At 35.5% G+C, this 118263-nt stretch overlaps 2 protein-coding genes across 3 annotated transcripts; both read right to left on the reverse strand.

The window, feature by feature from the left end:
• Positions 1 to 8693: 8693 nt before the first annotated feature.
• Positions 8694 to 66165, reverse strand: LOC138699630 (UDP-glycosyltransferase UGT5-like). 2 transcript variants are annotated; one of them, XM_069825656.1, is made up of 5 exons: positions 65994 to 66165; positions 23952 to 24794; positions 20390 to 20612; positions 15779 to 15998; positions 8694 to 13442 (listed from the first exon to the last, which is right to left on the reverse strand). In XM_069825656.1, the coding sequence occupies exons 2-5, from the start codon at positions 24792 to 24794 to the stop codon at positions 13163 to 13165; spliced, it is 1566 nt and encodes a 521-aa protein (XP_069681757.1). In that variant the 5' UTR covers positions 65994 to 66165; the 3' UTR covers positions 8694 to 13162. The 2 variants fall into 2 exon arrangements, with proteins under 2 accessions (XP_069681757.1, XP_069681756.1); XM_069825655.1 differs by lacking the exon at positions 65994 to 66165 and adding an exon at positions 25500 to 25649.
• LOC138700414 (uncharacterized) lies at positions 39329 to 109656 on the reverse strand. Its single transcript, XM_069827032.1, has 10 exons — positions 109500 to 109656; positions 83674 to 84516; positions 79113 to 79335; positions 76186 to 76405; positions 74786 to 75063; positions 62452 to 62588; positions 54667 to 55509; positions 44518 to 44740; positions 43706 to 43925; positions 39329 to 40183 (listed from the first exon to the last, which is right to left on the reverse strand). Exons 1-10 carry the CDS (start codon positions 109587 to 109589, stop codon positions 39904 to 39906), a joined length of 3357 nt encoding a protein of 1118 aa, XP_069683133.1. The 5' UTR covers positions 109590 to 109656; the 3' UTR covers positions 39329 to 39903.
• Between the last annotated feature and the right edge of the window lie 8607 nt (positions 109657 to 118263).

The following is a 118263-nucleotide window of genomic DNA, read 5'->3' on the forward strand; positions in this document are numbered from 1 at the left end:
ATCAACATTTCCGGTTATTTAGCTTCTGAATGATATGAAGGTGATAATGCCAGTGAAATAAGTCCGGGATCCAGCACCGAAAGTTACCCAGCATTTTGCTCATATTGGGTTGAGGGAAAACCCCGGACAAAACCTCAACCAGGTAACTTTCTCCGACCGGAAATCGATCCCGGGTCACCTGGTTTCACGGCTAGACGCGCTAACCGTTACTCCACAGGTGTGGACACCATTGAAGAGATATTTAGTGTATTAGAAGAATTTGGATGGGAATGAAGTATCGCAAGACATAAGAAAAATTTCTCAGAATAACTGGTTCTTGTACAGATAAAGAATATTCACTTTCAGGTCATAACGAAACATAAGGAACAAAAAGCAAAAGTAGTGTACACAAAAGACCTAATAAAGTAAAAGTAGATGAAGTTCAGAGAAAATATACTGAAAAAAATTGGATTCTAATAATAGCACAGTGAAACCTGCCTTTGCGGTCACTTCATTTAAACGGCCACCTGGCCAAAAGGCCAATTTTCTCTGGAACCAATTGGATTTACCATAAGATCAATACAAATTGTCTCTTTATTTAGCGGCCACCTCATGCTTCGGCCAGCGGCCGGGGTCTGTTTGGATTGGAACCTGACTATAACAGTCACTGTCCAACAAAAATTTTTTTCACGAATACTGTCTGACCTATTTTTTCGATGGTTAGAGGACAGAGAGCAATATCACGAGTACAATAGCTAAGTGAAGTGTACAACAGTACACCCTTCGTATCTTGGGGTTAGTTGGTTACTGTTTTATGACTCTTTTGTCACTTTCCACTCCGACCCTGCACAGATATAAATTCTTACTCGTTTTTAAAGGATTAAAACACCGGACGTTTTCTATCGAAAATGTCACAGTATGTTTTAGGTCAGTAATTAACCATTCGAATTTTTTTTCTCCTCTTTCCATCTTTTTCTATTTGGATCAGCTTTTACGAATTTTTCTTCTTTTCATTCAGTTGATTCAGAGGAACTGTGACGTTAGTTTGAGAGAGAAATCATGTCTAATAATAAATCTAGAGTGGTACAGTATTAAGTTTAGAGGTGAGACGAAAAATGATTGAAGAAAGTGAGAAGGGAACATCTGCGAAAAAAATTGCAGAAATATTCAAATGTGGAAGGACACAAATACACTGTATAATTAAGATGAAATATTAAAAGAATGGGAGGAAAATATGCATGGTGGCCAAAAAAAAAGAGAGAATCTGTGTTTAGTAATGTGAATGATTTCGTTTACGAATGATTCAAGTGTGCGAGGGCGAAGAAATTGAGTTTTGAAAAGGCTAGTTGCAAGAATGGAAGGGGCTGACATTAATATGCACGATTGTTGTACGCGCACAGTACTAAAAAGTCAATGAAATTCAGTACTTTCATGCTGATTCATGAAAAACCGCAACCTTAATCAAGCGGCCACCTGATAAAACGGCCATTTTACGAGGTAACTTCAGATGGCCCTTTAGACAGGTTTCACTGTATTGCAAAAATACATGATTCCATTCCTACACAATAGTTTACACAATAAGGCCGCATCTATTGATATATTCAAACATATAATTGATGAAATTGTTGAACACATTGTTAGAGAAAGTGTAAAATATGCATCAAAAAAGGGTTTCATGATCCAGTTGTCCTCAGAAGATGTATACAAATACAAAGCTATTTTGATTTTATCTGGATACTGAAAATTATGCATAGTCGTATGTACCTACTGGTAGAGACTACCTGACACCAACAATGCTCTTGCGAGCAACGCAATGTAAAGATATTCCTTCGATCAGATACATAGAACTTGAACGGTAACAATACCAGAAGACAAAATATATAAGATCCGGCCACTTATTACACATCTCAATGATAAATTTGGAAGCCTCATTGTCCCACTAGGGAATAAATTCTCTCTGGACGGAGTAATGGAACCTTAGGCCTACTATGGGCATTACTCCATGAAACAATTTATTCGTACAAAGTCCATTAGGTATGGGTACAAGTTGGTATCTTGTTCATCCACGGGTTACGTCGTTAGTTTTCAACCCTAGACTGGTGCAAGTGATAGAGAAGAAATCAAAACACTTGGAACTGCTATTACCGAAAGACTATTATATTGAATTCCTTCCTCAGAAATGTATAGTTTATATTGACAATTACGTCAATTCTCTTCTTCTTCTCAAAACCTTGTCAGAAAATGGTATCAACTGCAAATGAACTACACATAATGATCGAGTGGAGAAAGCTCCATTACACGATATGAAGAGAGATCCCAGAGGTTCATACCACGCACTACAAGATGACAGAAATTGGAGAACACTTATCAAGTGGCATGACAACAGTGTAGTTACTGTAGCTACCAACATATGCAATGACAATGTTCTGGGACTAGGAAAATGTTCTGGAGGGAGTAAAAATCAAAAGAAGTGTGGAAAGTGTTCTAAGTTTCGATGTGTGAGATGTAATGTTGGTTTACATCCGAAGAACAGTTTCTTGCAATTCCAGTTGCGATAACAATGTTATTATATTTGCTAACACGAAACAGTGCCATTGTTTACAAAATGTATCAACTTATTATTGTTATTATTACATATATAGTGTAAAACACATGAAACATCACGTGTACCAAATGCTTACTCATATGAACAGAAAATTTATTTGTACTACACACCAACGCCCAGCGTATGATTTTTCATAAGGCTTAATAAACACGTGTAACATACATTATTCTCAAAATGAAACCATTATATGTCATAAGTGATCTAAGGGCATACTAGAACTCAAATTTACTACAAAAATTCAAAAATATTTTATTTCGGGATATAATGGGTAGAAAGGAGTAATTTGCAGGTTAGTATGATAACTCGTGACCAGAATATTGTACGAAATGGAAATATAAAAATTGGAGATTTATCCTTCGAAGGGGTGGAAAAATTCAAATATCTTGGAGCAACAGTAACAAATATAAATGACACTCGGGAGGAAATTAAACGCAGAATAAATATGGGATATGCGTGTTATTATTCGGTTGAGAAGCTTTTATCATCTAGTCTGCTGTCAAAAAATCTGAAAGTTAGAATTTATAAAACAGTTATATTACCGGTTGTTCTGCATGGTTGTGAAACTTGGACTCTCACTCTGAGAGAGGAACATAGGTTAAGGATGTTTGAAAATAAGGTGCTTAGGAAAATATTTGGGGCTAAGCGGGATGAAGTTACAGGAGAATGGAGAAAGTTACACAACGCAGAACTGCACGCATTGTATTGTTCACCTGACATAATTAGGAACATTAAATCCAGACGTTTGAGATGGGCAGGGCATGTAGCACGTATGGGCGAATCCAGAAATGTATAGAGTGTTAGTTGGGAGACCGGAGGGAAAAATACCTTTAGGGAGGCCGAGACGTAGATGGGAGGATAGTATTAAAATTGATTTGAGGGAGGTGGGATATGATGATAGAGACTGGATTAATCTTGCACAGGATAGGGACCGATGGCGGGCTTATGTGAGGGCGGCAATGAACCTTCGGGTTCCTTAAAAGCCATTTGTAAGTAAGTATGATAACTCTACGATCTGAATTTATGTTAATAAGAGAATTGTCATTAAATGATATATAATTCCCCACGGCGTTCTATCAGATTTCATAAGAGTTCAATTTTTTAGTCTCGAGGACAGGGAGATTCTGAGTATTTGCAGCGTGGGAATAGTTTTCTTTGAGTTTCATAATTTCAGCGATTATTACCATTTGTAGTAAAATAGGAAACTACCTATGTAATTCTATCCCTAAGGAGAGGAAAAATAGCTTCACTTCAAAATAGGTGCACGTAACATGCCATATGACGGAAAATAGCTCTCAATCTCTATATACTTTCTAAGGCATAAAAGGTCGAAAATAGTTATTGACTCCAAAATTATTGAACAAGTTAGTAATTTTAAATATTTAGGATGCAACATTTCTCATGTGGAAAAAAGAGATATGGAAGAAGAGATGCATAGATTTCAAGGTATATGCGGAACAATTAGACGGAGCTTAGGAAAAAGAACAACGAAAGAAACACAGTTAAAACGCTACAAAACAGTAATCCTTCCAGTACTACTTTACGGAGCAGAGACATGGACCTTAACAGAAAGAGACAAAAGACGACTAGAAGCCTCAGAAATGAAATTCCTAAGATCAGTGGCGGGATATTCTTTATTACAACACAAGAGGAATGAATATATCAGAAAAGAATTAGGGATAGAGGGCATAACACAAAACTTAACAAATCAACTAAATAGGTGGATGGAACATCTAGAAAGGATGGAGGATCACCGAATTCCCAAGAAAGCTTTCCAGTATGCTCCAAGAAGTTTCGTTGGAGAGAACAATTCTAATGGGGACGGAACGGGCCTACCGGCTCAACCCGTGATGATGATGATGATGATGATGATGATAATGATGATGATAATATATATATTTATATATATAACTGATTAGTTATACTGTAAGTTGAAAGTGTAAACTCATACCTTATTGTTGAGGGGCTGGGGGAGGGGATGAGGACGGGTCGTCGTCCCCCTTCTTTGCATCTTGTCCCTGATCTTCGGGAATTTCGGGAGCTAGTTCTTCGGTGTAGACCCTTTTCAATTCACCCCCCTCCACAACAACAAAGTGGCCGGTGTTTCTCCTGCTGTAAGGAATAAAGATTGGCGGTGGGGTTTCTTCTCCTGCCAACTGCCCGCCCTGACCACTCTGGCCTGGCTCTTGTCCTTCCTCTGGTTGTCGAGGTAGATATTTGGAATAGTCGGTGACCTTGATTTCTTCCTCAGATGGTGTATTCAGGTCCTCTTCGCGCAGTTTCGGGCGCCTGTGCCTGTCCTTGAATAGGATCTCTTTGGGATAGGGCCCCTGAGGACCAATCCGTTTCTCGCCGGTGATGATCTTATATATACCGTATCCTGTGCCTATCAGGGACCCTACGCCAATTGATGTAGCTCCAAACTCTAGTACTCTTCGATTATGGGAAAAATATCTTACCGCTGTTCTGAATGAGTTGAACATTTTTCTAATATTCAGAACGTATGTAACACAGCAACGGCATTGCTATTGTTGTCATGCATCGTCTCCATAGAGACCGCAGTTATTGTTTCATGTAGATCAAATATGGTTGCTGCCGTTAAAAAAAAAATTAAACTTTTGTCATCTAGGCTGTGGTACGCACATCTTGAACCTTACAGTCAAAGTAGGAATTTATAAGACCCCGAATATGGGTGAATTTCTCTCTCACTTTTCGGCAATCGTCACTTTTTCAAATAAGTAAATTTAACTGTTCAAAACACTTTTGAACTCTTTTAAAAGGCGTGTTTACTTTGATTTATATATAAAAGTTCTAATAAATAATTTCGTAGTTTGGTGTGTAGACAGAGTAACATTGCGAATGAAAAACTGAAAAATCAGAAGAATTACAGCAAAAAAGGACCCTCTAAGATTGATCCAGCATATTGTGCTATTGTTCCAAAGGTCCACAGTCTAAAAAAAATAAAAGTCTTGAAATTTATATAAAACGTAACTTCGAGGCAATAAATAACATACATAACTTACATGGAATATTTAAAAGGCAACTTGAATTATATTTTAATGTTTAGATTAAAATATTGAGTTTCATTCTGAAACTAAAGAAACGTATGGTAATAATATAATTACGATTATCCTTCAGTTGATATCAGCTTATATATTTTTTATTACGGAGGAAGAGTGACGCGTTTTAAAAGAGACAGTTCAAATACTGGCACCCTTTAACACAATGATCACAATCCTGTCCGGTGAAGAATCTGAATAAATTATTTTGAACTGTAAATTTTAATCCATTGACACCACACGTTTCTTTTGTTCCATTCTGAAACTCCCTTAATATATTTTACGTTAAACTAAACCGATTAGAATAATAATTGACAAAAACTGTTTGTGAATAAACAAGTGTTTCCAGGAAAATTATAAATGTTTACATTAGCTACTGAAAAGCTTTACTTCTGCGTTAGTTTTCAGTTAATTTTAATGTTATTAATTTGTTCATTGACTTAAATTAATACACTTTTCCACATATACTATGAATTTCTAAAGTAGAAAAAAATCTGTCAGCTAACTTAGTACTTCAAGCAGAACAAGAAAAAAAGAAGAGCCAAAAAGAGAGAGAGAGAGAGAGAGAGGTAAATAAAAAAGAGAAAAAAAAACAACAAAAAATTACAAATTATATAAAAGATACGCGGACGCCAGCGGACTCGAATCACTACCTGATCCGATTAAAGGAATGCTCAGCGGAAAATGTATGTCTGCGCCGCAGCACATATGCAACCCGCGCGGCATCAATCGGAGGTAACCGGAGGTCTCCGATTGAAAGCGCACAAACAACCGCTCCGGAGAAAAACCTAATCATAAGCAGCACTAGATGAGAATGATACCTCATACAGAGACAAACTGTACTATGTAGTGTAGACAAGGGAAAAAGGCGTACTTGTAAGCTCAGTCTGAACGCAGTGCCAGCATTGTCACCCCCAGACATACAATGGAAAGGCATATATTCAAATGTATTAGTACTCTCTGCAAATGCTCACGAAATGAAAGCTAGAACAACTGAAAGGTCGTTTGTGTACGCTCTTTCATATATTTCAAAGGGCCAATGACAAAAAAGTCCGGGACTCTTTGCAGAGGTAACCCACTACTAGTCGTGTCATAACAGTGTGTACATCTGAAACTCTTCTAAAGGGCCTTGTGTGAACAACTAAACAATCGTCTCTCTTACGTGTACGATAGCCCTTAGATCTGCAAAAAATTAGAAAGTTGATGTCGCAAGCAGTTTTTGCCAGTTGAATATAAAACTTTTCCAGCTTACGGAATTTGGGATAGATGCTGGTCCATACCTGTTGCATAGTGTTGATCTAAAAGAGGGAGGAATCAATGGTACATTGCTTAGAAGCAGTATGGATTGAACTTTTCTCATTGCTGTTAATGAATAAGGAATTCACAACGTTTCAAAGATAACATTGTCACCCTATTTTTTTTTAACTTAAATACAAATATAAAATCTATCTTCAAACCACTGCATTCCTTATTCTTGAATAGGAATAGAAAACGTCAAATCTTTATCTCTCTATACGTCAACTTGTATAAATATAACCTAAATGGAATTTGCAGCCATAATCAATATCAACATAGATAACCAACTCGGGAATTGTTCGGAAATTCATCAGTTACAAAATACTAGTAGACTTGAGTGTCGTGTAAGCTTACTTGTTTCTTTCTTCATTGACTAGGCTTTCGACAATGAAGAACAACAATTCGAGACTAGTCAGCTAGATAATTTCCTAAAAATTAACACAGTAAAAAAGTTGAAATGTTAATCAGTGCTACTTGTTTTATTCGATATGTCATTCTGATAACGTATGTAAGCTGTGGTAAGATTCCTGTTTTTCTTATTCTTTATTACTACTTTATCAAGAACTATGAAGAATGCTGTGGTGTGGATCACAATTTCAGGGTATAATGATAACAATAATATCAACATTTATATTGATTTTGTTTTCTTGTAGAATCTAAATATGTACCAAAAATGCGAATCAGGAATTTAGAGAGGTATTCTTGGTTAATTTCTTCATTCTCATCGCATAACGACCATATTGAAGACCAGAGAGCAACTAACTAGATGATCTAGAAGATGCTTTACTGTGTTGTTACTGTGTACGTAACAGAAAACCACAATTCCAAGTCACACAGAGATTGTGTGCACTCGATGTGGGTCTCTGGCGTTTCATCAGCCCACGCGAGTTGTGTGGATATAAAGGAAAAAGTTGAGACAGTGTCGGGTGGATTTCCCGGGTAGCTCAGTTGGCAGAGCGCTGGTACATTCAACCAGAGGTCCCGGGATCGACACCCGGCCCCGGAACAATTTTTCCCTTGAAATTATTCACGTATACACATTTATTTACACAACTTGTTTACACTAATATGGCGAAAGTTAACTACAATGTGGACATGAAATACATGGAAAATTATAAATCTCTTATGATTTTTGCGGATTTTACGACGAAATATTGGGAAGCAAGACGAAAGATAATTTCATTGTTAAATCTTAAGCGTCACACACGTGCACACGCATATTTTCGTAATATCCATTCTTCACTACCATAAACTAAAACTTACCTCGTATACAATTGAGATGCATTTAAAATGGTTGATTGCTGGTTGCTTACTTGATAGATAATGTTCACTTTTCGGAGTTTTCCATTTACCTTGTTGCATCTCATAATGTACATGTCAGAAATTCATTTTAAGTTTGGCGTACATACTAGAAAACTTGGAATGTTCCAATTTTAATGATGAAAATTATTATTATCCTGCCAGAAAATTTTTTAAATCCCGAATTTGCTAGAAAATCTTAGAAACGCCATATAATGCAAACATGAAGAGGATGTTTTCGCTCACTAATGTTCCATAGTCAGGGGAAACAAATAAACTTTCAATGAATTCATTGAAGGCTAAACTGCTAGGGTTGTCATAATCCAAGAGTCCAGAACAAGGACATAATTCACTTACCAGTATTAATACAACTGATACAAGGAAGCATTACTGGTACTTATCGCTAAGAAAATAATACTATAAAACTTTCTGGTGTTAAAACATTAAAAGTGTTACAATTTTTAAAAAGGGCAGTGTACCTTTATTACATACAAAATTGAAACTCCAGTCAGAAAACTAAAATACAAGATACTGGTAGCATATAAAACAAATAACACAATGCAGCAGTATCTAAATAATCACACCAAAGAAACAAATATAATTCAACCGAGGTTTACAAATTAAAATGTGTCTTAATAACAGAACATTTTCATACTGTAAAGTGGGGTGACTTTGAACGCCGAGGTGACTTTGAACAGTAATTTAGCGCCTTTTTAAATTAAATGCTGTACCCTGTTGCGATAAAACTGAACTAGTTGCACAAACATTATAAGTAGCTAAATATCGATACTTTCACTTGATGGAACAATCGAAAAGATATTGTCATGTTCACCAATTGAAAAAAGGGAAAATAAAATTTCCCGAAATGTACATTTTTCGATACCCCAAAAACATTTGCACTGTATAATAAGCAGTTTAGGTAATAGAACTGTAATTGAGCCTTTATTTCCAAGGTACATATCTGAACGAAAGTCTACTAAAAGTTTAAGACGCTAAGTTTATTCGCCAAGACATTGTGAGGGCTTGTTATTCACGGGGCGGCTTTGAATAGTGGGAGTGGCTGCCATGACAGATCAGCTGGTCAGTAATGGTGAATTGTTTGCGTGTTTTGAAAAGCTATAGTGTGTTTATTTGATTTGTAAATTTACTAGGTATGTATATGTAATACTAAGTTCATGCATTTACTAATATATTATTATAAAATGGCATTATTTAATAATTAGGCCTAAATTAACATTGCTTTGTTTTCATTTGTAGGCCTAAAGATACCGGTATGGTGAGGAACTACAAACCAAGTCCTGGTTTTCGGAACTACAGGAACTACTCAGAAAGTACTCTTGAGGAAGCCCTGCAATTAATTCGAGAAAACAAAATGTCACTGAACAGGGTGTCCCAAATATTCAAAATACCGAAAGGGACTCTGTGCAATAAAATGAAAAATAAACATTCAAAAAATCCTGGTGGACAAACTGTTTTTACAACAGAAGAAGAAAAACAGTTGTGTGATTCAAATGGGGGATTGGGGATACCCATTAGACTTCTTTGATATCAGGATAATAACTAAAATGTTGTTGGACAGAATGGGACGGAGAGTTGCAAAGTTTGGGCCTACAAACCTTCCTGGTTTAGATTGGGCGAAGTCCTTTCTAAGTAGGCACAAAAATGTATTATCATTGCGACAAAGCACCAACATCAATCCAAACAGAGCATCTCTTAGTAGGGAGGTTGTTGAACAGTATTCTGACAACTTGAAAATATCACTGAACGGTGTACCACCAGAAAATATCTGCAACTTTGACGAGACAAACTTCGGCGATGACCCTGGGAGCAAGAATGTTCTCATCAAACGTGGCAGTAAATATCCTGAGAGAGTAATGACACACTCCAAAACTGGATTTTCTGTCATGTTTTGTGGAACAGCTACAGGTGTTCTCCTCCCAGTATACGTTGTATACAAATCTGAGAATATGTGGAGTACGTGGTGCCGAGGAGGTCCTTCAAAAGCCCGTTACAACCACACAAAAAGTGGGTGGTTTGATGGGTGTACGTTTGAAGATTGGTTCCTCACTGTCTACTTGCCTCATGCTAAACGGCTAACTGGTCCAAAGGTGATTATTGGAGATAACCTGTCTAGTCATTTTTCAGTTCAGGTCATTAAAGCTGCCAATGAAAATGATGTTAGGTTTCTCTGCCTACCACCCAATTGCACCCACTTGATGCAGCCACTTGATGTGGCATTCTTCAGACCTTTGAAGGGTCATTGGAGAAAAACTTTGGCGCAATGGAGAGAGGAATCAGGGATAAATGGTAATTTACCGAAAGATGTTTTCCCTTCACTACTGAAAGCTACACTGAGTGCAATTGAAGCCAGTTCTCCTGCAAATTTAATATCTGGATTCAGAGCTACTGGCATCCATCCCCTGAACATGTATGAAGTAATAAGAAAACTTCCTGAATGCCAGTTTCAAAATGGAGAAGACAATGAATTTTCTATGAAGTTGAACGATTCTGTCTTGGCAATGTTACAAGTTCGAAGAAGAAAGACTGCTACAACCACCAGAAGGAGAAAAGTAGCAATCCAGCCTGGTAAAAGTATATGCATAGAGGATTTTACTGAGCAGACAGAGCCTTCGACAAGTCAAGACAAACAAGTCGTTGCCAAGAAGAAGACAAGTCATCCGCCTAAACAGTTGCCTGTGGCTCATCCTTCGGAAGGAAAAAGAAACAAAAAAAGAATGACATTACCAGATTCAAGTGATGAGTCAGTGGATGAAGAATTGCTTCACCAACTAAGTGCAAGTGAAGATAGTGAAGAAGGAGACGATTATCGAGAACACATTCTGAAGGAGTATGAAGCAGAACAAGCTACTGAGGACATAGATATTGATGACCATACCAGTGTGCTTCAAGGAAAATATGTTCTAGTGAAGTTTTGTGGGAAGAAAACTGTAAAACATTATGTTGGACTTCTTGAGAGTGAGGATGAAATTACATTTCTGAGGAAATGGCATTCGAAGGTGGAGTTAAGTGAAGTGTTTTTTGTATGGCCTACTGTACCTGATAAATCCTTAATTGAAAAAGATGATATTTGCAAGGTTTTACCTGATTCCAAAGTAGACAGAAGGGGAAGACTTTCTTTTGGTCTCATGTTTGACAGTTATAATATCCAATGACTGCTTTCACTGCTGTGTTAAATATGTATTTCTCAAAAATGTACTATTTTGATTACTAGCAGATTAATAAAATTGTTCTAGAAAGCTCTGTTTTTAAATAATTTTTCTCATTTTTTGAGTATCTAACATAAAATTTGCATTACTGTGAAAATTTAACTACAATCATAACAGAACCTTCGAAGAAAACTCATAAATAATAAAAAAATATTTTGAATTAGCAACTTCAAACTTTTATTTCTACAGAAAATACTACGCCCTTTCATATGAGAGGGGTGTCATTGAACAACATATGCTGAGATGGGCATAGAATGGGAAAATATTTTTGTGTTCAAAGTGACCCCGACCAATGGGGTGACTTTGAACAATGAAAAATAATTTTTTTAAATTTTTTTGAAGGTTTAGAAATCATTGAACTAGCATTTCTATAATCTGTAGCACCTCTTGCAACTTTCGAAGAAAGTTGATTATTAATAGCTAGAGAAGTTTTCATTTACTTTGCAAAAATATTTTTTTTGTGTTCAAAGTCACCCCACTTTACGGCCTTATTTTGCAGCCCATATTTATTTTTGAAAAGATGTTAACTATCCCTATTTTTATGAAAAAGTCCTGACCATAAGGTTTTCAACAAATACATTTCCAACGTAATTCTGAACTGCGAATAAAACTTATGTTTTTCATCCATACATTTTATTTAGAGGCTGAGCTGACGTCAACAGTACCTTGAAAAATTCGCACCACTTTAACAAGTCAGCAATTTAGAAGTAATTCTTGATTGGATTTCCAAAGATAAAACAACAGTGACTTTAAACTTTGGGTTAGGCACTTTCGTTGGTACTAGATTAACACTTTTAGTGCTAGAGTAGGCAATCAGTCATAATTTCATTTTTTTAAATCTGAAAATCAGCATGAGTGAAACTGTGAACATACATTAGGAAATTATTCTTTCAAGTTTAGTGAAAGCATCAGAATTTTTTCAGTCTCTCTCAGCAAATATCTATATGGTGAGTGTAGGCTATTGGTTTTTCCAATTATATGTAAATTTTTTTTTTAAGAAAGTAGATTGGCATTTTTCATGCATGCTTCTATATACAATACTGGCAATAAAAAGTACAGTACTCTACCACTGTAATAATTGTACCGATATTGATTTTGGAGTTAACTTAATTTTTAATTATTTTCTTTTGTAGTACAGATAATTATTTTGTAATTCCTGCATAAAATAACAAGTAATGCGAAATCTGCAGCTTAAAATGTCCATTTAAAAATCATAGGTAATTTAACAATATTAAAATACCGGTATTTTGTTTACACTCCTTTAAGACCACTTCCTAACTTTCATCCAACCTCTCAAATGGTCTAGAGACATCTCTGTTATATCAGCATAAGAAGTGTATTTTATACTTATTTCTGAGTCCTCTTCTACTCAAATGAGACAGTGGCCAATTCTTGTATCTTCATTAATAATTATTATTTCTTGTAAAACATAGTATGGAAATTAAGAATGTGGCTTGGGTACAAAAGGGAAATTGAACATGATTGTCTGCTGTCACACATAATTTGACAGCAGTAGTGGTCTGTATCAATTTGTTGAGCAGAGAAACTGAGCACTACTGTCTCGAGTTTGAATTACAAAATACAAGAAAGCGATTAAGAAGAAGTACCGGTACTATTTAAAAACAAGTACAAATACATACACAAATTTATTCACAAAACCTATTTAAACTGATATGGTGAAAGTTAGCTATAATTAGCCATCAGTTTACTTTCTTCTTCTTTTGTGTTGTCTTCTTGGACCCAAACATGAGTGTGATCAACTTCCTGACTGCCAGGAGGAACAAGAGAATGATTGCGGCTATGAAAGCAATTACATCTAGCAGCAGATATTGGTACCAAGTCAGGTCTACAGCTGCAGACCTTAGATGGGGAGCCCCTTTGTGTCTGAGGACATACTCAGTCCAGAAGATGGCAGTATCGAGAGCAGAGAGAGGTCTGTCCCTGAAGATTTGTGCAGTGTGTCGTGCATTCTCCATGTAGCTGCAACAATTTACACCATGTTTAAATGTATTTCCTACAGATATAACATGACTCCATATTTTGCAATAAGACTAGAACCATGTATCAGACATTATGTCTGTTACATTGGAAGATGACCCAGTTTACATCATTTCTGTTCATGAGATCATGTGGTGTCATTAGAGTCAGTCGGCTTTAGTTAACTTCAGTCATTTGCTTTCAGTTTGTATTGGAATCCGTTTCAATATTGCTGCAAACCAGTGTTTAGAAATAAATCTACGTGAAAAATGGGAATTTTCAATTGGGCACAAATTTAATTTTGATTTAGATATAACATTTTACTTTCTCATTGCAGACAATATTATAATATTATAAAAATGGATTCTGAGATTTTCGCGGAACTATCTATACGTTTCCAGCATTTCTAGTACGGAAAAGGAGAAATCAGATGATTACTTAGTACCAGTAGCCTATCTAGAGATGCCAGTAGTCCAGAATTTCTTAGGAACTGCGTGAAACGTGCAATGAAATGCACAAATATGTGTAAATACATTATTAAACTCTCGAGTAGTTTTATAACGAATCATTAAAAATATGCGTAGTAAGAGGGACTTAAGGGGAGAGGATGGTAATTTTTAAAACTTTTTTCCTATTTGGTGTAAAATATTAATTTTCTATATGTAGAGAGCTCATGGCTATAGCAACTCAACAAAATATAAATATTTTGAATAAATTATTTGGGAGCCAGATTTGAAAAAAAAAATGTACTCAATGCAGGATTTTACTAAACTCGATATATCTAAGCCATTTTTAAAGATAAATTCAAACACTATGTTACAATTTATTTGTAAAAGCACGCTCTACAAACTGTCTGTAACAGAATTTTGATATTAGTTCCTACATTTATAAAATAAACAATTAAAATTTAATAACATTTTTTTTTATATTTTCTTTCTTGTAACAGAGAGACTTATTTTAAAATGAAATCAATTAGGGAAATTCCGTTACAGAGAAAAGTTTCCTAGTAGTCTAGAGAATGTGTATTCTAAATTTCATTCATATATCTTTAATAGTTCAAAAATTATATAGATTTTTGTCTGGCTATGTAGCAAAAAAAATAAAGTTCCAGAAACAGCAATCGAAGGGGGTGTGATTTAATAATCCAGAGCGCAGGAACTTTAAAAATGGCGTCTCAACATCCAATAAGGGCACAGATACCCACACAATGTTATACAATGTATTCCACACACATCACAGAGTATTTTAAAGAAAAATTTGGTTTTGAAAAAAAAAATGAAGTTCCGGAAACAACAAACAAAAGGCGGTGTGATTTAAAAATCCAGAGCGCAGGAAGTTTAAAAATGGCGTCTCAACAACCGATAAGGGCACAAATACCCACAAAATATTATACAATGTATTCTGCACATATCACAGAGTATTTTAAGGAAAAAAATTGTTTTTTGAAAATTTACTCATTTTTCACCAAAAAATACCATCCTCTTCCCTTAAACAAGATGAAAAATCTAAATTTTGAATCACTTCATAGTCCTGGGCTTAGCATAGTTAAGCTCAATTCACATATGTGCCTATAATTATGAACAGTATAAAGTAATGACCTTACAGTTTCAAAATTCTTATCATATGTGTGACAGCTACTCATAAAATTTGATATTTCTGTCTCTAATAGAAACCGATGGTAGGTGAAAATTTATTGTTCTAGATATGACTAGACTAAAGTGTAACATTGCTATTAAGCCGAGAAAAAGAGATACTGGTATTGTTGTGTATACAATAAGGAATACTTACTGAAGTCCCTTCAATATGAAGGATAAGTTTTTAGTGAGAACTGCTGTAAAGTTTTGAACACAACTTTATTTTTAATACCCAAATATAATGTAAAATGTTTTGGATATGTCACCGTATTTTAAATGTGCATTCCGAAATAAAAATGTGATTAACTTAACTTTCAAATAGACACTGTTTACAGTCTCATTGGTAGTAATTAAGCATAATTATTCTTTCAGTAAAAGTAAAGCGACTTTCGATGCTGTTATTTTGCGGAAGATCAATGACATACTCTAGTGGAAATGAAATGGCCTTCCTTTTTTTTTTTTTTTTGTTCAAATTAAAAATTTTTCCTACTCTTTCATATAGCATAAAAATACGTCATAATTTTCACATTTCATATTATTTATTCATTATTTTTTGTAGTTAGTGAACTTTACTTGCATGTAAAAATGATTAGATCCCTACATAGAAAAAATGATTTGGGTGGGGTTATGTTTTGTGATTCGCACTACATGTTTAACAAGATAAAAGATTCAAATTTATAAATTCTACAATAATTTGGGCTTTACCTTGGTTGCTCCAGAACTGTCCTTAAGGCATTTAGAACGTTCTGTTTTGTAATTTCTTCATAATCCAGTTTGACTGCCATGCCCTTCGCCACCAGGTTCGCAAGGTTAGTCCTCTGGTCAGCAAAGAAAGGAATTCCTACAATAGGGACTCCCCCATTCAGTGCCTCCAGGGTGCCCATCAGGCCACCATGTGAGAGGAATGCTACCACATTCGGGTGTCCTGAAAAAAATGTACAATAGTAGTTAAGCTGGTTTCGTATCCTACAATTGATACCTATTTACTTCTAGAACTATTTTAAACATATCACAGAAAATTATGTTTTCCTACACATATTTCTGTTCTGATGCCTGTTCCAGATTTTCTAGAAATCTAGAATTAGTATTAGGCCTACCTAACCAAAACAGCATATATTTCCCTCATATTTTACCAAAAAATTGTTACCGGTATTTTCTCTGAACTCGTGATTACAGGTATTTTACGTCAAAAATCCAGTTTCAACCGCACTGAAAAGATTAAACAATAAATTGTAATTCCACTAAACAGTAACATGGGATATAACCAGGCTTAAGAAAAAAATTGTAATTCAACCAGACAGCAAGATGGGATATGATCAGGGTTAAGAAAAAAATTATTAGCAAGTCATAAATTTTATTACAAGGCTGGAGGACAACATTTATTACAAAGAATGGTCTGGAATAGGGTAACTACATTCGCATAAGCTAAAAGTGGGTCACCTGTAATCTTGCAGAAGTTTATATTAGAACACATGAACTGTATCATGGAATTAAATAATAATTTTTATTACTACAGTACAAGTATTATGTACCGCCTAGGCTATATGTACTATGCAACAAACAAAAATTTTGCTAAAATACAGGCTTGTCAGTATGTCGTGTAAGGATATTGCTTAGGTTTATTACTCCAGTCATATTTGAAGTCCATATTGCATTCAATAAATCCTGTTAAGTAAATAATTATATAAAAGGCTTGTCAGTATGTCGTGTAAGGATATTGCTTAGGTTTATTACTCCAGTCATATTTGAAGTCCATATTGCATTCAATAAATCCTGTTAAGTAAATAATTATATAAAAGTCACTGCAATTAAAATTCCTGAAGTTTAAACATATTGGTAAAACACGATTAAGGCTACTGGTACTAGTACTGAACCTGTTTCTCACATCCATCTACTTTGAAAATGTAAGACAAAAACATCACTGTACAGTATATTGGAATTGCTGAGAGTGAGAAAGGAAAATTGTACTATTATTAAGGATTTATTGAACTGCTCATCGGTATGGTATGAATTAAAAATAAAAATTAACCACATTTTTCATGAGGCATTAGCTCATCTAGTGCTCCCTCTCAGTTTCAATTTTATTTTGCAAAAATGACTTGATATGAATTTTTCATTAAATAAATTAACAGTCATTTACAACAAACAATATCTTTATCTTTCAACCATATTGAAAGTTTATTGTTTCAGTAATTGACTTTGCTGTTGTGTATGTTTTAGATATTAACCTTTACATAATAAGTTACAAGACGTATGAGGAGAGAGGAGTTTGGGCGGGTAGTGACATTCTTAGACAACTATGATTATATGCAAGGCATACCAAAAAGCTTAACTAACCTGTCACTGATTCGACATTACGAAAACTCGTCTTTTCTCCGTGATCAGTAAGGAAACGCACAGATGTATGTGCTGCCCGTCCCTGCTGGCTATCCCTTCCATCTCGAAGGAGCGATTCCACCTGCCCGGATCTTTCCATATCGCTACTTTCACTGCAACTTTCTACTCTTATTTCAGTGCGAAAGTAGTATCGTCACCTAATTTTACTTTTGTTTATGGTACATATGACTCGACTAAAAGCAAAGTACGTAAGTACATTTGGATGTTAACGTGGTAACGCAATTGTAAAGAAAAACTGGAAAATGATTTGAAAGTGTAAGAAGAGTCGGAAAATATTTAAATGAACTTGAAGCATCGCTTTTTAAATTCATCGCTAAATTCGTCAGACTTTTCCAATCGATGTATGTTCATGACGTCAGAGATTCTTACGATGAGCGGGAGACTACAAACATGTACATATGATTTAGTAAGCCTACGCTTTGCTACAGAGTTACTGTATATAAGGGGATATTATGAATAAGTGAGAGATTGTAGTGAGTTTCAGTGGACTATTAAAAAGGAAATGAAATTTAAAGAGCAAGTACGACAATAAACGCCAAATTCGTTCTGGTCAACAGAACCTCATTTATCCAGGTTACTGAAATACTGTATAATCTTATACATACCAAGATTGGAATTATATAGCAATAGCAATAACTCTTATTAGTCTAAAGTTAAGTTATATATTTAATTCTCATCATCATATCAATTTTAGGAGTCTGATTCGAAACTAATGATAAGCATAGGAACGCCATTTCGTGTTGCTTTCTAATATCTTTCAAATAACCTATCATAATAAAAGTGACAGCTCCAATAATTTCTATGGTAAAATACCCAGTGCTCATTCCGTTTGTATTGTATTTTCTCTGAACCAGTAATACAATACAAATGTATTAAAAATTAATATTTTACGTGGGCCAAATTTTGGCAAAATGGTTTAATTACCAGTACATATTACCTTGGTTCACCTTTTATTTTTTGGTTTATCCGAGTGATTTTGCCAAGTACTATAAAATGGCGTCCCTGTGCTTATCATTTAAAAAAGATATTATATAACATACTAGGACTGAGCTAGGACTCAACATAAATATATTTGGCATAATATAATATTATGCATCTATAGGTTATCACCGTCATCAATTTTAGAAACTGAGAATCAGTGTTAACTTCACTGATAATGTTATGAATGGTTGTTATGATAAAATAAATATCCGGGTTACTTAAAGTCATCAAGAGAATCACACTTCCTTTAAAGTGTTCTTAATGTCTTGAGGAAATCATCAGTGCTCATGGCAACCATTCATAAAATTATCAATGAATTTAACAGTGCCTGTTGATTTCCAAAACTGATGGCAATAATGAATTATAGATGCGAGATTTGTGACTGATTGTTCCTGGCAAAGTATATTAATAGTAGAACTTTTATTTGTATAAAAGTCATTCATACTGGTGCCAGTAACAAAGTAGATCTGCAGAGGTGTGAAAATTATTAGAATAATCTTAATTTTAAAGGTTTTTAATAGTTCCTTCACAAATATTAATTGAATTGATGAATATCGATATATATTACTATACTGATGTAGGATATATTTACTACTAACAATGCCGGAAAGCATTGTTGTACATTGGTATTTTTCTTATTTTACAATTGTTATGGGAATTCAGAAATTATTATATTATGTTGGCGGAATTGGAAACATAAAAAATGTTATGCACAAAACAGATGTATACGTTCATTTGAACCTTCACAACAATGTAAACGCAAAGAACAATTTGTTTAAAGCATTTCTTAATTAATTTTTGATGTTTCAAACTCCGCCAACATAATATAATAATAATTCGAAATTTTCTCGGGCTTCCAGCCAGGTCATAAGTTGGTGATCCACCGACGTTTCGAGGATGTTCATCTTCCTCATCTTCAGGGTTAAGTGATATCTGAGATATCTGACTCAGATATCACTTAACCCTGAAGATGAGGAAGATGAACATCCTCGAAACGTCGGTGGATCACCAACTTATGACCTGGCTGGAAGCCTGAGAAAATTTCGAATTATCACGTCGCCAGGAAAGCTTCAGTAGTTATTTTAATATAATAATTTCTGAATTCCCATAACAATTGTAAAATAAGAAAAATACCAATGTACAACAATGCTTTCCGGCATTGTTAGTAGTAAATATATCCTACATCAGTATAGTAATATTATATACCAATATTCATCAATTCAATGAATATTTGTGAAGGAACTATTAAAAAATCTTTAAAATTAAGATTATTCTAATAATTTTCACACCTCTGTATGTTCTTGTGAAAGCATTAATAAAATGTTCATAAAAAAATCCATGGCTCTGCAGCTCTTTAAGAGCTAGGACTGATCAGCTGATTGCTGGCATCACATCCACATGATTCCACAGAAATTAACGATCATCCAACCAGGACAGAAATATCATGTGGTTAGCATGATGATCCTCAAAGCTGTTATAGCTGATTATTGTAACCGAATTTTGTTACTTATCATAGCTCCCCAAATGCATAATGATGCTAAGTGGGCACCAGTCACATACATTGGCCGAATTTTCATGAGGAAATTTCTTCCAGCATCGGGACTCGAACCAGCAAACATTTTGTAATGGAAGCCCTAGGCATGTAGCTTTTGACCATAACACCACGGCATGAGATAAATTGTTTAATCAACGTCCACAGACAGGTGATGGTTTCTTATTTCTCTTCTGATGATAACTATGCTCTTTGTTTCTATTTAAATCGAAATCTCATGCAAAAGTTAATTTTTCTCTATCTAGTTTAAAATATATATTTTTGAACAGAAGGGCACATTATGTATTAAAAATGAGAAATGTTGAAGCATGGGATTATATTGCCTGAGGACAAGTACAATGGTAGATGGAACAGATAATGTCTATGTAAAAATGGATTGTTCTTACTCAGGATATCTGCCTGTGGACACCACTTCTCGATGTGTACGTTCTTAGTCTGTCCTGGCAACGACTCTCCCTCCCACTTCCACAGAACTTTTTGTGGTAGTTCAGCAAACGCTTGTAGGAACGCATCCCTCTTGTCAGCAGGCAGTGTCTTCGCTTGGATCACAGAGCCAAAGCTGAAGTAGATGACTCCGTGCTCTGCACTATCCAGATATTCTTGTATGTGCTGAAACAAAAAGCGAACTTACTTTAATGATGAGGAACTGCCAGTATCTCCAGTACCTTTCACTCTTTCCTTTCAATATTTTTTCATTGTTGAACACTCTTTTAACACTTATGTAATTACTGATTATCTTTATAACGTCTTTACTATGTTAACATAAGAAAATTACCTGGGTGGCTAGTTTGGAAGTGGTATTCTTAGGCTTGGGACAATGAAGAATGCCACTTCGAAACTAGTCAGGCAGATAATTTTCTAATTTAACGCAGTAAAGAAGTTATAAAGTTAATCAGTTTCAGTATTTCTTTTGTGGCAGGTATCTTACAATGAAAATCAGAGGCATGGCAGAAAATCTTCTGCCCATTGTGAGATCATTGACGATCTGGTTTTGTTTCGTACAATTTATAAAGCTTATTGTATTCTCATTTAAATCATCCTCATTGGTCATTGCTTGGTTTTAGGTCAAGGATTCGCAAGTTCATATTCGAAAGCAGTGAGTTTTTAGGCAGAAAATATCCAAAGTTCAGTCTGCATTAGGTGAGAAATAAAGCTATTGGTCCCTTGCTCTAGAGCAGGGACAGGCAACACATCATGATTGTTATTTACTTACTAAAGAGAAAAATGTACTGTAATAATGAACATTAATCAAGGCCACTCTTCGAATTGGCTGTGCTAAATCCTGACATTATGCGCTTCAACTTAACTTTGTGAATCCTCATTTTAAACATGAACTTCATAAAGAATAAATACACTATTAGGGTAACTGATGAACATTTGGAATCATGAATTGAACTCAGTCTTACAAGTTATTCATCATGTTTGACACTGAATAAGTGAAAAGGTGATTGTATTTTAATCTTTAGTTATTCACGTAAAGTTCAAGAAGTCAATTTTATTACTGCCTTAAACATGTTGACATGTAATTTTCAATTCATCAGTCCATACATCAGGTCATTTCTATTTTTGCACTTAGTACCAGTAACTTTTTTTTCTCAAATGCTTCAATTAGTGCTGAATTCGTGACATGTTTTAGCTTTTCTCATTCATTTTCACTGCCTTTGGGTATTTATATTTTCGTTTAATCAGTTTTAATAAAATAATTTGATTGACTGTTGTTGCGACAAATATATTTTATACACTTTCTTTTTTTTTTTTTTTTGGTGAGTTATTTTCTTTTAAAAAATACGGTAATCTGTGCCTAAGTCGTATTCTCTATATACAAGAACATCTTGAAATAAAACTGAATTCAATGCATCTTGTTTTGGGTGTATATTTATCTTTTCTTTTAATCGCTTTTATATAATAATTGGGTTGACTCTTCGTCCAACAAATATATCTTATACAATTAATTTTTTGGCGACTTTTTGTTTTAATTTCATATCTCCTTGTTTTCAGTGCAATTTTGGCTTCTTATGTAAAGTAATCTGTATCTAAGTCGTATCCTGTATGTACAAGAACATCTTGAAACAAAAATGAATTCAATGCCATCTTGTTTCGGGTGTATATTTAACTTTCCTTTTAATCGGTTTTTATATAGTAATTTGGTTGACTCTTTTTCCAACAAATAAGCCTAAATTTTATATAACTAATTTTTTTGGCGAGTTTTTGTTTTAATTTAATTTCATCTTGTTTTCAACGCAATTCTGGCTTCTTATAGAAAGTGATCTGTGCCTAAGTCGTATCCTCCGAATACAAGAACACCTTGAAATAAAACTGAATTCAATGCCATCTTGTTTTGATGTACTACGTTTATCTTTTCCTTAATCGGTTTTATGTAATAATTTTGTTTACTCTTCTTCCAACAAGTATATTTTATAAAATTCTTTTTGGTAAGTTTTTGTTTTATATCATCTTGTTTTAATGAAATTTTGACTTTTTATAGAAAGTGATCTGTACCTAAGTGGTAACCTCTTTATACACGAGCGTCATGAAAATATAAAGATGAATTCTTTTGGTTTGCTAAAAAGGAATCATCATCATCATCATCATCATCATCATCATCATCATCATCATGAACCAGATTAATAGAACCTTTGTCCTTTTTCTTATACATCATAGATATGTTTCTGGTCTCGCCATTTTCTTCTTGATCTTCCAAAATCTAGCTTGCCTCTGGATCAATACTGAAAAGCCAAGATGGGGAGGTGATGTGGATCCATTCGGTTGATATGTTCTCTCCAATGTAACTGATAATTACAAATGCCATTAATAATGTTACTAACACCTAATTTCTCCCGAATAGTTATGTTTCTCTGTCTGTCTAACCTTGTAAAATCCAATAAAGGCCTTAATCTCATATGAGCAGCTTCTAACTTACTTTTACCTTTCTTACTTAAGGCCATATAAAAGGGAAAGCTTCGATCAATAATAGTTCTCAATCCTCATGATGACCAAGTGTAAGCTTATTTATGAATGGCTTTCTATTTAAATATGAGTTACGAATTATAAAATTGTTAAAACCTGCAAAATTTCTCAACATCGTCCATTGTAATTAAAAGTTATTCCATAATGGTGTCTTATAACATCGTGTATAGATTCTTTCTCTATTCTTGCATTATAATCATTTCCGATAATAATACAAGGGCGATCCCAGAAGTAATGTACACTGCACATGCACTCCCATATCCATGGATATCCATGGTTGTCATTTATTCCATTAATATCGAGTTATTCCGAACAATTCTGTGCAAGTTCAATTGAATTGCTTGAACATTTTTTGTGTACAAGCGATTGAAATGGACGACGAAAATCATTCAGGTCATATGATTATACATTCACTGCATGAATGTGTACACATTTCGAAAACGTATATAGGCCTACAGAAAAAAAATCATGTGGCAAAACAAAGGAAAATTTCAAACATAATTTTCCTGGCCAACCAGTTCCGTGAAGAAAATCAACATTAAATTTAATAAATAGCTTAGATTTAATGAAAAAGGTTCTGTGAATGTTGCAATAAGAATTATGTATAATACAAGCTGGGTGACACTTCCAGCAGCTTCTGTGAGGAGGGTGAGTGCCGATTGTTATTAGTATAACATAGTAGATCTATGTAAGATTTAATCTCGCGAAGAGCCTTGAGTAAGTGGTTGTAAGCAGCAATGGTAGTGGGGAGGGACCTGCCACTACTTGGCTAACAGAAGAGCTGGGAATGTTCAATAGGACACAATATAATTACGACTATGTCATAAAAATAAAAGAAGATATTACTGTGAATACCTCTCTTCTTCTACATAACAAAGTACCTCTCCAGGAGAAAGTAATAGCATTACTTCAAAATTTAAATTTTAGTCCTCCTTAATAGATTCTATAGGGCTGGATAATTACCCTAAAACGTAGTCTCACCTTTGGCAGCTGTTGAGGAGGAGGGATGTGCATCCCACTAACTTCCACTACACCAGGCACTAGAGGTCTGGGTGAATTCAAGCTGAAATGGCTGTTGACCAACACCAGGCTCATGTTGCGGGCCAGGACGTCCAACTCAGGCACGTCTTGACCGAAATGCTGTCGTGCTACCTCCTGTGATGGACGGTACGACTTGAAGTAGTAAATCACTTTGAACAGTACCATCGTCACAGAGTTCACAGTCCGTGCAATGAAATTCATCTGATCTGAATATCGAGAGAAGAGATTTGGGATATAGGACGGATTGTCTGGATTCCCCATTGGATCATTAGCCCATGGCATCAGCACAGTTGGGCTGACACCTATAGATACAGCTCCATACTTGGTTGCTAGCGGTAAGAAGCAGTCTGTGTGGAGAAGATCGTAGATAACTGCATCAAATTTCTGATTGGATTTAATGAGTTTTACGAATTCTGGATGCGAAAGCACTGCTTTACAAGAGTGCACCCCAAATTCTGCGAGTCTTATAACGTTCGTCACAGGGTTGAAGTATTCTGATGCAGTGTCTACGGACACACCTGCTCCTGGGTTCAAGCCTCCTGCAACTTCTTCCACTGTGACATCTGTAAAGTTCGGTATTGGTTGCTTCTGTGGATAGTAGCCGACAACCACAACCTGGTGTCCTCTGCTGGCCAAGGCTTTCATATACGGCTCTACCATAGAGAAGCGGCTCCTGACCTTGCTGTGGTATATGACGAGGAATCTGGCTGAAGAGACACTCTGTAGCACCAGCAACAGAGATGTCAGGACCAGTAAACACACTTGTGTCGTCGACTTGAACATCTGAAAGTCGGAAACATGTGAAATTATTGCTAATATGTAACCCTGAACCATAAAGAATTAAAAGGTTTAAATAGAATAATATGCAAACAAAGGTTATGTGAGAACATTCTATGTGTAATATTCTTCAATACAAGAAAAATATGTTCTGTATTCAACATTTTTAAAATCTAATTTTAACTAAACATGACCTGTATGATAGCTGTTCATAAACTGTTTATGGGAGTTGGGAGGGGGCGGCAAATTTTAGCACTGCCTAGGGGCGGCACTATACCTAAATCCGGCCCTGCTTATAAATTCAACGATTTTCACTTCCGAAATCACCATAATTACCTCAGCGCTAGTTTCACCACAGCTTCTAACACAATTTGTATAGGTAACTAAGTTACACAATTTTACTTTGCACCTTATTGTTATTTGTCAGAGACTGCGTACTTTAATACTTTCGAAGCCTATTTTAGCAGTCTAAAAACGTTTTTTTTGTTATTTTTATTTATTTATTTATTTATTTATTTATTTATTTATTTATTTATTTATTTATTTATTTATTTATTTATTTATTTATTGCTTAAATATCTAGGTCTGCTTATAACTTGTAAATATTTGCTAAAAACGCTGAGTCTCATGAAATTGTGAGGATAGGAGTGTTTATTGTTAGTGAAGCGGAAAATTGCGTTGCAACTTGTGCTATGAAAGTTTTCTACTCACCCTAACTTCTTCGTGATTGCAGCCTGCTTCTCTTTCGCCTTCCACTCGCAGACTCAATTTGTGCATCACTTAGCCTAATACCAAGTCGCTACCATAGACAAGGTCACTACTGCCCACAGCTGCTCTCTCGCCTCATCTCTCCGTCTCTGTGAACCGAATTGTTATCAAGTGCACTCTATTCTACGTACTCTAAGGAGCCCATCTATGAAAGTAACCTAAACATTACGTAATATTATAGTGGGAGTCACAATACAGTAGCCTATAAGAAAACATGCGCCAGCCTAAAACTGAGTTCGGCATGTATTTATGTTATAGAGTACCGGTATAGGTAGACCTATCTTGTATTCGAATTCCACATTAGAATCTAAAATGAAAGGCAAGAAAGACCGCTTTGAAGCCAAATGTTAATTAAAGGCTGTAAGATGGAAAGGACAGCTTCGATATCATTGGACCCAATAATGGGAGCGTGTTTTGCTATAATTATTCTAACAACACGCAACAATATCTAAGAGGGTAGACATGAAAATTACATCTATTTTGAAGAAAATACGGGAGACTAAGGAATCGACAAAATTTCCCATATAAAATATACAAATTATTCTGTTCAGTTACTAAAAAGAACTTTATTCTGGAGTTTGGCAGCTAGACTTAAATTAAGAGTATTTTGAGGCAGATTTTGTCTCGCGTGATAGTTGAAGTCGACTGCAGTTTGCAGCACTGATTTGATTAGATGTGTTGTGCTTCTTTTTCGAACATCTGTCCAATTATTTTTTCATGAGATGAAATACCTTTTTTGTATGAGCATTAGGTACTACTAGGCATGCTTAGAACAAAACTTGCCAGTTTTTCCAAGTTTTTAACATTAACATGATTTGATTTTAAACAGGTGAGCGCTAAAATCCATTTTTGGCAAGTATTACCTTCAGCAAAGACTGTACATTTTAATGCATCTCCTGAACAACAAAATTTATCATCTAGGCTAAACAATCTTCATTCACAGCAAAATGTTTAGAATAAAAAGTTTTACATGATGCAAAAATATGGGAGAAAAATGCTCGAAAGGAAGAAAAATACGGGAGTCGGGAGTCTGTTAAAAATAAGGGGCAAATACGGGAGGGTTGGCAATCCTAACTACATCTATATCGTAATATCGCGTCGCGGACTGGTGTTCACAATTCCGCGACTTGAATAGCTGGTTTGTGTCGATTAGGAAACTTAAAATGAAACAATGCCTGCCTTCTCTATTTTTGAAGTAGAAGAAATCAACATATCACAACTAATTTATATGCGAATGACATCTTCGCAATTTGATCTCCTGCATATCATTGGGCCTCAAATACAAAAACGTTCAATGCGGGAGGCATCCAGCAGAGTGTCTAAGCGTAACTTTGAGCTTAGGTTTACCTAATAGTTGGTATCTCTCTTTAAGAACTTGGCTCTCTCTTTACGTCATCTCTTTACGATTTTCGTATTGTAACTCCACAATGTCCATTAGGCCTATTATTTTAGAAACAAGTCCTGTAATCTGGGATAAATTAAAAAGCACCTCATTACCTAAGTGGAAACTCTCTACGGGCAATTTCACGAAGGTGGAAGAAGGATATTGGAAAAAAGTAAATTTTCCAAACTTTATGGGAGCCATGGATGGAAAACATTGTGTATTTTAGATAAATAAACCGTAATATAAAGGGTGAACCGTAAATAATATCATTAATTTCAGAGGGTTATTCTTTGAGATATTTCAAACAAAAAAATTAATACCTTTAATTATTGTTTTCCTTTTGCTTCCTTTTCGAGATAAAAACTGTTTTATATGAAACATTTCTTATCGTCTTTTGGAAAAACCATTGATTTAATTACCAATATGTTCAGTCCATTTGAGAGAGCACTGTATTATGATAATAGATACGCAGAAATTTGATCTAACAAATGTAACGTTTTAAAATTCATTTTCAGAACGAAAATGTACAATTGTTCAGATGAAATTTCTGCATATTTAAACGACAAAAACTATTTTTTTTAATCATAATGCACTGCTCTCTTAAATTGACGAAGCATATTGGGAATTAAGTTAATTCAATGGCTTTTCCAAAATACGCCATGAAATATTTCACATAAAATAATTTTTTTTTTCTCGAAAATGAAGCAAAAGCGAGCAAAATTGTATTAAACTTTTTTGTTTCAAATATCTAAAGAATAGCCTCTTGAAATTAGTGACATTACTCAGGGTTCACTCTGTGTAATTCAGGATATCCTATCAACATCTCATCTGAAAAAATATTTAATTTTGTTGCAGACGACGCCATCATAAACAAAACACATATGCATTCCGGTAACGTCGCGTGGTAAAAGTTACCTCAATTTCAACTTTCGTCGCGTCGCGATCTGCGTCGTGACGTCATGGAATTCTGATTTCTTATTGGGCCATAATTTGTATAATGTCGCGTCGCTGTGTCGTATCGCGTGTGTCGCGTCATTGCAAAGGAAGCCGACCGGGGATATAGTGGAGGTGGAGCGGAGTGGAGCGACGCTCCGGCACTGTGTTCGAAGGTGGAGCGGAGCTCCGGCACTGATTTGAAATTTTAAAATCTGTTTTGACACCACAATACTTTCCCAGCTAACGATATCTTAGTTAATGTCAGAATATTTAGTGATTATATTTTCTGTGCTTCCTTTGGAAAATCGGAACAAGTTCGGAAGTAGAGGTTCGCGAGACCACTAGGAGCATAGACGGGGTGTGTGGTGAGAAATGGGGGAAGAATCAGTGACAAGACAACCACCAAACTAAACTTTAGTGCGCCTGCGCGAAATGATCATATTCCTAATTGACTTTCGTTTCGTATCGTATTTCGTTAGTTTTCGCGTCTTTGTACGATACAGGAGATTGTTATGGTGTTAGTTACCAAAATGTGTTGTGTTTGTTTCCCAGTTATTTTGCGAAGTAAATTTTAAACAGTTAATTTACTGCCAATAACGTGACTAAAAGACTGTTTGAAACTTTTTTTTTTATCTATTGCCCTTCAGTAAATATGGAACAAAATAAACATAGACAAAAAACATTAACTTCTTTCTTTTCTCGTGCCATTGCTGTTACTAGTGGACTTACAAAAGCTTCCTCTCCTCATATTGTTGATATCTCAAGCCCATCGCTTCTATTTCATGAACCTAGTTGGCCTAATTCAAGCAGAGATACAGTTACGATATGACTGCAAAGAATATTCAACGTCATAATATTCAAAATAGTGAAAGCCAAAAAGTTGGCCTGCAAAGTGAGTGGCCGAATGTATGGAATGAAGAAAATATGCGGTCAAGAAAAAAAAGAAGCTTATCCGTGGATTGATTGTAAGCAATGTAAGCTAGGCTGTAAAGTATGTCATGAAGTAACTACATTAGGTGCATTAGAAAAAGTGTATTTCTGTATCTAATGAATGGCGCTCATATTCAGTAAATTACTACGGATCGAACAGATCAGATCAGCTTAAGTCACTACGAAAAAAAAATCATTGAACATAAGAAATCCAAAGCTCATAATATAGCACAAAAAATTAATGATACGTCTGAAAAGCAATCAATTGAAAATCTTGGCGAATAAATGAATGCAGCCCACCGTGAAGCAACAAAAGCGAAATTTATATCAGCTTATTACATTGCGCAGAATGATCACCCTTACAGTGACCATTTCGGTTTACTTGAGCTTCAGTACTGATTGGTGTTGCCTTGCATTCTCCTTACAGTCTTACTTTATGGCATTTCTTTCTTCGTCTTATTATTTTTTTTTGCATCCAAACCTTCCCCCTTCCCCAAAGATTAAAAAACATAAAGAGCTCCGGCACTGTAAAGTTTGGGACTGCAACCCTGAAGCCGACGGACATTTCCATTGTCGCTAAATCAATGACTTGCCGTTAACGTGGAATTCGAACCTCTATACTGATGATTGCATATGAAATGTGATCTGGGGTATTACTAAATTCCAGATAAGAAAATTTTTCATGTACAAAAAAGGGTGAAGTTTTACTACCGTCCATACCATCATACTAAATCATGTGTTCTTCTATTGGCTAGAATTTAGTTCGCAATTATTCCCTATCGAGATGTTGATTGTTACTGATCATTTAGACAGAAACAGAAGTGAAATATGATTCAATCATGAACTGAGATTCATGGTACGTTCAGAATGCAGATATGAGTTAGACCTATGACAAATCCATTCTCACAAATTTAATGTGAACTGTCTAAAGTAGGCGTGCTTTCTTTAGGCCGTAGTCCTACTGTTGCATTTCATGCAAATAGAGCCTGTGTCATAACCTAACATAACCTACACCATTTCGCAAGTAATGCCGAGACTTGTCTCATTCTTTTGTAACCCTAAAAAGATAGCTCTCCTGTAGGCTACGTACCTTATGATATAAACATTATTTTACAGAACATAATAAGTATATTTGCCACCGTGGAGATAGGAGTCTATGCTGTAGCGTGGTGGACTCTGTATGTGCAGCATTAAGGCGACTGAGTAATACAATTTTATTTTCATACAATTATCAAATGTTTGTTTATTTACCTCCACATCGTTCTTGTGTGAAAAAAATCGTAGGTACTAATCATTAACAAGGTTTTATAAAAATGCATTACTTTATAAGTGTACAGAATACAATGCCTGTTTTCATAGTAATACCGGCAACTAAAACTAAGTTCGTAATTCCTATATTGCCTGACTTTCCCGAACGCACGTGAAGAGTTCGCCGCTGCAGTAAGATGACAAATGACGTTACGTATCATAATATCACAGAAGCGTAATACATTTGGCATCAGATTTTATCTCAGTACTTTTCTTATCTGGAATTCAGTATACATCCTCCGTCTGAATTACGTCATTACATTACTTCGCGTCAGGAGAAAATGCATCTGAAGGTCAAATAAAAGCTCTTCTGCCGTCTCTCCGCGAATTTTAAAATTTTGCACGTCTTGAATCAGCATAGGTTACGCTGTGTAAAGGAAAACATAAGTCTTCTACAGAGTGCACAATTAACACACTACGTACGAGACAGTGTTGCTTCCAATACCGAAGAAAAATAATGCCAAGAAATGTAACGAGTTCAGGACTATCAGTCTGATATCACACTCGGCGAAAATTCTTCTGCGAATACTTAATCGACGTTTATATTCTAAAATGGAAGAAGAGTTGTAAAAAGAGCGTTAGGCTTCAGGAAGGAAAAAGTCCAATTGCATCTCTAGTACTTTTCCTAGAGATGCAATTGGACTGCTACGAACAATTGGCAAAAGATACCTAGAGAAGAATAAGGAAGTGTATATAGGGTGATTCACGAGGAAAGGTAAAAAATTTAGGATGTGAATTCTGAAGTCATTCTGAGTCAAAAAGTTCATATGAATATAGGTCCGTTTTAGAACGCTTACGGAGATATGGCTCTTTGTTTTCACAAAAACTTCTAAGATTCCATTTTACTAACTCGCATTTAGAGACAGATAACGAACAAATTTAAAGTTTATATTCATTTATACATACATACCTAATATTCTAGATGTCGGGGTCGATGTTTTCGCACATTTTCAAAGGTACTTTCTTCTGCTTCAATGCATTGTTGCGCTTGGGCGTGAAACGCGCTCATCGCTCGGGAGAGTTGCACGTAACTGTTCTCTATGCCGCATCTAAAATAGGTCGATTAGCGCCTCTCTCGTTTCCCCCCTTCCTTTGCTATACCAAGTCTTTCATCCCACCCCATAGACAGTAAGTACTCTTCGATATGGTACCCTTAGGTTCGGAAAGCGTCGTTCATATTCAGTGACGGCACGCAAGGAATTTCCATCACACAAACTATAAACATACACAATATCGGCGTATTGTGTAGTCGAAAATTTATAAGGCATCTTGAAAAACACAACTTAACACTTCCGATAACTGCACCTGTATAAATACTGCACTGTAGGTAGCTGACTGGACTGCTCTGAATTGATGATAGTGTAGGCTATATTTGTGTTATCTGCGGGTTCTGTGTCATTACATTACACAAGGACAGGCGATTGGACATTTGTAATGCCCCACCACCCGGTTTCTTCCTCTTATCTACATCGTTCACAATGCAGATTCCAATGTTACGTCATTCATTGCGATCTTGACCTTGTCTCACGCCTCGTCTCACGTCAGCAGCATATGGTAACGTCTGATTCACATTGGGGCGAGACGTTTTACCAAAAAAATGCATCTAGCTCCGCCATCGTTCGAAAACGGACCAATGTTCATATGAACTTTTTCACTCAAAATGGTCTAAGATATCGTATCCTAAATTTTTTATCGTGAATCACCCTGTATAGTATTCGTGGACCTACAAAAGGCGTTTGTCAGAGTGGATTGGAATAAACTGGTGGGGATCCTAAAGAAACTTGGTGTGGATTGGAAAGAGAGGAGGCTGTTCAGTAACCTTTATATGAAACGAGTCAAAGACAGGATAGGAGAATAAATGTCTGAAGGAAGTGAAATATGGAGAGGAGTACGACAAGGATGCCCTTTTATACCTACTTTGTTCAACATCTACTTGGAGGATTTAGTGAAGAACTGTTTTCTGAATATGGGAGGAGTGATGGTAGGAGGAAGAAGAATAAAGTGTGTAAGATTTGGTGATATGACGTTGTTAGCAGAAGAGATGATACTAAGGGATATGCTACTGGAGCTAAATGACAGCTGTGAGCAGTATGGAATGAAGATAAATGCCAACAAGACGAAGACCATTGTCATAGGAAGAAAAGTAAAAAAGGTAAAAGTTCTAAATGAGGCAGTAGAGCAAGCGGACAGCTTCAAATACTTGGGGTGTAGGAAGCAGTAACATGAGCTGCTGCCAAGAAGTCAAAAGAAGATCAGCAATGGCAGAGGAAGCTTTTAATAGAAAAAGGAGCATCTTTTGCGGACTTCTGAAGAAAGAACTGAGGAAGAGACAAGTGAAGTGCTTTGTGTGGAGTATAACATTGTATGGGACAGAAACATGTACATTACGACGAAGTGAAGAGAAACGAATAGATGCATTTGTGGATATGGAGAAAGATGGAGCGTGTGAAATGGACAGACAGAATAAAAAATGAAACTGTGTTGGGAAGGGTGGGTGAAGAAAGAATGATGCTGAAACTGATCAGAAAGAGGAAAATAAATTGGCTGGGTCACTTGTTGAGAAGAAACTGCCTTCTGAAGGATGCACTGGAAAGAATGGTGAATGGGAGAAGAGTTCGGGCAGAAGAATACCGTATTTGCTCGCGTAATTTGCGCACTTTTTAATTAACTTTGGCCACTGAAAAATTGGGGTGCGTAAAATATGCGGATTTTTCAAATAAGAGGTCCTGTTCTGAGTTATCTCAATTTTCTATACCGGTAACTTGTCTCTACCAAGGACAAGCATTGTTAAAGTAGCGGGTCTTTGGGGTTTCTTTCTGAAGCAGGTACTTCAGTTGCTGGTGAATGACCTACGATGGACTGTAGGGAAGGAAAATCCCTGAAAAAAAATATGTACGTAATCCCTACTACACTGAAAAAAATATGTACTGGTACGTAAAATGTGTGCGCAAAATACACGGAGCAAAAATAAAGTTCAAAATAATCCCTTAAAAATTAGGGTGCGCAAAATACGCGGGGGCGCAAATTACGTGAGCAAATACATGAGATGAGAGACGACATTAAGATATATGGGTCATATGAAGAGACAAAGAGGAAGGGAGAAAATAGGAAGTCGCTGCTAACATCTAGCTCGCTCTAAAAAATAACAAAATGTTCATATTCGTAAAAATTTTGTTTACTCGTGCGAAAATATGAAAAGAATTTTGAAGGGTAATTCCGTTATGTTTCGTACATAGTATGGAGTTTTCCTTTCAACAGTCTCTCAAACGGATGCACTCAGCAATTCCTTTTCCTTTCCTTTCCTTTCCTGTGGCAAATCACAAGTGCACATACTGTAACAATGTCCACCAAATCCATGTTTGACAATCCTCTACTCTCTGCAAATGCTGTCACGAAATGAGAGCTAGAATGACTATGAAAGTTCGTTCGTGTTCGCTCTTTCATATATTTTGAAGAGCCAACGACAAAAAAGTCCGGAGCTGTTTGCAGAGGTAACCCACTACCAGTCATGTCGTCTTGTCGTAACAGTGTGCACATCTCTGTATGTTCTAAAGGGCCTGGTGCGAAAAAGTAAACAATCGTCTGACTGTCTTACGTATGCAGTAGCCATTAGATCTGCAAACAATTACCCATAGAAAGTTGATTCCAAGCAGTTTTTGCCAGTTGAATATAAAACTTTTCCAGCTTACGGAATTTGGGATAGATGCTGGGTCCTTACCTGTTGCATAGTGTTGATCTAAAAGAGGGAGGGTTCAATGGGGCATTGCTTAGAAGCAGTATGGATTGAACTTTTCTCATTGCTGTTAATGAATAAGGAATTCACAACGTTTCAAAGATAACATTGACACCCCACTTTTTTAACTTAAATACAAATATAGAATCAATCTTCAAACCACTGTGAATTTCCTATTCTTTAATATCAATAGAAAACGTCAAATCTATATCTCTCTATACAGCAACTTGCAGAAATATAATTGGAATTTGTAGCCACAATCAATATCAACATAGATAACCAATATAGTACAATATATATATATATATATATATATATATATATATATATATAAATTCAATCATAAGACATATCTCTTTGCAAATGTTTCAGATCACGTATTTTATTATATCTGATGATGCCAAATAAGGCGAAAACGTTAATATATATTTAATACCTTCATAGCAAATAAACATTTGCAAAGATATATGTCTTATGATTGAACTTATATATATTTTGTACTATATTACTAGACTTATCTGAACATAAAAATGAACTGCAAAATAGATAACCAACTCGGGAATTGTTCGGAAATTCGTCAGTTACAAAATACTAGTGGACTTGAGCGTTGTGTAAGCTTACTAGTTTCTTTCTTCATTCACCAGGCTTTGGATAATGAAGAACAACACCTCGAAACTAATCAGCTAGGTAATTTCCTAAAAATTAACACTGTAAAAAAATTGAAAAGTTAATCATTGCTACTTGTTTTATTCAATATGTGAATCTGATAATGTATCTAACCTGTGGTAAGTTTCCTGTAGTTTTTATTTTTCTTTATTATTTCCAATTGAATGAATGAATGAATGAATGAATGAATGAATGAATGAATGAATCAATATGTTTGTCATTAAACAAAACTTTTTTGAAGAGGCGTCACTTCACATTATTAGTACATACCATGCCGTCTCCCAGTTTTACAATACAAGTCATTTAGAGCGTTTCTTATTTTTAATTTATTATTGCAATTCTTCCACTAGTCTTTTCTTATCCTTCATCAATTCTTCCACTAATCTTACTCCTCACTCATTATTATACCCAAAATACTATACTTCTAATTCTTGACCCCCCTCCTGTATGACAGATTTCCCCTCACTTCACATCTCTAACTATTTGCACTTTTCATTGCTAACTTTTTCCATTGCTACTTTATTTTAGATCTTAGTTTTTTTTCTCTCGATTTATTTCCCCTCCTCACCATTTCCTTACGTCATACTGCTTTTTCACCTAGTTTTCCCCTCTTCCTTCATCACTGCTTCCTGAACTATCACCTACTTGCATTATTCTACTTCTCGTCAGCCTCAATTTAGATCGTAATTCCTTCATCTGCTTCGGAATTGCTCCCATCTGATATAATATTTCCAATTATTAAACTACTTTATGAATAACTATGAAGAATGCTGTGGTGAGGATAGCAAATTTCAGGGTATAATGATACCGTAACAATATTATCAGCATTTCTATTGAATTTTTTAAACTTAATATCTACCAAAAATTCGAATGAGAAATTTAGAGAGGTATTCTTTGGTTAATTTCTTCATTCTCTTCATGTAACAGCCATATTGAAGAGCAGAGAGTAACTACTAGTAGATGCTTCACTGTGCTTTTCTCGCCTGCTTCAGTCTGTTGAGCATAGAACTTCAGCATTACTGACTTGTATTTAAATTACAAAATATAAAGAGGAGATTGAAAAGAAATAAATTGAAAACGTACACATGTTTATTTAAAAAACATATTTACACTGATATGGCGAAAATTAACTACAATTATTCATCAGTTTACTTTCTTCTTCTTCTTCTTCTTCTTCTTCTTCTGTGTTGTCTTCTTGAAACAAAAAAAAAAGAGTGTGAACAACTTCCTGACTGCCAGGAAGAACAAGAGAATGATTGCGGCTATGAAAGCAATCACATCTAGCAGCAGATATTGACACCAAGTCAGATCTACAGCTGCAGACCTTAGCTGGGGAGCCCCTTTGTGTCTGAGGACATAATCGATCCAGAAGATAGCAGTATCGAGAGCAGAGAGAGGTCTGTCCCTGAATATTCGTGCTGTGTACCGTGCCTTCTCCATGTAGCTGCAACACTTTACATCATATTTCAATCTACCTATTTCATATAACATGACTCAATATTTCACAATAAGACTAGAATCAAGTGTCATACATTGCTACATTTTCTGTTACACTGTAGTGGCGCAGTGGTAGAGGTGCTGGCCTTCTGTGTCCCTGTCGATGGCATTTAAGTATGCTTAAATGCGACAGGCTCAAGTCAGTAGATTTACTGGTATGTAAAAGAACTCCTTGGAGACAAAATTCTGGCACATCAGTGGCGCTGATATAACCTCTGGAGTTGCGAGCATCATTAAATAAAATCGAATTTAAATTAAATAGTTCTGTTATAATAGATCTGTTGCTGATATCTTTGTATAGAAAAGTTATGAAGAAAATGCTGAAGACAAAAGTATTTTTTTAATACAAACAATAATTTACAGAAATGTTCGTGACTTATTTACAACATTGCATCTATGATTAAGAAGACTGGTAATAAACTGCCTGTATTTACAGTTCTGAAAGCAGTCCGATAATGATTTAATTTGATGCCACAGGACATACGTGGACAGAAATTGAGAGCCTATGTGTGAGAGGAATGCATCCCCAAATGCAGGTATTTAGGTTCAGTTAAACATAATACAGGAACAGTTAACAGTGATGTATGTTGATGTGTACGGCAAAAACAAATGTTTGTGTAGCAGGGGCGATTCTACAATAAGAACTGCAGAGCTGCAGAACCGCCATTTAAATGGACCTGTAAAATTAAAAATGTAAAACGTGCTTTTATGTAGTCTAGTTCATTGTTTCATTTATTTTTCCAATTCATTCTCCTTCGATTCGAGATATTATTGTCTGTAGGAGCCTTGAACTGGTGGAGAATTTTAGCTGTAGTGTACTTTTCGGATCTGTGATCGGCAGTTCCTGGAGCTCAACGTAGGGTAGTCGGCAGCAGAAAACTGGTTTTCTTCACCGTCCCATAAGACTGCATTGGAGCTGCAACTGAAGCAGATCTGTTCGAATATATAAAAGAACCGCCAACACCCTCATCTCTTTATGACCTGCGTTAGAACACATAGGCTCCTGGACTACTGTATATCATTACAGTTCCAGTGTGTTATAGTACTGTGGGTGGTGTGATGTGATTAGTCAGTATGTCTAAGGAAATATTTTATATTAAAAATGAATGAAATGAAAACCTAATCGACCAACCCTTTTCGAAATTAAAAGAGAAATTGCACGTTAACTTAAGAAATTAGGACGTCCTACACCAAATTTAAATTTGGAAATTTCTGGAAAAAGTCGAGGAAGTCATGTAGCCTACTAGTCATTTTAATGATGAAATGTGTAATTAAAACGATTGGCTTTTGCTGCGCTCATGAAAACGCTTTCTCCCCCACTCGTGTATTCTGTTCAGAGGAGAAAATACATGAACAAAGACCGTAGTGAAGGATTTAGTTAATTTGACTTAAAAACTAGAAAAGCATGACAATTCGAAAACTCATTTCAAGTCAAACAGATTTGTCACTGTTAACAATATTAAAATATTCTAACACAGCTTGATTCTGCGTGTTGGATTAACATTCAGAAACAAGAAGGAAATGTTTCTAAAAAGAGATGCAGTCTATCTAAAATAATTAACTGTGTGAAATTCTGTGCCGCATTTGAATTAGCGATGCGAGGACTTGCCGAATCAGAAGATTCAACAAACCGCGGTATATTTCGGGGTTTGATTATTTTACTCCACATTTAGATCAAACTTCCAAAGATCATTTATAGGGCTCGTCACAATTGAAAGGAACTACGAAAACAATTCAAAATTAATTGCTGGATAGCAATAAAATTATTGGAAATTTCTCTTCATTGCCATCAAAACATGACGCTGGAAGTTTGATGCAAACTATCTTAATGGAATTTAGGCTTAACAGAAATTCAGTCATAATTGAACAATATGAATTAATTGTGCTGGTTAATGGCGGGGCTAACGTAATGAGTGGGAAACATGGAGAATTTGTATTGTGTCCCACAGCTCATTTCTTGCCAAGGAATTAAATTTAATAATGCAACAAACATGTTCACAAACTAGTCAAGTTACGATACTTTATTGAAAATCCGTAGGAACTCCCAGCTCTCTGTTTTATAATTCCGTCTGCCGGTATGGGTGTAGGCTAGAAAAGTTGACATAAAGAAATTCGGCAGGAGTTAAAAGCGTTCGAACGATAGAAAGTTCCTGATGGTTGTTCATTCAGGTATCAATGTGTGGGGTACATCTCAACTACGTAACTAGTTGTGCCAGGTGGGAGAGGTGTAGCGCACGTAGTGGGTAGGGCGCGCGGGTCATTAGAGTATAATTTCGGGTGCACAGTCAACTTTGAGAAGGCGCTGTAATTACACGTGTTGTCCGATTTAGATGCAATAAACAGCATGTGTTTGCTAAATACACTATTTTTCATTCAGAACTGCCAATCATTATACCCGCGGGCCGCTACTGTTGTGTAGTTATTACAGTAGTAACTTCAGTAAATTATCAATAATTGGCTATATGTCAAGAAAGGTTATCATTTTGGCAGTTGTGTCTGCGAATATGACACAGTTTCAATATAACTGGTCATTCCTCTACTATAATAGATGAATTTAGTATATTTCACAGAATAGCAGTGTTGCGTACAAAAATATTCAGGCTGCAGTGTAAGCCTTCGGTTCCCTCTTCTGTACAAGAGAAACAAAAACAAATCTCCAAATATAAGGTTACTGATATCCGTATTTAGCAGAACATTTTCATACTGTATTTTGCAGGTTTGTTCAGCAGCCCGTATTTATTTTTGAAAAGATGTTAACTATTCCTATTTTTATGAAAAATTCCTGATCAAAAGGTTTTCAACAAATACATTTCAAAACGTAATTCTGAACTGCGAATAAAACTTATGTTTTTCGTCCATACGTTTTATTTAGAGACTGAGCTGACTTCAACAGTACCTTGAAAAATTCGCATCACTTTAACAAGTCAGCAATTTAGAAGTAATCCTTGATTGGTTTTCCAAAGAGAAAACAACAGTGACTTTAAACTTTGGGTTAGGCACTTTCGTTGGAACTAGATTAACACTTTTAGTGCTACAGTAGACAATCAGGCGCACTTTCATTTTTTTTAATCTGAAAATCAGCGTGAGTGAAACTGTGAACATACAATAGGAAATTATTCTTTCAAGTTTAGTGAAGGCCTCAGAATTTTTTCAGTATCTCTCAGCTAATACCTACATGGTGAGTGTAGGCTACTGGTTTTTCTAATTGCATGTGAAAATGTTTAAAGAAAGCAGATTGGCATTTTTCCTGCATGCTTCTATATACAATATTAGCAATAAAAGGAACGGTACTCTACCACTGTAATAATTGTACTGGTATTGAATTTGGAGTTAAATTTATTTTTAATTATTTTCTTTTGTAGTACAGATAATTATTTTGTAATTCCTACATAAAATAACAAGTAATGTGAAATTTGCACCTTAAAATGTCCATTTAAAAATCATAGCAAATTTAACAATATTAAAATATTTTTTACGCTCCTCTAAGAACACTTTGTAACTTTCATCCAACCTCTCAAATGGTCCAGAGACATCTCTGATATACGAGTATAAGAAGTATATTTTACACTTATTTCTTAGTCCTCTCCTACTTAAATGAGATAGTGGCCAATTCTTGTATCTTCATTCACAATAACTATTTCTTGTAAAACATATGGAAATTAAGAATATGGCTTGAATACAAAGGAAAAGTGAACATGAATGTCTGCTGCCACACACGATTTGACAGCAATAATGGTTTGTATCAGTCTGTCGAGCAGAGAAACTCAGCACTACTGTCTCAGATTTGAATTACAAAATACAAGAAAGCGATTAAAAAGAAGTAGAAATATATACACAAATTTATTACAAAACCTATTTAAACTAAAATGGTGAAAGTTAACTATAATTATTAATTAGTTTTCTTTCTTCTTCTTATGTGTTGTCTTCTTGGAACCAAAAATTAGTGTGAACAATTTCCTTACTGCCAGGAGAAACAAAAGAATGATTGCGGCAATGAAAGCAATCACATCTAGCAGAAAATATTGGTACCAAGTCAGGTCTACAGCTGCAGATCTTAGATGGGGAGCCCCTTTGTGTCTGAGGACATATTCGGTCCAGAAGATGGCAGTGTCGAGAGCAGAGAGAGGTCTGTCCCTGTAGATTTGCGCAGTGTGTCGTGCATTCTCCATGTAGCTGCAACATTTTACACCATGTTTAAAAGTATTTCTTACTGATATAACATGACTCCATATTTTGCAATGACACTAGAACCATGTATCAAACATTATGTCTGTTACATTGGAAGGTGATCCAGTTTACATCGTTTCTGTTCATGAGATCATGTGGTGTCATTAGAGTCAGTCGGCTTTAGTTAACTTTAGTCATTTGCTTTCATTATGTATTGGAATATGTTTCAATATTGCTGTAAATGTTTATGTTGGCTAACCAGTGTTTAGAAATAAATGTACGTGAAAAATGGAAATTTTCAATTGGGCACAAATTTAATTTTGATTTACATATAACATTTTACTTACTCATTGGAGACAGTATTATGATGCTACAGAAATGTATTATGAGCTTTTCTCGGAAATATATACACTTTTCCAGCATTTCTAGCACCGAAAAGGAGAAATCAGACGATTATTTAGTACTGGTAGCCCATCTACAGATGCCAGTGGTCCAGAATTTCTTGGAAACGTACAATGAAATGCATAAATATGTGTAAATACAGTATGAAACTGTCGAGTAGTTTTAAAATGAATCATTAATAACACTAGTCTGCAATGAAATTCCTGCCTTCAAAGTTTTAATGTTTTTAGGGTATTTTTAGCATGCTGAAATCAAATTCAAGGCCAAAAAGTTCCTATCACGTACCATTTTTTTGTTATTTTAATTTTTCTTATAATATATTACGATAATTTATAGCGTAATTATTTACACTGTAATACTTTAACATATGTAGGTTTAGTATGTTAGGATATGAAAACCAAATGTATTCAACATATTTTTAAGGTGTTTATATTGAAAACCAATGACACTGGATGTTTCTTAGCAGATAGGGGGTACAAGCACATATGGAAGTTAGGGCGAAATAACGTGCAGCCTTGTCATTATTTTTATTTGTGAAAGACAGAAATGTCAGCCGCTCCTTGGTGAGAGACTGAACTCAACTCGTCTAGTTTCTCTCACATTTCATTAGTCTGCGTTTCATCTGGAAACGAAGCGAAATCAGTTTGAAGCTTTGTGGAGTAGAATGTTGAAAATTTTTAGTCCAGTAAGAAAGTATTTACCATGTTGCATCGAGGATGTCTAAATAATCCAGACCACTTTTGTTATATAACTTATGTAGGATATACGTATTGCCTAAGCAGAGGTGTAATATTACAGATTTGGTGAAAAAGTCATACCATGCCTATTTTGGAATCAAACTTGGAGACCAAAGTAAAGCTTGGGCACCACACAAAGTGTGTAGAGTATGCACTGAAGAATTTCGTCATTTGATCAATTGGAGAAGACCTTGCTATCTTTTGGAGTACCTATGGTTTGGAGAGAGCAGTCGAACCATAGTAAAGACTGCTACTTCTGTTCGTGTGATGTGAAGGGGTACGATTCTAAACATAAAAATCAAATCGTGTATTCAGTTGTTCGGTCAGCCATTTTACTTGTGCCTAATGTACCAATCCCTGTGCGACCAGAAAATCTTAAACAAACATAATTCTATTGGTACTGACAACGTGAAATAGGCTTTAAATACTTTTTCCCCCGAAAATGATAATCTTGTATATTGCAGTAATGTGAAAGAATTTATGCTAAAACTTGGACTTCCAAACTATGACCTAAGTGAATGGAGACTGTTCATTGATGCTTCCAAGCGAAGTTTAAAGGATTTCCTCCTTCATAACGGAAACATTTTTGATTCAGTGCCCGTTGCCTATTCAGTGATCCTAAAAAAATCATACACAAATTTGCAACTGCTGTTGTTGCGACTAGACTATAAGAACACTAGTGGCAAGTTTGTGATGATTACAAAGTTCTTACTATATTCCTGGGTCAACAATTTGGTTTTACCAAATTTCCATGCATTCTTTGCCTGTGGGATAGTAGGGCACGAGTTGATTACTGGGCTATGAAAGACTGGTCATCTCGACAAAATTTGGAAATCGGTTGTAAGAATGTTGTGCGCCAAAGCCTTGTGAGTTCTTCTAAAGTTGTGCTGCCATCTCTCCACATCAAGCTTGGCTTAATGAAACAGCTTGTAAAAGCTTTAAATAAGGAAGGAAGCTGTTTTAAGTACATGTCTGGTGCAACATTTAAAAACAGTATGGACGAAAAGGAGAAATCAGCATGGATTTTTTTTTGTGAAGTTGTTTTAAAATTTCTTGGCAACAAGGATCCTAATTACCGAAACATTGTGGCTAACATGCTTGAAGCATACAAGGAATTTGGTTGTAACATGAGTAACAGGAGAACTTTCTCAACTAAGAAACAAATGGTGTAATTTTTTTGTGTGATACATTGTGCTAATTTATACATCCAATAGTGAAGTAAACAAGACAAAAAAAAAGCAAAAACATTCTAGTGACATGTATGAACAACCCTACACATAATTTCAGCAAGTTGTGTCTTTTAAATATTGTTTTTGAATTTGAAATAAAAAAGTGAAATGAAAAAGTTGGTGATGAAATTCACGTAATTATAAAATACATTTAAAGTGATTTTGCAAACAAACCTGACGTGATAGAAGCAAACGGATTGAAAATTTGGATTCAGCACATCGGCATTATATAAAATCACATTACTTAGTTTAGGCAACAAACACGAAGTTGAAATTCGCAGGCTAGTGTAATATGCATAGTAAGAGGGAACTTAAACAAGATGACAAATCAAAATTTTGAATCAGTTCATAGTCCTGGGCTTAGTGTATATGTATAATTATGAACAATATAAAGTAATGACCTTACAGTTTCAAAATTCTTATCGTATGTGTGACAGCTATTCATAAAATTTGATATTTCTGTCTGTAATAGAAGCTGATAGTAAGTGAAAAGTTACCGTTCTACATATGACTAGACTGAGGTGTAACGTTGCTGTTAAGCCAAGAATAAGTGATACTGGTATTGCAGTTGTTGTGTATACAATAAAGAATAGTTATTAAAGTCTCTTTAATATGAAGGAGAAGTTATTGGTAAGAACTGTTGTAAAGTTTTGAACATAACTTCATTTTTAATACCCAAAATATAGTGTGAAAACTTTGGGTATGTCACTGTATTTTAAATTTGCATTCCGAAAGAAATATATGATTAATTTAACTCATTTGTACATAGACACCGTTTACAGTCTCACTGGCTGTATTTAAGCATAATTATTCCTGCTGTAAGAGTAAAGCGACCTTTCATGCTGTTATTTTTCGAAAGATTAATGATATACTTTCGTGGGAATGACCTTTCTTCTTGTTTTTGTCCAAATACAAATTTATTTCTTCTTTTTCGTATACTATACAAATACTTATTAATTTTCATGTTTCATATTATTTATTTATTATTTTTTGTAGTTAGTGAACTTACTTGCATGTTGCATGTAAAAATGATTAGATCCTCCATAGAAAGTGGAAATGATTTGGGTGAGTCATGTATTGTCATTCGCACACTATCTCATATAACTTTTAACAAGATAAAAGTTACAAATTTGTAAATTTTACAATAATTTAAGCTTTACCTTGGTTGCTCCAAAACGGTCCTTAAAGAATCTAGAACTTTCTGTTTTGTAATTTCTTCATAATCCAGTTTGACTGCAATGCCCTTTGCCACCAGGTTCGCGAGGTTAGTCCTCTGGTCGCCAAAAAAAGGAATTCCTACAATAGGGACTCCCCCATACAATGCCTCCAGGGTGCCCATCAGGCCACCATGTGAGAGGAATGCTACCACATTCGGGTGTCCTGGAAAAAATGTGTACTAGTTAAGCTGGTTTCGTATCTTGCAATTGGAACTAGTTTAAACATATGACAGAAATTTATGTTTTCTTGCAGATATTTCTGTCTTGATGCCTGTTCCAGATTTTATAGAAAGCTGGTTATTGTAACCGAATTTTTTTTACCTATCATTGTTCTCCAAATGCATCATTATGCTGGGTGGACAACAGTCACATACATTGGCCGAATATTCGTGAGGAAATTTCTTCCGCCATAGGGACTCCAATCAGCATGCAATTTCGTAATGGAGACCTAGGCATGAAGCTTTTGACCTTGACATCACGGCATGGGACAAATTGTTTAATCAAATGTCCAAAGACAGGTGATGGTTACTTAATTCTCTTCTAAAGATAATTATGCTCTTTGTTTCTATTTAAATATAAATCTCATACAAAAGTTAATCTTTCTCAATCTAGTCTAAAATATATATATTTGAACAGAAAGAGCACATTATGTATTGAGGATGAGAAATGATGAAGCATGGGATTATATTGCCTGAGGACAAGTACAATGGTAGATGGAACAGATTAATGTTTATGTAAAAATGGATTGTTCTTACTCAGGATATCCGCCTGTGGACACCACTTCTCGATGTGCACGTTCTTAGCCTGTCCTGGCAATGACTCTCCTTCCCACTTCCATAGAATGTTTTGTGGTAGTTCAGCAAACGCTTGTAGGAATGCATCCCTCTTCTCAGCAGGCAGTGTCTTCGCTTGGACTATTGAGCCGAAGCTGAAGTAGATGACTCCGTGCTCTGCACTATCCAGATATTCTTGTATGTGCTGAAACACAAAGCAAACTTACTTTAATGATGAGTAACTGCCAGCATCTCCAGTACCTTTCACTGTGTTCTTTCAATATTCTTCATTGTTGGATACACTCTCTCAACACTTATATTATCGCTGATTAACTTTATGATTTCTTAACTGGTTAACATTAGAAAATTACCTGGCTGATCAGTTCCGAAGTGGTAGTCTTAGGCTTCGGACAATGAAGAATACCATTTCGAAAGTAGTCAGCCAGATAATTTTCTATTGTTAATACAGTAAAGAAGTTATAAAGAAGTCAGTTTCAGTATTTCTTTTGTGGTTAGGTATCTTATTATGAAAATCAGGGGCCTGGCAGAAAATCTTCTGCCCATTGTGAAAAGATCATTGACGGTCTGATTCTATTTCGTACAATTTATAAAGCTTTCCAAATTCTCATTTAAATCTTCCTTATTGGTCACTGTTCTTGGTATTATGTCGAGAATTCGCAGGTTCATACTTGAAAGCAAAACGTTTTTAGGCAGAAAATATCTTAAGTTCAGTCTCCATTAGATGAGAAATAAAGCTATTGGTACCGGTATCATCTCGTTAATCCAGCTATAACTTAACTTAATCTTTTCTGTTTTTCGTTGAGTAATATGGCTGTTCCTTTGCTCTGGTCGTGCCAGAGAATCAGCCCTATTCCGAGGCTTATTGTAGGGATCAAAGTAAAGCGATCGTTTTGGAAGTAAATCCCGAAAATACAAAGTATATGATTATGTCTTGTGACCAAAATATTCTACGAAATGAAAATATAAAAATTGGAGTTTTATCCTTCGAAGGGGTGGAAAAATTCAAATATCTTGGAGCAACAGTAACAAATATAAATGACACTCGGGAGGAAATAAACGCAGAATAAATATGGGAAATGCGTGTTATTATTCGGTTGAGAAGCTTTTATCATCTAGTCTGCTGTCAAAAAACCTGAAACTTAGAATTTATAAAACAGTTATATTACCGGTTGTTCTGTATGGTTGTGAAACTTGGACTCTCACTCTGAGAGAGGAACATAGGTTAAGGGTGTTTGAGAATAAGGTGCTTAGGAAAATATTTGGGGCTAAGAAGGATGAAGTTACAGGAGAATGGAGAAAGTTACACAACGCAGAACTGCACGCATTGTATTCTTCACCTGGCATAATTAGGAACATTAAATCCAGACGTTTGCGATGGGCAGGGCATGTAGCACGTATGGGCGAATCCAGAAATGCATATAGAGTGTTAGTTGGGAGACCGGAGGGAAAAAAGACCTTTGGGGAGGCCGAGACGTAGATGGGAGGATAATATTAAAATGGATTTGAGGGAGGTGGGATATGATGATAGAGACTTGATTAATCTTGCACAGGATAGGGACCGATGGCGGGCTTATGTGAGGGCGGCAATGAACCTTCGGGTTCCTTAAAAGCCATTTGTAAGTAAGTAAGTAATATGGCTATTCGAGCTTGACCTTCTTCAATAGTGCTGTATATCTATGAATATTTTCACAAGTCTAGGGTACCGGTTATTTCTTAGTTTCGGTTATGAAAACAAGTTTATTTTTATTTATCTTAGTATGTTTTCTTTTTCCTTTGTGGTTATCGCGCATGCATACCAGGTTACCATAATAAGATATTCCAAAATGCCACATCGTTTGTACTTTGTTCGATTTCTGGTTCTTCTTTTCAGATTAATCTACCTAATTCCTTTAGTGTTTTCGGTGTTTTTTTTTCTTTTTTCCCCCAATTTGGCCGCATCACAAGCATTGCACAAGGCTAACTTTGTGCGTAGGGTGACCACCTTCAAGTCTGCGGGATGATTTGATTGTCTACCTTCACTAGACAAGTGACATGTTCTTTTTCGTGATACCTGTATTTCTAGACTTTATTTAAGTTTTATTATTTCTTGTATAAATACTAGTATGACTACTTTGGATCTGTACTGTAAATTAGAGTTCCCCATATATTCTATTTATCAGAATTTGGATTCTTGATAATTTTTAGTAAGTTAAGAGGACTTAGGTTTTATAATTGGTTTACTGGAAGTGGAAGGGATACTTGTTCCACGATTTGTTTGGTTATACAAATGTGAAAAACATATTTTCTCTTTCGGACTATAAAATTGCAATCTAGGTTCAATTACATTCTCTAAATAACAAAATAAAGTAGGCCTAACCTTTTGCACAATAAAACCAATTCAAGACATAAACAAAAACATAGTTTTCTAATGAATCCCAGCCCGGTGTGGGAAGAATGGAACTGAAATAGCTGTTATGTTAGCAAAGAGAATAACTAAAATCAACATAAAACCAAGCCAAAACATTTTTCATCCCAATCTAGCTTAGTATAGCAATTTATAAAGTAGTTTAGGTAATTTAAGTTAAGTTAGGTTCGTTTAATTTATTATTTTATTAAGTAGATATGTTCAGCTGGGTAGAGAAGGGTAGCTCAGGTATCATAGGTAGAAAACAATAATTAGGACAAACTAGATAAATAGAGTAAATTAAACTAAGTAGGACGGCTTTGGTAAATAGAATACAATGTACATCTTGATTTCACAACTTTTAACACTATATCACTTCGGAATATGTATGATAAGACTCTCTTGTATTACATGTTTCGACCTATTATGGGTCATCTTCATAACTGGTCATTGCTGGTCTTGGCGCATCTTGTTTTGTTTCCTGTGAGAGTGTGTTCGTGTGGTGTAAAGTGGAGTCAAAGAGTGTGTATGTTCTGAAATTGAGTTGTGTGTTGAGAATTTCATTGGGATGTGTTTTTGTGTGCCTGTATATTTCATATTGTTCTAGTGTGTTGAGTTTCTGGCTTTTTGATTGGATGTGTAGTATTTCCATGTCTGTGTTGATGTCTCTGTAGGTGTGGTTAGCATTTGTTGTGTGTTCTGCATATGTGGAGGTGTTTTGTAATTTTGTTATGGCTGTGATGTTTTCTTTGTAACGTGTTTGAAATGATCTGCCTGTCTGTCCTATGTAGAAGTTGTTGCATGTGTTACATTTGAGTTTGTATACTCCTGTGTGGTTGTATTTGTTTGTTTGTGTTGTTTGTGTGTTGAGATGTTTTTGTAGAATGTTATTTCTTCTGTACGCGATGTTGTAATTTAATTTCTTGAATGAGGTTGCAATCTTGTGTGTGTTTTTATTTTCGTATTGCAACGTTTTAAAATAAACAACAATGTAACTTTATTATCTCAACAATAGGATTTGCTCTCCTCACAGTAACACAGTATCCGTTAGTGCACTCCACAGTAGTGATGGGCGAAGTTGTTCTTTTCCCGGAACAGTTCCGACGGTTCCGGTTCCGAAAAAATACTATGTTCCAAATAACAGTTCCGAAATAACAGTCACCAGTGGTGATGAGTCGGAGTCGTTCAAACCACTGCCATCGTGATAGATCACGATGGCAGTGTTCAAACCGTTGCTTACGGGATTACACAAGCTGGCGCATAGCACGATCGAGAGTAGGTCTCTGTGAGTCATGACAATTTCTGCCGCTAGGTTCGCCTCTCTGCCCTATGAAATGATGAATGGTACCATTACAAAGCATTGTGCATCGTGAAAATAGTTCGATTAATTGTGAATTACTGATTGAGTACGAATATTATAAATATGCCAAGCATATTACAGTGTTATTTGAAGTTTGTTCTTCTAATTAATACCATAAAGTAATGAAATAATATAGCCTAGGCCTATATGTGATTTTATACTACCGGTATTGATGTTGATCGTGGTAAATTAATCCAATTTCACAATGTTGTCTTTTGTATTGTGGTTCATAACAATTATAACAGTATGTGCGTGGAAATGTTTTTAAAATAATAAATTCTAGCTCATGATTTTAAGTGGTCGTTTCAATGGGAGGTTATATTGGAAAGATGATCACAAATGGATAATTTACTGCAAGATACAAGAACTGAATATAAGTGGGTGTTCCGTTGAAAGTGAAAGTGAAAATTTCGTTTTACAAGAGCTAAGTAGGCGTACACGCACTAAAATACTACAGCGTTTACTATTACTATGCTCAATAGATTAATCAGTAGGCCTATAGAGATGTTTTCACCACTGCAAGAAAAAATCGCGCAATAATTATACTTCTCAGTTATTGTGACGTCCGTATTTTTTTTAAAAAGAGAGGGAAAAGTTAGGCCTTCTTGCAAATGCGTAATTATGAATTCAAGGAAATTAAAGATAATGCAGTACCTTAATTAGTTGCAATATCTTATTTAATAACAATATTAATAATATTAGGTGAAAACGGTAGGCTATAGTGCGTATATGTAAGATGTCAAGTTAATTTATTTCCGGAAATGTTTGGTGTATGAACTGAAGTACAGAGCAGACAGTCCCTCAGTTTATATGTAATATGTTTTAATATCAAGAATGACAGCCTTTTATTGTAATATAATTGAGGAGTAGAAGTTTGCAAATTACGTCTATTGTCCATAAAATATTGTACGAAGCATTTAATAAGCAATGGTGAGTCCTTTAAATGTCCCAAATGTCAATGTCTTTTAAGTGTTCTGCTATGAATATATAGGGCAGAACAGCGCTCCGAGCGGCGGAATTGGCATTACGAGGGAACCACTTCAGACTCGTTTTTCAAGCTCTATGCGCCAGCTTGTATAATCTCGTAAGCAACGGTTCAAACGAACGGTACGGTACCCTCCCTCTTCACCATAGACAAATAACACCATGCAGCTCACACTGGAGCACTCGTAGGCATGACATAGTACACATTCTTATCTATAGATGGCACTGCAATGCACATTCGAATCGATTTTGGAAAATTGCTGTGCATGCGGACAGAACTCAAAAGCTTAATGTTAGTAATTACACAGCTGTTGACTACAAGGACAGAATACAACACTTTGTTTTCGTACATAAAGTTATAAAGACATGGTAGCCAACTAAAAAAAATAACATAACATTTAAAACATATGGTATGTAATTTCTGTTCTCTCTATTACATAATAAAAAAAAAAAAACAAATCATTAATTTTTATTTTTACTTTTCTTAATGCACAGTTATAATAATAATAATAATAATAATAATAATAATAAATATTACAATTTCATAAATAAAAAAGATATATATTGGCAGTACTGAAACCTGGAAACCCCGCAGTGGGTTAGTAAAATGTTGGAATCGCATCTTTACCAAAGTGTAATTTAAACTTGGCATTAAACCTCGCTCTCCAAATCAGTACTTATATGGGTAATTTCCAACAAATAATGCTACAACATTTTTGTCGTTCTTTGATAACAGAGAAGATAGCACAAAAACTTGTGCTTGTCAGACTTAACCTCAACAAACGACATACAGACATTGTAACTAAACCACTCATTACCATTTACGACTTTAACCTTTGTATAGAATCAGCTGATCAATGAATTAATAATAATATGCGTACTTTATGACTTTGTAGAATGTTTATAAAACAGAATTAGTCAACTAATGGTGAAATAAACCATAAAGCGGGAATGAATATTACAGATTATTAAATACTTACTATAACATTACAGATAATTGGCCAGTCTTACAAATGTTGATATTAAAGTTCGCGCCACCGCAAGGATTTCAATTTCCATGCGCCCCCCTCCAACCACGTGAGAGTTTCAAGTACCAACTTCATCCAACGAAGTTCCAAGTACAACATAAAGAACAACGAGAACAGTGTAACTGCAGCTGTCGTTGGTTCATCGGAACAAGCTCCGACGCTCCGACGTTCCGACTGTTATCTCGGAGTCGGAACATACCTTGTGCAACGCGGTACTGCGAGCCCGCAACAGCTGGGCAAGTGAGCAGCTCGGAGTCGGAACACTGTTATTTCGGAACAGGAGGTTCCGACCTACTGTTCATTTTTGCAACAGTTCCGAGACCGGAACAGTTCCAAAATAACTGTTGTGTTATTTTTTACCCATCTCTACTCCACAGACGACAATGACAATTTTACTTGAACTATTACGAACAACAATGAGCTGTTAATCTTAACTAATATTCACAAAGCACTATTTACAAATCAGAACTGTCAGTTCTCAATTCACAGTTCTTCTAGCTCAGTCACTCGAGTTCACAGTATCTCGAACCACAGACCTTCAGAGACAGTCCACTGTACTCGAACTCAGGTCCCTCCAACTGCGGTCCACTGCACTCGAACTCAGGCCTTCGGATGCTGACACAGTTGCGGACGCAAACTCAAGTCGAACTCCGGTACACAAGACTGGCTTGCTTGCTCTGGCTTACTTACTGAATGGTTGAATAAACTGAAACTGCTCAAGTTCGCTCGCGTTTCTTCTTTTATAGCTAAACCATAGTTACGAGAAATTTCTACGGGTGTCCTCTCGAATTATCTGGATATCTCCACTTCGACGGACTCCTCTAGAAGATTCGGGAGGGTTCGTCCCCCCTTCACTCCGCACGTAGCAGCTGCGCGCGCAGCCACCCTCGCGCGTCGCAGTAGTACACCGCCCCTCTACCCTCTCAGCATCCAGACGCTCCCCGTACCAGCGTTTCGTCTGCCGCGCACCCTGTCGGACGCGTGTTCGAACCCCATTGCAGCTGTCACAGTATGTTAGTGTGATGTATTTTTTGTGTTATATTCTTATGTTTTTTGTGATTATGTTTTGTCTTACGTATTATGTTGTCTATTATGTTAGTGTTGTATCCGTTTTCTTGTGTTATGTATTTGATTGTGTTTAGCTCTTCTTTGTAATCATGTTGGTTCATTGGTATGTTGAGTAGTCTGTGTACCATTGTTTGGAATGCAGCTTGTTTGTGTTGTGTTGGGTGGTTGGATGTGTTGTGTATGTGTGTTGGTGTTGTTGTTGTTGTGGGTTTTTTTGTATACATTGAATGTGTGTTTGTTGTTTACTTTTGTTATTGTGATGTCTAGAAAATTTGTGGATTTGTTGTTTTCAATTTCTAATGTGTAGTGTAGCTTTAGGTGTATTTTGTTTATGTGTTGATGTAGGTTTTGGATCTGTCTTTTGTTTCCTTTGTATAGTATTAGTATGTCATCTACGTATCTGTGCCAGTATATGATGTTTGCGTGTTTGTTGTTATCTTTGTTTAGTATGTATGTCTGTTCTATGTAGTGTAAGAATATTTCTGCTAGTATGCTGGAGATGGGTGATCCCATGGGTAGGCCTTCGATTTGAGTGTAATACTTGTTATTGTATGTGAAGTAGTTCTGTTTTGTGATTATGTCTGTGGTGTGTATGATTTCTTTAATGTCTTCTTGTGGTGTGTTGTTGTTTTTGAGCATTTGTTCTAGTATCTGTAGTGCATCTCTTATGGATGTGTTTGTGTATAGGTTAGTTATGTCGAAAGTTGCTAATGTTATACTGTGTGGGATATGTTTGTCTTTTATTTTATTCACTAGGTCTATGTTGTTTTTTATTGTTGTTTGTTTTTCGAATTTTATGTTGTTTCTTATGATTTTGTCCATGTATGTGCCTAGTTTGTGTGTTGGTGCATTTCGATGATTGACTAATGATCTGATGGGTATATTTTCTTTATGTATTTTCGGTATTGCGTTTAGTTTAGGTCTTTCTGGTTTGATGGGTTTTAGTTGTTGTTTCAAGTTGTTTGGGATTGTGTGTTTGTTTTTGTTATTGTGTTTTTTACTATGTTGTGGTATTGTGTAGTTGGGTCGTTTTTTAGTTCTTTGATGTTGTTATCCTTGAAATATGTTTCTATTTTGTTGTCTTGTTTGTGTAGGATCACTGTGCAATTCTCTTTGTCTGCTTTGATGAAAGTTAGTTATGTTCTTGTTGTTTTTTCTGCAAGGTATTTATTGTTTTCTGTTCTTGTGTGTTTGTTGGGGGTTTGTTTATTTTGTTTACAAAACACCTCCACATATGCAGAACACATCACAAATGCTAACCACATCTACAAAGACATCAACACAGACATGGAAATACTACCGGTACACATCCAACCAAAAATCCAGAAACTAAACACATTAGAACAATATGAAATATACAGACACACAAAAACACACCCCAATGAAATTCTCAACACACACTCTTTGACTCCACTTTACATCACACGAACACACCCTCACAGGAAACAAAACAAGACGCGCCAAAACCAGCAACGACCAGTTCTGAAGATGACCCATAATAGGTCGAAACATATGTAAAACAAGGTACCGGTACGTTAGAATTTAACACAAGAAAGTCTTATCATACATATTCCAAAGAATAGAATGGTTAGGTAACATAGGTTATAATAGGGTACCAGCTTATGTAGGGAACTTAGGTTAGTGTAGTGCAGTGTACTACAGCTTAGGTAATTATGGTTTCTTTTGCATTTGTTATGGTAGCATGTTGGCAATATATGTAATTTAGTTGATATGTAAATAAATTAAGGTGATATGTAATTAATTAAGATGATATGTAATTAAGTTGGTATGTAATTAATTAAGGTGATATGTAATTATTTAAATTGGTAATAATTGGGTGAAATAGAAGTACTTATAAGTTAGATTTACTTTTGCTTATCGTAGGCGTTATTATAGAATAGTTTTTAATTATAGTCCTAGGTTTATTGCATCTACTATTTATAGATTTACATTTATTTTATTTATTTCATTTAGGTTTATTTATTTTTATTTCATGTAATTGTAATTATTGTATATTATATATCACTGCCACCACACCCAATTGTAGTGTTAATTAATACATACATACATATTTATATACATATATATACAGTGAGTCCCAGCAAATGTTTTCGTTGTTTCTGTCAGCCGACCAGCGACTGGTCCACTACTACTGCTGCTGCTGCTTGCACACACAAACTCATGGAGGTTCAACAGATTAAAACTTACGTATGATAGGCTACTTTATATTAATAACTTACTAGGCTTACTCACCCTACTCGCTGCTGGAATTGTTTCCCATTTTTATGATTCATAACTTACATCACAGAACCTGTTTCATTAAACGTTTCCACTAAATTTGGTACCGGTACCGGTATTGTTTTTATACACGGAATTGAGGAGACAGGAAATTTATGTCTAAAGTTTTCCATGTTGTATCACACAATTCCTTTTCCTAATATACATTTTCAAAATTGGACATTCCTGTTTTATGACTAAGCACAGAATATACCAAATTGACTATTCCCATGAGCTCGTCTCCCCTTATCTGCATGGCTAGTGAATTTCCAAATGCTTAGCTTATTTTATCACTCCTGACGTTTATGTTATCATTTAGACGTTAGTTCTTTTGTGTGTGTGAGAGATGGAGACATACAGATCATCACGTGAAAGCTGCATGCATGGTGAATCCCAATCCGCCAAAATCAGCTGTGCCAGTCTAGTTTGTTCTTGACAACCAGCATAAAAGGCACATAGTGATTTGACTAAGAATAAGTGCTGTTTATTGTGTTGTGTTATGCAGGAATGTGTATACATTTTGAAAAAGGACATGACCTACACAAAAAAAAATCATGTATCAAAACAGAGAAAAATTTCCTTGAAGAAAAACAACATTAAATTTAGTAAAAAGCTTAGGTTTAATGAAAGAGGTTCTGTGAACGATGCAGTGTGAATTATGTAGGCTATAACACAAGATGGGAGACTCTTCCAGCAGCTTCTGTGAGGAGGGTGAGTAGCGAATGTTATTAGTACAACATAGTACAGTACATAAGATCTAATCTGGCGAAGAGCTTTGAGTTCGTGGTTATAAGCAGCAATGATACTGGGGAGGGACCTACTACTGGTTGCCTAAAAGAAGCACTGTTACACAATATAATTACGACAATGTCATAAAAATAAAATATGATATTACTGTGAACACCTCTCTTCTACAGGAGAAAGTAGTAGCATTACTTCAAAATTTAAATTTTAGTACCTACTTAATGGATTCTGTACAGCTAGATAATTACCCCAAAACATAGCCTCACCTTTGGCAGCTGTTGAGGAGGAGGAATGTGCATCCCACCAACTTCCACTACACCTGGGACTAGAGGTCTGGGTGAATTCAAGCTGAAATGACTGTTGACCAACACCAGGCTCATGTTGCGGGCCAGAACGTCCAACTCAGGCACGTCTTGACCAAAATGCTGTCGTACAAGCTCCTGTGATGGACGATACGACTTGAAGTAGTAAATCACTCTGAACAGCATCATCGTCACAGAGTTCACAGTCCGTGCAATGAAATTCATCTGATCTGAATATGGAGTGAAGAGATTTGGGATATAGGATGGATTGTCTGGATTACCCATTGGATCATTCGCCCATGGCGTCAGCACAGTTGGGCTGACACCTATAGATACAGCTCCATACTTTGTTGATAGTGGTAAGAAGCAGTCTGTGTGGAGAAGATCGTAGATAACTGCATCAAATTTCTGATTGGATTTAATGAGTTTTATGAATTCCGGATTCGAGAGCACTGTCTTACAAGTGTGGGCCCCATATTCTGCCATTCTTATAACGTTCGCCACAGGGTTGAATAATTCTGACGCAACATCTACGGACAGACCTGTTCCTGGGTTCAAGCCTCCTGCAACTTCCTCCAGTATGATGTCTGTATAGTTCGGTATTGGTTGCTTCTGTGGATAGTAGCCCACAACCACGACCTGGTGTCCTCTGCTGATCAGGGCTTTCATATACGGCTCAACCATGGAGAAGCGGCTCCTGACCTTGCTGTGGTATATGACGAGAAATCTGGCTGAAGAGACACTCTGTAGCACCAGCAACAGAGATGTTAGGACCAGTAACCACACTTGTGTCGTCAACTTGAACATCTGAAAATCGGAAACATGTGAAATTATTGCTAATATGTAAATGTGAACCATAAAGAATTAAAAGCTAAATAGAATAATATGCAAACAAAGGTTATGTGAGAACATTCTATGGAAAACAAAAAAAAAAATATCAAAAGCAGAAAAGACAACAGTGGAGTTGATTTGAACATGTGAAACGTGTAAAATTGCTAATATGTAAACCTGGACTGTAGGCTAAAGAATAAAAATATTATAGGTTTTTTATTAATTTGTCCTACAGAATAATATCTGTAATATTGAAAGGAGAGCGCTTGGTATGTAGAACCAAGGATCCGGGTTCGATCCCCGGCGCCGGAACGAATTTTTCTCCTTAAATATTAAAGAATGAAAGCTAAATAGAATAATATCTAAACAAAGATCATGTCATAACATCATATGGAATTTAAAAAATTCGATCAAGAATAACATTAGAAGACAAAATCATAGATCTAGTATGGTAAGACATTTTATTTACCTAAGTTTTGATATTGCATTTCATTGTGAAGATGATATATCGCACCCCTAGAATAATACTGCCCTAACTCCCGAAAATTTAATTTTGAGTTGCAGACAGTTTTGTAATCTTTATTTAATCCTCTATCAAACAGTAGAACTGTCGTATCTCTAAGTTCAAGTGTAAAGTCTGCAGGACTTGTACTGATACTTAGCAATCCTGCATTTTCATACGAGTTTGAAATGTTTATGTTGCATTTACTCAAAACTAACTTCTGGTAGTTACAACCAGGGGCGGCTTTAGAGGTAGTGCCGTTGTGCCATGGCACTACCAGAATACAGAAGGAAAAGGAGAATTCATATTTTCCGCTCAAAACCTGAGAGAAACAAGTTACGCTTATACAAGCTCTACCATCAATATGATCTTTGCAGCGAAACAACCAGTGTTTGGAGGATGGATCTGTGCCAGGCACTACATCCCATAAGAAATATAATGGGATGCACGCGCAATCTTCATGTTCGCTCGTCCTTTTCAGCATCTAAACATGACCTAAAATGTGCCAGGCACAATTTGCCGCTGGCTTTTGCAATGCTTGTAAAACTGTATACATCCCCATTTTCTACGCCAATCCCGTACTACCTCTCGCTCTGTCTGTCCTTCCACTTTGTCGGAACAAGTTTCTTAGAGCGAAGACTGCAACAATAAGATAATAAAATCTCCCCCGGTTTCTTGAAAACTTGGCTTGAGAAAGTTTTCACTTTATTTCTACCAACATTACCAAATGTAGTGTGAATGTGTTAAGTTGTGAGGTTGTCATCGTAATAGTGGCCGTGTTATCGTGTTGTGTACTGTGAAAAAATGAATTCGGTTGGCGCTTTATTGAAATCTCCGTTTTCAACATTAACATAATTATGAAAACAAACTTCGTGTTAAAGAATTAGGCAGACCTACACCGCACTTAAATATTCATCAAAAGCAGCAAAGTGCTAAAGTTAACAGATCTCGCAAATTCAACCCAGATATTTATTAAAAAAACAGCTGGTTGTGTGGATGTGATGTGAAAATGCGTTCTTCTGTTTCCCGTGTGTTCTGTTTGGAGGTGAACTTAGCTGGTCAAAAGTGGGTGTGACAGATTTAGTACATTTATGGGGTAAAATAAAAACACATCATAAGTCAAAGGTTAATATGAATAATGTCTTTAGTTTGTCTATGCTGGTAAAGCGAACACTGAAAATCAGTTAAATTCACACTACAGACTCGCGATTGCAAAACACAATGAGCAAGTTGATAAAAACAGATGTGTTAAATTTAATAATAAATTGCATACGATTTTGTGGGGCACTAGATTTAGCACTAAGAGGGCACGATGAATCTGAGGAGTTTTGTTTGCAAAATAGACAACTTCAACAAAAAGTGATGGAGTTATTTTCAAGCCAGAAGAATCGGCGAATAGGTTTTATCTATCGCGCATATTAACCTGGTCAACAAAAGTGCTCAAGTGCTCCAGTTGTATAAATTTTGGTGAGTGATTATTATTATTATTATTATTATTATTATTATTATTATTATTATTATTATTATTATTATTATTAGAGACGAGAATTTCATGCACTATAAAATCCCAAAATATGCATGCATTCATGCACTATCAAACAATGAAATATCCATGATCAAGCGAAAAATACATTAAAATACACACTTTTATTTTTGTTTCAAATGTCTTATTTCACTTCACTTTTTTGCACAGTTAAAAACCTAACAACATTTTTAAATTGGTTCCTGTGAGGTCCCTGCACTTGTCAGTCAATATGCAGAGAATGACCTCTCTATATTGCAAGAAGTTACGGGTTTAAACTTGAATGAACATATTTGTGACAGTGTCAGGTCAAATTCTTCATTCAAGTTTTCGCCACAAATAACCTTCTTCACTGAACAAAAGAATCCGCAGTCCGGGTTAGCATTTATGACTCTGTCCAATTTCTTTTTCGCCGCTACATCCCACGGGCATAACTGAGAGATCTATGAAATTCTTTGAAGATTCTTTCTTTTGTTGCATTCTTGCAATATGTGAAACAGATGCGACATGCTGGTCGACTTGAAATTTTTTTAGTACATTTCATCTGAAATTATAATAGACCTTACGGTTACCTAGATACGATTTAAAAACGGACATCGTAATTTAATAATTATTTTAAACAAGTTTTGTAATTTTTTACAAAGAACAATTGCCATATAAAATATTCGGAAACAGAACAGCATTGCTTAATTCTTTACTCCAACAGTCGCAAAATACGACGTCCTCATCTGATCTAATAAAATATTTTCCTTTACAGTAATCCACTGTGCAAAGAGTACACTTTTGGAATCTTTAAATTGGAAACATATTAGAACCACATTAACACGCGCAAACAGAATAAACAAGCACATTAACAACTTACGATATTCACACACACTGCAAACACAGTTTAACGATGATTCCAATTTTAGAAGAATCTAAATTGCTACTAGTACTAGAAAAGGAAGAGAATTTACAACCTCCCCGAAAGAGGATGCTTTTGACCTAAATTATTTGTGGTCAATTTCCTTGAACCCTCTATATTTCCTCTCTACTTACTATTCCCAAAATATCCAACGTAATAAATTCATTTATGACACGCAGTGTATAGAGGGTCGTCGGTAAATTGTTGTAAAAGTGAACTTCCGTCCAGGGAAAGGTCCTCTAACACCTTATTGTGAAAATCTTAACATTTTATTTAATTTTTCTGTTATTTAGTTTTTTTCTTTTTCTTCTTCAATCCTGATTCCTGAAGCTAAAATATGGGACATAAAATCGAGAAACTGAGGTGTCCACACAGAACCATTAAAATATGCATTTAAACTGAATGTAATGTATATTATATGCATTATTAAGCTAAAAATTACCTAAATATGCATGTTTTTATCCCTAAAAAGTCGAAAACATGCAAATATGCACGGGAAAAGTACACATATTTGGAACCGGAAAGTAATGAAGTGGATAAGTACTAAGTTTGATCTATGTCCTATGTTCCTATAAAACATGCATTTGCATGGAATTCTCGTCTCTAATTATTATTATTATTATTATTATTATTATTATTATCATTATTATTATTATTATTATTATTATTATTATTATTATTGCTTATTTCTTGTCTTTGGTTTAGACCATAGGCGGATTCAGGGAGGAAATAGTAGGAAAAAGAGTTACTCTCCCCCTTAGGGTATCCTGGATCTACCACTGACTTTGGCACTAGGCATTAAATATGTATGAGCCGCCACTGGTTACAACAGTAGACCTACTACTTTAAGGGTGCGATATAGTAAATCAAAAAGAAATATTTCATTTGAATCTACAGAACAATAAATCAAACATTGAAAGAAAAGTTACAAAGGAAACCGAAGGTAAAGTCTTAACAAAAACATAAATTTTCGAATATTACCGTACTCTTTGTGTGAAAATCTTAGATAATAAGGGAACAAAATATATTATTGCTAATAAAATAACTACCACAGAGAAGAACCTTACACACACAATTAAAGAGTTCTGAAGAAGACCAATAATAGGTCGAAACATGTAAACCAGTTACGGTACGATAGAATTTAACACAAGAAAGTCATATAATACATAGGCCTATTCCGAAGTGATACAGTGTTAAAAGTTGTGTAATCAAGATGTATAATTAAAGATTGTGCAAAGAAAGACAGAATTACATCGTAAAAGTCGCATGGGATCTGGAAGATTTCGCAATTAACTAGGCAAGTACCAAAAAAACTAGTATTATTTGAAGAAATAAGTTCAAATTCTGGAATATAAACCTAGAGTAACACTGTGACAAAACACTTAAGAGGCTTCTGAGGCTTAGCCTACCCAAAAAATTCAGTTATTATTATTATTCTTAATAACAATATGCCTATAAATTCATAATAACGATATACCATAAACTTGGTAGCACCTCCCCTCGTTTGCCCGCTCATTACTGCCCTTGGGGTGGAAATGTTCATGCCGCCCAGAATTATTGTGCTATCTGACAGTGAGTGGTGACTGGTGACGGTCTACATTATCAGAACTATGGCAGCGATAACATTGCGTCCTGTATAATGAAAGACTGCTTTCAGAGTGGTCAGATGTCAAGGTTTATAATAAACAATTCTGAAGATAATTACCACCATGACATTCCATTTTATGAAACAGAAACTATTCAGTGACTTATGACAGATTATGGAAATTAGCTATACTCGATGTTTATCCCAAAAGAAACTCATTATTAACAAGTAATCAAGGCCTCTCCTTGCAAACTTGCTTCAGTAAAAAAATTATTCTCATTTTTCCTCACATAACCATTAGGTTCAAAATCTCCTCCAGTCTCATCCAATCACTGCTCTCAATGTCTATTCCACCATTACACAGTGGTACAAAACGTAAATCTGGCAGTTCAAAATTAATGTTTTCTTCTATCTGACAGATTTTCATGAAACCTTGGACAGTAGTTACAGATAACATATTTGTTACAGATAAACTGCGCCATTATAGAGGGTGTATTTAGAAAAAATTAACAACTTTTCTCTTATCTAACAGATTTTCATCAAACTTTATACAGTAATTATGGGTAACATTTGTTTTGTATAGACTACAAACTCTCATTATATTTATGTAAAAGAAACTATCCCATTATAGGGAGTGAATTTAGACAAAATTAGTAACTTTTCTCCTCTCTTACAGATTTAGATCGAACTTTGTACAGTAGTTGCAGGTAACATATTTGTTTTGTATACAAACTCACTTTACGTTTATGTAAAATAAGCTATTCCATTATGGGGGGGGGGTGCATTTAGACAAAATTAACAACTTTACTCCTATGTGACAGATTTTCATCAAACTTTGTACAGTACTTACAGGTAACATACTTGTTTTGTATACAAACTCTTATTACTTTTGTATGAAAGAAATCACTCCATTATAGGCGGTGAATTTAGACAAAATTAGTAACTTTTCTTATACCTAAGAGATTTTCATGAAATTTTGTGCAGTAATTACAGGTAACGTGTTTAGGCATATCTTGTATACAAACTCTTATCACATTTCTGTCAGAGGAACTACCCTAATATAGGGGATGCATTTAGACAAGATTAATAAATTTTCTCTATTTAACAGGTTTTCATGAAAATTTGTACAGTAATTACACGTAGCATATTTGTTCTGTATACAAACTCTTATTGGCGGCCGGGTAGTTCAGTTCGATCCCAGGTGGTGACAGGATTTTTTCTCGTTGCCAAACTTTCAGAACGGCCCCGAGGTTCACTCAGCCTCCTATAAAATTGAGTATCGGGTCTTTCCCGGGGGTAAAAGGCGGTCAGAGCGTGGTGCCGACCACACCACCTCATTCTAGTGCCGAGGTCATGGAAAGCATGGGGCTCTACCTCCATGCCCCCCAAGTGCCTTCATGGCATGTTACGGGGATACCTTTACCTTTTTATACAAACTCTTATTACGTTTGTATTAAGAGAAACTTTCGCCTTATGGCAAAGTTCCCCCCCTCCCCCGGTCCATATATATAGGCCTATTAGTGAGATTCTAGCTGACGTCTTGCTAATCTCACAAGCTGGATCTAGTCCAGTGAAGAGGTTTCCAGCATTCTTCTTTGCCAATGTATCTGCATATTCGTTACCATCAACGCCACAATGTCCTGGTACCCAACGTAATTTCACGTGATTCCGTAGGGATAGAGCTTCGAGGGTTTTAATGCATTTCCGTACAAGTTTAGAGTTGACCTGATGGGAATTGGGAAACATACCTTGCTATGTGAGAATCGAGTAATTCCTCCTCTCATAGAAATTTTGACAGCTCAAAATTGGAAATACATCTGCCTGAAAGAATGTAGACTATCTGCCTAGGCTAACTGAGATGTTTGTTTTGGTATGAAACCATACACCTCAGTTCCTGATTGTCCATTTAAGTTCCTTCTGTGAAAAACATCCGATGGTCTCGGAAATTATCAATTTATGGGTTATTTGTTCAATGTAGTCGTTCTCCGATCTTAATTTTAAGGATTGCTGAAATATGTACTTAGAAGTGTCTCCTGAGCATGAGATTGTACTCTATTTGGGAGTGCTAGAGTGGTTTTTATGTAAAGAAAAAACAATATGTACCTTTGTTCTATCAATACATTCTTCTTCTTCTTCTTCTTTTTCTTCTTCTTCTTCTTCTTATTATTATTATTACTATTATTATTATTATTATTATTATTATTATTATTATTATTATTACACATACTTATAAAAATAATCCAAAGCCTTAAAAATCTTACATAATCTCGAAATATTATTCATAATTCCGAAAAAACCTAGGGTGCTATATAATGACATGGCATATGAAGTACAGCATTTTTCATGGCGGTTCTTATGTCAGAAAATTCTATATTTTGGTGGCCTTCTCTCCAATTATTTCTCACCACTTTGTTATCCAGCATGGAGCTAGTCCAGCGTCTGCTATAATGTGGAGATCTAGTGGCGACAATCCCATCCCATCGCACCTCCTCATACTCATCTTCTTTCACAATAGCCCTGCCAAGACTCTGGAATTCGCTACCTGCTAGCATCAGGGACTGTCGAAATAAAATTGAATTCAAACGAAAACTTACTAGGCACTTGGTCAGTAATTGATTTCTTGTAAATAGTTTCTTTAATCTATCACAAAATGTTTCAATATTCAGTAATTTCATCACTATACAATTTTGTTATTCTAGATTTAATTTGTAATTCAGTAAATATAAAATATTCTTTGTTTCTCTATGATAAATTATCTAGCTTTAATTATTCAGGTAATCTTTTCGTACTTTGATTTTATTGTAATTGTAAATTTAATACTAATTGTAATGTTATTTGTAATTGTAATTGTAAATTTAATACTAATTGTAATTTTATTGTTCATATTGTAGTTGGAATCTCCTGATGGAGGGGCAGAGAAGGCCTGACGGCCTTATCTCTACCAGGTTAAATAAATAAATACTAATACTAATACTAATACTAGTAGGAATCCTAGGGCACCAGAAATACAGAGAGAGGCGAGCCTTATTATACATACACCTTGTGAAGTGTTTTTCTGTTTATTTACTTGGATCTTCTTTTCCTTAGGACTACAGTGGGGAGTTAGACTCGAGGCTTGCCGCACCATCATCTATTGAAAATTACAGCGGACTCATTCTATTCATGCGTCTTATAGGCGGTAAGTGCATGATATTAAAACTTCTGTTTCTATAGCAACAACCTATACGTCGCTGTTTTTATTACAGTGTATTCAGTACGATTTGAAACTCACGATGTTCAGCATGGTCATCAGTCCAGGGTATAACTCCTGGCAATGAATCCGACAGAAAGGGTTCCCTCTCCCTGCCGTCCCTGATGAGAGAGTCGATAAGAAGCTCCGAAACGTTAGATATATCTATTTTTTTTTGACACGGTACAAAAACTGAAGAATCCCGCGCCATATTGCGTGGGCCGTCTGGAAAAAAACTGGTGGTCGTGGTTATTTTAACACAGGTTATTCAGCGTCGAAATTTAACGTGGCTACAAGAGAACAATAAGCCTTTATTCTTTTTTGGAATTTTCTATCAAAGACAGCGTTCTTCTATGTGCCGTAAATCTATAACACGGGTCTCTCAGGTTTATTTTCCTCCCCGAGAAAGCTATGCTAAAGATTTTACTATTCTAATCCGGGTTTGAACCCGCGAATCTAAAATCCAGGGACCAACATGGTAACCGCTAGACCACCGACGCACAGCCAGTACAAATGGCATATTTTAATTTTATTACCTTACTTTAAAAATGTCTCGTGCGCAGGTCGTTCTGTATTAATGTCGCTCTCCTATCGGCAAGACAGGCTGTGACACTTTTGGAGGAATGTGCCAAAATAACATAGCTAAAGATGATGGATTTTGCAATCACGTTAAATGCAAAATATGCTCAAATGCTGTTAAAATAAGTAATTTTATGTTTAAAAGCATGTTAATTAGGCTATATTAGTAGTTTTCAATTCGCGATAAAATGCTAAAATTGAATACAAAATACGAAATTAGCCTATGTATTTTTTTTCGAAATAAGAACGAAATTAGCCTACATTTTATTAGACGTGTAAGTTTGTGTTTTTGTGTGAACAAAATGGAGTATATCTAAAGGCCACGGCACATACAGGTTCTTAATTTTTTCTTTTTTAATTGTTTGGGAACCCCTCCATGTTAACTTTTATGGTATGAATAGCACAGGAATGTAATCTACTGGTACATGATACCCACTTTGTTGTTATCTGTAAGTCTTATCATTATCTCGAGTTTTCAACTAATCTGTCTGGTGCTCGTGGTAGAATATTGGCAGCTTATGCGATCTCTTTAGGTACCTGTACAGTGTTCACTTACAAACAAATTGTAGGCCTATGTGGTGGCGAGTGATAGTGATTGAGTAACAAGATGGATCGGAATAGAATCACATTATACTTTTAGCATCTTTCCTAATGTTCATCATTTCACTGTAGGCCTACTTTTGTATGCTTCTTTACTTGCTTATTATTTTTAAGAATTTTAACTGAAAAATCTAGAAAATTCACCTAATAACACAACGATAACATTGAATTTCTTCCACAAAAAAAAAAAGTTCCACCGAAAAACGTTACAAAATGCGAAATTCTGGCATTAAAAGTGCTATAAAATGCTAAATCTGATTTCTAAAGTGCTACGTTTTTAATTTTAAGTTGCTAAAATCTACCATCTCTAAACATAGCTCGTTTGGGATTAAATTTCATACACCCCAGTACATTAAAATCTTATTAATTTGGACTGATTCGGGAAAAATCCAGTTTGAAATAATGAAAGTCAGCATTATGAAAGTTCAGAATAACAGACAGGGTATGGAATTGAATGGGTTACATCAGATGACGTGAATGCAGATGACGTGAATATGTTAGGAGAAAATCCACAAACGATTAGGGAAAACACGGAAATTTTACTTGAAGCAAGTAAAGCGATAGGTTTGGAAGTAAATCTCGAAAAAACTAAGTATATGGTTATGTCTCGTGACCAGAAATGGAAACATAAAAATTGGAGAATTACCCCTCGAAGAGGTGGAAAAATTCAGATATCTTAGAGCAACAGTAACAAATATAAATGACACTCGAAATTAAACGCAGAATAAATATGGAAAATGCGTGTTTTTTATTCGGTTCAGAAGCTTTTGTCATCTAGTCTGCTGTCAAAAAATATGAAAGTTAGAGCTTATAAAACAGTTATATTACCGGTTGTTCTGTATGGTTGTGAGACTTGGACTCTCACTTTGAGAGAGGAACAGAGATTAAGGATGTTTGAGAATAAGGTTCTTAGGAAAATATTCGGTGCTAAGAGGGATGAAGTTACAGGAGAATGGAGAAAGTCACACAACGCAGAACTTCACGCATTGTATACTTCGCCTGACATAATTGGGAACATTAAATCCAGACGTTTGAGATGGGTACGGCATGTAGCACGTATGGGCGAATCCAGAAATGCATATAGAGTGTTAGTTGGGAGACCGGAGGAGAAAAGACCTTTAGGGAGACCGAGACCCAGATGGGAGGATAATATTGAGATGGATATGATGATAGAGACTGGATTGGTCTTGCACAGGATAGGGACTGATGGCGGGCTTATGTGAGGGCGGCAATGAACCTGCAGGTTCCTTAAAAGCCATTTATAAGTAGACCTAAGTATGTAAGTAAGAAAGTCAGCATTATACAGAATTTACTGAAACATGATTATTTCGACAACTGGAAAAAAATAATGATATTATATACTTCGTTAATGACTTACTAGTGTAAATCATTGTTTTATAAATATATGGAACACAAAATATACATAGCAGGACCATAAAAAAAGAAGAAATATGACTTTGAAATTCTTCAGTCGAAGTCAGTTATTGCACAAGAAATATCTTTATGTTGCAACTTGTGCTATGTAAGTTTTCTACTCACCCTAGCTTCTTCGTGATGCAGCCTGCTTCTCTTTCGCCTTCCACTCGCAGACTCAATTTATGAATCACGTAACACCAAGTCACTACCATAGACAAGGTCACTACTGTTGCTTTAACGCCTCATCTCTCCGTCATTGTATACCGAGTTGTTATCAACTGCACTCTGTTGTACTCAGCGGAGCTTATCTATGAAAGAAATCTGAACATTACGTAACATGATAGCAGCAATCCCAGTAGCCTATAAAGAAAACATGGACCAGCCTAAAACTAATATGAGTTCGGCATGTATTTATATTATAGAGTGTAGATAATCTATCTTGTATAGTTTATTCGAATTCCACATTAACATCTAAAATGAAAGGCAAGAAAGACTGCTTTGAAGCCAAATGTTAATTAAGGGCGGTAAGATGGAAAGGACAGCTACGATATCGTTGAACCCAACAATGGGAGCGCGTATTGCTATAGTTATTCTAACAGAACACGCGGAGTAGATATTGCCAGAATGTATATAAAGGATGTATACTGTGCTCCAACCACGAGAAAGTCTCTGCGAGATGAAACGCAGCGGGGTAATGCTGTGAATGAATGAAGATGTCATAAGGTCACACACGTGGGTACTCGTATCTCTATTGGCTCGCTCTCACAGCACAAACAATAACATTGATACACACATGTTTATACTACCCTAGTTACAAAAATTAGATCACTGTTAATCTCTTAGGATGGTATTCATAGTCATTTCGCAGCACGCGCTACGAGCGTACTAAGGTAGCCCCGGCTATTCACTGGTTACTAGTACAGAATTCAAATCATATCCTATCGCTAACACTGGTTTATGAATACGAGAAACGCTGATAATCCACCGAAAGCCCGCGCTAAAAATGTCTACGAATACGGCCCCTGGTCTTTTAATCTCTCCATACAGGAAATAACAAATGCAGGAGAGCGCATGATTTTTAAACTGACGTTATGATAATATTATCTATCTACTTCGCTCCAATAGATGACGCAATAGTAAGCACATTCCTTTCGCGGTTGATCTTCTGGTTGGAGAACAGTAATAATATCTAAGAATACGATGGGAAGAGAGTAGACATGAAACTACATCTATGTCTCAGCCGTGCCGTGGTAGCTGACTCAGAATGCAAATGAAGCCGGCGGACTAAATTTCCATTGTCTCTAAATCAATAGTTTGCCCTTATAGTGGAATTCGAACCTACTACTGTATAATAAAAGGAAAAAAAAGGTAAAGGTATCCCCGTAACATGCCATGAAAGCACTTGGGGGGCATGGAGGTAGAGCCCCATGCTTGCCATGACCTCGGTACTAGAATGAGGTGGTGACTACTGTATAATATAGTATTAATTTAATATTATTAAAATACTGATGATTGCATGTATGAAATGATTGGTATTACTAAATTCCAGATAAGAAAATTTTGATGTAAACAAAAGGGTGGAGTTTTACTATCGCTCACACCATCATACCAAATCATGTGTAATTTTATTGGGTAGAAATTAGTTCGCAATTCCCTATCGAGACGTTGATCAGTGGCTTAGCCAGACTAATTATTTTGGGTGGGCCAGATATGCAGGGTTTAGAAAGTACCTGACCCATCCCCTGACAATGTCGCTGCCGTCAACTCTCATGAAAGTCATTCTCGGAAGTCTTATTTAATAACATGCAAAATTATGATAAACAATCATGCAAGGCATACCTATACAAACGCTTCATACGGTGAACTGGAGCTGTCGAGATTTCCTAGCAACGAATCTGTCGATCGCTGATGATGGGTCCTTCAACAAATCCGAACTTTTCTCTCTCTCAATGGATAGAATTAGATTACAAGCCTTGTGCTAGACATGATTGTCGAATTTTGCTTCGTTTCAGAGCTTTGAAAAGTTTTATATCATTGCCTTAATGAAGGACGAGCATTTACTAATATTAATTTTTGGTGACTGAGATGCTTCCGATAATGAATTTGCAAGAACAAGAATATCGTCTAAACATACCAAATAAAATAAGGTGTCAATTTTTTTAGCTGATGTAACAATTCAATAGCCTCTACTGCTTCCTTCTTTTTATTGCTGCCAGACAATTTCTTAGGCCCAATCCAACACAATTAAATTGGCTCTTGAAGAAATGAACGCACTTTTGTCTTCTTACCTTAATTCTATCGACTGTAACTATTGCTCTGGATCCATGGTTTAGTTATAATCAGGGAAAGGATTTATATGTAAATACATATTTACTTATAAAGCTAATATAATTTATATTTTGCATTATCTTTATGTTTCACAATGTGTAGGGTTGAAAAATCCTACTTTTATTTTCCATATTTTTCCATATTTTAGAGTTTAGTACATATTTTCGTTAATTTCCATATATTTTCCATATTTCATATAAAACAGTCCATATTATATTAGGTTTAACAATAAAACAAAACAAAATTCCATTAACTTTTAAAAATACATTTCAACATTAGAGATTTAAACACATGTTCAGTAATCCCTTTAACATCAGAGTTATTTGAAAATTAGCAGTCCTATCAACAATGGGAAAGTAAGTTACAAAACTGTATTAATTTAATTTAAAATTTTTAACAGACTTCAGTTGTGCAGCTCAACAGTTAAATGCCAGTCAGAGTACACATAGGTTCAGTTTTGTAAATCATACTATAAAGACGGTAAATATGCCAAAAGTACGTCATTCAGTCAATTTAAAATCAAAACTAACAAGTTACATTTCAGAATTTAAAGAAGATGGTTTATCAACTGACAATAAAATATTATTTTGTAATTTGTGTCAGTGTGCAGTATCATCTACACAAAAGTTCCTGGTGCAACAACACATTACAACTAGTAAACATCAGGCCAACAAACAACTAAATTCCAAGCAGAGACAATTGTTTTTAACACAACCAACAACATCGAATGTAAGATCTGAGTTTAACATCGACCTGTGCCGTTCTCTCATCTCTGCTGATATTCCTCTCTACAAACTAAAGAATAAGGTCTTCAGGGAATTCCTTGAAAAATATACTCAACATACAATCCCGGATGAGTCAACACTTAGGAAGACGTATGCTCCATCCATCTACGATGAGACAATACAGAAGATAAGAGATGAAATTAAAGATAGTTCAATTTGGGTTTCCATTGATGAGACTCCCGACAAAGAAGGTAGACTTGTTGGTAATGTAGTTATCGGTTTGTTAAGTGAACAATATTCTGAACGAATTCTTTTACATTGTGATGTTCTAGAAAAGTGCAATAACAAAACTATAGTTAAACTGTTCAACGAAGCTATGGGTATCCTGTGGCCAAAGGGTATTATGTACGATAATGTGTTATTCTTTATTAGCGATGCTGCCCCTTATATGGTCAAAGCTGGACAAGCATTATCTGTTGTATATCCTAAATTGACTCATTTTACTTGTGTGGCGCATGCATTTCATCGTGTGGCAGAAGTGGTCAGAGACAATTTCCCTAAAGTAGATTTGTTGATTTCATCAGTGAAAAAAGTATTTCTCAAAGCTCCCAGTAGAGTTAACGTGTTGAAAGAAATGTACCCTGAAATTCCATTGCCACCAAAGCCAATTTTAACTAGATGGGGTACATGGCTAGAAGCAGTTGAATATTATGCCGAACATATAGACTCTATTAACAATGTTCTCCTTGCATTGGACTCTGAAGATGCAGTCTCAATTGATACTGCGAAAACAGTTACCTGTGACATAAGTGTGAAGAATGACTTAGCTCACATTCAGCATACATTTTCATGCATCATAAAAACGCTCAAAAGTCTCCAAAATAGGCACCTTTCACTATCTGAAAGTTTTGAAATTATAAATAGTACTGTGGAACAACTGAATCGTGGTAGAGGTAAAGTTGCAGATGCAGTAAGAGCTAAGGTGGACACTGTACTTTCAAAAAACCCTGGATATGAAGAACTACAAAAGGTTGTTGCTGTGATGAGTGGTGAATCAACAGTGAAGATTAACTTGGACTTATCCCCAGCAGACATTGTGAAATTGAATTATGTACCAGTTACTTCTTGTGACGTCGAACGCTCTTTTAGTCAGTATAAATCTATCCTCAGAGACAATAGAAGAAGATTCACTTTTCAGCACTTGAAAGAAATGTTTGTAACCTATTGTTATGGTAACAGACAATAAAAATTGTGTTTTGTTGAAACTACATTGGAAGATAAGGTACGTCCATTATATTTTTTGTTTAGTTTGATTAAAATGTACCAATATTTAACGTACATAGTCATTTTTTTATAATTTTAAGTCCATATTTAATTCCATATTTTGGTAAAAATCCATATTTAATTCCATATTTTGGTAAAAATAACTACATATATATTTACATATTTCATATATTTTTAGTCCATATAAATCCGTTCCCTGGTTATAATGTTGAGTATTTTCCATAAAAAAACGCAAAAATTCGCATATGTTTTGGGTGGGCTTGGGCACACCTGGCCCACCCGCTGGCTACGCAACCGACGTTGATCGTTACTGATCACTTAGAAGTGAAATATGATAAAATCATGAACTGAGATTTATGATACGTTCAGAATGCAGGTATGAGTTGTGACAAAATCTATTCTCACAAATTTAATATGAACTTTCTAAAGTAGGCGGGCTTACTTTAGGCCATATTGTTGCATTTCATGCAAATAGAACCTGCGTCACAACCTAACATAACCTATGATACACCATTTCGCAAGTAATGCCGAGACTAATCTCATTCTTTTGTAACCCTAGAAAGATAGCTTTCCTGTAAGTACCTTAGTATATAAACATTATTTTACTGAACATAATAAGCAGAAACACTTGCCACTGTAGAGATCGGAGTCTATTTTCATAAAATTATCAAAATATTTATTTACCTCCACATCGTTCTTGTGTGAAAAAATCGGACTAATCATTAACAAGATTTTATAAAAATGCATTGCTTTATAAGTTTATAGAATACAATGCCTGTTTTCATAGTAACTAAAAAACTAATTTCGTAATTTCTATATTGCCAGACTGTACTGAATGCACTTGGAGAGTTCGCCATTTGAATAAGATGACAAATCACGTTAGGTTACATCACAGCAGCGTAATGCATTTCGCATCAAATTTTATCTCAGTATTTTTCTTATCTGGAATGCAATAGGTCTATACATTCTCTCCATCTGAATTACGTCATTACTTCGCGTCAGCAGAAAATGCATCAGAAGGTAAAATACAAGCTCTTCTGCCATCTCCCCGCGAATCTTAAAACTTCGTGTGTTAGCTACTTGTACCCAGACTACGCACGTCTTGAATCAGCATAGCGGTGTCAAATGGTGGTGCTATATACGTATAAAGAAAAACATCAGTCTTTTACAGAGTGCACAATTAACACACTACGAGACAGTGTTGCTTCCAATACCGAAGAAAAATAATGCCAAGAAATGTAACGAGTTCAGGACTATCATCCTGATGTCACACTCGGCGAAAATTCTTCTGCGAATACTGAATCGACGTTTATATTCTAAAATGAAAGAACAGTTGGAAGAAGAGCAGTTTGGCTTCAGGAAGGGAAAAGGTACGACAAATGTAATTGGACTTCTACGAACAATCGGCGAAAGATACCTAGAAAAGAATAAAGTATATATAAAGTGTATATGGTATTTGTAGACCTAGAAAAGGCGTTTGATAGAGTGAATTGGAATAAACTGATGCGGGGGATCCTAAAGAAAATTGGCATGGATTTGAAAGAAAGGAGGCTGTTCAGTAACCCTTATAAGAAACAACGAATCAAAGTCAGGATAGGAGAAGAAATGTCTGAAGGAAGTGAAATGGGGAGAGTAGTACGACAAGGCTGCCATTTATTACCTACCCTGTTCAACATCTACTTGGAGGATTTAGTGAAGAACTGTTTTCTGAACATGGGAGGAGTGATGGTAGGATGAGGAAGATTTCCTGATGATATGGCGTTGTTAGCAGAAGAGGAGATGATACTAAGGGATATGCTACAGGAGCTAAATGACAGCTGTGAGCAGTATGGAATGAAGATAAATGTCAATAAGACGAAGACCATGGTCATAGGAAGAAAAGTAAAGAAGGTAAATTTGCAAATTTTAAATGAGGCAGCAGAGCAAGTGGACAGCTTCAAATACGTAGGGTGTACTATAAGCATGAGCTGCTGTCAAGAAGTAAAACTGAGAATAACAATGGCAAAGGAAGCTTTTAATAGAAGAAGGAGCATCTTCTGGGAATCTCTGGAGAAAGAACTAAGGAAGAGACTAGTGAAGTGCGTTGTATGGAATGTAGTATTTTATGGGGCAGAAACATGGACATTACGACGAAGTGAAGAGAAACGAATAGAAGCATTTGCAATGTGGATATTGAGGAAGATGGAATGTGTGAAGTGGACAGACAGAATAAAAAATGAAACTGTGTTGGAAAGGATGGATGAAGAAAGAATGATGCTGAAACTGATCAGAAAGAGGAAAAGGAATTGGCTGGATCAGTGGTTAAGAAGAAACTGCCTTCTGAAGGATGCACTGGAAGGAATGGTGAATGGTAGAAGAGTTTGGACAGAAGAAGATATCAGACGATAGACGACAAGATACAGTATATGGGTCATTTGAAGAGACAAAGAAGAAGGGAGAAAATAGGAAATCGCTGCTAACATCTAGCTTGATCTCAAAAATAATAAAAAGTTTATATTCATAAAAATTTTGTTTACTCATACGAAAATATGAAAAGAATTTTGGAGGGTAATTCCGTTATGTTTCGTACATGGTATGGAGTTTTCCTTTCATCAGTCCCTCAAATGGATGCACTCAGCAATTTCTTTTCCTTTTCCTGTGGCGAATCGCAAGTGCACATACTGTAACAATGTCCACAAAATCCATGTTTGACAATCCTTTACTCTTTGCAAATGATGTCACGAAATGAAGAAATGAAAGCTAGAATGACTATGAAAGATCGTTTGTGTGCTTTCTTTGATATACTTCGAAGAACCAACGATAAAAAAGTTCGGAGCTGTTTGCAGAGTTAATCCAATACCAGTCATGTCATCGTGTCGTAACAGTGTGCACATCTCTGTATGTTCTAAAAATCTGAAGGGTCTTGTGCGAACAACTAAACAAACGTCTGACTGTCTTACATGTGTGGTAGCCCTGAGATCTGCATAAAATTGGAAAGTTGATGTCACAAGCAGTTTTTCCAGGTGAATATAAAACTTTTCCAGCTTACAGAATTTAGGATAGATGCTGGGCCCTTTACCTGTTGCATAATGTTGATCTAAAAGAGGAAGGAGTCAATGGTGCATTGCTTAGAAGCAGTATGGATTGAACTTTTCTCATTGCTGTTAGTGAATATGGAATTCACAATGTTTCAAAGATAACATTGTCACCCCACTTTTTTTTTTAACTTAAATACAAATATAAAGTTTATCTTCAAACCACTGAATTCCTTATTCAGTCAAATAGCAATAGAAAACGTCAAATCTTTCTCTCTCTATACAGCAACTTGTATACCTAAATGTAGCCCAAATGGAATTTACAGCCACAATCAATATCAACATAGATAACCAACTCGGGAATTGTTCGGAAATTCGTCGTTACAAAATACTAGTGAACTTGAGTGTCGTGTAAGCTTACTTGTTTCTTTCTTCATTGACGAGGCTTTGGACAATGAAGAACAACACCTCGAAACTAATCAGCCAGGTAATTTCCTAAAAATTAACATAGTAGAAAAGTTGAAAAGTTAATCAGTGCTACTTGTTTTATTCAATATGTGAATCTGATAACGTATCTAACCTGTGGTAAGGTTCCTGTTGTTTTTCTTTTTCTTTATTATTATTTCCAATTGAATGAATGAATGAATGAATCAATATATTTGTTACTAAGCAATACCTTTTTGATGAGACGTCACTTCACATTATTAGTACATACCATGCCGTCTCCCAGTTTTACAACACAAGTCATTTAGAGCGTTACTTATTTTTAATTTATTATTGCAATTCTTGCACTAATCTTACTCCTCACTCATTATTATACCCAAAATACTATACTTCTAATTCTTGACCCCCCCTCCTGCATGACAGATTTCCCCTCACTTCACATCTCTAACTATTTGCAGGTTTCATTGCTAACTTTTTCCATTGCTACTTTATTTTAGATCTTACTTTTCTTTTCTCTCGATTTATTTCCCCTCCACACCATTTCCTTAAGTCATACTGCTTTTTTACCTTGTTTTCCCCTCTTCCTTCATCACTGCTTCCTGAACTATCTCCTACTTGCATTACTCTACTTCTGGTCAGCCTCGATTTAGATCTTAGTTCCTTCACCCGCTTCGGAATTGCTGCCATCTGATGTAATATTTCCAATTATTAAACTACTTTATCAAGAACTATGAAGAATGCTGTGATGTGGATAGAAAATTTCAGGGTATAGGCCTAATGATACCGTAACAATAGTATCAGCGTTTCTATTGAATTTTTTAAACTTAATATCTACCAAAAATGCGAATGAGAAATTTAGAGAGGTATTCTTGGTTAATTTCTTCATTCTCTTCACATAACAGCTATATTGAAGACCAAAGAGTAACTACTAGTAGATGCTGTCCTCGCCTGCATCAGTCTGTTGTGCAGAGAACTTCAGCACTACTGATTCGTATGTAAATTACAAAATGTAAAAAGAAGATTGAGGAAAAATAAATTGAAAACGAGTAGAAACGTACACACATTTATTTACAAAACATATTTACACTGATATGGCGAAAGTTAACTATAATTATTCATCAGTTTACTTTCTTCTTCTTCTGTATTGTCTTCTTGGAACAAAAAATGAGTGTGAACAACTTCCTGACTGCTAGGAGGAACACGAGAATGATTGCGGCTATGAAAGCAATCACATCTAGCAGCAGATACTGATACCAAGTCAGATCTACAGCTGCAGATCTTAGATGGGGAGCCCCTTTGTGTCTGAGGACATACTCGGTCCAGAAGATGGCAGTGTCGAGAGCAGAGAGAGGTCTGTCCCTGAAGATTCGCGCTGTGTACCGTGCCTTCTCCATGTAGCTGCAACATTTTACATCATATTTCAGTCTACCTATTTCATATAACATGACTCAGTATTTCGCAATAATTGGATCAAGTGTCCGACATTAGGCAATCCAGTTTACATCGTTCCTATGTGTGTGGTCATGTGATGTCATTTGAGTCAGCCAGCTCTAATTAACTTTAATAATTTGCTTTCAGTTTGTATTGGATTATGTTTCAACATTTCTGTAAATGTTCATGTTGGCTAACCAGTGTTTGAAGTTAAATATATATTAAAAAAGGGAATTTGTAATCTAGCACAAATTTAATTTTTATTTACCAGTATGTATATAATTTTACTTTCTCATCAGAGAAAGTAGTATGTTTGTACAGTCCAAAGAATGGTTGGAACCTCATAAGTGACACCAATAAGACATCACTCATGAGGTAACTAAGCCAGACGATAATGAGGTAGGATGGCCAGTTTCTTTCCTTCTCCATTGCAGACATTGCTGACTAGTAATACAGCTGAGTAATCAGACTTAAGACAGACTTGAGAGCATGTTGATCTCCCCAGCTGTTTTTACTTCAGTAAGCAATAAAAAGGACTTAATAAATTCTTTTTAACATGAAAGAGTTTTTCCTAAGAACTGGTGTAAAGATTTGAAAATAACTTCATTTTTAAATACCCGAAATATTGAAATGTTTTGCGTAGCCTATGCTTCTATATATTAAATGTGCATTCTAAAATAATTATGTGATTAACACAAGACACTGTTTATAGTCTCATTGATAGTATTTAAGCACAATTCTTGAATTAAAAACAAACTGGCATTTATTGTTCAATAATTTTTGTGGTGTTATTTTTCGAATAATCACTGATATTCCCTCGTACAAAAGACCTTTTTTCTTCGTCCACATTCAAGTTGCTCCTCATTGTTTTATGTATTATACCAGTAACTCATAATTTTCATAATCCATATTATTTATTTATTTTTCTGTAAGGTGAGCTTTACTTTTAGGCTCTGCAGCGGTGATTTGAATGGGAAGCAGAAATGATTTAAGAGAAGTTACGTTTTATGATTGCGCATTGTCCCACTGTATGTTTGACAAGATAAGAAATGCAATTCTGTAATTTCTACAGTAATTATTGGATCTTACCTTGGTTGATCCAGAACGGTCTGTAAGACATCCAGAACTTTTTCTTTGGTAATTTCGTTATACTCCAGTTTGACTGCCATGCCCTTCGCCATAAGGTTCGCGAGGTTAGTCCTTTGGTCACCAAAGAAGGGGATTCCTACAATAGGGACTCCCCCATATGTTGCCTCCAGGGTGCTCAACAGGCCACCGTGTGAGAGGAATGCGACCACATTTGGATGTCCTATGAAAAATGTACTAATTAATTTGGTTGTATATACAACATAATTGGCACATATCTACCTCTAGAGCTATTTTAAATGGCTGATACCCATTTTATGTTGAACATATACTTTTTTAGTTGGTTATTTTATGATCCTTTATCAACTGCAATGGTTATCTAGTGTTTGACTGAGATGAAGATGATAATGCCAGAGAAATGAGTCCAGGGTCCAGTGCCGAAAGTTACTCACCATTTGCTCTTAATGGGTTCAGGGAAACTGCTGGAAAAACCTCAACCAGGTAACTTGTCCCATCCAGGATTTGAACCCGGACCTGCTTGTTTCATAGTCAGGCATGCTAACCGTTATTCTACAGCGGTGGACTGTTGGACATAATAATACAGTGTTTTCACTCTACTTTGTTTGGATAAATTAATGGTGATACTTCAAATTATTTAATTAACATTGTCTTCTTTCTGATTTCTCGGTACCGGTACTCTCATGTATGGTATCACTTCATAGGCTTCTAGTAGATAGTAATTATTAAGTACAGTATTGTCGAGTTTTATTTTTAGAGAAACTTTTACGTTTGTTCACCGATGGAATATTTTTATGCATGGACCATATTTATTTTCTTCCTCTGGATTTTTACATAATTAACGATGTTAATTAAACAAGTGAAATAATGAATCTAATCATACTATATTCAATGGCATACTAAAGCAATTTCTAATTATGAATAGTGTGCTAAAAATTACCTAGTGCTGTCACCTACACAGCGGAGACTTCTGAAGCTGAAGCGTGCCAATTCCTCTCACTAATTAATGATGGATTATGCCCTCAATTCTTTGATGTTGAACATTTTATCCATCCCTTTGGTCAGATCTCGATTTTTTTTCTATTTCAAAGAAGTATGAAGTAGTAATTTAGAAGTTACAATTAATACAGTTGTATTCGTCTGTCCTACGAAATAAAATATGCAAGCCTTGTATACGTTTAGTGTTAACAAATACGGAGGCTAACGTATTTTTTTGTTTGTTTGTGTGGCTTCAGTTTTTATTTGTCTTACCTATATTCAGTGATATCAAAAAATTTTCCATGTATAGTGAACCTAGTCCAAAATATTCATTGTACTGAAATATATTTAAAGAATTAAGTATATGACATACAGATATGGATCGATATCCTTAATTTCCATATTGGTCAAAATTATTCTAGACATGCATACTTCCATGTGGATGATTTATTAGTGCTGTATCAGTGGCCTTTCCACAGTTAAGGCAATTCAATCATTAGTCAGCATTGTGTTCAGAGAGATTTGAACTAGCTGCACTTGTAGATTTAACCAAAGCATTTGATACTATTTCTCTTAATGTAATAATTGAAATATTGCTTGTTATGGATCAAAACATCTGAAATTAAAATTGATGGTTTCTTATTTACATAGGAAATGGATGTTGTAAGAGAGATTTGAACTAGCTGCACTTGTAGATTTAACCAAAGCATTTGATACTATTTCTCTTAATGAATTTAAATACTATTATAGTCACAATCATGCCATGGTATGAAAGAAAAATTACACAACCTCAAGCGGGAATCGAACCTGCGACTTCCTGTTCTCCGGTGACTATAATAGTATTTAAATTCATTAATATGTCACACCAACGGACGTGTATACGTCACCAAACATTGTAAGATGAAGATTATATTTCTCTTAATTTAATAATTGAAATATTGCTTATTATGGATCAAAACATCTGGAATTAAAATTGATGGTTTCTTATTTACATAGGAAATATATGTTGTAAGAAATTAAGCATCCAATCTAGAAGTTATTAAATCGGAAGTTTCTCAGATCTCTATTTTAGTGCCACTTAATTTTATTGTTGTTATGCAGGGTGCGAATTAACAGGAGGGATGGGAGGATTTCCCCCCTATTGGAAAGTTATCTCCCTTTCATAAATTCATATCAACATTCCTGCCAGGGATAACTTCTATGTCCCTCACAAAATATATTTGTTTTAATTCAAGTATACTATAAAGCAAAGAAAATAATATTGATGTATTATCATCACCGGCAAGCTGATAACAATCAGTGACATAGGAATTACACATCTTATCTTAAGCCTGCTCATAGGTATAATTATTATTATAATCAAGATTCAAGACAAGCAACTCAGTGCGACCAAGCGTCGAGCTGTATAGAATGAGGATAATAATAATTTTATGTATGGTATTCTCTATCTAGGATTCAATCCTCCCCAGTCAGAAATCTTAATTCGCACCCTGTTGTTATGAATGGTTTTCCAATAAATATTCCATGCCAAGCAGTATTATATCATGACGACACAACTTTACTGACAGTGGCTAAGAGTACCATTAAGGTTAAGAACAAAGAAAATATTATACTGAAAAAAAAAAAAAAAAAACTAAACTTTGCTTTAAAGTTAATAAACTGAAAATAAACGAAAAAAGACTTAAACTATGCACTTCACTTTAAGATAATAATGACGATAATCTAAAGCAACAAAATTGTTAGGAATTCATCTTGACAAGACACTAACTTCGAACTTCATAGTTGTAATGTATGCAATAAATTGTCAAGATTTACATATCTATTTGAAAAGTATAATTTCGTGTGTTGACAAAATTATTACAATATACTATTATTTCTTTCATCTCTATAATACGAATTGCTTTTATATTTATGTAAGAATGAGTTGTCCTTACTCAGGATGTCCACCTGTGGACACCACTTCTCGATGCGCACGTTCTTAGGCTGTCCTGGCAATGACTCTCCTTCCCACTTCCACAGAACCTTTTGTGGTAGTTCAGCAAACGCTTGTAGGAATGCGTCTCTCTTCTCAGCAGGCAATGTCTTCGCTTGGAGCACGGAACCCAAGCTGAAGTAGATAACTCCATGCTCTGCACTATCCAGATACTCCTGTATGTGCTGAAACACAAAATGAACTTACTTTAATGATGAGGAACTGCCAGCATCTCCAGTATCTTTTGCTGTTTTCTTTCAATATATCTTTTGTGGCAGGTATCTTTTAATGTAAATTGGGGGCATAGTAGGTAATATTCTGTTCATTGTGGAAAGATCACTGAAGGTCTGGTTGTGTTTATTAAAGTTTATGTTCTCATTTACGTCTTCCTTATTAGTCACTGTGCTTGGTTTTAGATTAAGAAATAGCATGTTTAAGGAGGGACGTAAGTCAATATGTAAGGTTTCAGAAAATCATTATCTTCTAACATGTTGCATCTGGTGTTGTGGAAGAGAAGGCCTGATGGCCTTAACTACACCAGAATAAATAAATAAATAAATAAATAAATGAATGAATGAATGAATGCAATTTTATATACTAATTTGTAATTTTGTGGTAATGGTCTGTGATTTTTTTTTTCTGATTTTTTTGTTTTCGATTTTCTAATTTAAAAAAAATGCTTTACTGTGTATAATGTACCTTTCTTATGGAAACTGGTTAAGGAAACACTCTGAAATTTTTTCTGCTTAATAAGAAACACAAATGTAAGATATACAGAGATTTTTCCATATTCCTTTCCTTTTATTTTTTCATACATTTTTTAAATTTTTATTTAAAAAATTTGGATTACAAATCAATCTGCTTCGTTATGTAAAAAAATAAACGAGACCATAGTTCACGATTCTTTTACTAATAAAGTGAATCTGCTCATAAAAGCTAGCATGTTAAGTTTCATCCATTTACCTCAAATGATTCCTAAGAAAACGGTACACAAGTATTGAAAAATGTAAGTTACAGGAAAATGCGGAGAAAATTGAACATTGTTTTTGTACGATCGTGTTTTTGTGTTGTATTTACAGATATTGTTGTTAAGCCTTGAAAGTTAGAATTCCCACACAGAAACTTGTTGCTAGGGAAACCATTCTTCATAACATAAACGTATACTGAAATAGATCTATTACAGTGCAATTCTTGTTATTTAATTGTTAGTTAGCATTACAGTGCAGTTCTGCGATGGCTTTGGAACAATATTGCTTTAAATTTTCAAACTATGCTGAATACAGCTAATCAAAATGCTCCATTTCACAACAGAGATATTAATGAATAAGTATGCCACGTTTCATCACTCTAGATTTGACTACCGAGAAATAAAATGAATACTTGTCGTTGAGAACGTAGAAAATTTATTTTTTCAGACGATTAAATTTAAAAGTTTCGTTACACATAACTCGTGCATTAACGCAACTTCTACCAAATTATACAGAGTGAGTAAAAAGTATGGAACAATGCTTGTAACTATCTTATTTCGAATTTTATGAAGAAACTAATTCTACAAAAGTTGTTAGAGATGAAATACAGCAGATCAATCGAACAGTGTTGCTGAGAACATTAAACAATTTCAAAGACAGATTTATGCATTGTTTGGCAGGAAATGGAGGCCATTTTGAGCACCTTTGTAAACTGAAATCAACACACGATACAACATAACAGTGCTAATTTTGGTTTTAATGGATTTTCTTACTTTAAAATCCATGTATTGTATTACTGTTACAGTTAAATTTTAATGGTGCATATCCTACAATGTGTCTTTTTTTAATTATAAATTTAAATATTAATATTGTAATTTAATTTATTGTTTTTATTAGCTTTATTGACTTGTTTCTATTAGCTTTTGTCTGCAATTGTTTAAGCCAAAGTCTCCCCAAATTGATGTACTAAAGCATTAAAATTTTCCTTTGTTCAGTACACATACATTGTCATCAAAGAGGTAATTTTTACAAAACAATAGTTTATAAATGGCAAAAAAAAAAAAAAATATGATTTTGTACGTACTGAGACCTGAAGAAACCAAAAATGGGGAAATAAGTACATGGTGCCATTAAAAAAACAGACTCATGGGACACCCTTCATAAATGAAAAGCATAGTATTTGAAAACATGTACAAAATAATTCTTCTTTGATACCCTATAACTTTTCTATACATAGTTTCTTTATAAAATTAGAAATAAAGTTACAAGCATTGTTCCATACTTTTTACGCATCGTGTATAAAAGTATACTTTTAAGTAAGGTATTGAGATAAAATTTTCACGAAAATGCTTCTCATGAAACCGTAAATTTTTTAGCGCGAAAATAAAAAAATGATAAAATTTGTCAAAAATCGACTATTTTCAGTAGCGCAACGCCTTAAGAAGTGTAGGCTACTGATGTGAGTTGATTTTTTACACTATATATACCTATATTATAATGAACATTTATTCATTTTTGTCTGTAAAATTTCTGAGGGTGTGAAACTAATTTAATTACAATCAGAATATTTTATCCAGGTAGTAATCTCTTTGAACTTATTGATAACACTTGTCATAATTTTAGAGGTGTGCTGTGAACAAAGACATCAGTTCACAGGTGTGCGATGTGTAATGTTGATGTACATGTACGGGATGCACAAAATATCAGTCAGCCAAGAGTAGTCAAGGACAGCCAGTGATTTATTTTTCAAGTGCGCAGCATTGGAAACAATCCAACTAGGATGATGGTGCAAGTATATCATTTTTTTTTTATTATCTTTCAATTGAACAATTTATTAGGCTGTGTTCATACTGAAGTGACATATCAAACTGCAAAGACAAATGGAATGCATGCAGCAAGTCAAACATTTATACCGAGCAGCTAGAGCGCTAGGGTTATAAGCTAAGGGACCTGGGTTAAAATACCGCTGTAACTTCAATTTATAACTTGTGTTGGGCAAACTATGGTTCAGGCAACACCGTGGTTTTCTCTGAGTACTCCGGTTCCTCCTGAAATTCATCATCAATCATCGTTCATCTCGAGTGTACTGTGAACCCACCACCTGTGGTGCACTTTGGATAGTGTCTAGTCTCTGATGAACAAAGTGGCCTGCTCTTCTCGACACTAGCGACATCTATGAGTCACTAATGAGTGAATAACGACAGTTAAAGAGCCCAGCCATTGGACAAAACAAAAATGTTCAACTACATTCCATAAATCAGAAAATAAATTAATGAAGTAATCTCTTTCATGACAAAATAAATTCAAAACACAGATAATAAAAAGTTCCCTATGTAAAGATTATTAATTTTCTGGTCCTACAGAATTATCTGTTATAGTTATTATTCGTTAATAATGGAGAAAAATTCGCTCAGGCGGTTGGGATCGAACCCAGGACCCCCAGTTCTACACACTGGGTGCTACACCGAGGCTCAATCCACAGCACTGAAAAAATCCAAATGAGAAAGATTCGAGCCAATGCTGTGGATTGAGCCTCGGCACAGCTCAGTTGTAGAGCACCCAGTGAGTAGAACTTGCGTAGAACTGGAGGTCTGGGTTCGATTCCCAGCGCCTAGGCGAATTTTTCTCCATTATTAACCAAAAAAGGTCCCAATGAACCACAGCCCAATATGGCGAGAATGGAACTGAGATGCTTTTATGTTAAAGAAAATGACTGCAATCAAAATGAAAACGAAGCAAAAATTGTTGTCTGAATCAATAAAGCAGATTATAAAAATAGCTTAGATAAGATATGTTAGGTTCGTTTAGGTTTCTTTAGTTTATTATTTAGTATTCTGAGCTAGGTGGGGAGGTTAGCATAAGTATGTACAAATCCAATGCCTCCCACTTCACTTTACGTGATTCCAGTTCCGCATATTACCGATAGATGGCAGAACTGTGACCCATTTTTCTAGTTGTACACCACTTCGGTGGGTCACACTGTACATGATGTGTATCTGTGGAGAGTTATGTCGTGTACTAGGGTGAGTGTATGTGAAAGTGTAGTGTCTGGAACGAGTGATGATGATGAAGACGAAGGGAGAAGGGGAAACTGGGTGCCGGCATGTAGCCTACTCCTGTCGAATAGCACCAAGGGGGCCGCCAGGCTTAATGTCCCCGTGGTTAGCATAGGTAGACAGCATAAAATAGTTAAGAGTAGCTAAGGTAAGTAATATAAAGTAGGTGAAATGGTATAGCTTAAGTAGGCCTACCACAATAACAGAATAAAATAGGTAGGTAGCATAGATTATATAAAGCAGCTTAGGTTAGTTAGTGTAGTGCAATTATGGTTACTTTTGCTTTCTGTTAGCAGTATCGTTATGTCGATGTTGTTAATCAAAATACTGGAAGATGTCACTTTGAACGCCTCTAATTCTATATAAGAAAATGCAGCATCAAGAGAAAGTGAGTGGGTTTACAGCTATTCATTAGGTAACTACACTTCAACACTTATCTTCTAATGCTTCTTTAGTAGAGTCCACACAGCTGAATAACTACCCTAAAACATAGACTCACCTTTGGCAGCTGTTGGGGAGGAGGAATGTGCATCCCACCAACTTCCACTACACCCGGCACTAGAGGTCTGGGTGAATTCAAGCTGAAGTGGCTGTTGACCAACACAAGGCTCATGTTGCGTTCTAGGACGTCCAACTCAGGCACGTCTTGACCGAAATGCTGTCGTACAAGCTCCTGTGATGGTCGATACGACTTGAAGTAGTAAATCACTTTGAACAATATCAACGTCACTGAGTTCACAGTCCGTGCAATGAAATTCATCTGCTCTGAATATGGAGTGAAGAGATTTGGGATATAGGACGGATTGTCTGGATTCCCCATTGGATCATTAGCCCATGGTATCAGCACAGATGTGCTGACACCTATAGTTGCAGCTCCATACTTCGTTGCTAATGCTAAGAAGCAATTCGTGTGAAAAAGATCGTGGATAATCACATCAAATTTCTGATTGGATTTAATGAGTTTTACGAATTCCGGATGCGAGAGCACTGCGTTACAAGTGTGCACCCCAAAATCTGCGAGTCTCATAACATTCGTCACAGGATTGAAGAGGTTTGATGCTTTGTCTGTGGACAGGCCTGCTCCTGGGTTCAAACCACCCTCAGTTTCCTCTACTATGACGTCTGTGTAGTTCGGTATTGGCTGTTTCTGAGGATAGTAGCCGACAACCACGATCTGGTGTCCTCTGCTGGCCAGGGCTTTCATATACGGCTCTACCATGACGAAGTGGCTCCTGACCTTGGTGTGGAGTAGGACTAGGAACCTGGCTGAAGAGACACCCTGTAGCATCAGCAATAGGGATGTCAGGACCAGTAAACACACTCCAGTTGTAGATCTGGACATCTGAAATGTATGAAATTGTTATTAAAGAAACCTGAAGTAGGCTATAACAGTACCTATATTATGGAACGAGTCTAGAGTGGTAGTAATTAAGATGAGAGTATGTTTATGAAACGAGCGTAAATGTACTTAATTCACACTCTGTGACACGAAATCATACAAGATTTAAGTGACTTAAGCTATTATACTTCTACATTGGTGTATTTCAGCCCACTAACGAAAAAAGAGTAAAGCATAGGTGTGCATATTTCTGATTTTGGAGCTTGGGAGAAACGATATGAAAGCAACTTGCCACTCAACTCAATTTCCTGTTACGTTGAGTTGTACTTCTTGAAGGATCGATTGTTGTGAGAATTGGGATGTAATTCTTTGCTGTCACAACGGAAAATGTTGGAATCATAAATTTTTAGGTTACCCACTGGCAAAATATGTGAATTGAAGTGAACATGAAATTTCTAAGTGATGTTACAGTCTAAAATCATCTTTGTCATGAAGGATTAGACCCTTCGACCCATTCCATCTCAATCACACCATCTTTTCAGGGGTCGGCCCAAATTTATCTTTCCTGTAGGACTGTACCTGAAAGGCAGTCGTGGTTATACTGTTACCTGGTATACAATTTCTCCATTTATCCTGTAATTTTCAATTGTAGCTGCAACTGATTCGACATTTAATTCTTGTCTGATGTCGTAACACTTTTATGATGCAATAATATGTATTCTGCTACAAAACGGAAAAATTTCATTGCTGAACATTCAGTTCGCCTTAAGTGATCTGACATTGATGTTCTGTTTTCATATGCATGCAATAGTGATGGAAATATAACGACTTCATACAGTTTTAGTAATGTTCCCCCCCCCCCCCGCACTTTAGCTTTTCATGTTCGTTGCATTATCTCACAAAACTGTTTGATTATACAGTATTTAATTTTATTTCAATGTTTTGTATTGCAGAAGAAATAATATCCCAGAAAACTGAGCTTATTTAGGTCTCTGTTCAGTGACTTTTCATTTATTACGATTTTAACTCTTACAAGTTTTAGTCTGGAACATTCCACATGCCGCACTTTAATTTAAGGGATTTGTAATGAGAAAAGGTCATCTCATAATATGTAGGCAATTGATGCCCGGATACGCGAGTGCTGACCGTTCTTTTCTATCGCTCCTTTATGACTGAATTTTTCAACTACTACAATTATTTTAAAGTTATTATTACGATTTTTTAAATATGTTTATCCTCTCATAAGTTCATACTATACCAAATTTTGACTTTGTGTATTTATCAATTTCCAAGTTATTATTATTATTATTATTATTATTATTATTATTATTATTATTATTATTATTGGTAGTGGAAGTAGTGGTAGTTGTACTGATAGTAACATAGTGATATTACATAGTACATACACTGCCGAGCAAAAAAAAAAAAAAACGCAACACTTGAATAAATTTGAAATATCACACCATAATACAAATTATAACATTGCTGTGTGCTTCTATGGACCTCTTTGTCTTAGGCAAGTATTAATTCGTGTTTTGAAAGGAAAGTATATTGATTGGGTGGTTTGTGACACCCTCTTTGCTACTTCCAGTCCCTTACTCTATATTTATTGCTGTGCCATTAAAATTTACAACCCTAAACACAAGCAGCCAAAACAAAGCTACAACACTATTGTTTTATTTTTATGTCTATAATGGAATTCTGTGATAATGAACTCAGTTTTAAACAACATTTACGAGAGTTAAGATGCCGTTAAGCCCCGAAAACACCACGAGAGTAGTCGCGTTGGTAGAGGATGACCACAGCTTACATTCTGTGACTCACGTGTTGCATACATGGCCCCGTAGATCTTGAAGGGTATCTGGACCACGGTGACGGATATTCCTTCCTAAAATATCCTACAGATGATCAATTGGGTGAAGATTCAGACTGAGTGATGGCCATTGCATGAGTTGAATCCCTACTTCATTGAGGTACTGGAGGACATATCGCGCCACACAAGGACGTGTATTGTCTTCCAAGAGCACGAAATTGTCACCAATAAATGATGCAAAAGGAAGAACATGTTGCCCAAGGATTTCTTTCATGTAGCGATGGACAGTAAGAAACTCACCCTCCACAAAGACAAGGTCCATTCATAGAGTAAAACTGATGCCTGTCCACACCATCATGAATGGCTATGAAATGCTGTCCTTGATGAAAATTTGCATGGAGAATACCTTTCTCCAGTTCTTCACACTCTTTCTCTTCCATCTGGGGATCTGAGGCAGAATCGGGACTCATCTGAGAACAAAACTGTTCTCCACTATTTGTCAGCCCATTCCTGATCTTCCTTTGCAAACTGTAAGTGAGTTTGACGATGTTGTCTTGTAAGTTCTGAGCCAGGAGAAGGTCTTCTGGAGATCAGGCCAGCATCATGTAACCTCCTCCTCACAGTCCACTCACTGACATTCACACCTCGTACTTTTTCCAGTCGATTTCTGGCTTAGACCACAGTGTTGCGGCGGTTACGCCGCACTTGAAGGAGCAAGAACTGGTCATCTATTGCAAGAAGTTAATCTTTTCTTACCATATCCCAGTCTTTGGGAATATGAACAAAGTTCCCTGTACCTCTGCACTGTACGTGAAACTGTAGACGGAGTTGTATGCAACACCTGAGCCACATAACGTAAGATGATGCCATCTTCTACCAACGCCACTGCTCTAGCAGCTTTCATGGGTTTTAACGGCATCTTAACTCTCTTAAACGTTGTTTAAAACTGAGTTCAATATCACAGAATTCCATTATAAGCAAAAAAAGAAAACAAAAATTTTGTAAATTTGTTTTAGCTGCTTGTCTTTAGGATTGTAAATTTTAATGTCAGAGCAATAAATATAGACTAAGGGACAGGAAGTGGCAAAGATGATGTCACAAACCACCCAATGGGTAAACTTTTCTTCCCAAAACATGAATTAACACTTGCCTAAGACAAATAAGTCCATAGAAGCACACAGTAATGTTATAATTTGTATTATGGTGTGATATTTCAAATTTATTCAAGTGTTGCGTTTTTTTTTTTTTTTTTTTTTTTTTTTTTTTTTTTTTTTTTCTCGGCAGTGTAGTAGAGATGAACAAAACTAACTGTCGCTCTCGCTCGCTGTGTTCGTTGCATTTGACTTTCGAGTCTCGTCTCGTCATTCTCGTGCGCTTCGAGTCTCGCTCATCATTCTCGAAATAGCATTTGGTCGGCGTGAAAAGATTTCGTAACTTTGAATAACATACCATCAACGCGGGCTACTTTGACCCTTAAGGTGTTACTTGAACCCAGAAGAAAAATATGTTTACTTACCATTGGAGTAACTTAGGTGAAAATATTTGTACAGATGAAAGTTTACAGAGAAAAAAAAAACAACTTTCGACACCAAACTGTTATTTTACATCGACGAAAACATTTTTTTCTTCTGGGTTCAAGTAACACCTTAAGGGTCAAAGCAGCCCGTGTTGACGGTACATCATTGAAATAAATGACATTATAAATGTTTAAATGAGATAAAAAGACAAAACAGAACAGTATCTTAGTTATCAAAATGTTCTGGTTCTATTATATGATATTACTTATGGTTATATAAATAGAAAAAAAAAACAATTCTCAAATAAATTTGCATTTCTAAGAAACATAAAACATAATGTTAATATCTTTTTACTTGAGACTGCGCACTTGATCTTAAACATACGAAAAGAAAATTCCTAGCCTTTTAATAAGGGCCTAGTAACTAAATAAGACTGGGGAACGGATTATTATACACTGAAAGGTAGAGATTATGTTTCAAATAGGCTACTTGATTGTTTAGGATGATATTATATATTTCGGCTTTGCGGGCGCTGTTAGTCTTGCTTTCTCGATCGTTGTTCATCTCTAGTACATAGTACTGGTATTAGTAGTATTAGTATTACCAGTAGTAGCAGCCTATTGGTACTACTACTGGTAGTAGCAGCAGTAGTAGTTGCTAGTAGTGTATAGTAGTGGTACTAGTAGTAGTAGTAGTAGTAGTAGTAATAGTAGTAGTAGTAGTAGTAGTAGCCTATTGGTACTACTACTACTGGTAGTTAGTAGCAGTAGCAGTATTTCGGTACTACTACTACTGGTAGTAGCAGTAGTAGTTGGTAGTAATATATAGTAGTGGCACTGGCAGTAGTATTACTGATACTATTACTACTACTACTACTACTACTACTACTACTATTACTACTAGTGGTGGTGATATAATACTAGTACTAGTAGTAATTTTATTTCCATAGACATATTAGAGAGTATTAGCAACGTTGCTAAGATAATATACAGTATGTATACTAAAATTTACAGCTGTATCTAAAAAATGTAGGAAATTTCATTTTCTCTATCGTCCTTCCTTAAGTATAAAATTTTAATTTTTGGAATAATTAATGACTGAGATTGCTACGAATTGCAGACAGGGTATTATTTTGGTTCAAGCCAAAGAAATTCTGGCTTCGAATTACGCAAATGTAAGCTCCGAAAATTTGAATTAAATGTGAATTTTCAACATTGGTTTAAATAGAAATTTCAATGGGAATAAGCATTATTTTGAATTAACCAATAACTGGAATTATGCAATATCGAATTACCAGCGTCTCTGTATTTCCTCATCTGATGATTAAAATGCAGTAGGCTGATGTCCCAGGAGTTGTGGCTATTCAAAAACTAAGCACTGCTAACCTATCGGAGTAAACTTTTAACAGTGGCAGCGTGCACTAGAAGGCGTGGGTTTTTCTCGGAAATGTAGCTGCCTTCTGTGCATAGCAGAACAGATGATGCTGCAAAAACTTATGGTTCAAGTGTGTGCTGGCAGCAGGAATCGTATTACGCTGGGAGTAGTGTTGGGCGTGCTATGTCGATATTTTCATATATAGAATGGAAGTGAAATAGCCCTGTAGATTTCCAGAGCCTTTATAGCTTATGTTGCACGTAACAAAAACTATAATATCATATTGGTGGAAAGTTAATAGTTTTTTCAGCAAACATTTGTTTTCCCAAATGTTTAGCAATCTCTTATTCGGTAACTATTGCGAGTAGGATCGTGATTTTTGTCCATTCGATAGGTACTCTAATAAAGAATAATTCTGTGTTGTTTGAGTAAAGGGAGATGTAATAAAAATGAGTTTTGAGATAAATGAAAATTAAACTTCGGACCCTTATTGAAAATAATTTTCTAACAAATAAAACATGTTAAATGCTAGTATTTTTTTTTATTCTTGCATACCCACTTGTATAATTTAACTTATGTGTTCATCTGGGTAACAAAATTCCATCTGCACAAAAAAATGACTTATCCCTCTTTACCCGAACACCACAGAATTGATCCCTTTGGCGTATTTCAATAGCGTGCACGGTTTTCGTGTAAATTTAATTTTAAAAACCTCTAAATTCAAGCCACTGCACATTAAATCATTAACAGAAAAAAACTAATATAAAAATTATAAATTGAAAATGATAAGTAATTTATTTTCAGTATTTGTTAAGTATAACATTTGGGTTGCATTCAAAAAGTATTGACTATTCAATCTATCTTAAATAAGAAGCAATTAATTGCAATCAGAATGCAAGCAAGTCACAACGTCTTGGCAGAGAACAGTTCAGCTACCTAAACACACCGAGTTCGTTGACCCCTTACATCTGTATCACGAATAGAGTGTGTTAGCGACGATGTTGCCGGACTGCTGAAACTTCAAACTTAACTTTCTAATTAATCGTGCATATAGGTTTCCTACTCATTTACGTATACCCTATTGTTCCTTTCAATCTGCAAAATTATTTCACTTCCACTCTGTACTTATTCTCTTGACCGATGCAGCCATTCGTAACCATCCCAACGAAGAGGATACCCTTCTCGTTACATTTTTGTTTACCTGAAGACGAAGTTGAATCAACTTTGAAAACATAACGAAATCATTCTATTAATTATCAGCAATGGAAAAACTTCGAGTTATGCCTCTTCTGAATAAGCTAACATTTATTTTCATCAATTCAGACTGATATTAAAATCATTGTTCTTCCTACCCACAACTATGGGGGGGGGGGAAAGAGAGAGAGAGAGAGATGCGAAGGTCTCAGAGCGAACTGACTGTTATGTGGAGATACGAGTGCCTCCCAGGTCAAAGTGTTAAAAGTACTATCTCTAGCATTAGAGATGAAGGAAGAAAAATTCTGAGGTGTTACTATAGGTTTATTTGGAAATTAATAAACAAAACAATGTTACGTAAACAAGTTTCTAAATATAGGTATTAATTATGCGATTTATCTGTTTATAAAATGGGTAAGAACGAATTGGCACAAACCTAGAGAATTTTTTTTTAGAGAGAGTTCACTCAGTTTATTTCACGTGACAATGAGTTCATGAGATATCCGTTCCTTTGGTAAAAGTATAGAACAAAGTGGAAGTGAAAGGATTAGTAATGAAGAACATGCTAATACTAAGGCCCAATTGTATAAAACTCCCTGACTAAAGATCAACTTTGATCGAAGATCGAAAAGTAAACCGAGTTCAGACACTTCTTCTATTGTATAAAACTTTTCTGCGATCAAATTACCTTGGTTCAAATGCAATCTAAGTTCACGTGAAAAGGATTTGGCAACATCGCATAAACAGGTGAAATACGTGATGCGCGGACCACGTTATACAGATTTGTTCAGTGTTGCCAATCTAGCGATTTTAACTTTTTTTCAACAATTTCTTTTAACTTTTATATTGCTTAAATAGGGATTCAGTGACCTTTTTAGCACCCCATAGTGACAAAATTTAATCTTTCTTGGTTGATAATGAGAAATCTAGCGACTTTAAAACTACTTTTTCGCGACTTTCCGTATTACACTCTGTTGGAGACACTGTTTTTTTTTTTTGAAATGTAAATAATGGCGGACAATAAGAAGAAGGTTGACTGTTCTCCAAGTTGTTATCATGTTATGGTGTTTGATACTGCCAAACATAATAAAGCTTTATAAAACGATAATTTTCGTTTAGTAATACGGTTAATTGAACATTTATGAATGTACCTATCATATCCATTAATAATTAATGATTGTTATAAACATAATATAATTATAGGTTATGTTATTTGATACTGCTGAACACGATAGAGCCTTATAAAATATAAGAATGTTTGTGTATTAAGGCAAGAAATTGAAAGAAATATATATAAATGTACCTAACATATCTATTAATATTAATAATAATGGATATTTTATTTGCACAATCTGTCACTCGTATATTTCAAACAGAAAAGAAATAACTGAACTTGGATCATCTAACTTAATCGGAGAAATTTCTTCAGTCAAAGTTGACTAGTTTGAGACAAATTAATCTCAGATTAGACTTTATACAACACAAAATTCCAAGTTCAGCTGAAACAAGGATCAATTTAACCTCTGATCTAAGATTAAATGGTTTATACAATCGGGTCTAAGAGTAATAGTGTAGGTGTTGAGGTGAATCTGCTATTATTGCAGGTGATGACATTCAAGCTACCCTATTACATGACATAACTCTCCACAAATACATATCATGCACAGTGTGGCCCGCCGAAGTGGTGTGCAACTTGAAATTGAGTCACAGTCTACCATCTACCCGTAATATGCGAAACCCGAATCACGTAAGTGAAGTGAGTATTCAAGCCCACTGCTGTGAAGTAACGGTTAGCTCGTCTGTGACCGTGAAACGAACGGACTCAAGGTCAAATTCTGGTTAAGAAAAATTACCTCGTTGGGATTTTTTCCAGGATTTTCCCTCAACCAATTGAAGCAGAATTGCTGAGTAACTTCCGGCGTTGGACCTCGGACACATTTCATTATTAATTTACATATCATCATCATCATCATCATCATCATCATCCATACCATAGCCCGGCTTAACTTCACGGTGCGGCATGCTGTAGCCTACTTGTACAAGAGCGCGGCCGTTGGGCTACCCAATCATTCAAAGAATAGAAGTTGTAAGCACAATAAGCCTTCGGGTCCCACCTCCGTAAAAGAGAGAAAAAAGTGAGTAGGCATTGGATATCACACACATTCAACCTACAACCAGGATTGCCAAATTCTCTCGTTAGGAATCCAGGACAGGTGATGATATAATACAACTGATCTTATTTATGTTAATTATATAGGACCTAAACTGGTTTCGACATGATCTCATTTTCAATTTCTTCATTGGAAAAGGAAAAAGTTGCGATGCCGGCAAAATCCTGTGATTCTGAAGAATAGGCAAGGCTACACGTGAACATGAATTGCACTGTCACTTGTCTGTGAGGTAAACTTTTACGTCACTTCTCTTCATTGGGCAGGTTAGTTCCCTTCCCCTACTCGACTACAAAATGTATCGCAAACCACTATTACGTTCATATACTTTCGTTGTGTAAGAGACGAGCGAGGTCGTAGGAATCCGGTTTCACAAGGGTTATGAATAATGTGACGTCACTATCTCACAATTACTCGACTGACCTCACTGATTGACCAGCTGTTGCGATTGGCAGATAGATAATATTCATGACGGTGCAGAATCAACAGTTGGTCTTTAGTATTTTGATGGTAGGGTAGGTCCAGATGCGGGTACTTAATGCGCTCAAGTTGGAACCTACGTTCAAACTGCACCAGTTCTGAACTGAAGCACTCAAATTATATCAATAAAAGAAACTTACTGCTGATTGGTCAGTTTCATTTCGCATGCATTGACGTGAAAACCAATTTGTAAGCTCTTGCCTAACATGAAAAACCTATCATCTCTTTTATACTAGATGAACTTTTCCAAACTAAATTCAGAAAATTCGGTAAAATCTTTTTCTCTCCCCTTCGAAGACCAATATGGGACGAATTTTCCAGGGCAGTGTTTGGCAGCAAGTTTTTTTAATAGTACTTTTATAGTTATGCATTAATATCATTTTTTAATTTTTAGGACCGACATTTTTATTTTAAATATACGCAAAATACTAAAAAACGAGCTTCTCAAGCACAAATGAATGGGTTATTTATGAAAGGGCCTAAGTCGCTAATTTTGTGAAAATGAGTTTGTAATGTAATACTGCTCTTTGGGTGTAGGTACATCGATTTAGATATGAAGAGGACTAAGTTTCGCACTCTATAATGCTTAGTAGAATTAATAATACAATTTTTATTTCAGCCTTAATTTCAAAATGTCGGCCAGTAAGCAGTTTTTCTTAAACTGCTAACAATTTAGTATTCAAGACTTAGGCCCTTTCATAAATAACCCATTCAAATGTAAGTTTTAGGCATTTATAGGAGTTTATGGTTCATTTAGGCATTTTAGATCCCATAGAATTTTAATAGAGGGATGCTGTGTACATAAAACTTAGCGATATCTTAATAACATAGTCTAGGACGCAGCAAATAAAATAGGTACGGAATTAGAAATCCGATCCCTTGTCATTACAAAGGAGAAATACGAATGTAATTTATTTCAGAATATTGCATAGAACAACATGGACAGTGACTGTACACTGAAAGACAGAAAAATGAAATATGTGCAAATGGATTATTATCTTATCATTATTGTCGTTACCGTAATTTACATTCAATTGATTTTTATATAGGCACTACTTTTATTTGTCATCAACTCATGAATATGAAGTTCTTGTTGTGAGGCGATTAATTCAGTTTTTACGTAGAATAAAAGTATAGCTACATTGCCGGAGAAAGGAACTGAGGTCCGAAGCATTTGATGTCAATGAAAGTCGAAGTAGAGTATTTGTAACGCAACACACACTGACTCTTACCGTAGTTTCCTTGGAAATGAGTGTTACATCATCACGTATATTTTCAAAGGTAATAATTTCTTCCTTTCAGTGAATAGCCTACAGGTGAATTCTCAGTACAGCAGGAAGAGCTCTACGTGTATTTATTTGTCTATGAGGAAGAGTGCGGTTGATGACAACCCAACCGGCTGCGGGGATTTACCAACTTTCGCTTTGGAAAACGACCAGCTGACGTTCGCTGCCAGAATTGCCCATTTCGAGATTTACGCGATTTTCTTTGTCTCTAGCAGATCCATCCTCCGTAGTGTAGTTATTGCAATGCTTGTTCTGATCTGAAGTCGAGGAATTAAACATTGAAAATCAATAAAAATTCGTTAGCATGACTTCCAGGGCGAAGAGAAGATAAACCTGGTCATGTGGAAATACTCCTATCCTTGAAAAAGAGAGCTTCAGGCAAAATTGTTCTAACGGCTTTACATCACCATTATACACAGTCTTTATAGTAGGGTAAGGTTGCCTAATTCCGTGACATATTTAATAAATTCTATATTTATGCCAAAACTGTAATAAACATCTTCAAATAAAACCTAAATGACGTTATTTGGACCTTTAGCTACGGTTTTTCTACAACATTCAGTGTCAACAGTTTCATAAGTTTGATATATAATATTCGTAAATGATTCTTCATTGTTATGCAGTGGCTCCTAAATCCGTGACAGGGATCCAAATTTCGTGATAGCGGTTTCCTAATTAAGTGAATGATATCCTAATTCCGTGATACAAAAATATTCCTCATTAACTGCTCAGAAAACAAACGTGTATTTGGAAAAACGCATTAAAGTCATGGCAGGCCTATATTGTTTTAATATGGATTAAGCAAGAAATTACAACATAGAAAAAGGGCCTAAGTGACAAATTTCATAGAAAATACTTGTGTAACTACAGAATACATATTACATATTAATGTATTATAAACAAAATAAACTGAAAGTTAAATTCAATACAAAATTAAATTTGAATAAATTGAATCATAGCACAATTATTTCTCATTATTTTATATTCCTGATAACAGCAGTAATTAAGTTAAATATATGTCCTATTATTTTATTTTATTACAATTGATGTTTTTTATAACTTATTTCTATTATTATTTCCACGAACTATTTTCTTTCATAGACATTAATTTTCACAATTTAGCTTTGGCATCACTGGTCGAGTGAGCCAGGAAGGAGAAATATGAAAATAAATCCGAAAATGGGAAAGCTCCTGTAGCATTAAAGACTTATTAATTTGTCCTACAGAATAAGATCTGTAATATAGACAATTAACATTTGAGGAGAAAAATTCACTCCTTGTATAATGACAGTTGACTTGGACATAAAACGTCAACATATATGCCTAACTTGGAGTCAGGCCACAAAGGAAAACATTGAAGGAGGAGAGTTCGGTCCGGTGCTGTGGATTGAATTCGGCGTAGCTCAGTGGTCAGAGCGCTTGGTACGTAGAACCAAGGATCCAGATTCGATCCCTGACTCCGGAGCGAATTTTTCTCCTCAAATATCCTGTAGTATTGTTATTGTCTCACAATGTTTAAATAATCATAATCATTCAGCTGACTATAATCTACAATAATATATCATTTTTATAATGCTATATTAATTCTTACCTCAAATATAAAATGTTTCTTCAGGAACGGTCACAAGAGAAAGAAAAACTTACTGGTCAACCACCTTTCACTGAACAAAAGCTTCTGCAGTCGACTGCTTCTATTCAAAAGCCGGGTAGTCAATAGAATTGAAAAGAAGACATCTCCTGGCATCTGTTAGGTATTTCAAAAACTTAAAAGTCAGAGACCACAACTCCATGGTAGTTAATTGGAATTTTATCATGGAATTAGGGGTATCACGGAATTAGGCATCTTTACTCTACATAAATCACTCGTAAAATACCGGGTGAACTGTTAGTCGTCATTAATTTTAGAAAAAAAAAATGAACGTACAATTTGCATCACATGAATTGTGCCATCGTGCAACGTTGTAATCAGTAGCCGAATGCACAGCAGGCTGTTGTGTTTCGGTGAACAACCCTTCACTGGATGTATTTTGAATAGAGGAGTGGGAGAATAGAACAATGTTTTATTTTCGCTGCCAGAGTTAAGGCCATAAGGCCTTCTCTTCCACTCAACCAGCCTTAGGAAGGTCTTTGCCCTGTAGATTGTTTTTAATTTCGTAAGAAAAAAAACAGATGGTGTATTGTTTAATTTGTTTTCAACGTGTAGAGAGAAGCTGTAAGCAGTATTTTGCAGTAGGAGATGATGATGGAGACGACGACGATGATAATAATGATAAACCGGTTATTATTTTTTATAGTTTTCTCGTCTACATTATATTTTGTCCGCAAATGAAATTAGGAGCAGAGATACGAATGTAATGCCCATTAAATTTTTATTTCATGTCTTCCCCAACTTGTGAGGTTACCATACGACAAAGAATAATGGAAATACGATTTAAATCTAATAAAACATGTAACAGAATGGACTGCGAGAAAATAACTCAGACGTGGAGGGCGTGAATCAAGCAGAAGAAAAACAGTTCACATCCGCCAAGCCTTCACAATACTTAAACGACACTGTAGACCTCTTCAGAAATGATTATAGCCGTGAGGTTTCGTGTTGTATTACAAAGAAAATTCAAGGTTAGTTCCTCTAGTCCGCCTTTTATTAGGATAATTGGGAGTTGTCGTGTGATTTTTTATAAAGTCTCTTGGGGCAGAACAAGTAACTTGCACGCCATTTTATATTTCTCAGTTGATTACATAACGTAACTTTACTCATCTTGATAAATTTCTAATTTTGGAAGTAGACCTAAGTCTAAGCCTACCTAATATAAAGCGTAGCAATAGAATTTAACTTCTCCCAAAGGTTATCCTTTAAATATAATACGGAAATATCAACACAAAAAACAAAAATCATTGAATTTTGTAGAAAAGAACCAACACAAAGTAAAACTTTGTTTTATAACAAGATATTTGAGAGGAGAATATTTTTTTACCTCGGATATAACCTTTCTGTTCTGGTATAAAAGGATACAGTACAAGAAGAAATTAGGTACAATAAATAATAAGAGTTATGCAAATGTTCGTTGTTCAAAAACACTCTAGAATACGTGTGAATTACACCTTAGCATGGTCAGTAGTTTCTAAGTTATGGCAGCGAAGTCCACCGCTAATTGTAAATTGGTTTGCACAACTGATTTCGTATGGATGGTATGATTATCGAAAAATCAAGTAGGCCTACCCGCCATTATTAAAAAAAAAACATTGTGAATGTAAAGTATAAATATGTATTTAAAATTTATCTGATATAAATTGTAAGGAATTAAATTCCAAACCCCAACATGCCTATCTCAAGTAGAATAGAATTACATGTATGGAGTATCATTAAAAATAAAATGACCATAAAAATGTGGATGTTACGACTACAGTTTTATTTGAAATTGAATGGGAAATGTTTTGCAGTTTCTATGGTTATTTTCTAACGGTGCGCTTTGTATTTTAGTTCGTCTGCACTCAGAACTTCAATAATTGAATGGTGAATTTGCAAAACGACTTAAGTCCACATTTTGGGGGTTTTGAGTTGAGAGCATGATTATGTTACTGTGTGCAAGGGGCATCGTTTAGTAGCAGAATGACTTTAATCCACGACTTTTGTATAGTTTTTATTAGCAGCAGAATATTTGGTTAAGGGGCAAAACGACTTTAATCCTAGACTTAAGTTGTTTTTTCCTGTCAAGTTCTGAAGAAAATGACAATATGTAATTTTAATCATACACTCAGCTGACAAACTGTTTTTTGTCTGTTGTCATTGTTAATTCTTTCCGAACTTATCTCACGTTTACCATTCCTTCCATTGCATTCTTCAGTAGGCAGTTCTATTCAGCCAGTGACACAACCAATTCCCTTTGTACTTCTTGATCATTTTCAGCATCATTCTTTCTCCACACTTTCCAACACAGTGATTTATCCCCGATCAATGAAACCAAAATTCAAGATATTCGTAAAATGCTTAAGTACATTCGTGATTGAGAAGACGTGCATACATTTTACGAAAACATTATAGCATGGGAGACAACAAAGAATTCAAAGATAAAACTAAGCTGTGGTCTCGTTATAACACTCCTAAGAGTTGTCTGTGCTCTTGTGATTAACAAATTGTTCAAAATAATGTTGTTTAACAATTGCAATAAGATTATTTTATGATTTTGGTATAAATAGGCCTACATTTAGTTAAACATGTTTATGTGTCAGTAATCTAATAATTATGATGCAGGATTGAAGTTAATTTGCAGAACAACTTAAGTCCTGAAGATAATTACATTTTTTACGACCTGAAGAAGAATACAAAAGTATGAATTTTTATAATAAAACTATTTCTCTTACATATAAAAATTATATAGTAACAATATATGATTCAGCGAGGCGTCGACCTGGTTGGCAAGTTGGTATAGCGCTGGCCTTCTATGCCCAAGGTTGCGGGTTCGATCCCGGGCCAGGTCGATGGCATTTAAGTGTGCTTAAATGTGACAGGCTGATGTCAGTAGATTTACTGACATGTAAAAGAACTCCTGCGGGACAAAATTCCGGCACATCCGGCGACGCTGATATAACCACTGCAGTTGCGAGCGTCGTTAAATAAAACATAACATTTAACACTTCAGCGAGGCTAAAAACAGTTTTCTTTATTTTCTCAAAACTACTTCTAGAGACTTAAGTCGTTTTGCAAATTAACCATTCTATTATGATGATCACGATAATAATAATAATAATAATAATAATAATAATAATAATAATAATAATAATAATAATAATAATAATAACTTTGCGGTATTCCGGTCTAAATCTTGTGTATAACCCCGTAAGACCACAAAGAAAAGACAAAACAAGGAATAACCCAGTCCTCATGGCAGGAAGATATTTTCTCAACTTCCTGATCGGAAATGGAACAGGGTCGTCTCATCTGTAGCTAGGAACACTGTCACTTGATATTGTCATAATAAAACCATTATTAAATGCTGATTATCAGCAGAGCAGGATTCGATTCTCGGCAGGATAGCAGGCCTCTCCCTCCCACACGGTTTGGGTTCCCTTGTCTGGAGTGGTGCATCGTGCCATGCTGACCACATAACAAAGGACTTCTCAAGGACTGAGGCCAGAAATCCTTCAACTGTACGTAACAATTTAACAGCGTTGCCTGGTAGTGTGACCTACTATTAAAAATGTGAAAGCAATGAAGAAGGTCGATAACGAAAATGTAGTAAAATACAATTTACTTATAAAATACATTCTTCGCTTGTATCTAGATAGGCCTATACTTATGACTGTCGGGTAGCTCAGTTGGTAGAGTAACCGGCTACGAGGCGGAGCTTGTATAGGGCGATTGGCGTATGATAGGAGTGCGATGTAGATATGCATACGTAACGAATTCTCTTTGTCTTCCTCTCTCTCCCGTTAGCAGTTTGGCAACAGCGCAGTAATGTTGGACGAGTATTGACTGAACTCATATGCCTTCTAAAAACATATGCCGTATAGCTGCGAATTTAAAGCAAATGCCAGTTTTGTTCCTTTAGAAGGTGGTGAAGAATTATGTTACAATTCATACAAAACTAGGCCTATTGGGATAATTTCATAGTGCCCTAAAATGTCCTCAAATGGTGATTAGTGCTTACTTTCACATTTTAGGCATACGATTGCCTAGTCGTATGCATGCACGCGCGCATATACACAGACACACACACACACACATACACTCTCTCTCTCTCTCTCTCTCTCTCTCTCTCACCGTAACGACAAATGCGTAATTGGAGCCATCTTACTTTCTTGAAATCTGCTTCAAAGGTTCGTAGACTTAATGACTGAACCTCTGTTAAAGTGCGTTTTCATTGAAAATATTTTGTATAGGACTTTACCGGTTAGTTGCAGTAGCGGCTCGTGGCTCGAGTGGTAGATGGGGCTAATATGGGCATTATTATTATTATTATTATTATTATTATTATTATTATTATTATTATTATTAATGTTGTTCCTGCTTCTCTAGTAGTCTAGTATATAGCCTATAAACTTAATGAAAAGGACAGAGATTTCAGAAGAGTATCTACCCTGTTCTTAATAGTAGGCCTACTACATTTTCATAGAGTATTCGATTTGTATGCGTTTACCGTATTGAAATTTTCATGAAAACGGGGATTGAAAATCATGAATCTCAAGGTCGATACACATAGAAAGTGGGATCGTATCGTATTCAAAACGATCTCGATACGCTAAGCGCGTGAACGATAGTCATTTGCAGGGTTGCCATACGTACGACTATAGTCGTATACGTACTATTTTGACTAATTATACGTGGTACGATCGAACTCTATGTCGTACGTAATTTTGTACGACTGTTTTATTAAAGGGACAAAATTATTTTGGGACTTTGGCCTATAAATAAAATAAAATTAACAGTTAATTCGTCTCGTTTAGACAACTTCTCTTCATTCATTATGTCATTGATTAATATGAAAGAAACACGCTTTAAAGGGATAAAAGATCCTTTGAAAATCAATATGGTGACTACACTGCTATGAAAATCATAATTCGTCATCTTGAGCTCCAGGTTTCATGTATGGTGCGGTTATATCAAAGTAATACGAGTTCAGAGATCTGCTAACTTCATTCTATATTGAACAATGGAAGCATTTTACCAATGAAATATTACCGCAGTAGGATTAAGAAATCTAAACGCGCCGACATTTTAGTGGCGTCGGATTTGAGTCACATGTAGTGGATTAATTTGATGTAATCATCAGCTGCCGCATTGATTGATATTAAATATCTGCCGTCGCGCAGGCCAAAGATAAAGTTTCTGCTGACTTTCAATATAATAATGTTGTTTCCGTCCAAGCGTCATCGTGCATGCTTTACGGGGATGATAGTTCCGATGAAGAAATAGTAATTTGAATGCTGAATGTCATTGTGGATGTGAACAACAGTAATATTCCTATTTGGAACTAAAATTTTATGGTAGAATTATATGTTTATAGGTCTATGAACAACTTTTTTTTGGGTGTTATGTGTTGCGCGCATTATCTATAAAAATGGTAAAATGATTTAATGTACGACAATTTTATGCTGAAATACGACCTTTTTGGTATTATCGCCGCGCTCTCATGCTTAACATGTCGGCATCATACAATAACATGCGGTGTGCTTTTAAAACATAATTTGCCGACCGATTGTTGCTCTGTAGGTTTCACTCTAAGCGTCACGTTGTCACGTCTACTTCCTCGATAACAATAAGCACTAGTTTGTTATATTGTTCAATGGCTATCATTATCATTATAATTATAATTATTACTAGTGGCTTGTGCAGCAAATACTGCTGCAAATTAAGTTCGTTAGACGTTCAAATAAAATTTTTCAGATTTATTTTCAATGAAGAATACTTGTCTATTTGATCGTTATTTGCTTCCATATTAATGAAACATACTCCCTCTGAATGGATTTTTTTAGGCCAAATACTTTTTCTTGAACCTATCCAACTTCAGTTTTTGAGTTTCAACGCGAAAACGCAAGTATCAATGTCAGGACGATAGCAGTAGCTATTTCAGGTCATTGTGGATTGTAGGCAAAAGTTAAAAAAATGTCAGGTTTGCTAAGCTTTCAAACAATAGCATTTTCGTATAGCTGCTGCATGTAGAACTTGAAATGTAGAGCGTAAAATCATTTTATCCTACTAAGAGATCTTGCTGAAATGATCTGGAGACTACAAAATTTTCCATGCCTCTTATTTTATCAGTAAGTAATACCTTTTGATCTTTCCTTAGGAACTGTAATTTTTGCTCTCTCGAGCCAATACTGAAGACAATGACACATATCAATATCTACACTACACCGCCATTAAGTAGGCTATATGAAAAAGACCCAACCCCACTGGGTTAATAAGTATAAAAATATTTGATTTTTAATAACAATATTATTATCTTACTTAAGTTTTGTAGTTATATATAGCAGCCACTCAGTAAATTATAGAAATGAAGATCTCAATTAAGATATTCTCTACATTTACTTACATAACCACAAAACGTTTCACTTTCATATCATCAATATAGCATCAATATTATGTACAATTAATGAAAAATAGATGCATCATATTAACCATAATAATATTTAATTTCTAATGGTAATAATGTCATCAAACCACCTAAAGTTTCGTAGATTTGAATATCCAATACACAGCTGTACTCAGAAAATTATACACTGCAGAATCAGTTTTTAATAACAAATTGAATTGAGCTCTAAATATGTCGGCAATCCTGGAGGCCATGGCCTTCATGTAATAGCCTATTGTTTATTGTAGTGTGTGTTTTGTTCTGAAATTCAATCAAGTCGGCCGTGATTGAATAAAATTAGTTCTCAAAACTGACAACAGATGGATTTTGGAAAATAGGAAAATTATGTAGGAAAATTGACATTTCACTGAAAACTACTATTTTTCCGAAAAACTTTGGATGCCAGGCATGAAAATGAGGGGTTACTCATTAAAATCCGTTCAGCCGTTTTCCCGTAATTTCCATTACCAGTTCAAATTTGATATATATATATACTAGTGGCTTGTGCAGCATATGCTGCTGCAAACTAAGTTCGTTAGACGTTCAAATAAACATTTTTCAGATTTATTTTCAATGCAGAATACTTGTCTTTTTTATAGTTATTTGTTTCCATAATAATGAAACATACTCCCTCTGAATGGATTTTTTTAGGCCAAATACTTTCTCTTGAACCTATCCAACTTCAGTTTTTGAGTTTCAACGCGAAAACGCAAGTATCAATGTCAGGACGATAGCAGTAGCTATTTCAGGTCATTCTGAATTGTAGGCGAAAGTTAAAAAAAATGTCTGGTTTGCTAAGCTTTCGAACAATAGCATTTTCGTATAGCTGCTGCATGTAGAACTTGAAATGTAGAGCGTAAAATCATTTTATCCTACTAAGAGATCTTGCCGAAATGATCTAGAGACTACAAAATTTTCTAGGCCTCTTATTTTATCTGTAAGTAATACCTTTTGTTCTTTCCTTAGGAACTGTAATTTTTGCGCTCTCTCGAGCCAATACTGAAGACAATGACACATATCAATATCTACAGTACACCGCCATTAAGAATATGAAAAAGACCCAACCCCACTGGGTTAATAAGTATAAAAATATTTGATTTTTAATAACAATATTATTATCTTACTTAAGTTTTATAATTATATATAGCAGCCACTCAGTAAATTATAGAAATGAAGATCTAAATTAAGATATTCTCTACATTTACTTACATAACCTCAAAACGTTTCACTTTCGTGTCATCAATATAGCATCAATTTATGTACAATTAATGAAAAATAGATGCATCATGATATTAACTATAATAATATTTAATTTCTAATTATAATAATGTCATCAAACCACCTCAAGTTTCGTAGATTTGAATATCCAATACACAGCTGTACTCAGAAAATTATTATATACTGCAGAATCAGTTTTTAATAACAAATTGAATTGAGCTCTAAATATTTCGGCAATCCTGCAGGTCATGGCCTTCGTGTAATAGCCTATTGTTTATTGTAGTGTGTGTTTTGTTCTGAAATTCAATCAAGTAGGCCGTGATTCGATAAAATTAGTTCTCAAAACTGACAACAGATGGATTTTGGAAAATAGGAAAATTATGTAGTAAAATTGACATTTCACTGAAAACTACTACTTTTCCGAAAAACTTTGGGTTCCAAGCTTCAAAATGAGGGGCCATTTATTAAAATCCGTTCTGCCGTTTTCCCGTAATTTCCATTACCAGTTCAAATTATACATATATATATATATATATAATTATTTTATATACGAGTACGTTGACATTCTTAACTCTTAATAATAACTCATATTAATTTTTAATCACATACCTTAATGTTCGTCCTCAACACAAGACATTGCAACCCCGGTTTTAGTCCACGTGGATTAGACAAGTAGGTGTCATTTAATAAAATGGAAGCAGCTTATTGGTTGCAATATTGAAATTGAGGCGAGTGACTGGAGCGGCGACATAAGAAATTGAAAACAGTAATGCAATTAAATTTCAAAGACCTGCCGAATGTTATGCACGAGGCCGCTCAAGGGCCTGCCGAATGTTAACCATGAGAGCGCGGCGATAATACGACGGTTGCGTTTCCTTTATCTGCGAACCCTGATCATTTGATATGTCAGCTGTTTCACCAAGAGCGAGCGAAATTATGTATGTTGAAAAGGCGTGTTGTAACACAATATTTTGTATTTTCCTGAAAACCATTACTACCATTCTTCATTAAAGCCAGAATATTAATTTGTGCGAGATCGTGCGTATTTGCTTGTTTTCCGCACAGAACCAATACGCGGTAAGTGTGAAATACCACATTCAGTATTCCCAACGTAACACACATAACAATTTCCCTCTTCTTACCGCTTAAGCGCGACATTCATTTTACTGCTTTAGGCTTTTAACATATTATTTTTAGAGACGTTTAACATAGTAATAATTATAAATTGGAAACTTACCACTGCAATTTCACCTAAATTGCACTGTTAATTATTGTTTTTAAATATTAGCAAAAATTAAGTAAAGTCTACTACTCCACGAAACTTATTGCATTCCTGATACAAGTAACATTAAGCAAGCAGTGAAAAAATCAACAAGATTCCAGATGCGGATGTTATTACTGCAATATGTTATATAAATAATATTGTTAAAATATTAAAAGGAAAAGTAAATCATTACATAACCTTACCGTTTGTTTCAAGTTCGAATTTATAGACTGGGGGAAAAAGAAGACATGTATATCACGGCCTGCTGGAGTATAGTAAACACAGAAAACACTTTATAGCAACAATGTTGAAGAAAGATATTTTTGTTTTCCGAAGTTGCCGTCATTAAACAGAAACCAACATTGAGATTTCATTGCAACTAATTAGAAATTCGTCTTTCAGGTATGTAATAAACGATCTTCGCACAAAATAATGTACGATACACGAGCGGTATGTTTGTTTTCATGTTCTCGGAAATTAAAAAAGCTCAACTACGTTTCGCTTTTTCAATCTTTTCCTTGACCATGAAAACGTCAACATACCGCTCTTGTAACGTATATTACTATTTTCATGCGCCTCACTAAGAAAACTCAACACCAGGGTTGCCAGATACAGGAATTGGAACCGTCGTACCAACATATGAAAATTGTCATACTTCAGCATAAAACTGCCATACATTTCTCAGTTTCATTATATATATATATATATATATATATATATATATATAATTCTAGTCCACCGCTGTATAGTAATGGTTAGCATGTCTGACTGTGAAACAAGCAGGTCGGGGTTCAAATCCTGGTTGAAACAAGTTACCTGGTTGTTGAGGTTGTTTTCGGGGTTTTCCCTCAACCCATTACGAGCAAATGCTGGGTAACTTTCTGCGCTAGAGTCATTTCGCCGGCTTTATCGCCTTCATGTCATTGACACCAGAGAAGCATCGCAGTTCATAAAGAATCATAAAATAAACCTACATTTACATAAATTATGTCTACCAGTAAATTTTAGTTCTAATTAAGAATACTATTAATTATTGTTCACATCCACAATGGCATTCAGCATTGAAACAAATCACCACCCATTTCTTCATCATCAATACTGTCGTCGCCGTAAAACATGCAGGATGCCTCCTGGTTAGAAACAGCTTTGTTATATTTAAAGTCAGCAGAAATTTGATCTTTGGCGACAGATATTTTAGTATCAATGAATGCGGCGCTCAAAATTATATCAAATTAATTAATCTACAGTCGACTCAAACCCGACACCTCTATAATGTCGGCGCGTTCTTAATGCTAGTGCGGTACTACTTCAATGATTAAAAGACTTCCTTTGTCGGACGAAGAGGAAGTTAATAAAATTAAACCTGTATTACTTTGCTGCAGCAGAAGATATCAGATGATTGAAGATTTATGAGTCATATGACGAGACAAAGAGGAAGGCAGAAAATAGAAAAGACTGGAGAATGCTTGGTTTGCAGTGAAAGACCTGCCCTTGGGCAGAACACTATGAATGAATGAATGAATAAATGAATACTTTGATATAACCGCGCCGTGTACGTGAAACTTAGAGCTGAAGATGACAAATTATGACTTGCATGGCAAGCATAGTTCCCAGATCGATTTTCAAAGCATTTTCCCTCCTGTAAAGTATGTTTCTTTCATATTAGTCAAGGATATACTTAATGAAGGAAACTTGTCTAAAAGGGACGAATTAACCATCAATTTTATTTTAATTATTAAGCAACATTAAAGCTCCAAAATAATTTCTTCCCTCCAGTGAAATAGTCTTACAAAATTACGCACGACATAGAGTGCGGTCGTACCTCGTACAATTAGTCAAAATAATCGTATCCGTACGACTGTCATCGTACGTATGGCAACCCTGTTCAACACTGTCTATAGCTCAGATCTACAGTGACCAACATGCTAACGTTAATCAACATAACTACTTTCGAAACTACAGTTTCTGTATTCAAATCGTTTTCAATACGTATCGAAAATTATATGAAAACAGGGATAGGAGGGATCGTATCCAGTACGTAAACGTAATCAAGTCGATTTGAATACAGTACTCCATAAAAACGTAGTATATATTATACGTACCACTATTATCACTAATTTAAACGTACCGGTACGTACTAATATTATCATTACCATCTTAAAACACCAATCCCTAATAAACGCTAGCCAGAATTTATGTTTTCCACAACTGCTAAACGTAAACTGAAGACTGTAATTTGAAAAGTGTCTCTGTAAATGATCACTGAACATATTACATAAGATTAGAAGAATGGAAGTTCACATATAGCGTCGTGTTCAGTGTTCTTTTTTATTGCGGGAATGTCAAAACTAGCCCCTAGCTTGACATTTTGAAGTGTATTTGAAACTTACTCTCCATCACAGTATCGCTGACAGCCAGAATCAGTGTTGCCATACCTACTGATTAAGCAGGAGATTTCCTGCTTTTTTTTTTCATTGAATCTACTCTACTTCTTTTTTTGTCAAAAGTCCGAATTTCTCCTTCGTTTTTGGCATGCTGCAGTCACCTGGTTCTATGCCCGGATTTTAAATTTATTACATATTATATTATGTCACCATGTCTTACTTTTCCATCTTATACACAAGTCAAACAATGTTTTCATTTGTCTCCCCAACGAGCTAGAAGTAAGGATATTCTTCTAGCTCGTTGTGTCTCCTGCTCATAGCGCGTCGCCACAGTGATGCTTAAAGAGCAAGAACACGTGAAACAGTGAGAGGGTAAAGCGTAGGTAATAGTATTTTGTGTTACATATCGTGCACCGTGTTCTTTTAAAATGATTGAAAGCCGGGGGGGCTCTACAATAAGGACTGCAGAGCTGCAGAACCGCCATTTAAATGGACCTAAAAAATTAAAAATGTAAAATGTGCTTTTATGTAATCTAGTTCATTATTTCATTTATTTTTCCAATTCATTCTCCTTCGATTCGAGATTTTACTGTCTGTAGGAGCCTTGAACTATTCGAGAATTTTAGCTGTAGTGTACTTTTCGGATCTGTGATCGGCAGTTCCTGGAGCTCAACGTAGGGTAGTCGGCAGCAGTAAACTGGTTTTCTTCACCGTCCCATAAGACTGCATTAGTGCTGCAACCGAAGCAGCTCTCTCCGAATACACAAAAGAACTGTCAACACCCTCATCTCTTTATGACCTGCGTTAGAACACATAGGCTTCTGGACTACTGTATATCACTACAGTTCGTGTGTTACAGTGCTGTGGGTGGTTTGATGTGATTAGTCAGTATGTCTAAGGAAATATTTTATATTAAAAATGAATGAAATGAAAACCTAATCGACCAACTCTTTTCGAAATTAAAAGAGAAATTGCATGTTAACTTAAGAAATTAGGACGTCCTACACAGAATTTAAATATTGAAATTTCTGGAAAAAGTCGAGAAAATCATGTAGCCTACTAGTCATTTTAATAACGAAATGTGTAATGGAAACGATTGGTTTTTTGCTGCGCTCGTGAAAACGCTTTCTTCCCCACCCGTGTATCCTGTTTGGAGGAGAAAATACATGGACAGACGCCGGAGTGAAGGATTTAGTTAATTTGACTTAAAAAACTAGAAAAGCTTGTGGGGCACATCTCCACTACGTGACTAGTTGTACCAGGTGGGAGAGGTGTAGCGCACGGATAGTTGGAGTACAATTTCGGGTGCACAGTCAACTTCGAGAAGGGGCTGTAATTACACGCGTTATCCGATTTAGATGCAATAAACAGCATGTGTTTGCTAAATACACTATTTTTCATGCAGAACTGCCAACCTTTGTAACCGCGGGCCGCTACTGATTGAAAGTGTCCCAGCAAGAAAGAAGAGTAAATACTTCTTCCCAGAATTATAAATCAGAGTTGGAAAATTACGAACAGTTTAAATTGTAGTTATGCAAAAACAGGAACAGGGATCGTTTTTCGTCTGTTATAATCGCGGCTAATGCAGTCCTGTCTTTAATATCATCTTTAAAATACATCTCCTTCTATCTAAAATAGTTTGTCAATATACAAAAAAACTCCTGATTAATACATTTTAATGCGAAACATTGTCAATGAGACATTACTGTGTAAAAACAAAATTGCATGACTTATTTACATACGCTGAGTAAAGATGAAGTAGTAATATTTAGCAAAATTGTTCAATTTCATTGGTTAGGGATGTGCTATATAGTAATAAAACAGTATCATCTTTCTTACAGTATACACTGTTTTGTAATTGATATTATAATAAGAATAGAAAATTAATGTTTAATTAATCTACTGTAATCTCCTGTTTTTCCGATGGTTTTCTCCTGATTTTCGTGAGTAGGTCGTGGCAACATTGTTCCAGTTACCGATACTCGCTGTGAGGGTTGCGAACGAATTAGCCCTTAAACTTTTATGTCAAAAATCTGGTGGGGCAAAGTCCCTTCAGTCTTTGAAGGCAACCCTATTTCAGATCTGCTTGTAACTTATGAGCTCAAGTGCAAAAATTTAAGTCTCGTGAAATTGCGCGAGATTAGGAATTGTTACCGGTATTGTTATTGAAACTGAAAACGGCGTTGAAACTTGTGCTAAGGAAGTTTTGTACTCACCTCTTCGCCTTGTATGCAGCCTGCTTCGCTTCCACTCACAGACTCAGCTGTATTTACTGCTGTGTATCCCCAAGTGAAATGCTGTTGCATTCACGCCTCCTCTCCGTCTAACCTTGGAAATCTCCATCCGTCCGTCCGCAATGACGGAAGCCGTTGTCATAATACTCGCTTTAAAGATCGGGGGGTCACTGACTTCCCTCTCGATTATGGTCAGTATAACAGTTCTGGAGGGAATACAAGAGTCATGTTGCGGGATTTCAAAACTTCACTTTCGTTTCCGAATCTAGGCGATCTAGGCACAATTTCTTATTCTTTGTTTTGCTCATTAAAACGGTTCTTGGGGTGACTTGGTGATTCTGTTATTAGCAAAATTAACTTACTTCAGTAAATACATAGCGTTCTGCCAAATGGCACAGTTTTCACTGCAAACCCAGCATTCTCCAATCATGCCTATCTTCTGCCTTCCTCTTAATCTCCACATAATTGAAGAGTCCACTGCAAGAATGATGGATGTCATTTGGAATGCATTTTGCAGGAGAAGCAATTGAAAGTTTGAAATGCTTAGCGCTCAAAGCTTAACTGTGATTTTCCGATCATTACTGCACATTGACTATCAGTGTTAATGCCATATAACTCTCTACGTACATTCTATATGTCTTAAGCTATGCATTGACAGTCTTGATTCATTTTCGACAAGAAAGTGACATCCACCATTCTTGCAGTGGACTCTTCAATTATGATCCATTGTATCTTAATGTCGTCTATCATAATGATATCTTCTTCTACCCTGAACTTTTCTCCCGTTCACCACTTCTTCCAGTGCATCCTTCAGTAGGCAGTTTCTTCTCAGCCGGTGAGCTAACCAATTCACTTTCCTCTTCCTGCTCAGTTTCAGCATAATTCTTTCTTTACGCACTTTCACACATTTTCATTTCTTATTCTGTCTATCCAATTCACACGCTCCATTCTTCTCGATATCCACATTTGAAATGATGCTAGTCGCTTCTCTTCACTTCGCCGTAATATCCATGTTTCTGCTCCAAACAATGCCACACTCCACACCAAGCACTTCACTGGCATCTTACTTAGTTCTTTTTCCAGAGCTCCGCAGAAGATGCTCCTTTTTCTATTAAAAGCTATCCTCCTTTTGGGTTCCTGGCAGCAGCTCATGTTATTGCTTATAGTATACTTCAAGTATTTGAAGCTGTTCACTTGCTCTACTGCCTCATTTAGAATTCGTAAGTTTACCTTCTTTACTTTTCTTTCTATGACCATGGTCATCGTCTTGTTGGTATTTATTTTCATTCCATACTGTTCACAGCTGTCATAGCTCCTGTAGCCTGTCCTTTAGTATATTTTCCCCTTCTGCTAACAACGCCATATCATCAGCAAATCTTATACATTTTATTCTGCTTCCTCCTACTATCACGCCTCCCTCCCTCCCATGTTCTGAAAACAGTTCTTTACTAAATCCCCCAAGTAGGTGATAAAGGGCATCCTTGTCGTACTTCTCTCCCTATTTCACTTCCTTCAGAAATTTCTTCTCTTATCCTGACTTTGATTAGTATTTAAATGTAGTACTTATTGTTATTTTAAATCCTTAATGTCTGTTAAAACATTTTAAATTTAATTGTGATTGTTAAAAATGAAAAATCACCCCGTTTACAATGACATTGTAAAGTCTAAATAATGTATTTGGGTATTACTTTGTTAAAACATACATTAACGCGGTTGTTGTAGTATTTAACTCCCGTGTTATCGGAATGTGACTGTAATTGTACAAATGAGTGATTGCGTGGAGGTGTAAAAAGCTACAAAATAAAACAAAAAGAAAAAGAAACACCCACCAGCTGTTTAATTTACTCCATGAAATTTAAAATACAGTATACACTGTTTACCTACATAACCTATAGGAGAACTAATTTGCAACATGTGCAAATAAAAATGTTCATCCACATACCCTTAAAAAATATGATCCGAACAGGTATTGTGATGTCATCCCAGCCTTTATCATGACATGAGGCGGGTTCCTTTCCAATTCTTGCACAAATTGAGGGTTTTCCTTAGACCAGAAAACCACATTCCTCCTGTGAGAACTGCGATATATCGCACATTCATCAGAAAATAGTACTTTTATGCGAGACAGACCACTTCGAAATTGTGTCCACATCATGAAACGTTTGTCTGTTTACTTACGGACCGTGTAGAAAACCACCTAATTACATTCTATTTTCATGGTACCACTAGCGACGTCAAAGTAAACTTTTCATGTGATAGCGTTCCAATTTTTATATTTTGTACCTCGAACATAGACTTTTCACATAAAACGTTGTATCAGACACAGAAAAGTATGAACAGTCAATATTAAAGTACATCTAAACAACACGTGCATTTTATCCCTCATTAAACATTAAGGGCCATATTCATAGACATTCTTAGCGCGGGCTTCCTGTGGATGATCAGCGAACTAATTTTTTTCGTATTCATAAACCAGTGTTAGAGATATGATATAATATGATATGATATGATATGATATGATATGATATGATATGATATGATATGATATGATATATGATATGATATGAATCTTGTATAAGTAATCATTCGATAGCCGGTGCTAGTTTAGCATGCTCGTAGCGCAAGCTAGCGAAATGTCTATGAATAACACCCTTAAGGAACATATTACCTATATTTACATAAAACGTAGTCATCAGTTTAAAATTTGAAAGCTAGTGTTTACTTTCTTTCCGATTTGGAAACTGTCAGCATTTACTTGAAAATACTCATATATGTGAGATTAAGACTGCGTGCAGTTTCCTTCAATTAAAGGCTGGTTCACAATAAACCGGGAATGGAAGCGACAATGAGAACGAGAACGGAAATAATGTTAAAATAAATGTATTTAAATGTGAGCATTCATAATAGTTAATTGTGAATGCTCACATTTAAATATATTTATTTTAACAATATTTCCGTTTTCAGCCTTAAGCCTTGCCACACATCTCGGTTTCGGAGCTATGCGTCTTAGACCTCGGGGCTATGCTTCACAGACCTAGGAACTGTGTTAATGAACTCGAACTATGCATGACAGACTTCGATGCTGTGCGTCACAGACTTCGGTTGCTATGCGTCACAGACTTCGGTTGCTATGCGTCACAGACTTCGGGGCTACGCGTTACAAACCTCGGAGTTGTATCTCACAGTTCTCCGGAATATCTGTCACAGATTTCGGTCTGTAATTTAAGTGACACCTCATCAAACCTTCTCTTCTAATCTTGTCACAAACCTTGGCGTGCCTCTGTCCCAGATGGTGTAATGCTTCTTTTCCATTTGTACTAATATTTCATTCGCTCTTTTTGTCTTTCTGATATTGTCTTCACTGTTACTCCTATTACGACGAACCATAGCTTTTGATTTTGTAGATCGGTGATGGTAATACAGAGTCGTTAGTGATAAGCTTATGTAATTTATTTTATAATGGTGTACTCAAACTAATCATTTAATAGTATTTGATCTAACGAATTATTGAATTTGATTTCCAATTAGATCTACTCCAAATTACATTTTCCCCCAAAAAGAAAAGAAGAGCTATACAGTACCCGATAAACAGTACATAAAATGCAACTGAAAGATGTTCCAAAGTAAAAACGAAATATCCACTGTCGGAATCAAATGCAGTAGATTGGGCAGTTGAATACAAATCTCTGCTTCTTAACATAAAATCTTTAATGATTTTGCTGATCAAACCTGTTTCCACCATGTGAGTAACAATACTGTTGAAATATTCAAAGAGCGGGTGACCTTTCCTCAAATACATGGTGAGACGAAAAGTCAGGAATGCTTCCGGAATGTAACAGAACCGATGGTTTTTGGCAGGACCTGACGCGAAATATTCCATGTTTAAATCTCCTCCTAGGAAAGCATAATCATTCCTTTTTATTAAATTCAGGCGACACGGTTTGTAATCTTCACACATCTCACACCTGTTATGAATTTCTACCGCTCTAGGATCGTAAGAGTGCCTGTAAAATATATTCAAGCCAGGGTGACTTCCACATCGAATGTCAGATTCTATAAAATCATCAAGATCTTTTATTTGCTTCTCATAGCCTGGTTCAACCAAATAAGTGGTGAAAAAGGCTTGGAAAACCGTGCTCATCACTAAAGAGTAACAAATCCAGAGGAGGAAAAAACTCCTGAGTCCTGAAGAGACTGGCATTTCGGGTACAGATATTCCTAGAGCAATTGCCCAAATATCGTACAGAACATCTGAGAAAGTGTTGTATGTTTGGGGTTCTCTTTTCCATTCTTGACGTGTGACGTTATTTTCAATTTTACATTGAATCTCAGCACGTTGTGAAGTACCTTTTCTGCCAATCAATAACATTACCACTGTAGAGGCGATGAAAACGATGCAAAGAACAATCCACACTGCTACAGTACATATCTGTGATATTTTCTGCAGCCTTGGAATTAATTTTGCACACGGGACATACCATTTGATGATACTGTCCCAGTAAGATGTGACTGGATCTGCAAATTCAATTATTTGTATTTCAATTGGATAATATCCAAATGCAATATCGACCAAATTATAAGCTATAGCTTCAATATTATATTGGATCTTGTCTATATGAGACAGTCCTGATTTTTGTGGTGTGCGATATTTTATGCTGAGATTCATAAGTTTAATAATAAATTCAAATATATCAATTTCAATTCCGCTGAAACTGAAGCTGTTGCCTTCCTCAGATACTGTTTCATTGATCATAACATATGGCTCAATGTCTGAAACAGCAGCTGTCAACGTGCAATTCCGTACGCGTTTTGGAACTCTCTGAACACTGCTAAACCTCGTGTTGTTCAAAAAGTGACCTTCAGATTTGTACGAAATCCAAACGTCAATTAGATGCACATTTCGTGGTTCTCCACAGGTTTGATGTTGATAAGGTGTCCAAGTATATATACCTATCGAAGTTTCGGTAACTGTGGCACTGTCTAAATCTTGATCACTTGCCACAAACAATATGTTTAACACAATATAAGATTTCCACAAACGCTTTACAACTTCCAGTGCAACTTTCTCCAACCTGTAAGGTTTGTAATTGAGACAGACAATAATAAACCGAGCCTTGACGTTCCAGTGATAATCTTCCCGAAAATCGTCAATGTTATCCTCCAAGTCACCAAGAATATCATCTTCGGTGGATTGCATGAATATCACAAACCCACCATGTTTTTGATCTCCTCCGAAGGTCTCCAGATCATCTCCACTTTGTTGATTTATCTGAATTAGAAAATCTTGTTGTTCGTGTACTTTTTCTAGAAAATGATTCATGAAGGCTACGTGAGTGCTTTCATACATTATGTCTTGGGGTTCCTCGTGCCTTTGAAAAGAAACAGTGATGCCATAACCTCGAGGAAAATATTGTTTCATTACATGTATTACACATGTTGCTAATGCTTTCTGGACTGTGGTCTGGAGTTCTGGTCCTGTAGTAAATGTTGCAGATGTCAGACTTACTGTGGCGATCAGAAATATCCAGATCAGATGTAGGCAGTACATCAACCTGTAAGGAACACGATTGAATATTATTATTTCATTTTTGAAAGGAGAGAGAACAGGTAGGAATTTATAGCTCAGTTATAGAATAGAGGTTGATTTTTCCTTTCTCATACTCTTAATAGGAGTAGCTAGGTTTCAAGTCCAAAATTTCTTATTTTTGAAACTGTGATATGAATATCCATTTCAAAATACTTTACGAAACAAAAATTCTAGTTATAATAATTGTAGGGCCCGGAAATCATTCTCTTCCGCTAGAAATAATATAGGCTAGTAATATAGGGCTATAGTCGAAGTATTCCATTCATTCATAATTTTCTGTCCAAGAGTACGTATTTCACTGCAAACCCAGCATTTTCCAATCTTGCCTATTTACTGCCTTACTCTTAGGCTTCGCATATGATCCATGTATCTGAATGTCTTCTATCACCTGGTATTCTGCGTCGAAAACTTCTCCCGTTCTCCATTCCTTCAAGTGCATCCTTTATTAGGCAGTTTCTTCTCAGCCAGTGGCCCAACAAATTCATTTTTCTCTTCCTTATCAGTTTCAGCATCATTCTTTCTTCACTCATTCCTTCCAACACAGCTTCATTTCTTATTCTGTCTGTCCATTTCACACGCTTCATTCTTCTCCATATCCACATTTCAAATGCTTATATTCTCTTCTTTTCACTTCGTCGTAATGTTCACGTTTCAGCACTATATAATGCCACACTCCACACAAATCACTTCACTAGCTTCTTCCTTAGTTTTTTTTTCAGAAGTCCGCAGAAGATGCTGCTTTATCTATTAAAAGCTTCCTTTGCCATTGCTATCCTCCTTTTGATTTCCTGGCAGCAGCTCATGTTACTGCTTATAGTACATCTCAAGTATTTGAAGCTGTTGACTTGGTCTACTACCTCATTTAGAATTCGCACATTTGCCTTCTTTATTTTTCTTCCGATAACCATTGGTCATCGTTTTTTTTTGCATTTTTCTTCATCCCATACTGCTCACAGCTATCATTTAGCTCCAGTAGTATATCTGTTAGCATCGTCTCCTCTTCTGCTAACAACGCCATATCATCAGCAAATCTTATGCACTTTATTCTTTTTCCTCCTACTATCATCCCTCCCAAGTTATGAAAACAGTTCTTAATGAAATTCTCCAAGTAGATGTTGAAGAAGGTAGGTGATAAAGGACACCTTGTCGTACTCCTCCCCCTATTTCAGTTCCTTCTGACATTTCTTCTCATATCCTGTCTTTGAATCGTCGTTTCATGTAAAGATTACTGAACAGTCTTCTCTCTTTCCAATTCACACCTATTTCCTTCAGGATTCCCATCAGTTTATTCCAATCCATTCTGTCAAATGCCTTTTCTAAGTCCTCAAATACTATATAAGTTACAATAACTTCTTCATTTTTCTTTTTATTCAATTATTTTATCTTCAATTGACTGAAATGACTACCATTCTCGCTTTTACTTTGTACATATGATAAAGAAATGAAAATTTCGGAAGACTTTTGTCTGAAATTGTTGTATTAATTGATGTGTACATAGCTAAATATTTAAATGTTAATAGCATGGTAATTCTCGGTGTCATGTCACTAGTCATCAATGTTTCGTCTGTATCCACGAAAGTAACAGTGTTCCGTTCTTGAAAACGTCAATTTCGAGCCCTTCTCTAGTCTTGGATGATTTAATGTAGCGGGCACCATGATAGAACAATAGAAAAATGTGCCGTATTTTAACTTTACATCACTGAAAGTAGCTTATGAATTGTTAAACACTTGGTAAGGAAGATTATATGATTTATAATATTATGTCATAAGTGACGGAGTGGGGATCGGAAAATCCCTTCGAATACGCGTGGAGGCGTAACACAATGGTTTAACATAGGAGGCGATTCACGTACAAATTGTTACAAGGAAATCATTGGTTTAGGACTCGAAAACCCATGTCATGTCAAATATAAATTCAAATAAAAACTAATGAAAAAATTAGATATTTAAAAATTACAGGAAGTTGAGAGCCCTTCCAAATTTCACTAGCCAAAATTCGCAAATCGCCTTGAGTAAAAATTAATCGTAACAGGGTTCCGAAATAGCCTAAGAGCTGTTCGACAGCGACATCTAGAGACCTTGGGAGTACAGGTGCATGACCAATGTTTTTCAACAGAGCTATAACTTATGACAGCATGCATGCATTCTCCCCCTTCCCCCTCCTGCCCCAATGAATATGATGAGAAACTGACTCACTCCACATCGCCCCCTACTCAAATGTTCGGCCAAGCTATCTAATCACAACAGTATAATTATTACACCTTCTTTCTCGTTATGAATCCAGATGTGGTTTAAGTATTGGTGTAATCTAGGGATGCCAGACTTACAAGTTTTGGTAGAAAGTACATGAAACCGCTGGTACGTCCCACGGGGCATACAGTAGGGCTATCTCTTTTATCACTTATTAATTTTATTTCTCCAGATAAAGCACATCTATTAAAATATTCTTGTTCCAAAATATGGTAGGCCTAAGCCAATAAAGGTAGACACCGATTTACGTAATATCGTGTGAACATATTAACATGTTACATAAATATAAACTGGGACTAACGTAATGAAATCACAGACATATGAAAAGTATCTAAGGAAAGTGAGTGGTTTGTTTTTCTGTTACTATTATTATTATTATTATTATTATTATTATTATTATTATTATTATTATTATATAGCCTATGTTGTGATTAATATACGGGGCTTTACTAAGAATAAAATAGTTTACTACTCGTTTTAAATACAAGAACTAGGTAAAACAATACCTCGTTCAATTTATGCTACTACACAATTTACACAGCAGCGAAATTCATATCAGTAGGAAAGAAACACTGGTGATTTCATTTAGGCTGATATCTGATTCAAAATAAGGGACTCGTTAAATTTTAATACTGTTAATTGCTATTAAACTTATGATAAATAGCTTAATATTAAAATTAACAATCTACATGAACATCCTGGAAGGATGACGCAGAATATCTGCATGGAAATATCATATGTACTTCGGTACATTGAAATAATATATCCTGGAAGGAGATTTTGAGTTTCAAGAGGAATATTTCCTATCACAATTATTAACATCGTCATTATCAATATCATATTGCCATCATTTCAACATTCCTATCAACTAACCACCACGACAACCCAACTTCGAAGTTTTTTGTATTC

Source organism: Periplaneta americana, chromosome 5 (genome assembly GCF_040183065.1).
Source record: "Periplaneta americana isolate PAMFEO1 chromosome 5, P.americana_PAMFEO1_priV1, whole genome shotgun sequence".
In the NCBI taxonomy this organism is placed as follows: Eukaryota; Metazoa; Arthropoda; class Insecta; order Blattodea; family Blattidae; genus Periplaneta; species Periplaneta americana.

Coding starts and splice junctions, on each gene's coding strand:
- LOC138700414 (XM_069827032.1), bottom strand. CDS start 109,589: ATGCAACAGCATTTCACTTGGGGATACACAGCAGTAAATACAGCTGAG. Junction 62,589..74,785: donor GAAGAAGAAGAAAGTAAACT/GATGAATAATTA, acceptor TGATGCTAGCAG/GTAGCGAATTCCAGAGTCTT. Junction 44,741..54,666: donor CTCCTCAACAGCTGCCAAAG/GTGAGGCTATGT, acceptor TTTGTGTTTCAG/CACATACAAGAATATCTGGA.
- LOC138699630 (XM_069825655.1), bottom strand. CDS start 25,565: ATGCACAAATTGAGTCTGCGAGTGGAAGGCGAAAGAGAAGCAGGCTGC. Junction 24,795..25,499: donor GCAATCACGAAGAAGTTAGG/GTGAGTAGAAAA, acceptor TCCGACTTTCAG/ATGTTCAAGTCGACGACACA. Junction 13,443..15,778: donor ACAGTTCTGGAGCAACCAAG/GTAAAGCCCAAA, acceptor AAATTGTTGCAG/CTACATGGAGAATGCACGAC.